The sequence below is a fragment of the Lagopus leucura genome, unplaced genomic scaffold, assembly GCF_019238085.1.
Source record: "Lagopus leucura isolate 7727_CA_CO unplaced genomic scaffold, USGS_WTPT01 Super-Scaffold_73, whole genome shotgun sequence".
Lineage (NCBI taxonomy): Eukaryota > Metazoa > Chordata > Aves > Galliformes > Phasianidae > Lagopus > Lagopus leucura.
In genome coordinates this window covers 73,579,799-73,723,079 of record NW_024962252.1, presented here as the reverse complement: position 1 = coordinate 73,723,079, position 143,281 = coordinate 73,579,799, and the positions used below count along the sequence as shown (strand labels likewise).

The following is a 143,281-nucleotide window of genomic DNA, read 5'->3' as shown; positions in this document are numbered from 1 at the left end:
TCATCACTGATTTCTATACAGGGCATCCCAAGAAATTTTTGCTAATGTTGTTGTAGATGAGCCCAGTTCACTGCCAGGGTAAAATTAAGTCAAGCCATTGACTCCAGTGAAGCTGAGCCACTCCAGCTGTATGCAGGTCTTTTTGCCTTGCCTTGACGCAACACAAGGCTCTCTATGACAATCAGAAAAAGGACCCATGTGTTGCTGCTGGAGGCAGGGATATATCCAACTAGCAGTGTCTGTTTATGTGCCAAGGAGAGCAAAGAACTCCACTTCTGTAGTTAAACATGGCAAAGGCTTTCATTTTGGATGTGCAGATTTCACAGTGTATACTCTCTTGTGATACTCGGGTGTGACATGAGAGCCCACGAGGTACTGGGACGTTCAGTGTGTGTAGAATGAATGTGAAGCCAACCCAAGAGACTGGCTGATCCTTTTTAAAGGATTTTTCGTTGTCTTTGTATAAAGTTCAAATGGATTCCATATTCAAAACTGTCCTTTTCATTAGCAGGCATGTTTAGAAGAGGCCAAGAGCTGGCACCCTCACTGTTAGCCCTGGGTTAGGAATTATGGCATGGAAAGCTGTTTTTCTTGGGTTCCCTAGTTAGAAAGATGACTTTATTCACCAGGGTTGTCAATCCAAAACCTTTCAGCAGCAGCAATTCTGTTTAGAATAAAACAATAGACCCAAAGTTGATAATCAGATGCAAATTACACACCAGTATGCAGAAGACAAAGATAAGATTTGCATAAAATGTTTGCATGACAGCAGCTAAGTATCCCTATTTTTTTCCCAGAAGGTATCAGAGCACAATAAGTGATAAATCCTCCTCCAGGTCATCTCCCCTCTTCCAGCCCAGTCCTCAGCCTGCAGGCTGGTTGGTGGGGCAGAGCATCTCACCAGAGGGTGCCCCTTCTCCCCTACGTGCTGGGGCAGTAGCCTGCTGCTGGGGCCCAGGGTGGGCTTGAGGCAGAGAAAACTCTGCTTGTTTCTCCTCCCAGAAATCTCTTTCCCAGGAGGAGAAACTGTTAGCTATGAAGGTGAAATGGATTTGCTGCTTCTCTTCTTCAACAGCAGAGCTTGTTCCGCAACTGCTCTGTATGGAGCTTAAAATAGTCTTATCAGAATAGGAAACCGCTCGCCTGCTTCAAACCAACAGCTACATCTTGTGTAAAAGAGAGCAACCCAGGGTGCCATCGCTGTCTTAGTTCCCCTTTTGCAAGCAGCTGGCAGTTTCTCCTGCAGTGGGAGACACTGGATATGTGTTCACACCAAACTCCAATTTAAAATGCTATCTCCTTCCTCCGTCTGCTTGGATGGGGGCCAGTATTGGTCAGTGGCTGTGATGCCTCCCAAAACCAGCACTATTTGGCAGCATGTAACGTGGAGTTTTAGGTGTCCTCACTGACTGCTTCCTCTCACCTGGGCATTGCTTTGGGACTTCAAGTGAGACACTTGGAAGATGCTAGTGGCGCCCTTGTTTGGAGACTGCAGTGACCCGTCCTGTGTGATCTATGGGATGCTCATGGGGGCTGGCCATGGCTCAGCTGCTTGGGAAAGATGCAGTGAGGGGAACAGGGTGCTCATAGCATGTAGGAGCTGAGCAACTTACTTCAAACCCTGAAGCGGTGTGACATAAATGAATGGGGAAGAGGGGGTTCTCCAGAGACATCTGTGCAACACACGTGAGTCTGACTCAGCCCTGGCTGCCCAGAGGCCCTTATGTCAGATAGGAAAGAGCTGAGCTGTGGCAGTTGTGGCAGCGGCTGCAACAGCAGCAGTGCCCTGTCCTCTTAATACACTGCCATCTGCTTCTCCCAGTTACAGTTTATAGCTATCTCCCCCCTCACCCCCCCTACTCCCAACCCCGCCTCAGACAGTAAAAAAACATGCCCTGGTTTTCATCTGCTGTGGAGTATTTTGTTTCTCGTGGCTCTGGACTGATCTCAGCTGCCACTCAATGAGAGAATTGCGGAGCAGTGCCACCTTGCTCCAGCCCCAGCGCCGTGTATCAGCTATTTTCAGCAGCAGTCATTGAGATGTGCGGACGTGGTCAATCTCTCTCTTTTTCTCCATCTTTCTCTCCCTCTGGATATGTGTTTGTACGTAAACCAGGACAAGAAACAAAAAAACCAGCTGATTCTTGGAGCAGATTAGTTTGCATTACACAGCCAACAGGCTTTCTTGGAGAAGGCAAGATGCTGGGAATTCAGCATTTCCCCTTCATCAGTGATTGTTTCTGAGTCTTGGAGGGATTAGAATTCTGCATTTTCAGCCTCTTGGCAAGTTCAAAAGTATCAGAAATACACCTGTGACACAAAATCAGGCATAAGAAAACGTAAGTGTGCCTTTTTCCACTTCTGTTGTTGGCCACTTCATTTAAGCCATACAGAAGCTGAGACCTGTTTCATTCCAAAGCACTCAATAAACTACTTTAGAAGAGGTAGACACAATGTTTGCCTGGGCTGGACAGATGAGCAGAGATTAAATCCTGCACTCAAAAGCCCAATACTACAAACATCCCATTAAATGTTGCTGTCTTCCAACAACTCCGCTGACAATGTTTCTGTGTTCTCTGTGCCATGCAAAATATTTTTAGATTGCTACTAACCTCTCTGCGCTCATGTGGGTGGATGCATATGTGTGTGTATATTATTACCCTCAGTACTAACAATTGCAAAATGTACCTGCTTGATTCACTCTAAAATACAAAACAAAACAGAAATTGTTGAATACCAATATGCTTTGTGCTGAATACAGGATAGAGTGTGCACCTATGAGGAATGCCAGCTACAAGGAATGTATAATCTTTCATTCATGTTATTGCTTTTAAGACGTAAGAGTAAGGTTACAATCTATTTCTCTGTTAAAGACTCATTAAAGTTCCTTTACAACTTTGTCTTTTGAAATGTGTTTGACTTGAAAAAAAAACAGAAAGTGAGTGAGTACAGCTGCAAACCCATGAAGAAAAGCACATCAAATGATTTTGGGGCAGCAGTTTATTAAAGATTTAACCCCTTGGACGTTTGATATTTGTTTACTGTTCAGATCCCCCCTAGCTCACAAATACGTTGTTTATCGCCCTTCATATTTTCCATATCATTAATTCTGGCTGGAGGCTCCAGCAACAGCTGTATTTGAAGAAAGCAGATTATAATTGAGAGAAATTTCTTAATGATTTTGTTGATGCCCTCTACCTTTCTTATTGATTCCAGTGGAAATCATCAGCTTGCTCACATCACCACGGAGCACAAATGAGGGGCATGTATATGAATCTCAGGCACCCCTGAAGTCCAGGTGTGGAAGTTCATGGCAGGGAACAGGCTGAAACAGGGGACTCTCTGTCTCAGCTTGGGATGGGTGAGCTGCCCTCAATCCCAGCACCCTGTCTACTCAGCCTTTCCCCCAGGCTTTGCAGAAAATCATGGACCTGGTAGAAAAGGAAAAGTGCATCCCAGGAGTCACCCACCCTGCTGCCACATGGCTGAATTTTGCCTGCTGGAGAATGAAGAAAAATTCCTTGGGCTGTGAAATTAAATTCTGCCTACCATGCCAATAAACCCTGAGCCAACACTGGTGATTGAGGTTTCTTCCTGATAGGATGAGAGGTAATGGTTTTAAGTTGCACCAGTTGAATATTAGGAAAAACGACTTCTCCTAAAGAGTGTTCAGGTGTTGGAATGTGCTGCCCAGGGAGGTGATGCAATCTCCATCCCTGAAGGTGTTCATGAACTGTGGATGTGGCACTGAGGGATGTGGTCAGTGGGCAATACTGGTGATGGGCTGGTTGGACTAGATGATCTTAGAGGTCTTTCCAACCTTATTGGATATGTAGTTAGATGAGCACAAGTCTTATGAGGAGCGGCTGAGGGAGCTGGGATTGTTCAGTCTGGAGAAGAGGCTCAGGGTAGACCTCATTGCACTCTATAACTTCCTGAAAGGAGGTTGTGGTGAAGAGGGATTTGGCCTCTTCTCCCAGACAATGAGCAGGACATGGGGAAATGGTCGCACGTTGTACCAGAGGAGGTTTAGGTTGGACATAAGGAAGAACTTTTTCTCTCAGAGTGGTCAGGCACTGGAATGGCTGCTCAGGGAGGTGGTGAAGTCACCATCCCTGGCAGTGTTCAAGAGGCGCCTGGATGACGTGCTGCATGATATGGTTTAGTGCTTGTGGTAGCAGTGGTAATTCTCATTACCTCTTCTTCTCAGATGGTTGAACTAGATGATCTTATAGGTTGTTTCCAACCTTGTGATTCTATGATTCTTTGATTCTATGATTCTATGGTTCTATGATTCACCTCCTTTTGTTTTGATTACCATGATTTTGTAGGCTGATTTTGATCCCTGTTAAAAAAAAATAAAAAAAAAAAGAGGGAAAAAGACAATAAGACTTATTCTCGCTTTCAAGATTTTAAATTTAAGTCTCACTGACAACATAATATTTTCTGAAAGTGTGAAGTTACTTGAATATTTTGAATCTGAAATCATTTACATTGCCTCCATTTCAATATGTTTGCAGCACAGTTGCTGTTTTTGTGACCCTCTCTGAGTTCAACATAAATACATTATCCTGCAAAGACTTAAATAAAGGTAGGTTAGACACCGCTCCTGCAAGAGGTAATTTACCAAATCAGGGATGATAAATGTAGAACTGTGGTTTGAAAACGAAATGTAATTCTCCACTAAGACAAGCAAAAAGAAGAAAAAGTGCTAATATGAGACATTTCTATTGGTAATTTCTTGATCGGCCAATGCTCATTTTCCAAAGAGACAAGCATCTCTTGTTTTCAGTAAAATATTATTTCTCAGGCCTCTCCCATCAAAATGTCTGTTGTTCTCAGAGGCCCACAGGTCCTTCTCCCAGACGTAGTAATTGAGGAAGCAGATTTAGTATGACAGCTCACACAGGGTTTGGAGAAAGGTAAGCCACTTCTCTGTTCTCTCAGGTGGTCAAACTCTGTGCTGTCCACATGGACAACTGTGGGCTGCTTTCCTCTCTTGCTTTCCCATCAGAGCCTCCAGCTGATGGAAGGAGGGACAGGATGTGTTGGGGAAGCTGAACAGGGTGCCAGAGTGGCATATTAAAATAGGGGCAAAGTGGGCAGAAAGAAAGGTCAGAGCCACCAGGGCCCCAGGCACTGCCAGCAGTTCTAGCTGGGCTCCATAATCCTGGGCTCCCTAACCCTGCCTGTGGCACAGGATCCCATTTCAGCCCCTGGGGTTGTCATTTCCTGCCCTAGTGATGCACCAGCAATGCAAGCTCACATCCTGGCTTTCTCCAAGTTTAATTTTTCCATCCTTTCCAACCTCCAGAATCCTTCCCACAGCCCCTGCTTCTTGACCTATGCTTTGTGCTACCCCACTGTCCCTCTTCCATCCACTCCAAGCCCAATTCCTATACCTTTTTCTACCTTTTTTTCTACCTGCCCTTGTTCATTCCTGAGCCAAACCTGCCCCACTGTCTCTCCAGTTTTTCCCTCTCTCCTGGTTCTTGCTGTTCCCCCCATCCCTCCTGCAGCTGGGAGCAGAGGTGGCTTCTCAGTCCGAATGCTGTGACATGCCATGGATCTTCCTGGCAAGTCAGATAGTGTAGCTTACCTGTAAATGCAAGAGCTGCAGAACAGCTGTAAATCCAATCTCCAATGCATATTGTTCCTTCAGAATACAGGCTGTGCATCCTGATGAAATATGGCACTATTCTGTATGAAATACAAATGAATGGTTTATTATTGGCTTCTTAGAAATCAGGACTGGAGGTTGCTCCTCACAATGCTCTCTGATTAGAGCAGATCAGACCACAGTAGTGTGTCCTTCTGTCTCTGTAACTTGTGAACGATTTGATCCATATAAAAATTATGTTATTTTCCACCAATTTTCCTGCTTCACTTTGCTAACAGCCTGTTGCTGTTACTCAAAAGCCTTACCTGCTTTTCTGGTGGTTTTTTTTTTCTTTGGATGCAGGTGTTGGTCTGGCAATGAGAATGGCTCCATCCTGCACAGTAGTGCAGCCACCTTGAGAGCTGCATGGAGAAACATCTTTGTGTAAGAGTGCAATGCTCAAAACGTGAGAGAAGTGTATGAAAATATGCCAGTGTCTAATAAGCCCCTAGTGGGAGGCTGCAACAGCTGGAATTGCATTTCCAAGCTTGGAAAAAAGTAATCCTGTACAGTTTTTGGTTTTACCTCAGACTGGCACTGTTCTATTCCTCCTCCTCCTCATCCTCATGGCACAGTGCAAGGTCACACATGTCCTGCACAACACTCTGAAAGTGATAGCAGCCACAGCCATAGCTGTCAGCATCTCTGGCCCTTGCACCAAGCTAGCAAGATTAGCTCTTATTCTTCTAGGGACTAAATGTATCCAAGAAATCAATCAAACTTCAGCCTCTGCCAGGCTATAAAGGGTGGAAGAGGTGGAGGATCCCAGCAGGTCACACGATCTGTCACTTCTTCTCTGGTCTGAAAGACAGAGAGATGAGAAATGTCTTTGCTCTGTGTTCCCACTATCTTTCTTGGCATGGTGAGCTATCCAGCTAATAAGCAAGTAATTATACATAGGAATACACAGTTCAGTAGCAGTGTTTTCTGTCTGCCATTGCTCTTAGAAATGAGAGAAGGAAGAGTTCCTTTCCAACTCTGTGCATCTCCACTTGGCTGCCTGGAGCTGGGAGAGCTGCTCCTCACCCCTGCCTTCCTATAGGCCAGCCCCAGCTTGCTTATAGCGATGAGGACATCTCAAATGAGCAGCAAATGGATAAATGTGGTTGGTACCTCTGTAACTTCCTCCAACTAGAGTTTTCCTGTTAATTTCTTATATGCAGCATCTCATGTTATGTGGTTGTACAGTAACAGTACTTCTAACTCTGGCTTGCTAGAGAATTGGGTTATAAATAGTCATGGTCAATAGAAACAGAGGCTTTTGTCATGGATTTTCTAAAGTGGAACAGTCTATCAGGTTACAGATGGAAGACATCTGGATTTAGTTCCATATTCTGAATTGATTAAGATAGTTTGACTGTAACAGGTGCCTTGTTAAAAATGTTGCCAGAGTGCGTCACTGGATAGGAGAAGAAAGGATAAGTGTGTATGGATGTTCACAGAGATTCATGCAAGAACAAAACTCACTGGATCCTTAAGTCAAGAGTACTCCAGCAGTGGTCAACAGCATTTGAAGTTGAAAAGGGAAGAGTAATGTGAAGGTAGGTAGATCGTGACCTGTGTATAGCACCCAACAAGAAAACTGCCTCTGTGCAAGTTACCCATACAGGTTTCATTCTCATACCCACTTAGAGGAGCTGAGCCTTGCAGGTTCCTTTAGCACTCTGTCTGGATTTGAGTCACACGAGGACAGTGGCTTTACGATTTAGTCAGAGGGGCCACTTGCCCTAGGTTTTGCTTGCTCCACATGGCTCTTGACATTCTGACTTCAGACCTCCAGGTTTTTCTGAAACTTTTTATGTGCAAACCACAGATGCTCACCTTCCTGCAGTGACAGTGCCTCTGTCTGGGGACAAAAAGGGACTGAAGAATATCTTGTTCCTCAGTAATTCTGTATGTAATGTAATTCTAAGCTAATGCATTGCAAACAGCCCAGGTCCCCTTGCAAAGATTCTCCCAAAAGAGTATGGTCAAAGTGAGACGGTACCAAATGGGGTGCTTTCTCACCAAGGAGTGGTCTTAGAGCATGTGAGATCGCAGCCTTACCTGAGCACTCCCATGCAAGAGACTTCAGGATGTCCTCATCATATCAGGGTATGGAAGATACAGCATGCTATCTGCAGCCAAGGCCTTAATGGCATGGCCTCCACCAAGGCCTTAATGGCATGGCCCCATCCAAAGTTGTCCTCTGTAGATTTTACATTGGTCCCTGTCAAATCCACCCCATGCTGTGAGTGGGATTTAGAACATCCCATGGGAATTTGAGTAGCACAGCCTTGTGGAGTACTGCTCAAATACAGGGCTTTGGCTGGAAGTGCCTTCAGGAGCAGCTCCTTTACCCTGCTGCTATCACGGAGCACAGATCACACACTTCACATCATCTGCCCAGCACTGAAAAGACTAGCAATTGATGCACCCTTTGCTGGCGGCAGCAGTGAGTGCCAGCAGGGGAGAATCATGACCCAAACCTTTGTATCTGCCTTTGTTGAAAAGCATCCCTTTCCAGTGCACTCTGAGAGATGCGTGCTTGGAGATGGGGGCTCAAGCAATGAAAGGAAGTGTAAGAAAGGAAGAACAATCTCCTTTGACCAGCACCAGCTTGACATTTTTTCAGCTTACTTTTTATACATGAAAGGGAGGGTGGGAAAGAAGAAGAAAGCATGAATGCAGGAGGAGAAGAAGGCAGAGAGAGGGAAAAAAAGATCAAAGAAAGGGCGAAAGAGGAAAAAGATGCTCCTGGTGATGCTGAGACACTCATCTGTACCCCTGCCCCGTTCTATCCTAAAGCACAAAAGCAAAAAAACAGCAGGATCTCTGTCAAACTAGATGTATAGTCCAAAAGGCATAAAGATTGGTAGGAAATGTTGAGTTAAAAGCCTGTGGTTCCAATGCACAAGAAGTGGGATGTTGTGTGTGTGTGTGTCAGCACTTGAGCTGAGGGAAGAAAAGTGGCCCCACATGGAGATCACAGAGGAAGAAATTGGGGTGGGTTTTGGATAATCCTGCACCAGGAAATGGAAGTTTCTTAAAGTACAGTTGGGTAAAGGCAGGGAAAGCAAAATCCATTACAATATCAACCAGCCTCCAGAAATCCCATTGTGGCACAGGCAAGGCTGCATTGCAAAGCATGGAGAGGGAGGGCAGTGAGACTCAGGCAGGATGAGCACCTCAGGTGAGGGATAGAGGTGGAGTTCCTCTTCATCACTCCTTCCATCCCCAACACCATGATGAGGAGAGCTAATCAAACAGCAGAGAATACACAGGAGGCTCAGATGTACTACTAATGCTGTAAAATGCATCTGGGAAGAAAGCAAACACAGCATAGGTGTATTCCCCAGAGCAGCATACACTGGAGAGCTGAGAACAGTAAAGCAGAGCCCTTGGGATTTATAGCCCTACCTTGGCATGTTTTATATGGGGAGCGGGTGATACCCAGGAGGATCCAGGGCAGAAGCAGCACCAGCCTAGTGTTAAGAATGGCAGAAAGCACCGCTCCAGGCTAGGAAATTTTTTTCCCCAAAGAGATGCTGATTCCAGCACTTCAGGACGACAAAGTCACATTTTTTTATTGTCTTTTTTTTTTTTTCTACAGTTTTCCCACGAAGGCCAATTAAACAGAGAGAAGACAGACGGTGACCAGTTTGCCTCCTGCTGTCGTAGCTCAGCCCATGCCTTCCCATCTCCCAGTGGCCCTTGCTTTGTAGTGTGCTTGGTGCTCTTCCCCTAACACAGCACCCTACACAGCATCCCACCAGCTCTCTCCTGCTGGCCCTGCTGTGCATCCTACACCTCCCTTGCATGGTGTCAGTGCCCCAGCTCTGCAGCTCCCTCATGCAAACCTGATCCGCAGCTACAGTTCCCTGGGTTTCCTATTTCCCTGCTAGCATCTCTGCTGCAGTGCTACAGAGTCCCCTGGCTTTCCCCTTCCCAACTCTCACCTCTTCTGAAGCATTTGCCCATTGCCTTTACAGTGCCGCTTTCCACTTCCCTTCTGACAGTCTATTTCTGCTCCCTTTTAGTAAGCTGTAGAAAGAGAAGCTCTGCAGCAAAGCACCCAGCTGGGCTGCGCTCATGTCCATATGCGTGCTTAGGGAGGGAGAGAGGAGGAAGAGATCTCACTTGGAGGCATTCATGGATGCGGGACTGACAAGAAAATGAGCAGAAAGAAGTGACCGAAATATCAGACCACGAGCTCAAGAGATCAGCGGGAACCACAGATGGTTGCATCATCCCAGAGAAGAAATAAATGACTGACTGCACCGGATTAGAGCATGAAAACACTGACAACAAAGAGAATTAATGTCCTCGTAACTGGACTTTGGCCTCACGCACTGCTTCAGCCATCTCCTGCCTGGGGATATTGTGCTGTGCGTGATTTGCTCTCCTTGAAAACCACATCTGTCCCAGAGGCTGCCTACCTCAATCTAGCAGTGAGATATAGGTGATGTAGCACGTAGAGATATTTCAGAGAGACAGGACCCATTTGACAAGCAGTGGCTTGAGAAGGGACTGGAGACAATGACTCCCAGCTGGAGAGATGGGACAAATGTATTCTATAGGAATGGCCTGTGAAGGGAAAAGCCATCCCTTATCTGTACTTCTTGACAGGCAGAATCACTACAGGGCACGGTTTCTTTATGACAAGTAGATTGCTTTCAAGTGTGATGGGAGTGCCGGCTTACTGGTGTCCATTGGAAACACCATAATTCTGAGCGTTATGATTTATTGGGACTCAACAACCTTATTTAGCAAATGCAACCATGTGCTGGGATTTTGGCAGCAGTTTTTCTCAGAATATCCACTGACAGGTGACAGTTCTTTCTCATTATTTATTATCCACTTATTTTTTTGAGGGCAGTGAGGCGCTGGCACAGCTGCCCATAGAAGCTGTGGGTGCCCCATCCCTGGAGGCACTCAAGGCCAGGCTGGATGTGGCCCTGGGCAGCTGAGCTGACGATGACAGCCCTGCCCACAGCAGGGGTTGGGGCTGGGTGGGCTTTGAGGTCTCTTCCAACCCAAACTGTTCAATGATTCTATTTACCATTCAATTTAATGGCCTGCTCACATTTATATACTTATTTCTTAACTGTTCCCTAACTGAATATGTTCAAAGGTAACTGTGGCACACATGCTTTTATTTGCTTAGAGGAAACTGGGTTGTTTCACATACTTGGGCACTTTACTTCGAAATTCAATTTCCACAAGCCTTTGTGCCAGTAAAACACGAGCATGTGCATTGAAAGTTAACACAAGAAATGGGTGTGAAGAACACATTTTTGGGATTCTTTTTTATAAAACTCATTATGTAGATCTGAAATTCATAGTCATGCAAACTCTGAGGCATCACTTCATAACCAAATGAGAATCCCAGAAAGAAAAAAAAAAAAAAGTACTAGAAAGGCTACAAAGCGCCCCATAAATATCACAAAATTAAGAGTAGAAAAAACAGGATTCGCATCTCACTGATTTTCTTTTTATTGCCACGGCTCTGCAAACATCTCCTGGCTTTGTTTCCTGTGCTGCTTTCTGCCTGCTTTGTGCAGATGCAGGCAGCCCTGCTTTGTCCCATCGCTGCCAGCTCCTGTCCCTGTCCGTGCAGAGGGGCTGCTCCCGTTGCTGCCTCTCCTCCTACCCACACGCCCTTCATCCACACTGCCACCACCCACCGGGGGAAGGATGGGAAGAAATCGTCCTCAATGAAGGGCTGACTGAAATCACACTAATAAAAGGAAAAATAATTGTTCACATCAGACAACTCATAAGCGTCCTGCTCCGTGTCATCATCTTTGGAAAGGACACCTTGGAGCGTCTCATATGTTCCCTTAGATTGGTTATAGGGAAGACGAGAGCCGAGATGGGTCCGCGGGGAGCCCCGTGCCGCTGCTTGCAGTGCCGCTGCCCCATCCCCAGCGCTGTTTCCCTCCCGCTGAGCACCACTTACAATAGGAATAACCACTTAATTAGCGGCGATATCTATTAACCGCTTGTTTGTTAGAGCGTGAATTACCAACCAGCCCGGTTTTCGAGCCGCACCTCTACATTCTTCTTCTTTAATTACATTTTTATCCAGGCGGCGTCACGGTCGCACGGTGAGCGGATATCTCCGGGGCTGTCCCTCCCCGCGGAGATGCGGAGCCAGCAGCGCCCCGAGCCCGGCCCACGCGTGACCGCGGCGTGTGCGTGGTGGGGGGGGAAGACCAGAGCGGTGTTCCGGAACCGACCTGCTGCGGTCGGGCAGCCCCCGCCCCGCCGGGCTCGCCCCCACCCCGAGCGCAGGGGAGCCCCGCAACCCGCCTGGAGGGGGGCAAAAACTTCGCAGCACCCTGCTCTGCCTCCCCGCCTCCCCCAGCCCCGGGATAAGCCGACCTTGCAGGGGGGATCCTGAGGATGGGGAGGGGTGAACCGCGGGCTGGCTGCTGATTCCTGAGCCGGGAGCGAACCCCTTCTCCCATAGCCCTGCGGCGCTGCCCGTAATTGGGCCGGGCCGGGGGGAGGCTCGGAGAATTGGGGAGGAGGCAGGGCTCCGCCGAGCGCGGCCGCTTTAATTGGCTCCCTTTTTTTTTTTTTTTTTTTTTTTTTTTCCTTCTCCATAGCCGTAAGGGAATGAAATGGTGAAGAGAGGAGGGGGAAAACCTGGAAAGCCGAAGGGAAGGAAAAGACGGCACGTTCGGCAGAGCCAGCGGGCGGGGAGGGGTGAGCCGAGCCGAGCCCGGGGCGCGCTGCCCCCGGACGCACCGTCGGGGGTTGGCGGAGCGCAGCGGAGCGCCCGGAGCTGCTACGGGCAACTTTGTGCGGGCGCTCACCGGCGGCTGGCGGGAGCAAATCAACTTCTTCCGACTCCGTGACCATCCTCGGCGGCGGTTCCCTTTCAGCTGCAGCCCCCGCGGCAGCCGTCGAGGGGAGCGGCTCAGAGCCTTCGGCAGCTGCAAATCGTCTGCGCGGTGCGCGGAGGAGAAGCACCCGGCAGAATCCAGCTCGCAACATCGGGGAAAGTTTGGAAGGGAGAAGGAGGCGGCGGGGAAAGCCGGGCTGAGCCGCGGGGTGTGCGGTGGGGCTGCTCCTCGCCCGCTGTTCCCTTCAGGCTGGCTGGGGAGATGCTGTACAGCTGGGAGAGCTCTTAGGAGACGCTTTAAAAAAAAATAAAATAAAAAAAGAAAGAGGAAAAAAAAAGGAAAAAATAAACAAAACAACCAACCCTTCCTGGATTTGATTAATTACAACAATCCCCTCCCCAGAAGATTTGGAGAAGACAATACCTATCCCTCCCTCCCTCTTTCAGCAGCTGGCTCCTAGCCCCCCCTCTTTGCTCCCCCTCCTTTTTTCCCTCCACCTCCTCTTCCCCCCGTTCGCTCCTGGGGCTGCGGCCAGAGCCTCGTCGGGAGGAGGGTGGGCGAGGCTCTCCCAAGTTGGCCCCAGTTGGCAGCACTCGGGGCAGCCCGGGACTCCGGCGGCTCGAGCTGAACAAAGGAATCCCCTTTCTGGGAACGGCGCTGGGCCGGCCCGGCTCCTGCTTCTGCTGTGCCCCTCCGGATCGGCCTCTCCCGTGCTCTGGGCATCGTTTTCCTGGACATCCTCGAGCAACCTGGCAAGGGAAAGAGAGAAGCAGCGCTCCGCTTTCCAGCCCTCCCCGCTGCCTTCCCTCGTTCTCTTTTCTCTCTCCTTTTTATTTTATTTTTCATCCCCTTTTTTGCCGTTGTTTTTAAATTCCTTCCCGGCGGCCTCGTTGGGGGGGAGTGGGGGGTCCTTTCCTCCGCCCGAGGCGCGCCGGTGCCCGGCGGAGCGGGCGCATGGGGCGGCGTTCCGGGAGGCTCTCGCCCGCTCCCCCGCCGGATGCTGCCAGGGCTGCTTTGGCTGCTGTTCTTCGCCGGCGATGAAGGCGCTGCCTTGAAGATGGAGATGATCTGTGTTTTATTCCTCTCTCTGGTGCCGGCGTACAGCAGGGGACAAGGGGTTTACGGTAAGAGACGCGGCGGCGGCTGCTCGGGAGGGAGGGGGGAGGCGAGGGCGCGGACGGCTGCGATGGGATCAAAGTTAAAAAGCACCTGCAGCGGAAAGTAAATGATGCCGGCGGAGCTCGCCGCAGCTCGAGCGGAGAGATTGATGCAGCAATAGGGCTCCCGGAGCCTGGAGCTACTTTGTAATTCCTCGCCGTAACCTCTGGCCGCCAAGGATTGACGAGCCCACCGGGATGCTCGCCCCCAAGCGCTGCCACCGAGAGGAGCGGGGCGAGCGCTGCCGCAGGGATCGGGTCCGCCCGGCCCGACCTCTCCAGCCGCCGTGGGGCCGCCCCGAGCGGGAGACACTGCGACCCCGAAGTGCGCTTCTTCGGTGCGGAGGGGAGGACCGGGCCCGAGCCCCGCCATCCCCACGGCGCGCTCCCGGGAGGCGAGGGGTGATGCTGCCTGTGCACCCTATGGAACTTCGATGCTGCCCGTTTTCATCCCGAGGCGGGGGTGGTGATAGCAGAGCTGACGGCGAGCTTTTCCATTTCTTATTTTTATTATTATCATTGTTTGGACAGCGGTGGTGCTTATTTTCTCCCCTCGTTGGTGGTCTGTGTGGCAAAACCCGAGATCCTGCAGCCCCTCAGCCTCCCGGGGCAGCGCACCCGAATCCCTGCCGAGTGCCAGCCCTGGGGGACAGCCGGGCTGCGCACCCCGGCCCTCTCCCCGCCCCTTCCCCTCTCCCGGCCCTCTCTCAGTTCTCGCTGTACAAGCTCTGCATTTCCAATACACTGGGAAAAAAAAAAAAAATGAAGAAAAGCAACCCACAAGCCTTGCCTCTCACAACAAGCCGGCTTTATCTTGGCTTACAACTCAGTTGTGCGCTGCTGTAAAGTCCTTCTGGGAGGCACGGCGCTGCCTCTAACAAGCCCGGCTCTCTACAGGCTGAAGAGAGACCCCAGTGAGAGCAGCCAGCCCCCTCCTCCCCCTTTTAGCAGTTCCTTGTGTGAGCCCTGGCAGAGCTTGGTTCAGTCTCACTGACTATGGGTATGTCTTTGTAGGTCACTTTTTAATGATGTATTTCTTCAATGGACACAATTCCTTCTTTCTCCTTGAGGGCCGGGATGTTAATTTGAGCGTAGGTCTGGTTTGTAAAATAACCATCTTAAATAAAGGGTGGATTGCTTCCAATTTTTTTCTTTTTTTTTTTCTTTTTCTTTTTTTTCCCTCTCTTTCATCCTCCCAGTTTGTAAGTCCGGAGGAAAATTGCAGGGAAATGAAGAGTGGAATGAGATTGTGGTACAGAAGCCTGATCTGGGTGGGCTGTTTGATCCTTTAAGCAGGCAGAGTGCTCCCAGCTGAACTTTCTTGATTTTGTTTCAATGTGTTTGCTGCTGGGTCTCAGAGCGGCCTCTCAGTGAGAGGGACAGAGTGTACACCTGCTCCTGCTTAACCTGAGGAGGCTGTGTGTTCATAAACACAGTAAACCTGCATTTGTTGGAGTTGTTGCCGAGTTACATCTCCAGAACAACTTACTCATGGCTTTGTCTTCTTCTCTCAGAAAGAGAACGGAGAAGCTACTTGCAAATAAAACTCAGATAGTCTGGTGCCGAGATGAGCATCATCATTTTGAGTCAAAATGGGTACTTCTGTCTGTTCTCGTCCATAGCTGCACAAAGGAGGAATCCGCCCCCTTTCCTGCTCTCCCCTCCCCATGTTTCCATCTATCTCTGAGGCTGGGAGCAGCCCCAACCACTGCCAGGACAGCTAAAGCGGGATTAGGGAGTGGTGCTGCTGCCCCTCTGCTCTTTGTGCCCTAAATGCGTGCCTCTCACCAGAGCTCCGGGCTGGCTGCCATTGGCTGTGCTGTGTTGTGAGCAAAGCTCTGACCGTGGCAATTTTGGGAACTCAGGTGTCGTGTCTCAGGTCCATTTTTCTCCTGAGTGTTTTACACCGATGGGGACGTGGAGAGGCGTGTGTATTGGTCTATAAATATATTTTGCTTCAGTAAATCTGCTAAGATTAAATCAGATTAAAGCAGATAAAGTATCCATGTGATGTACTCTTTAAATAATACACCCACGTGGATGCACACAAAAGACTTCTGTCTGAGAGAGCGGAGTTGTTGGAGAGCTTTATTGAGGGGAACGGCATAAATAAAGCGTGTGTAAAGGGGCTGCTGGGAAAGGAGCGATGGCACTGGAGGTGCGATTTAATTAGGAGTCAAGGTGCTGTCAGCTGCTACCCGAAGAGGCTGCTGTACAAATTGGCATTTGTTGTAATGACTGACGAGTGTCTGAAGCCCTCTTCTCATTAGCTGATTCCACCTCTCCTGCCTTGTTGGTTGGAGCAGGACGGGGCTGGCCTGGTGCACAGAGGGCAGCTCACAGGCTGCTGAGGGGCAGCTTCTGTCAGGCTTTTGCTGTGCCCTGTTCCCAAACAGTGCTGTCCTGTTAGTGCTGCTGTCGGCATGTGGTGCGAGCTGTGATGTATGTATGGGAAATGCCACTGTTTGCAGAAAGGGAGGAAGAGACAGCAGGGAAGGGCTGCTGCCCTCACATGCTTGAAGTTAACTGTGCTTCAACACTGAGCGTTAGTGGAAGGGGAGGAAAGGAGGGCTTCCAAGGGGATGAGTGCGCCTCTTGTCTCCTCTTGCAGCTCTGAACTTGTCTCAGAACTTGCATAGCTCCGATGCAGTGTGTGCGGGGCTGCGGCTTTACTTCCTGCATATGTAGCATACAGCTAACATCGCTGGGTGCCCAGCAGCCAGCACAGCCTGGCTGAGCAGCACCAGGGTAAAAGAGAGCGGGGTGCTCTGCCCCTGCCTGCTGTAACTCACCTGCTGAAGGGTGCATGAAGAATCCTTCAGAATGGCTCCCACCAGGCCTTCCTGGAGCTCTGAGCGTAGCATCGCCTGAGCTGGATGTTTCAGCCCACACGTGTGTCTTTGCTGCTTGTTCTGGGGGAACAGACATTAATGTCACCTGGAGCCTGCTGTCCCAGACCATCCCTGTCCCCTGCTGCCGGTCACTCCTTTGCCAGCAGGAGTGGGGCTGCAGGCAAGGAGCTCTCAGCTTCCTCGGTGTTAGCCTCATGCCTCCCATGCACTCTGAGATGGGGCAGCAGGTCACTGGGTAAGGCAGCAGTGGGGCTGTCTGGCTGCTGCCTCTTGGCTGGCCCGTCTTGGAAAAGGGCTGTGTGAGAAGGATAGGGATGGCTGTCCCCCAGGCTGTAATATAGCTGTGTCATATACATGTGCACAATATACTGTGCATGTATATATATGCATCCTTTTCTTCGAGCTCAGCCATTTCTCCTTGTTGTCCATACCTTAAATCTTTGTTGACTCAGCTGTACCCTTTGGTTCCAGGTATTTTGTAACTGGAGGGCTACACCCAAGGATTGGGCTGGTCCAGAGCTTGCATGCTTCTCCAGAAGCCCTGTGGGGTCGGGGCATTAAGTCTGTCCACCTCATGCTCCCCCTCACTGCGGCACTCTCCAGATGCAGTGTATCAGCCTCGCCCTTCTGTGCCACCAGAGCCTGTGTTTGGAGGTCAGGTCAGCAGCTTCACACACCTGATAAACCCTCAATTGACTTTAATATGCAGCACTGAAGAAACGACATTATCCTTTTGACAGGTTGTTTGCAACTTGCTGGTAGGAGTCAAAATATTTCAGTATAAGTGTCACCAGAAACCACCATCCTATGCTAATTTTGGTGGGAACATGAAGACAGATGTTGGATAATTTGACATGAACAGTGCAGCTTTTGAAATTATCACCATGTCAGGTTTGCACTGGATTTATCTTTTTTTTTATTATTATTTATTATTACACGTATAAATTTCAGATGATTTTAAGAGATGGGGTGGAAGATGCAGTAAGATCTCTATAAGCAGCTGAGGGTAGCCTTGGAGGTTTACTAGTCAGACAGCAATTCAGCAGTGGCAGTGAGGGATGCTGTGCTGCTGGAAGTGCTGTTCTTATTTTAAATAAGAAGACAAAGAGACTGGAGACTAGAGATGGTGTGAGGCTTCCCTCCAGCCAGAAGCCTGAGTGTTTTCCCAGATTTGGGCTGAAGTTACTGTTATTCTGCTCTTGATTGGTGACGTCTTGGTTTTCCAGTCACTCCCTCAACCCATACGGTGTTCTTTAGCTTCGTTAACCATAATTTATGTCAAAGAAATTTGCCTGCACAACTACAACTCATGGAAATGTTGAGGAGTGGGGTTAGTGCCCCTTTCCCAGGCTGGACCAAGCTCCGAGCAACCTGATCTACCTTAGGTGCCCTTGTTCATCGCAGGGGAGTAGGACTGGATGGCCTTTAGGGGTTCCTTCCAATTCAAACAATTCCATGATCCCACTCAAACTCCAGTCTCCACCTGCTGGCTTTAATTCGGGCTGGGAAAATGTGTCAATATCTCCCAGGCTTGCAGAAGACAGGAAGGGGCCCTGTTGTGCAGGGCCCTGGGATGCACCAGGGGAGAAGGGAGCGTGTGTATTTTGTGTCTCTACACTCATGTTTAAGCGGTGAGATTTCTCTGCTCCTGGGATCCAGAGTGCTTGCTTTGAAAGGAAAAGAGCTTTCATCTGCCTTTTGTGGAGGGGAAGGGGCTGGAGGAACAACAGATGTTTATTTTTATAGCCAAACGCCTGCTTAGTGTTCAAAAGAAGAAATTAAATGTGAGATGCCCCATGGAGATGGTGATTAAAAGAAAAAAAAAATTAAAAAAATTTAAAAACTGACATGGTGTTAAAGATCTAGGAAAGAAATAGAGAATAGGGGCCAAGAAAGAGAAACCCGGACATCTCTGATCTTGGCTCAACAAAAGTCGAGGCACAGAAGGGCTCGGCCGGGCCAAGACCTGTTTGGAGGCGGAGTGCCGAGACCGACATCGCGGCTTTACTCGGAGCATCGGCTCCAGCTCTGCCCGACTGCTGGGGGAAGTCGCTTTGCCTTCGGGCTCCAGCCCAGCTGCGGCACATCTGGGCCCGGGGCCGCGCCGCTCCGCCGCTGCCCGGCAGGGGGGGCTGTTGCAGCGCCCCGGGGCCGGGGGAGCCGCGGGGCGGGCGGGGCGCGGGTCCCGTCCCCAGCGGAATAGGGGAGATGCCCGCACGGACACGTGGGGAGAGGATGGGCAGAGAGCTGCTGGCACCCGGGCTTCCGGAAGCGCAGTGCGAGCTTCTGCCCGGCCCCAAGCGGCTCCGCTGGCCGCCTGCCGGCTTGGTTGGTCTGGTTTTGTTTTGGGTCTGAAGCTGTCACACAGTATCCAAGCAGTGATGATCCTATTTTCCTCTTATTATTTTTTTCTTTCCGGGAGTTGTCCATTTCCCATAAAAGATCATGTAATGAAGCCAGGGTAGGCATCATAAATCCTGATTTGATTTTCAACCGTGCTCTCATTATTTTTTTTTTTTCCTCCCTTCATACACCAATTTGTCTGTGAGTTGATCGTAGAACCATAGAATCATAGAATGGCCTGGGTTGAAAAGGACCACAATGATCATGTGGTTTCAACCCCACTGTCATTGGCAGGGTCGCCAACCACTAGACCAGGCTGCCCAGAGCCACATCCAGCCTGGCCTTGAATGACTCCAGGGATGGGGCATCCATGTTGGATGTTGGTTTTTTTCCCTGGACCACAAAAAGAGAGAGAGAGAAGGGAAAGTAGGGTTAAAGGAATCTGAACAGATATGAGAGCAGAAGGGTCCTTCCTCATGGATGGCCTTCCCCCGGAGGAGGAAAAATGATGGCATGTAGGCATCTAGATGGCATCTAGCTGTCCAGCACCACCTCTCCTGGGCCCCAGTGAGCTCATTGGTGCTACCATGCACCTCTGGCTGCTGCCCTGTATCTCCCAGCTCTGTGAGGGAGCAGAGCTGAGGTGTCAGTGATGGTGGTGCTTCAGCTCTTGGGAAACTGTGGCTCAGGGGCTGTGGCTCAGTGCAGCATGCTCTTCTCAGCGTTGTGGTTGCTTACTGGGAGATCTTGATGCTCCACTGCATTGACTGTACTGTTTCCCAGATCAGCTTCTGATCGTTAATACCAGAATCTTTAATCCCTAAGTACTCTGGTCCGTGGCCAGCGAAGGGAGAAGTAAACAGAGAACTGTTGAAATACCACTGAATATAAATGATTATTTCTTCAAATTTTCTACTTGTTTTTTCAAACTAGACAATCTGGCCACGCCAGCATATGCTTCTATCACTGTAAATTCAAAATCTACAGTAAGCTTTGTAGTCTAGTTGTGTTTAAACTCCTCTGTAGAGGATGTTCCCTCTGTCTGTTCCATGAAGCACGCTGTGTTCTTAGCATTGTACTCATCATGAAGAGCAGTGCAGAGGCAGTTCAACGTTTCAGCAGTTGCAAATAAGGGAGGATAGAAGCGACGGAGTGGCCTGGCGGTAGGGGGTCACCACTGCTGTCATGGGAGCAAATCCCTGCTCTGCTGGGCTGCAGGGACACTGACAGCAGGGTTCTAGGTGGCTCTCTGTAGCTTATCTCTTTCCTGTCACTCTTCTTGCACATGCTGTGGGTTACTCATGGGGTGTTGGCTGCTGTTCCTCTGCTTGGCCTTGCCCAAGGGAGAAAGAAGAAGTAGACTCTTTAGTAGGATCTGTTGTGCTAGGACAAGGGGAAATGATTTCAAACTAAAAGAGGAAAAATATAGATTGGATATAAGGAAGAATTTTTTTAAAATAAGGGAAATGAGGCACTGGCACAGGTTGCCTGGAGGGGTGGTGGAAGCCTCATCCTGGAGACACCTAAGGTCAGGATGGATGGGGCTCTGAGCACCTGATGGAGCTGTAGGTGTCCCTGTTCATTGCGGGGGAGTTGGACCACATGGCCCTTCCAACTTGAAAAAGTCTATGATCTTACAGATGTAACAGAAATCTGTCTGGCTGTGATGTGTTGGCTTGTGTCTTCTCTCCGCTGTGAGCCATGGTGTAGGATAAATGGCATGCGGGCAGTTGTGCTGGGTTTTGTGTAAATGGAAACGGTGGCATGGTGAGGATAGCAATTTGCAGAGGTGCAGTAAGGACTGTAATTTCCAAACAAATATTAGCACACATTGCATAAAGAAGAGCTGGCACAACACTGAAAGCTAAAGTCAAGCTGTGAGGAAGGCTTTAGGATGTCCGCAGGTGGACATTTAATGTGAGAGGAGCTGCTTGATGTTACTGCTCCTGTTTCAGGAAGAAATGGTCCTTCACTAATTGGCATAAATTGTTTTAAGATAAATGTGGATGGGAATCTTGTGCATCTCTTGTGTCCCTCCATGATGGAATGAAAAGAAAAAATGAAGGTGTGATTCACACTGATCTTTGAGAAACACAGCAAAACACCTCTTGCTTACAGATGTTGGAAGAGTCATTTGTAGAATTACATGGTGAAGAGTGACTGTATCTTGCTAAGTTTAGTACCTGGTTCATTCCAGCTCAGAAACAGTGAGGATGTGAAAAATGGAGGCTCACAAAGTAATTTGACTTCAGCTGGGGATGGGTGGCTGAGCTCCCCTGCCAGTCGAGTGTATGTCTGATGTGTTCTCTCAGCTGTCCTGGAGCATTTACACCACAGCTGTTAGACCATGAAAATCCTCTTGGGGCACACAAGTAGGGTTCCTTGTGGGTTTAGGGGTTTCCCATCACTACAATATATAGAAGTATACAGCCTATAGTCATTCCACTCTGCCTGAGAGAAAGTGAGATGGAGATGATTCACCCTATGCAGAATGGAGAACTGAACATCACTGAAGTTTTAACCATTCTTTTCTACCTGGTAGAGTGCAGTTGGTATTGAGTGCAATCCCTGCAGCTGATAGGTGCAAGATAAATACATCCCCAAGAAGGAATAAGTTTGTATATTTGGTAACATTTCTTCTCAGAAGGAGTGGTGAGGTGTTGGAATGGCTGCCCAGGGAGGTGGTGCAGTCACCACCTCTGGAGGTGTTCAAGAACTGTGTGGATGTGGTACTGAGGGACATGGTCAGTGGGCATGGAGGGAATGGGCTGGTGGTTGGATGAGATGATCTTAGAGATCTTTTCCAACCTTAATGATTCCATGATTCTAAGCCACCGAGAACAGATTCTTGTCCAGAGATCTCTGACTCATTATTATTTAACCATAGAAACTGCTTTCGTTAATGAAGGAGGTTAAATGATTTTTTTATGGCATCCAAGGAAGGACAATAAATAATACTGAGTTGCCTATGAACGATTTGGGATGGGGAGAAAAAGCAGGCAACGATATCATAGGTGTGCTACTGGGCACCTGGGCCAGAGAAGAAGTGATGGCAATGAGGTTGGAGCTGTGGCTCTTGCAGTGAGACTGGATGCCAGAGTGGAGCATAGCTTTTGAAGAAGGGATGTCTGAATACTCCAACAAGTTTTGTTCTTTTAATTAGTGCTAAGTTTGCATTCTTATTTATATTCTTATTTATTGCAAGTGCAAAGATAGAGCAAAGAAATCTTCAACTCTTCAACTCTTCAACAGGCTGCCCAGGGAGGTGGTGGAGTCTCCTTCTCTGGAGATGTTCAAGACTTGCCTGGATGCCTACCTGTGCGACCTGTTGTAGGGAACCTGCTTTGGCAGGAGGGTTGGACTCGATGATCTCTGGAGGTCCCTTCCAACCCCTACAATTCTGTGATTCTGTGATTCTGTAACTCTTGTTTCACAAATGCTGACAACGGCTGAAAGGAATTAATATTATTTATTTTTCTTTTGAAAAAAATGTTTTTCCTATTATATTTAGAGCAAATAAAATTTGCAGGTAAGTTTGTGAGAAGGGGTAATCTTGATCTGTGATTAAAAAGAACTGCTGAATAAGAACACTTTCTTATCTCTGGATACAGAATCAGAAGAGGGCAGTGGTGACAGCTGCTGCGCGTCCGGAAGAACCCCATGTTAAGGTGCAGTGAGAGACAACACCTTGCTTTTACAGGAGAGAAATGCTTGGATATTGGATGGGAATAGGGGCTTCCCAGTGTCATGAGACAGTGGGATCAGGGGAATGTCTTTGCAAACCAGCTGACTTGAGGTGCACGTACACTATGCCTGCACAAGGTGGGAATGCAACCTGTGTGTGCTCCAGAGCCAGGTTTCAGCTGTTGTGAAAGCAATGCTGTGGACAGCAGGTCTAAAATTAATCTTTCATTTTGCATTTTGACTCAAAAAGCTCTCCTTGAACAGCTCCCTGCAAAGATGAACCCTGCATTTAACTGCCACTGAGTTTTTAAATTGTTTTTTTTCCAAATGGGGTAGTCAAGCTCCCAAAGCACAGAGCTGCATCTGAGACGTTACCCATAGAAACTAAGCTCCAGTTTTGGTTAAAATAGCACAATAACCGCTTGTTTTCTGGTCAGTCGAATGATACAGCAGATCAGGACTTTCATCCTTATTCCTGCAGAAAAAGGAAATAGGCGGTAGAGAATGGCTGTTTACTATGATGTGCATGATTAATACCATAAATCTTTCATGTGGGGCTGCCGGGTGAAATGAACGAGTGTTATCACAACAAATTGGAAGGAGCGGGTGGCTGCATGCTCATGTTTGGTAATCAGGCCTGAAACGCAAAGTAAAAGGAGAAATTAGCCGAAGGTAACGGTGGTTATCAAAGCTCTCTGTGCCATTTGCTAAGCCTTGGCAGAGCTGACGTGCTGCTTTTTGCAGATCACAATGAGCATATGTACCTACTTGTGGCTGATGGTAGTTCCAAGTGGCCAGCAGCAGTGCGTGTGCTACTTGACAAACAGTTCTGCTTCTCAGATTATTGTGGAGACATCCCCAAGTATGTTTGCAGCATATGGCTTGCTTAAGGAGATCGCTTTGGATAAGAGACACCCGATAAGACACAGCAGATCAGCTGTGTATCGCTCGGCTCCCGGGGGTTAGCAGGGTGTGCAGTACAGGCACAGAAAAGAACAGTGGAGGGAAATGGGGAGCCCTGCAATACAGCATTGCAGTCTTCCTTGTGTTGCGTGGGTCAGCAGCACCCAGAGACGTGTGGGAAAGCTCCAGCTCAGCTAACTGTAAATGGTGTTTTAATTTAGGAATTGCACTTGATTATTTCAGGGCAAGTTTAGAAGAAGCGAGTGAGGAGGTGGGGGAAGGAAACCTCAGTGCGAGCTCCTTGCTGGTTAGGCCTAAATAAAAGCTTTGCAGAAAGAGGAAGCAGAGGAAGGTGCTAAAAAGTATTATGATCTGCTTGAACATATAGACAGGAAAATGAGAAGGAAATGTGTCTAGCTATTGCTAGATTTAAAAAGAGAGAAAAGAAATTGATGCTGTTGACGGTGTGTAAATTCTAGGAGTGAGCATATTTCTCTCTTTCATTGCCCTCCTGGTAATACCAGTGACATTGTTGCTGTTGGAAATGAGGGATTGAAGAGTGAGTGAGAAGCACAGTCCTCGACAGGTGGGAACCGTGTTGGAATAGAATCATACATCTCCCAGAGGGCGAGAGCTGGAGCTGTAGGGCCATGGAAAGCAGGATGCTCTTAGCACCCCTTTGCAAGAAACAGGGGAATCTGAAGCACTCCTTGCATGTATATTCCTATACCATTTTTTTCAAGTTTCATGAGGAAGAATTGTTTTTGCCTGTAGAAAACAGTTGTAGTAACACTGAGGCTGGAGCCCAAATCCCAGGATGCAATGGCTTGTGATTAAGAGGCTGTCTTGCTGAACTAACATTTTGGATTTTTTTTTTTTTTCTTTACCATGTTGACTGATCTAGTTTAAGACATTCTAATTAGTTGTTGCAGTATATTTGGCTGATTGCATTTTTGTTGATACAAGGTGCAGTGGAAATGCTAAGTCACAGCTTGAACCAGTGATTGAGCACCTGGTGGGAAGGCAGGACCAACGGGGGGAGCTCAGGTGCATGCAATGTACCTGAGTGACCAGAAGGGGTTAAACCAGGATACTCCCCTTCCCAGACCTCATTTAAGAGTTGGCTGCGAAGATAAGGGTATTTTGCTGGAGATCCTTGTGTACCTGTGTGAAGAAGGTAAGTACCTTCTTTCCTTTATTTCTGTGGCTGTTGTAGTTGAGCAAATCCTCACTTGCTGCAGCCTTGGGCCTTGCTGCTCTCTTGTCTTTGCTGCGCTTTCCATTGTGTTAAGCAAGGGCTTATTTTTGGATGTTTTGTCACACCTTCTTGCCTTACTGGTATTGATGGCTTTCTACCCATTAGCCCAGAAGGAAATAATGCAGCCAAGAGAACAAGCAGGCAGCCACTGTGCCTAAGCAGGAGTCTGAGGGACTGATGGCTAAGCTTACTCCAGTCTCTGTCACTGCTTGGATGGGAGGAATGGTTGTGTTTCTTCAGAGCTCCTCTATGAATGCAAAAGTTAGAAGGAAAAATAAAATCCTGGAGGAGCTACTGATATCTATCCTGGCTATGGTTTTTGGTTCTGCTGTACTACTCATGTAGTTGGTATTTCAGTTCTTAGTGAAAGGAGCTGAATGTAGATGTGCTGTTGCTCTGGTGAAAATGCTGGCCTGAAATGATGCACATAATAACTTGTCTTTGTCAGTCTTTGTGGGGGATTTTTTTGTTGTCTTTTTCCAAGTTTATTTCAAGATTTTGCTAGAAGACAAGTATGTTAAAATAAATACAACAAACATTAAAACAAAACACAAGATGTCATGTCTGTTAGTTTCTCCCCATGTGAATGGGAGGTGGTGCCATGTGTTTGCCTCAGATGTCTTGAAGGTGATTTCAGTGGAGCCACAGAGAAGCAATTTCAGTTTCTATGCAGCATCTTATCTTAGTAGTTCAGAAGTTTCTAGGGATATGACTTTATTTTTTATTTTTGCTTTCCCATCAGCATTACGTTTTTAATTGAGTTTTTTGCAGTCACGTGGCGGCTTCCACTTGGATGCATTGGTGAGCATCACTTCTTTGATGGCTGGCTGCTGTGGTTACCAGGCTGCTTCCACTCCCAAGTAGCACTGAGCTACTTACAGCAAGGTGCTGCTGGAAAGCCTATGTGTGAATCTACTTTGTAAAGCAGTAAGATGCTTGCTTTGTGCAAATGGAGTGCAATGCCTCAGGACCTGGGCTAACTGCATGCAATGCTTCTGCAGAGCCAAGCTCTATAGTCAGGATTGTCTGGATCTGATGGTTTCTCTAGAGGAATTTCTTGTTTCTCTGGTCTTGAAAAGTGTCTGGACAGTTTGATTTCAAAACCCACTACTCTGAAGGGCTTGGATTGTGCTTATGGTTACTCCAGAGTGCACTAACTCTTATACTTGACCTGTAGCTCCACTCTCAGTGAGTTATGCCTCTGCTTTCATTGATTGATATTGGAATGATGGGAAAAAACAATCTTTCCTACTCCCGAAGTTTTTACTGTTTCCTATAGTAGCTGATATTAAAGTATCCTTTCCTACAGGCTGCAGACTTAGCACTCTTGTGACTTGCTGTCTCTGAGTGAATTGAGAGCAGCCGGTAAGAGTAGATTTTTCTACCCTTCGCTCTGGGTAAGGAGGAATTTTTCCTTTCCGTGGCTTAATTGCATTATACTTGGCTGAGACCATTTTGCTTGTCTTTGTCACCTGTGTTTTTACCTAGCTCTTCTGCTGGCCTTGGAAAGTGCATCTAAAAGAAAGAGACATAAATAGAAGTAGTGTTCAGGATATCATTCAGCTTTGGAGATGTGTGCCTCGTAGTGGGGAGTCTGTGTTCCTTTGTTCCTGCCGTCTTTCCCTCTGCCTTCAGGCTTTCCTTGGTTCCTGGTGTTCCACCTTCAGAATCCTAGCTGTATTCACTTTGCCTAAAATATGTGTTTGAATAGTAAAAGCTATATTGAAAGGACACATTATCAGCTTAGTTTAAATACACATGTTGGCTCTGTGAGAGAGTGCTTTGCAAAGAAAGTCTAACTGTATGCTTTTGCACATAAAATGAGCGTGCAATTAAAAGATCTTCAACAGAAGAAAGCCCTTTTCTCCTGCTTCCTGGAATGCAAATGCTGGCATGCTTCTGCATTAGGATTTGTTGCAAGGGAAAACCAAACAGCAGTGAAATCATGCTGGCATTGCCTTTATACAGAGCCAAAGGACCAATGGCAAATAGCAGCTGGAAGCCTGGTTTGATCTTTCTATATGATTAAGTTGCAGGTATGGTGCTGGTGAGAAGGTACTTTCCTGAACTCCTTTCACAAAGGATTTGAGCATTTTTGAATAAACTGTTTTCTATCTCTGGTGTTTATGGCAGTCCTTCAGGACTGGCACTCTGTGGCTTGCTGTGGGATAGTGTTTTCAGGAAGGCATGAGGCTGCTTGGCGTTGTAGGTTCTTCCCCTGCCTCTGCTTCTTTCTTTAGTCTTTATTTTCAGAACACTTTGTGTGCTGTGGAAGCTGCCTCCAGGCCTCTGAAGTTGCTGTGGGTCCACGCTGCTTCTACCAACTGTATACATCATATTTGTTACTCTAGGAGAAATATCTGAAAAGAATCCAGGCATAATGTGTTTTGGTTCTGCAGCTGAATATTTCAGAGAAGATGGACTTTTTTCCGCTGTGTTGTCAGTTTTTCCCCTTTCTTTCCTGTTAATCTCACTATGATTATTCATACATGTTTGAAATTAAATGAATCATCCCACTGTGGTGAGAACCTTACCTGGAGGTCAGCAGCGAGCTGGGATTCAAGGGCCGGTTCCTGGGTATCTCGGGGCTATGTGAGACCTGACTGTCGGATCAGATGATCTTAGTGGTCTTTTCCAACCTTAATGATTCTGTAATTCTACTATGTAAAGTGAGGCAGGATTGACAGCCTCCAAGGCTGCTTCTGTAGCCCCACTAATGTTCTCTGCTCTTGCGTTTTCTCTTCTGGTCTGAATAGTTGTCACTGTTTCCATTTTCGGAGCAAAAGTGAAAGAGTGACTTTTTGGCTGTTTTGTTTTTCCTGTCAAGTTGCTTTTCAGATTCCTGGTGCTTCCTCACTCTGGTTTCCTTCCTGTTTAGAGACATCTGATGTCTCATGAAGCTAACATCTTCATCTTCTGTGTAGCTTCTTGCATGTGGAATCTGTCCTTAACATCTTTAACTTCCACAAAACAAAGGCTGAGGAAGACCTGTCTTCTCCTCTTGCATTCTTATCCCAAACTTGCATTTTGAATGTGCCTTTCAGCTCTTCAACAGGCTTGGCTAAATGGGCATCTCTGCCTTCTCCGGTTTCATGAGTGGTTCCTGGGGAGGCAGATAGATTCCCAGATAATTTGTACATCTTCCCATCACTCTCTAGGAAAAAATCTAGTTCTACATGTTCCACTGCTTGTGTATTCTGGGTTAGTGCATCTCCTGGAGTGATACCCTTTCCGGTGTGAGTACCAGTTGGGCCAAACTGCTCATCAGCCTAGTGCAGACACTGAAAGGAAGCCAAAAAACGCTACTTCTCCATGTTCCAGGATAGAATCCCTTGCCAAGATGGAAAGAGAATGCTGTACTCTCATGGTACTCCTGTGCTTAGAGCACACGTCACTGCTGGATCAGTGTTTTGTTGTTTCCTCATTAGTGTAGAATTACCATACTTCTACAACATCTGGAAATGGTTAGGCTGAATAGAGATGAGTTCAGCCTCCTTTACATCAAAGATGAGGGCGACATGCAATTCTTTTCTAGTTAAATTGGAAGGAAAGAAAGGTCACCGTACAGTCTCTCAGGAGCAGGTCTCTTTCTAGAGCTGATCTATTCATCCTCTCCAGTACTTGGTGGCTCTTCTCAAGGAGTATGCATGTCCACAGACTCTACAGGGATGTGTCTTAGGTGAGCAGTATGGTTGTACATATTGTAACAAATCCATTGTTCATCCATCTTGGGAGAACTGCTTTCATATCTCTGATAATCTGTTAGATTCCCTTGGAATTCCTGGCTGTGGGAAGTTGTGACATTTTGTGTTGTTCTGGGAGCTCTGTGGCCACTGCCCAAGAAACATGAAATTTGTTTTTTATGGTAGTCAAATGGAAGCAGTAAAGATCAGCACAATATGCAGGAGTGAGAAGAAAATCCAAATTCTTTTTTAAAGGAAAAATGATAACTTAAAGATCTGCTGGTTGGAAGGGACCTCTAGAGTAATCTAGTCCAGCTGTCTGCTGCAAGCAGGGCTAAGCCTGAGGTTAGATCCAACTATAAAATTGAGACAGGTTGCTTGGGTTGTTTTCCAACTAAATTTTGAGCATATCTAAGGATAGGGGTTCCATGGGCTCTTTGTTCCCCTCTGCTGATGTTTGACAAACCAGAGGATGAAGGTTTTTTTTATGGCTAATGGGAGTTTCCTGTGTTTCTAAAGTGCTTTGATTAACCTTGCTGTAATTAGCACAGCACAGTTCTGGTGTAGCCTGTCACAAAGACAAACAGAGAAATGGGAGATGCACTGGTAGACATCTCTACACTTTCCATTTTATATGCAGCATACTCATAGGATCATTAATGTTGGAAAGTTCAACTAGGTGATCTAGAGATCCTTATCTCCACCATGCCCTCTAACCATCTCCCTCAGTGCCACGTCCATGTGGTTCTTGGAGTCATCATGACTCCTCCACCTCCCTGGGTGGCCTGTTCCAATGCCTCACCACTCTCTCTGAGAAGCTTTTCCTAATATCCAAGCTGATCTCCAGTAATGGCCATAATTAGTATTTTTCTGTGAAAACAACAAAAAAAGATTAAACAAGCATGGAATTAGAGATTGTGCAAAATATCAGTAAACCTGCTGCCCGCATACGACAGGGAAAAAATCCTTTGTGTGTTTATAATTAGATGTGTTCCTATGTAATAGGAATATTATATATGTGTATTATACACACAAACACATTCTGCAGCGAGTTGATTGAGGTACCCTGTTCCAGTTTTCTTGATAGGAAAGCAGGGAGTGTCCAGCAGGTGTCCTGCATTGTGCGACTTGCCAGCGTGAGCTGGTTGCATCCCCGGGGCATAGCAACAAATGACTGGGTAGGAAGAAAGACGTGTGGTTTCTCAGAATGCTTTGTAAAGGGAACTTCAGGTCCTGTTCAGACTGTTCAGTTCAAAGACACTGGCGGTGTGCTAATGCGACAAGGGGACCTCATCTCACGTTGGATGCCCCAGGGTTTCTTTACACTTTGAGTTCTCCACGGGTGCCCGGTTGGCAGCTTTGTTTCACAGCATGAAATACTGGAGCAGGAAGCTGAAGATCTGGTTTTGCTTTCTCTTTTCATTTGACACAATTGTAGGTGGCATGGAGAATGGAAAGCTAGGGTGGGAAGTAGGCTTTATTTTACTCCCACTGAATTTTATCTGGGCAATGTGCCCTATCTGAACAGTTGGCTTGGTAGCATTTTTATTTCCTAACATGCTTAGTATCTGTTCTTTGCCTCTGTCTCTCCCTCTCTGTAGAACCATTTCCAGATTAGAATGAATAGGCATGTGAAAAGGGACTGGAGAGACGGGAAGGCCTATGTGTCCTGGTGTCAAAAACACAGATCTGACTCGGTGTGAGAGGCATCCCCTTTACTGGTTGCTTGCTGGTGAAGTCTTTCAAAGAAGAAAGGAGACTGCTAGTATCTGTCTCACCCTCAATGCATCTGATATTTGGCCCAGGTGGTGATTCACATCTCTCGCCACAAACAGTTGAAGAAAATAACTCTGCTCCAGTTTTATTATTTTTGTTGTTGTTTTTAAATTTCCAATGTGAAAACCTCGCTGCTGACCTCCTGGGTTTTCTTAAAAGGAGTGCAGTGCGTAGCCAGTCCATGCTCATGCTTTGCACATCCCCTAAATGGTTTGCATATGGGTTTTTTTGAGAGTATGGGGGGGAGTATGTATGTATGTGCAAATCTTAGTGCTGCTCTTGAGCTGTCTCCTCTGAGGGAGTGGCAGTGCTGCAGCTTCAGTAGAAAATATTAATGCATGTAAACATTTTTCTAAAGGCATTACATCTTCCTGCACGTACTTTATTATTTTCCCACAAATCTGACTAGATGTGATAGATAGGTAACCAGGGAGCAAGGCTGGGGAAGCGTGCTAGAGAAGGAAGGAGGGAAACGGGAGTGAAATAAACACAAGCCTGCTGTAATTCAAAACAAGGCAAAATCAGATTGTGTGCTTTGGCTAATTTTCTTATTCAGGTATTGATCCAATGGCTGCTCCAGAGTCTATTAGCAGTCAGCCAGTGAAAATATTTCCCATCGGGGGCTCTGACCTGAGACGGGGGTGAATCTATAGCAATTTGTTCAAACAGAGGAAAGCTTTTTCCTCTGATTTGTATTCCAATTTGCACAATATACAGAGGGGGGCCCTGTTGTGGGGGTTTGCGGGTTGGTGCTTGTCAAGTGGGAATCAAGCTTGCGCCAGGCAACTTGGCTGAACAAAATGCCTGATTAAACTCTGGGCTGGGCACCCTCTGTCTGTCTCTTTGGGTTATCTGAGAGCTTTGCAGGCTGGTGTGTCAAGGGGAGTGAGGCAGTTCTTTGCATCCTCTTGGTAGGGAGGTGTTCTTGTGCTATTATGATATATTCATTTGTACATGCATTCTGCTCTGTAGGTTACTGAATTTTTATGGTTTTCAGTGTGGACCAATTGGGCTTACAGCTGGCTTGACCATCATATCCCCTGCTGGAGAAGAACAATGTGGATTTTGCAACTCTCAAGTGAAGAGTCCACTGCAGGAGCTCCTTGGATCCCAGTGCTTTATTGGGGTTTGACAAAAATTGCCTGATAACAAGCCTTGGGACCCAGCTTCCATACAAAGGTTCCATCTCCCTAAAGACATGGCGCTCATCTTCTTATTCCTCTCCCCATTGGTTTCCTGTTATGTTGCTGTTTCGGCAGTTATCCAGACAAGGGAACTATTTTGAGATCCTTGGGATCAGTGCTTGCATCTATCAAGAGCTACTGAAAGTTTCAATAGCAATAGAAAAACCTGACAAGGTTAGCAAGGCTTGTTTCCACTGCCTGTTGAGTCACCAGCAGATCTAATGCCAATTGCTTTCTGATGGTCCCTGTGCCACTTGGAAGACAGGTGGGATTTAGCCCACTGGTACAGCTGTGATTGGAGATGTGGGGAGCTAATTTGGAAAGTCCTGATTTACACAATCTATGTGTTCTGTATCTGAGAGACTGGAAAAATACTTGGTTGACTTGACACACATCATTCTGAAATACGTAAGAATTGGAGGAGGTCTCTAAACATCAGCTGACCTATGTATGGCATATATATGGCATATGTTGGGCTTGCATACTAGTTTGTGGTACCGTGCTGCCTGTTTTCCAGTACTTGCCTGAATACAGGAGCCTAACATGCAAGAATTCTTCATGCAAAGAGGCAGGAGAGATATGCTTTCCTTCGCAAAACAAAGAATAGGGAGAGTCATGGGGTGAGTTTATTCTGTCTGCTGTTTTTAGCCTTTGAAATTGGCTGGAATTCTCCTCAGCCTTGTTGTACTTGCTTTAATTTAGTGATGGTCATAGGAACTCTATAAGGGAGAGAGAGGATAGGAAGGAATAAATAAATTAGCACCTTAAATTTTAAGTCCGTTCAGTTTTTAGACCACAAGCTTATTTTTGACTTGGCCATAACTTTCAGGGAGCAGGTCTGAATCCTGAGGAGAGCACTAACTCCAGCATTGGGAGAGGGTGCAAAACTTTATGGGATTTTTAAAGCAGCCAAGCAGAGGTCCCTGCAGTCAATAGCATGAGTGGAGTGTGTGTGGGAATGATGACAACAGCACTTTGTAATATTTAGGAGAGTATTTAATGGTATCAGGGCTGTGGAGCATGCTGTTGCTGCTTTTATGGTTAGCAGAGGGCTTGTTAAAGTGCTGGAGGGAAGCACAGCACAGGGCAGGCTCCTCTGTTGGGGCACTGGCTTCTGGGGAAGGGCTTCCTCAATCCCATGCCCATTTCCTTCCTGAGGGAAGCTCCGTTCCTCTAGCTTGCAGCATTGCTTCTAGACAGCAGAGCAAGTCCAGTGCCAGGCTGCCAGAGCAAAGCAAGCTAGACGTGGGGCAATTAAAATCCAAGGTGCCAGTTCCTTGATATGCACCATTGATTGGCTCCCATCGGGTGATGGATTTTAATCCTTTCGCACCAACTAATTGATCCAGTTCCTGCCTTAAGAGTGAGCAGTTCCCAGTGCTTCAGCAGAAAGAAGAATAACTCATGCAATGGAGTTGCCAAACTGTGGGTCCTCTATGTTGGTTTGGATGTGCTGCCCTTTCACTCTGCTACCTGCTTCTGGGGCTGTGGCTGTAGGAGGGAGCTGAACTGTTCCTGTCCTCTTCAGAGCTGGGTCCTGCAGCAAAGAAAGCAAGCTATTGTGCTGAGATGGATCTATGCTGGTGTTGAGCTGTGTCCTGCTCCCATGGGGATGCTGTGCAGTTCACCATGAAGCAGGCCAGCAAGAGGAGACTGCTGGAGCAAGAGCACAATAGCAGGAGGGCTATTAGTGCTGCTTTGGCTTGCTTCTAGGGAGAGAATGCTATGGGTGACTGTCCCACCCAGGAAAGTGGAAGGGAGGGACTGAAGCAAGCTGTTTCCTTCAATTGATGTTTAAAGCTTTATAGCACAATTGTAGAGAAACAGCTTGGAAAATGATACTGAGAAAGTACACAAGATATCTGTTGAAACCCAGCATGTCCCTGATGCACAGCAGTCTGTGACAAGTCCCAGAACCACAGTCTACTGTGCTGTTATGCAAGACTGGAACAGTATGTTTCTCCCAGTGACTGTACCAGGCTCCTGTCTGGTTCAGGACTCTGGAAAAACAGCATCCGTTTCTCTCCTCCATCTCTGTTGATGTGTATTGTTGTGTTCCCCTTAGCATCTTGCAAAGTCTATTTTTCTTTTTTTTTTTTTTTTTTTTTTTTTTTTGCTAGGTAATTATACTGGCAGGGTTAGTTTCTTGAGATGTGAATTCTATTCCTTGCAGAGCTCACACACATCTGCCTATGTGTGTGACTCCTGCCCACATTGCTGGGGCTCAGTGTGACTCAGGAGGGGAGGAACTACTCCATCCAGCATCTTCTCCAGCTGTGAATCTCATGCTTCACAAGCCTAAGAGCATGGGTAAGCTCCAAGGGCTGCATCTCCCTCTAATCTGAGGCTGATGCTGTGAAGAAGGAGCAACTCTCAGCTGGCCCTCACTGCTACCCCATTCCAAGTTAAGGATGTGTCTGTGTGCAGTAGAGGAGACCAATGGGAGCAGCTTTGCTGGGCAGGTGAGCACTGTGTGAGCCAGCAGCAGAGTATGCAGTGCTGTCTTGCTGGTACATTGCAAAGGACTAAAGCTTTTGGGCTCCCAGCTTTACTGCTTTCTCATTCTTCATAGCTTTGCACCACCAGCCCTTCCTCACAGCTGCAGAAAATCTGCCTGGTGGGGTCTCTAACTCATACATTTTAGTTAGAACCAGTGTAACCATATTTACTCAGCAGCACTATTGCCACTGTCACGTATGCAAGGATGCTGTGAGCCTTCAGCCATTTATTGCTCCTTTCTACCCTGGTGAAGTAGGGCTGTAAGCATCCTGGGCAGTGCTGTGGGTCCGGAGTGCAGGATACAGCAGTTGCTCCCTGGTTTGGGAAAGATGGAAGCATCTCTCAGTGCTTGAGTAGCATAGATGGAGGTAAATGGCAAAATGCTGTCTTGCTTGATGCACTGGTGTGAATATCTGGTATTGTGGTTGTTTTTGGACATGACTTGTTACCTAGAGACCACCTTCTCCCCCCCCCCCCAAAAAAAAAAATATACCATGGGCTTGTTGTTCTTTTCTGGGTTTTATGATTGCAGGAGGGTTTTAGTGTCTGGTGTGAGATCATATATAATGTTCCTCTTTCTCCTGCCCTGTTCAAGTGATGTTTGATGCTGCAATGCACCATTAAACTGGTACCAGGCTCTGTCCCCACATGAATGCATTTCTGTGGCAAGCAGACTGACTGTGGGAGAGACAGACCATGAAACAGCCTACATGTGCTTAGTTTTACGAGGAAGGAAGGAGCCTGCGAAGGGAGAAGAGGTGAACAGTAACCTCTAATGTGAAGGTTCTAGCTCAAGCAGTGAGTAGGTTATTGCAGGTTGCGTGTTCTGTAGCCTGAAACCTGCTATTGGGGAGGTTATGTAGCAGGCCCTGTGCTTTCCCTGGTGCAAGATCTGCCTCCCATGTTCTGCCCTGTTGGAATAATGGGAGGGTGGTGCTGGTGGTACAGAGCCTCCCCAGCTGGCTTTCATGGCTATGCTGGCCCCAGGTCTGTCATTCAGGGTTTGCTCTGCTGCTACATCAGATTCCCCTTGTTTCCTTCAGGAGACTGAGGGGCTCTACACGTTGGACAGTTTTGGACTTGCAGTTGGTGCGGGCAGTGACATTTGTGAGCGCTCCCAGTGCAAGAGAACAGAGGCTGTGTCCTGCAAAGGAAGCAGGTTTTAGATGACAACATCTTGTTTGAGTGATCTTAAATCATCTGTAGGACTCTGGGCTGACCTTTGGATCTGCTGTGGGCTGGCGCTGCCAACATGGTGAGGCTTCTCATGCTGCTGGAAAGGTATGAGGCTCTGGGAGAAAGGGTGTCGATGCTTGTCCTCCTGTCTCAGGACTTTGTCCTTCCTTCTCCATCAGACTCTCCCAGCTGCCAGGCACCTGCTTAGTCAAGCACAACCTCTTGCCCTCAGAAGCTCAGCAAGAACACAAAGTAAAATAAAGCCAAAGAAAGGCAGGAGCATCCCTGCTTCCCAGGGATGCTTATATCGAGGTGCCAAGACCTACTAGTGAGAATACGTATCTGTGACCTTCTGTTGCTCCTGTCAGGCACTTCACAGTCCTCAACGTGACACCGACTAAGTTACAAAGCCATATCTCAGCAGGCGACAGCTGCTCCTGCTGTCTTTCTCACTCTTTCTGTCTGGCAACAGGATCTCCTTAAATACATCATTGCATTTGCACTGTGACAAGCAAAGCTTGCAGAGTAAAGTCAAACAGCTTGATGTGAAGCTCAGGTTCAACTCTTAGATGGGGATTGTAGTGCTGTGTACACATCGTTCCCTTTGCATTTTGCCCAGGAGCAATGGAGTAGCAATAAAAATATCCCTTAGGCAGCAATTCTTATGGCATTAGTCTCTAGCCTGGCTGGAAATGTCCTGATCTGCAATGTTTCTGGCCCAAGGTAATTTAGCAAAAGCTCATGATTGCATTGAGCTATAGCCACTTCCGAGCTTTGCTCAGTAAGGGAGTGTTTGTGGAATCTCAAAGACTTCATTATCTTGAAGTTTGCAGGATTTTTATCTAAAGTTATGTGGGCTGGAAATCTTGCATGCCCAGACACCTGAGATCACAAAATCAATTTTGCCGTCTATTAAATAGGTGTAATTCCCATCGACTGCAGTGGATGTTACAGTTTTGCAGCGGAAGGTGGAATTGGATCCATATGTATTAGAGACAGAAAACCCATCATCAGTTTCCTCTTTTTCCAAGGTCAGTGCAAGACTCTTCCGAGGTGTTTGTGACCAGCACTTCCCCCAGTTTGCGGTGGACTGGAAATAACTCCCACCACACTGCTTTACCATTAAGAACGGACATGTGACTGAGGGTGTAAAGCCAAGCCTGCTGCAACCGTTTCCTATTTTTGTGCATGTTTTTAAATGTTTTAGTCTGTGACACTTTTATTTTTCTGTAGACTTGGGGATTTTTTTTTTAATTGGGTTATAACAAGCGCTAAAAACAATGAAATTAATTCCTCCTGGCAGAGCTCCTCATTGCTTTGTTACTGTTTCTGGGCAGACTGGAGCAGAAGGGCAGCAGCCTTGTGTTTATTTGTTCACAGGTGCTTGCTAGGTTGGAGGCGGAAAAGGGCCAGCCTGGCATTGCTGGCAGCATTCTATGAGCGATGTTTTAGCCATGACTTGTTCCCCGTATGGACATTGTGTGAGCTGCAGGCAGCTGTGTGGTGTTTCAGACCCAAGTGGGAGTCAGGCTGTCCTTTAATGCAAACCAGATTTGGCTTGGATGCTTCTCACAGCTTGTGAAATGCTAGGGAAGCTTCAGCACAATGGTGTGCCAGAGCTAGTGAGATGAAAGGCTTTTGCTGCTTTGGTAATTCACGTTTTCTTTCCTGGTCTCTTGTTGCTGTGATAGCAGGCCTGCTAGGAATCATACTGACACACATTTTGAAGATGTAGCATTTTGGACAGAAAGCCAAAAGGCTTCAGCCTGTTCACTTCCAGCTGCCTGGTCCCAAACATGGTGCTGGTGCTCTCAGGATGAGACCCAGCTGTTACTGGGATGGGACCCAAGCCCTGTGCTCTCCTCCAGGTGGAGATGAGACTCTGCTGCCCTAACCTACCCAGCACCTGCAGTGAAGGAGGGGTAGAAGTTGATCCTGAGTAACCATGGGCTGGCAAGCAGAAGAGCTGGTGAAGAGCCTTACTTGGCTCAGTGGAGTTAGATCAAGCCCTTTGCCACTGCCTGGGACAGGAGGACCCAGAACTGTGCAGCAAGCCTGCTGTTCTTCCATGGGTGATTTGCAAAGCATTCTTGAGGTGGCACATATGGAATATTCTGAAACACATTTGGCTGCAGTTGGACAGTAGTCTATACTTCACTGAGGATTTGCTACGGGGATTCTAAGAATTTGGTGCAGTTCAAGGACTGAAAACCTGCATGTTCCAAAGTTAGAGGTCATCTACATGATGTGAAACATTATGACCATTGTGACCTCTTTAGTGCATTACTATAATGTAGTTGACAGCTACATTGGTGTATATCCTGTCTTCCTTTGTCCTCCAAACTGCTTCTCAAAGAACAGTGTTTACTGTGAGATCAAATGCACACCTGTACCCCTTGGAAAGGCACAGAAAACTCAGTTGCTGATTGCTTGTGATCATTAAAGTACACAACTTTTTTGTTCCCTTCCATGAGCTCTGTCTAAATTCCAACTTGGGTAATAATATTCTGCTTCCCTAATTCCCTCTGAAGCTGCAAATCAGTTTAGATTGCTTTTTCTTTTCTAGCCTGAGCCCTGTTAACTAGCTATGTTCCCCCTCTGAGGAAGATGCACTTCATTGCTTATAGAAGCAGCCTATTCCATCACTTGGGTATTTATAAAGTCTTTGTGATGTGACAAATGACTGTAAAATGTGAGAGGTGACTTCTCACAGCTGGGGTGTCTGACATCCCCCTGGTGAGGCAAGCTGCAGAAGGAGCTGAATTCACCCCTTGTTCTGCGGCACCTATAGCTGCCCTGCACACTTTGAGTGAGAGCAGCATGCTGGGCAGCAGTGCAGATAGGAAAGGAATGGTGCTCATCTTTCAATGGTGGAAACGCCACTTGGAGTAACAAGCTGCAGAGGAGATAAGATAAAGACTGTATAGTGAAGGTGAGTGTGGTGGGCATGACATGGAAAATTGTGAACAAGGAGGTTAAGACAGATGTGACTTGATGAGAGATCAGACTTCTTGCTCTGTGCCTTCAAGTCACAAACAAAAGTAAACCAACCTTGCTCCAAGATGGGCGCTTTAGGTGCTGCTTTTCCACTCTGTCTAAACCTCCTTGTTTGTGGGCACAACTCGGGATGCTTGTCAGGACAAGCTTCTTGATTCAAAAATGCGTCTCTTTTTAAAGGGAATCGTATTAAAGATTGATCAGGCTCAATACTGTGGGCTGTAGGGAAGACTTGAATATGATGACCTGGCAGGTACTGCAGGACTCCTGTCTATAATGTGTGTGGTTGCCGGAGCTCTTTCTGTAGCTCTTCCAAGTTTTGCTGCTGATCCATTTTCCTTTGGAAAGTGTATGCACACGTGCAGGGTAAAACCAGTAACGCTTTTCTCTTTGCAGTAAACCAAGCACCACAAGAAGCCCTGTGGACAAATGCAGAAAGAGTAAAGTCTGATTAACAGTTTTCCAAAATGTCTGTGTTCCTGTTTACAGCTGGCAACATCCTTTTGATTTCTGAGTCTTGCAACCTGTGTGCATGAAGGCAGAATAGCCTTGTCTCTGCCACCCAGTACCAGGGCACATGTCTAGAAACACAGATATACAATGCATCTGGAGTGTTTTTTGTTTGTTCAGTGAGCTATGAGGTAGTATCTGCATTTGCTGTGATGGGCAGAAGACTGGTACTCAAGAACCTAAAGCAACTGCTTGCGGTTTCCCTTCTTTGATCATAATTGTTATCCAAGGAACTCTCTGTAGGCCTCTCCATCTCCATTTCCCATGGATGTAACTGCACTGCAAAACACTAATGTAGCCACATTTCTATGATTTAGCAGAAAGCTGGACTGGCTGTAGTGTTGCATGTTGAATGTGGCTGTTTGGAGGGGTCTGTCACTGCTTTGTGATTACCATATACTTGGTGTTTTTCAGCCCAGCTCTTGGGTGTATATTTGCTTGAAGAGATGCTGAGCGCTCATTCAGCCTTTAGCTTCCCCACTCAGACTGTCCTTAAATGAAGCATCATCCATCCTGTTATGATGAATATCATTTTCTTCAGCTTACAGTGCATAAGCGGTGGCCCTATACTGTTTCCTAAAGAGTGGTAGATTTTATGGCTATTGGCCTGGGAGCTGTTTAAGCATTAGACCTTCAGTGATGGACTCCTTATCACAGTCATGGAGGCAGTATGCAAAGCTGGACCTGGGTTGGAAACAAAACATACTCATTTTTGGACTTTTGTATCATTCAGTTACTGTCATTGGTTCTGTAACTTATTGATTGAAGGATAAGTGATCCCATCTTGAGCTGGAAGGCTGTAGTGGTCACTACAGCTTTGGAAAAAAAAAAAAAGCAGTAGTGTGCCTTCAAGGACTTAGAGGAAGGGAAGAACCACAGCTGATCCTATGGAAGGTTTGTGGGCTCGAGCAACCAACAGGTTACTTGGGCTGCTGTGGGAGACAATAGACTCAATTATTCTCATACAGAAGAAATATAATGCGGTTGGCATCTATCCCACAGAGCCACTGAGCTACTGGTTTTTGGTGTGTGGGATCAGTAGCTGCCTGTGCACTGGAGGGCCTTGAATCCTGCACATCTGAAGGAGCTACTGCTTTATCCAAAGGAATTAAGAAATACTTTACTCCTCCAAGCTAGTAAATGGAGACCAGGGACTTGGGATATTTGGGGCTGAGGCCCTGTGCATGAGTTCACATGGTTGTTTTGTTGTTGTTGGTTTTTCTCTTTTCCCAAATCTGTTTTCCTACCTGATTGTGGAGTCATTAAAAAAAAAAAAAAAAAAAAGAGTGCACCTGATTTCTCTCTATCTAATCAGTTCCTACAGCACCAGTTGCTGTTGCAAGAGTTGTGGGGCTCAGAGCCATCCTGCTTCAGATGTTTGGTATTGCATTTAAGAATTCCAAACATGAGATTTTCTAGGGTGCTTGAGTATTAGTTACCCAAAATCAGCTTTAATGTTAATGCACAGTTTTCATGAAGAAAAGGAAAACACTCGGCGTTCTCTTCTAGACTGATGGTATTTGGTTTAATTAACAGAGAGCAGGCTGTCCCCACATGCATCCAGCTCCACCTCCTCATCCTTCCTATCAGTATCAGCCTAGATTTGTTTTTAATTACATTTTATTAAGTGTTGCACAGAACAGTAAAACCGACATCAGATTACTGAGGATATTAATCCTCTGCACTTCTGTAGCACGTTCCGTCCAATGACACAGGATTGTTTCACAAACATCAATTACAAAGCTTCATAACCCCCCTGTGAGGAAGGTAATAGCCACAATAATACTTAGCACTTATACTGTGCCTTGCATCTTCAAAAAGCTGTATAAACAAGCTTTAAAGTACCCTGCATGGCAAAGTAGGATAATCAGTCAAACGACAGAGAGGGAGAGAAAGGTGTACCTAGAGGACAATGTGCTTGCCGAGGGTCTTGCATCAAAACAAATACCGGCTGAAATAGATTCTCAGTTTCTGTGTTTCTTTCTTTTTTTGAGCAGTGATATATAGGAGTGGTAGAGCATTGAAGACCATGAGCTGAAGAGCATTAGGTTGATCTACCTGAGCATAGAATATAGGGTACTATATCTCCTAGGTAAAGTTGGGGTAGTTTGGCTGAATAACTTTGTGGCTAACAGCGTCCTGAAGAGCCATTTGCAATCAATGCTCAGTGGTCACTGGTGGTTTGGATCATTTCTGCTATTGCAAGTGAAAACCTTTATTATTGTATTTAACCAGTAGCTCCCCAGATACTTGAGCTGCTTCATTGCTCTGTCCTTGGCAGGCAGCAACAGGAAAAACATGACTAGGAATTAAATTTTTTTTCCTCACCTGTTTTAGGATGTGATCAAGCAAGGAGATAAGGCTGAAGGCTGAGTGACTATACTGTGTGACTGAGGGTCTCATTTCTGCTTGGGTAGACATGATTATGTTTGTTGGTCTGGACAAGAGGAGTGGCCTGGTTGCACCCACTAGGGTATAGGTACAAGGCAGGGCTTCTCTCTTCCCTGCTGACTGGAAAGTTTGCTTTCCTCCTGTCCCCTACAGAATCAAGGGACTGCTTTGTTCTCCATGGGGTGGGCTGCCAAAGGCCTGGGAGTACTTTAAATAAAACTACATTTCTTAGTTAAGTCAAGAGAACATCAAGTGAAGCTGAGGATAAGTAATTTTAAAATATGCTGAGGTCTTAGCCTGCTGTAGCTTTGCCTAAATAGGCCAAAGCTTTTCTCTTGCAGAAGAGAGTCTGAGAACAAAAGTCTTTTAAGAGCTTTCCTTTTCAGGCACACATCCTCTTGGAGGCTGATGTCTGTCAGCATTTCAGTCTCTCGGAGCTTTATTTCCTTGGTGTCAAAGATCATCTTGCTTCCTTTGCAAGGCTGTCAGCAAGACCCCGGCTGCTTTGATATGGTTGTGTTCATCCCTGAATTCCCTGTTGTACAAGCGTTCAACAATGTTTGCACAAATGCAGGATCTCAGGCAGGGAATTAATCTCTGTCCTTACCCCCCGTGCAGCCAGCCAGCCAACTGGGAAATTATTTTAAATACTATCCCATGTGCATTAGTGCTTCCTCATTTCCCTCTGCAAATCTCTGGTGTTTCAGATGATCTTTTGACTTTGCACAGATGTGAAGTAATCAATTCATAACCCTGCATTGTGGAATTCCTGCCTCCAAAGTTCATTGCTATCAGTCTCTCACTAGGGAGCTGCTATGCCAGCATCAGCCTGCTTTGCTTCTCCTTGCCTGTAGTTGGTTTTTTTGTTTTTTTTTTTTTGCCAAATTCTTTGCTAGTCTGTTTTCCATCTAATCCCTTCTTTTCTTAATCACCCCTTGTAAAGAGATGCTGTTTGAGGGGGTGTGTGCCAGGAGGTTGGCAATACCAGAGCTACTCTCATTTTGCAAGGGCTGGGGAATGCTTCTGAGACCAACAGCTGGCACTTGTAGTCAAGGAGAGCACATCCCCTTCCCAGGAACAGCCTGGCAGTACTGTGTTAGGCAACCTTGGGCACGTCCATAGAGCACTGTGTCTGTGCAGGGAACAGCTGCAGGTACAAAGGGGATGACAGAAGGCGACAGCAGACAACTGCATGCTGAAGAAGCTTAATTTTATTGTTTCTGAGCATTTCTGAAAATGCTACCGATCTGTGGGGCCTCTACTCCTCCATCAGCTCCGATGTCCCTTGAGGAGCAACATGTAGAACACTGGGCTGAGGAGTGTCTGCCTTGGAGAAGCAATGTGGCCAGATGTGCTGCACAGCTGGAAAGGAGCGGATGGATAATCCATTAAAGGGAAACACTGCAAACTGTTTGTTGCAGTGTCAAGAATATTTCAGCATGTGGCAGATGTGGAGTGACAGAAAATGTTCCCTGCGTGCAGAGAGTCTGACAGAAGGGGGGGAGGGGTTCCTCCACGTTCTGCCAAAGCAATGGTAGGGGATGCCCCGAGTGTGAGATTCTCTTCTAGCACTTGCATGTGAGGGGAGTAGCAGTTCCTACGTCAAAACTTCTGCACTTTAAAATCAGTCACAAAAGCGCCTTGGGCTGACTCTGCTCCGTGCACCACTGCCCTCTCCTGTGTGCATGGGGGGATGCTGGCTGTGCAGAAGTCTGTGCTGCACACCTCTGTCCCTTCTGGGCAGGGTGACCAGCATTCTGCCCTTCCCCATGGCTCTGGTGTCCCCAGGTGCAGGTGGGTCACCCCTCACCACTGTTTTTCAGGTAGCAGTTCTGCTGCTGAGGACAAACAGAACTTTGCACACGTTAGGAATTTGATCTCAGTTCTACGTGAAAAATGCTTCTTAACCTTTACAGAATTGCAGCACTTAGTCCTCGCTGGAAGAATGAATTCGCAGAGAATTTGAAAGTCAATTGGTCCAATGTAAGATGATTTTTTTTCTAAGTGTCCTCTGTAAGGAATTTAGTTTTTGTTAGTATTTTTATTTGTCAGGAATTAACTAAGTAACGTAGAGCGCATGCTCTTCAAACACGGCATGTAATTGAAATTCATTGGCAACTTATGTCTAGGCTAAATTTGAAGAAAATAGGTTCTGATTAAACTAAGTTATTAACGGTTACTAGATCTAATTATTGTGACTATGTGGTTCTGCTCTGGGTCAGGTGGGACATCATTATCTCAAACTCAAACAAATTCACTACTTAAAATGAGAGCTAATCAAGAGGAGAGATCTGAGCACTTAAAGCACCCTAAATAGTACCAATTCTTTCTGTGGTGATGCCATTAAACAGCATCGTCATGACTAAGACACATTATTTTCATAGGCTAAAGATGACACAAAGCTGAGGCTTAAAAATAACGTGGATTTTTCCTCTCATTCTCAACCCTTGGCATAATGAAGAGAGGAGAAAAATAAGTGTAGAAACCTTTATTTCACTGGTATAATCTTCAATGAATTTTCTGGGTTAGAACTTTTGCCTCAAGGAGTAATTGCCAGATTTCTGTGCTGTCTGTATCTCTTCAATTCACAGTATGTGTTTCTTTCATTTAACTCTGTTTTCACCTGGCTGTGGGTCTTGCAGTGGCGCATCTGAATACTTCTACATCTGTCTGCACTTTGTTACCCAGCATGCTGCTGCCGGTAGTGGCACTTAAAGGGAAGTGCCTTCCATCCCCTCTTTCCTTCCCTTCTGCCTTTATCATTAGAAGGGGGACAAAACAAAGGGCTAACAAAGATAAATTCATTCTACTAATCAAATTCTCCAAACCACTGCTATGGGTTGGTTACTTTCCCAATGAGAGTGGGAGAAATTTTCCCTGAACTATTCCTTCCTATTCCCTAGAAAAATGCCAAAGAACTTGGACAAGAGCATTTTAAATGGCATCTCTCTAGGACTCCTTTGTTGCCTATTTTGCTGCATCTAATTAAAAGAGAAAAGTCTTTTAATATTTAAGCACCATTAACTCGGCTGAATTATTAAATGCCAATTTGCATTATGTCCATAAACGAATCAATAAGCAAAGAGAATAAAACAATGGAGGTGGCTGGGGTTAGAGGGATGTCAGCTCCTCTTATCAGAACCAGTGGGAATTGCTGGCTTGTCTGCCAGGTTGTGGCTATTAGTTATTGGTACTTGAGAGCGAAAGAACCGGGGACTTTCTAGTCCTCTTCACACTAAAGCCGCTGCAGGGATGTGGAGGATGCTGTCAAGATAAAACATTGCTGGGCTTGATTTCCAGGGTGTCATGCAGCCTCAGTTGACTCAACTTTGCTGAAAATCTGCTGTTGTTTCCTTTCTATGCTCGCTGTCTTCCTTGGGTGTGGAGCTGAGCCACTACACTTGCTTCCCTTCTCTCCAGGTTGTTTTGCATGCTGGCAGTAGTCTTTGGTCTTGAGTTTCCTGTGCTGACAAGAAGAGACGTGGGAAAAAAATCCGGTGGAAAGCGGTTTTTCTTGGACAAGCTCCTCCGAGTTGCATGAGAGGTTCCTCGTCTTCCTGGAAGTGTGGACTTAGTGCTGTGCTAGGCAACCATGGAGGCTACAGGCTGGTGCTTCACAAGGTGCCAGGCTGGAATTAGGGATGCAACCGATGGGTGCCAAGTTTTGACCTTCCTCTGGGGTCCTGGCATTACTGCCAAGACAGAGCTGAGCTCTGTATGCGGCTGCCCATCCCCATGGGGTGGACTTTGCTTCTGCTTTGCTTCTGATAGCCTGGGAAGACTGTGTGCCTCTACTGCTCAGTGCAGAGCTTCATGCAGAGATAAGGCCTTGCTGCATACCACTTTTCATAGCAAAATTGGATTCTTTTAGATACCTGAACTAAAGTTAGCCTTTGTACTTCCAGCTCTTTCTAACTATGGGGAAGAACAAAGCTGTCTCAGTGAAACTGTATTTCATTGTCTCTCCAGCTTCTCTTATCCTCTCACTCCTGCAGTGATTTCCCCCAGCCCTGCTCTGTTCCTTTTGCTTTCCATAGAGGCTGGGTAAAGCAGCAGGTAAACACGGCCATTTGTTGAATCTTTCCTGTGTAGAGTCAATGTTTGCATTGTTGTCATGATGTGATTGCCCTCATGTCTTCAGCTTCCTCTGAGCAAGCTCACTGGGCTCTGGAGCAGCTCAGCTATGACAGGTGAGGGTTTAGCACAGACTCAGGCCCTGAGTATTTACTTGGCTCCTCAGATGGGCTTTGTGCTCTGCACCAAGCTCTGTGCCTTGGCAGAAGCTCTTCTGACAGGTGGAAATGGTCCAGTTGTCAGCAAACTCTGCAGGAGAGCCTGAGCCCTGCCCTAGGGCCTGGCTCTGCTTCACCCCACTACCATGTGCCTATCCGCTGGGGTCAGCGGTCCCCAGTGTGAGATGGCCCCTGTGGCTCTCCATATAGCAATGAATCTTCTCTTCAAACAGCTCTCCTCCGCCTGCCCTTCTGATGCTCGCCATATCCCAGTTTCCACCTCAGCACTGTTTCTTATTTTTCTGGTTCGAGAGCCGCAGCCATTGTCTGATGCTTTTTTTTCCTTTTGATATGAAAAGTAGTTACTCATTGATTAGAGGTCGTGCACCTTTGCTCCAAACGTAGTTGACAGATTAGCAAATTGACATATCTTAGCCCTTTGGAAGAGATGAAGAGTCTGTATTGTGCTCTCCTTTCATCTCTGGTGTTAAATAGTCTAGTAATTAAACTACAGCTGAGTTTCAAAGTATGCTGGTTTATAGATCTGTGTATTTGAATCTCTGTTGAAAAGTCACTGTTGTACCAAAGTGACTTAGAATATAAAAAGGGAAAGGATGTAGAGTAAGCAGTGTCAGTGGTGACTTTGGGAACTAGTTGATCTTGAATTTAGGGAAAAGAGGAGAGGATCTAAATTCATTTGATGGCAAAGGTTCTTACCGGCAGATCCTGGGGACATCACCCATGGACTGCGAAGCTGCAGCATCTCTGTGGAAGGCATTTTTCTAGTAGGAATGCGACTGTGTACCTTCAGAGCATAGGAAAAGAAATGAGAATAGGGAGCAGAAAGCATGAGATGTATGGAGCACAGCTGACTCCTGTCTGCATCCGGTCTGATCTCAGCTCTTCTGCTGGCTAGGTGCTCAGAAGCTGCCTGGAACGCAGAGGTGAGAGGTGTGCTGGAAGCTGAGAGTATGAGCGATGTCTCTATTTCTGCAGCCCTCTGTTTTCTGATGAGACTGCCTCATTTTTTTTCTGAGTATTTTACCAGCTGACAAACAAGTCAATCTGTCTGTGGTCCCTAGAAAAGAGGATGCTTGATTTCTCCTCCAAGCTGCTTGCCTCTTCTGTTTTACCCTAAAATGCTTATGAGCATGAAGTAGCAACCAGACAAGAAATGGGTTCTGAAAGTGCAATGTTTTGAGCACTCAGTCTGCCTGGATCTCCTTGCCTGAGTGTGGCTCTGTGGCTCATTGGGTTTTGCAGCAAGATTTAGAAATATGACACAGGCTTTGAAGCTGGTACAGTGGGAAGTGGGTTGGGAAAATGGTCTCTTTTATGACTGTCATGAGGCATGCTTATTTTATAAATTTCCTGACCAAAGCTGGAATCTCCCGGGATGGTATTACTCAGGTACAGCACGGGCTGTGATTGCTACCATATCTGGAGCCCCAAATGGTTTGAAGGCAACCTGCCTCATATTGCTGACACTAAGTTATCTGTACAAATTCCCTTCAGGCTCAAGTTAGGTAGTGATGCAGAGTTCACGCTGGTGTAATGTTGTGTGTGTAACATCTATCACTTTATACCTGTCAAACAAAACACTTTGATTTTTACTCTGCAGCTCAATACTTTGCAGATAGGTGGATCTGTGTAAGAAAGTTTGGGGAACACCATTGGGAATTAATGATCTGTTACAGGCAGGGGAATTGGGAATGAAGGAGTTACTGATGATCTAGTGGCTCTGATGCTTCAATAAAGTACACACTACCCTCCTTCATTTTAGATCGAACAAAGACCTCAGAAGCATCTCCTGCAGTCACTGGGGGGTGTACCTGTTGTTCATAATATCTCACATGGTTTTGTTGCTGATGTTTTTCTAAAAGAAACAAAATTATACAGATGCTTCAAGGAAGCGGCATCGATTTAGGAGAAAGTTATTTTAAGACCATGCAAATCATCTGGCTGAGCTTTACAAAAGGGAGCTCTGTTTTTGGATATGCAATCAGCCAGAGTTGTAAAGACTGCCTTGGCCAAGTTTCACGCTCTATGAATGTTTTCCCAAATTCTGTGATTTGTGTTCTTCCTATCAAAAATTACATTCTTCCCTTTATGCTCAAGAGTGCGGTGAATTGTTACATAGGGTTAGGCATGGTTGCTTTGCATATCTCAGAAGTGGTTGTGTTTTTGTTGTGGGTGGACTGATGTTTGTGTTCTAATCATGGTAAGGAGCCAGGCATTTTGCTGCTGAAATATGACAGGTTCCCTGCTGCAAATTTAGGCCAAGAGTCCAGTAAGCAGATTTTTTATTTTTAAGTATGTATGCTTTGCACTGCCATGAGAATGCTGATACACAGGAAGCAAGAGAGTTTCAATAATGATCTATCTTACTTGGGGCTGTAATCCTTAGTGTCAGCATGCCATTAGGGTTTCCTGGAGGTTTTTGCATTAGGACAGCCTTTGGTGTGGCTGAGTCACCTGGGCAGCAAACTATGTTAGCAGAGCTGGCAGGAGGAGATTCAAGGGAGAAGCATTAAGCTTATGGAGACCACGTGCTGAAGGCAGTGCTGGAGGTGTGTGAGACGGCTCGGAGCAAGGAGTGGGAGACCTGAGAGCATGGTGTGCTTTTCTCCTTGTGGCTACTCTAGGGGCTTCTGTTCCAGCCTCCCAGGGCAGGCTGTGTGGAGACATCAGGTACCTGAGCTCCTTTACACCTGTCTGCTGGCACTGCTTCTCCCTCTGCCACTGTGCTGGCCTGAACTGCTTATAGGTATGGGCAGTCTTTATTCAGCCATTAATATGCTATTGATCTACAGCCCTCTTGACAGTGTTAATGGACACTGATTGTGTATTATTATTTCCATAATCAGCCTCAAGCTGGAGTGAATTTTCCTTTTCAAACAGCCCATCAATATCATGTCCAGCACTGTGGGCTGGAGCAGGCTTGGTTAATTTGTATTGTTGGAAGTTTTGGCAGAGCCTGTGGTCTTCATCCACAGTGGACCAATCAGTGAGACCAGCTGAATAGCAATGGACCCTACAACAACCCAGCTGCCAGCCCTCTACTGAGCGGGCATAGGCAGGATGTTCTGTCTGAATCTCAAGATCCTTGCATACCCTTCCCATCCTGATAGGCTTTCCTCACTCCTGTGGGGGGAAAACTAGACCTCCTCCATACTCCAATCCATTCTTCCATATCATTCAACAAGACCTGGACGGACCAGAGAGTTGTGCAGGTAGTAACCTGACAAGGTTTAACAAGAAGTGGAGTCTCACACCTGGGAAGGAATACCCAGATGCATCAGCACAGATAAGGGTGTAACCTGCTGGAGGTGAGTTGTGTGGAGAAGGACCTTGGTGCCCTGGCGGACAATGGGTTGGCCATAAGTCAGCAATGTGCCCTTGTGGCCAAGTAGGCCAGTGGTACTTTAGGGTGCATTAAAAACAGAGTGACCATCAGGTTGAGGAAGTCCCCCTCTAGTCTGCCCTGGTGAGGCCATATTTAGAAAACTGTGTCCCGTTCTGGGTTCCTCCGTTCAAAAAAGACAGGGATCTCCTAGAAGAAGTCAAGCAGGGGACCATGAAGGTGATAAAGGGCCTGGAGCATCTCTGCATGAGGATAGGCTGAGTAACCTAGGGCTGTTCAGCCTAGGGAAAAGATGGCTGGGAGGGGATCTGATTAATGTTTATAAATATCTAAAAGGAGGTGGGAGGAAAATGGATGAGGCCAGGCTCTTCTCTGTGGTGTGTAGCAGTAGGACAAGGAGTAATGGTTTAAAACTTGAACATAGGATTTTCCATACTAACATGTATGTGAACTTTAGGGTAAGGCTGATGGGGCACTGGAACAGAGAGGTTGTGGAGTCTCCTTTGGAAATGTTCAAGACCCATCTGGATGCCAACTGGTAGGGTATCTGTTTTAGCAGGGGGCTTGGACATTGTGATTTCTTGAGGTTCCTTCCAACCCCTTTGATTCTCAGAGGCCTTTATGTTCCCATCTGCCTCCTCTTTGAGCAGAGTTGTGCACTGAATAAACAGAATGGATAAAACACTGAAGCAGTGACTTTGAGGCCTGAGAGACACTCCCTCTGTACTGTAGCACCTGTAACAGTGCCATGGGGCAGTGCTACCTGTGGGTGGTCCTATTGAGAGTGGCTATTCAGCCACTAATGGCTGAGGGAGATTTGTATTCAATTCCGTGTGCTCCTAAACACCTTTTACCCCTTTCCAGAAACTCCCTTCAAGATGCACCTCTTACATGCCACTTGCTTTGGACTGGACTGGTGAGGGGAAAATGCCAGAAGGTTCTTGAGGGTTTTCAGCAGCAGATTAGCAACCAATGCCTCCCAGCAGTGCTCCCTTGTAGCTGAGAAATGGAAGTCCATGGCTTCTTTGCCTAGAGCTTCTTGGGCTTAGCTGGGTTCTGTCAAACCTTGCCTGGAGGCAGCCAGGGGATTGCATTCCTGTGCAGATGAAGGCATTGATGGAAGGCACAGCCTTCTGGTGCAGCCACCTGGAGGGCTTGGCTACAGGAAACATAACTGCAGAAAGCCTGCAACACTGGTAGACTGTCTGGGAGGAGGATACAGACTGAAGCAGCAATTCAGCTATTCCTCTTTTCTCTTTGTTCTGCTGCAGCAGATCTGTTCTCAAGGGACACTCCTCTTATTTCTCCCTAAAATTTAGAATATGTAATAAACTGATAGAGACCTAAGAATGCCATTGCCTATTTGTCTTCTTGCTTTCTCCCTCTCTCTCTGCCCTCCTTGAGCTATAGATTTTCATTTGGCTCCTGGCAATGCAGAATCTGTGTCTTACCCTCTCTGAGAAGGACTTCTCATCATTACCATCGAAGAGATAGGGGATCTCAGGTTCAAAAAGATGAAGTGGCCAGACCTGTGAATCAAATGCACGTTACTCAGTCCTCTCCAAAAAACAGTTCTTTCCTTTTCTACTTTTTAATGATATTAGCAACCTCTAAGCACCAAGAGTGTCATAAACTTTCCAGATTATAGTAATAATAACATTGTACAGTACATTGCACTGGGAATAAAATTATTTTACCCACTCCAATTTCCTTTTGTTTTAATGTGTGAATATATCAAATGAAAGCGTAGTAGGAAGTCTCGATGCAGGGGCCAAATGTGTTGCAAGCCAGCTCTTTCTGAAAGAAGAGCTTAATGCTGCAGGTTGAGAGCTTGAATTTTGCATTGTAAAGTGTCTGGCTTTGAATATTTGGTTGGCTCAGTTTCTCTGGAGCGCTTTGTGCAGTTCTGCTCTAAAACGCTTAGTAGGACAGGTTGTATCTGCAAAACTCATTCCTTGTGGGGTTCCTCTGTGAATGGCTGAGATTCTTTCTCTGTCTCCAGCGCTTGCCTGATGTTCTAACCTTTCTTTTCGCTCCCAAGGGCCTTCTTGAAACTGTTTCTTTTGAGAAAGCAGGTCCTGCGTGTTGCCAGGACAAGATGGCAAACTGTCATCGTCCTGAAATCCTCCAGGAGACGTGGAATGATGTCAAACAACATATTCTTTCTGTTCAACATTCTATTCGAACACATTAGAAGTACAATTAATCCCTACCATCTCTGTCTATCTGTAGTATGGAATGAGGTGGCTTTCCCAGCCTTTGCGTAGTGTGGCAGGCTGAGCTTGGAACCAAGACTTCTGGAATCCTATCCTATGATTTTAACATAATCCTCTGGGAGCTGGATTCACCCCTTGTTCAGTCCCCACACCTTTGCTTTTATCAGGTTATATTTAAGGCTGTTTTCTCAGCCTCCTGTGCCATTTCCTTGAGCGCTTTTCTCTTCAAGACAGCCCTAGGCTTTTTGGTCTCACTTTTGAGAGATAGGGGTTCATGTGAGGTTTAAAATGTGGTAAAATGCTTGTTGGTCTTGCAGGAGACCTGGTGCTGTGATTGCAAGAGAGATGACACAGCTTGAATAGTAGTGATTCAATTAAAGTGATGTCCCTTTCCACTAAATGGAGCTTAAGGTATTCTTAACGGTAGAACAAAGCTGAATGTACACCCCCATGTTTCTAAGCTATGTGACAGCCCAGGTGGACCTAGGGGGGATTGGGGAGAGAAAAATTAAACTGACACAACATTTATCTCCAGCATTCTCATTTTGCTATAGGTTAGTGCTATATATTGCTTTACACTGCAGAGTAAGGATTAGTTTATATAATATTTCTATCAAACTCTGGTAACAATGATGATGACAAAGTGTTTTGGTATTGCAGCGCTTGCTCAAAAACCCTCTTGTACAGTACAACTGTACTTAATGTTTTGCTGTGGAAATTCCCTATGTAGAAATGCCTTTAGGCAGGTGAGATGGAGGTTACAGAAGGCAGGTAAAAGTATGGGGTGGTGGGATGGCCAAAGGGAGAAGCATGCAAGTTGGAAGGCTTGAGGCTAAAGAGTTTGTGCACCATGTGGGGCACAGCTGAGCAACTTGAGGGAACATTTAACTGGGAGCAAGAGCTGCAGATAAATATTCTAATTCCCACAGGATGGCTGGCAATTAGTTTTCGCAGCAAGGTCATGTTTGTGAAGGGAGAACAGAGCCACCAGCCGGCAAACATAGCCCAGAGAATGAGAAGAGAGATTTCAATAGCTTTGATGCTGTAGGGTGTCAGGACCCCACTGAAACAGGGGTGGTATAGGTCAGGAGGAGGGAAGGGACAGAGTTTTTCTCTTTTAATCATAGAGCAGGGAGTCTTCATCATCACAGAGTGTGTCTTGGCACTGCAAGCAATGTTCTGCAGTGCATGTGGGTAGAGGTGTTACAGCATGTCTGCAGAGGGCTGGAGCAGCGTGATAAGAGGCAGTGTTTTGGATTTGAAGTGCACTGGCAAAGGTTACATGGGCATCTGAATTGCTGCTCTGCCATTGTTTGCTTGACAAGCAATCATGCAGTCTTTTACTGATAAGTCACTGTCTTACTTAAAAAGCATAAACATGTGTTCATATGTATATATGCACATACATAAGTTCCTGCTTTCTTCTTCCTTCTGTGTTCAACAAGAATTTTCTGCCATCCAGGCATGGGAAGGTCACTCATCTGCTCAGTTGTATTAGTGGAGCTTTGACTGTTGTTTCAGAGATGGCAGGCAAGTTCCTACAAGTCCTGCAGATGAAAAAGATTAAGGGATTTGTCCATGTTTATGCCATCATACTGTTCAAATAAACATATTACTTCTCTTAGCCAATAGCTTGGATAGTAATGAGCCCATCATGATTGTGCCAACCAAGTAACATCAGACTGGAAGGGCAGTGGGAGACTGGCATGAGTTGTCCAGAGAGGTGGTGGATACCCTGTCCCTGGAGACACTCAAGGTCGGGCTAGACAAGACTCTGAGCACTCTGGTGTAGCTGTAGGTGTCTCTGTTTGCTGCAGGGGAGTTGGACCAGCTGACCTTTTAAGGTCCTTTCCAACTCAAATAATTGTGATTCTAGAAAGATAATAGCTTGCTGCCTGAGTGCTGTGTGACCATGCCATGAATGGAGAACCCAGCAGCAAGAGCAACTGGCTGCCCACGGTCCTGTGGCCACTCTTGTGTCATAGCTGCTCAGTGCTTTGTGGTGACACCAGTTTGTACAGGCTGAACCTCAAAGGCAGATCTCTGCTGCTTAAGCCCAGCCTGCCCTGAGTCTGTTCTGCTGGTGCATGGAACCAGCGTGAATCTGAGCACTTCTATTTGCCATCTGGTTGGGTTTAGAGCATTTTGGTCATGCCTGGAGCAAAATAAGAAATAACTTAAAAAAAAAAAAAAAAAATCCATGGAAGAAAATAGTAGTTCAGCTAACCTTGAGGAAAAAGTGGGTGCTTAGTTCAGCTGTGACAGGTTGTATAAATCGGTGCTTGTTTCAGAAGGCTCACTCAGGCTCTTTGCTTTAAACCCTTGGATCACCTGTCTTCCTGTCTTGTCACTGTCTTGTTAGTTTGCATTGTATTTCACTAATAGCAGCTGGAGCTGTGACTCCGGAGTCACCTGGAAGTGTTGTAGCAAGACAGGGCAGTGCATCCCAAGGGCACTCTCACCGAGGTAGTGGTTCTTAGACATGTGTGGGTTTCTCTGTTCCTTGAAGTGTGACTGGAGTTTTCCCTCGAACAAGCACAGGTGTCTCATTGGGCTGCACAGTCACTTTCGATACATCTCAGCCGCTTCAGTGATCACACAGATGCTTTTGGATTAGGGAACCAAGGGCTGCTCATACAGATCTCTAGAGTTAAGGTGATTTTTTTATTAGGTCCTGTTTTCTTGCTGTTTCTCTCTCCCTGCTGTTGATTAGAACTGCAGTAGATCACTGGTTGGGGAAGTGCAGTTTTGTAAACTCTGGGAACTTTCTTTCCATGAATTTTTCCTTTGCACAACTCTCTTGTTCTCCTGGCTGGACTGGCAGTCACTGGTCTACTCCTAGAATCCTGGGAAGAGAGAGAGGAACCCTAGAGCTAATGCATTTCCTGGTCCCATGGAGACTGTTTCCTCTGGCACAGAGTTGCAATGGTCGCTGTGTAACTTGGGAAAGACTTGTTTTTCCTGTAGCATGCACTACGCATGTTCTAGGGACATACTGAAAACCATATGGAGCATCAAGGCCCTTTCTGACTCCACTCAGCCCCCTGCATAGTAAACTTATAGTCATTAGGCCCATTTTAGACAAGCATAGAACAGCCATGATTTGAACAGATCCCTGCTTTAACCTCTTGTGTATGCTCATCTCTGGGAGAGCAGGGAGTTCTTGATCCTTAGCCCATTCAGGGAGGTCTTTAAAACAAAACAAAACAAAAACCTCCATGTTTTCTTTTCAGTGCCTAGAGCTGCTAATCTCAACAGTGCCTAAGAACTTTAAGTAGAAGGTGATACCAGGCTCCCAGGAAATAAGGATAATTACTCAATTCTCCATCTTCTGAGTCTTTTGTGTCTCATACCCAGCACTATCTGGCTCTTCCCTTCTGTGGTTCAAGAGGTGGCTCTTCCATCCTTCTGTGGGCACAGCTGTCATGGGTAGTGGAGTCAAGGGGGTGGAGTGCTGTTTGTTTCCTTCATTACCTCTTCTTTCTTCTCTGCAGCTCCTGCTCAGGCCCAAATTATCCATGCTGGGCAGGCATGTGTAGTGAAGGAGGACAACATCAGTGAACGTGTTTACACGATTCGGGAAGGGGACACGCTGGTCCTGCAGTGTCTGGTCACAGGACACCCCCGGCCACAGGTAAGACTTCAGTCTCACCTGTCAGCAGGATGCCCAACTTTATCCTGCATGTTGGAGCCAGGTAGTGTCCTATGGCCCGAATATTAACTGTTCAAACTGTGAAGAAGCCTTGTTTTCAAGGAATATGTTCCAAACTGTTTTTCAGGAGCCTACCCAAAACATCTAGTGGTATTCAGTATGTGAAGTTTCTCTCAAAATAGAAGAGCCCATTGTACAATCTACCCTCAAACCTTTGACCTCACTTTCTACAAAAACCTGAACAGACTAGAGAAGATTTGACCCAAATGCTGACCACAGAAGCAGGTCCTTCATGGCTCATCTCTCTCTTTGGTTCTCTGGTTGTGCAGGCAAGGAGGAACTTGCCTGGGGGAGTTCAGAAAGTTGCTTGTGGCGTACTCTGTAGAGCTCCACAAAGAGCCCACTAGTCCTTGCTCTAGAGCCATCAACAAGAGGCAGATTCAGACCTGTGGTGCTGGATGTGTTCATGCTGTGGTCAGCCTCAGCTCAGTGAGGAGGCTTGGCAGTGAATATGGCTAACTGCTGCAGTCTTTCCTCGGGGCCCCTGAAGGGCCGTATAGCCTCAAGTCCTGTGCAACCCCCTCTGCACCCCTCAAATACTCAGAGTAGGCTGTTTCAATATCAGTGTAAATGGTGTCTATAAAGATGCTCAGCCAGGAGCATGGGTCTGCCTGCTCTTGGACAATATGGAAGGCATGGCAGCTGGTGTGTGCTGGGAGGCAGCGTATGCCAGAATACGCTCAAGGGATCCAAGTATGATATGTGCACCTTCTTGGCCCTCTTTTTCAGTCATTCCAATCAAAGGCATTTGTGCTGAGCAGTACACATTAGCATGTGTCAGTCAACCTCTCCATGGACTTGCTTGTGAAGAGATGGTTTACTGAGAGGAGACAACAAAGGAGCAGGAAAGAGGCTCAGCAGGATTTGAAATGAATTGTCCATCAAAGCATATCCTGGAAGCAATTAAAATATAAATAAATCTGAACCAAGACAGCAAGAATGACCAGCCTAGACTTGTGAAAGTGCTAGGTGGGTGATAGCTGTGTACATCAGAAGTGAGGAGGATGGTGGGGCTGGCTCTACCTAAGGATGTTGAACATGTTGCTGGTTGTGGAGATTTGAACCTGAGAAGACAGATTTCTGTAGCAGAGCCTGATGCAGACAGCATGCTTGTGGGCAACACTGAGGTGTGATATTGCGCGGACACACCCAGGGGACACTTGTAATGCAGAGCCAGGCATGATGAGGGAGGCCTGGCACCTGTGCATTAAACATGGGATGTGTCCTATTTCTGCCCCCTCTCTTCACAGATAGATTTCTTTCTCAGCTAAGCTCTTTTCCTAACCTTTGTTTAATCTTTTCCTTCTTATCAGGCAGTCATTAAAGTATGAAAATGTGGCCAAAATACTTAAATGAGATTGAAATTGAAAAGATTAAAGAGCTGGCTGAAGTATTTTTGCAAACAGGAGACTTGATGCCCTCAGACAATTTCATAATAAGCCTACAAAGGCTAAATAAATCCTTGATCATTAGCTCCAAAGTCTGCTCAGCCTGGTGCTGTGAGACTGTGATTTAAACATGCCTGTCGTTTCTAGAGCACCAGCATCAATCAGAAGGTGGCAGTGAGCTTTAGGCAAAGCCTGGGGTCAGGGATCAAGGAATCTGGTCCTTCCCATCCATTGCCAAAGTTGAATGAATGTCTGTCTCCTTTCTGTTGGCAGATCCTGTTGGATCCCAGCCCCAGAGACTAGATGGCGCAGGTGTGGGAGCCATCAGTGTCATCAGCCTTTAGAAGGGTAGTTTGTGATATAAGCAGTCAATAGGCTGAAGTAAGCCGTCTCTACCTTCTATCATCTGGGCTGTAGAAAACGAGGGCAAGCTTGTACCAATGCTGCTTAGACTACACCTCATTACAAGCCTTAAAATACCTTTCAGTCTTTAGAAGTGTTGTCCTCTTGCCAACGTTCATTGTGAAATACTGAGTCACTATGTTGCCCCCATCAGTCAGGACTTTAAGACATGTAACATATGGTCAGAAATCCAAGATACCCTGAAATCTGAAGGGATTCTTGTTTCTTTTCTTTTTCTTTGTTTTAAAATCAAAGCAAAAGTTTGTGTACTGCAGAAGGGTGACATATAAAAGTAACATACGTGGGGTTCCCTGTGGGAAGGAGGTGAGAGCCACATAGTGACAGCAGTTTCAACTGTTGGAAAAGCAAACAGCAGAAATAACCTTGCTGTCCAGAGAAAGATGAAAGGGTGCTGACTGCAATAAAAGCTCTGTAGCTGTAAGCTGATGTCTTCTATAGCTTCATGGCCTGCTAGCCACGTGGGATCCTGAGGCTTAACAATGAAAGTCCTGTGCTGCTCATACAGTGATATTAAACTAAGCAAGTTAGAGGACAAGATCAGGGGTGATGATTGTGTTGTGTGTGTCTGTGATCTGAAGGATTATCCCAGGTGCTAGGACATAAGAATTGGTGATGGCTAAGAATTAGCAGCTAGTCTGCAGAGACATACTGAGATCAACAGTTGAACTTTGGTAGTCTGGTGGTGCTTTGGGGCCCATTTCTATAAATGGCTGGGAAGGGGAGAAAAGGGAGCTCTGCTGTCCCCTGGGATCTCTGGTTTCTGTCACTAGTAGATTGTGTTTCTCTTTCTTGTGCAGGTGAGATGGACCAAAACAGCTGGCAGCGCATCGGACAAATTCCAAGAGACGTCAGTGCTTAACGAGACCCTTCGGATTGAGAAGATCCAAAGGCTGCAGGGGGGCCGCTATTACTGTAAAGCAGAAAATGGGGTTGGGGTCCCTGCCATCAAGTCCATTCGAGTAGATGTGCAGTGTAAGTCGTTTAGTGGCAACCCAGATCTTCCCACAGTTCTACTGTGTGTCTCTGTCTTGCTGCAGGGCTAGTAGGCAGCTGCATTGCCCTAGGACTGTGTGCACCTAATTCAGTGGCAAAGGGACTATTATGCTGTTTTTCCCTAGAGATCAGATATCCATCTGAGAAAAAGATGGCTCTGCCTGTCCAGGCCAATGCTCATTTCTAGGTATTGTGGTGTCTGCCACTACAAGAAATCCTAGCATTAGTGTGGGATGTAGCGTTGTAGATGGCTTCTGCAGTCTTTATCTTCATTTTGAAGATGGCTTGGTTCTTGAAATCAGTACTTCTTCAGATGTCTGGAGCGTTTCTGAAACCCCACATCTCAAACTGCAGTGCGGTGGAAACAGAGCAAAAGATTCTGGGATGCATCTGAAGAAGCTGAGCTGTGAAAGGACAGATGTGAAGGAAACTACTGAGGATCCCTTGGTTTCAGAAGTGACTTAGTATTTCTCTGGCTGTTTGCAATGCCTGTCTATCTTGTGTTCTGGCAATGCTATTAGGAGCTCTCCACCTTTGAAGGTTCTCATGCTGATTCTTGGGCATTCTTATATTTATTCTTGGGCAATTGTGGCTAAAAGAGAGGGTTAGGCTTGTCCTATACTTCCCAGATAGGAGGAATTGGAGATTTAAGGTCTAGGCAACTTTTGAAGAGGTTTGCCCTCAAGGATTAAGATTCTGCTCATTGCTTTTGGCTATCCACTGTTCCAGATTCCTCCGATCCTATTAGCACCACATCCCACTCCTCACATCATCTGAGAAGGTCCAGCAATGGACTGATGCAAAAGTTGCAAGTGATTATAAAGCCCTTCTAGCAAGGTGGCCTTTTGTGCTGATGTAACTGTTGTCAGCGGAGCAGTCTTCAGGCTTAAAAACCCCGGGATGTGCTTGAAGTCTGGGCAGAGACTTTGCTTGCAGGAAACACTGCCTGGTTGCATCCTTTTACTGCCGCTATCCAGTCTTGAAATGAGAGCTAGTGTGTTCAAGCGCTGTGCTACGTTCTGTTTAGATTATGTCTGTATGTGAAAATCCTTATGCTTGGGTTACCTCATGATCCATATTCGTGTTATCTAGCTTGGAGTGGTTTTCATCTCCCTCCCTTCCTTTCCCTACCCTGTATGGGCAGTAGTAGAGCATGAGCAGCATCCCACAGATCTGGAGTATATGCATGAGTGTCCAACCTTTTGGCTTGTCTGGGCCACACTGAGTGATGAGGAATTGTCTTGAGCCACGTGTAAAACACGCAATATAGTTAGAGCATGTAAGTAACAAAACCTGTTTTTTTATTTTTTTTACTATTTTTTTAATTGTTTTTAAAGAAGGGCAAAAGTCATAAAACTAGCAGATTGGACACGTATGGCAGATCACTTCATCTGAGCCTCTTGCCACTTTGAATAGGATGAACGTTACTTCATGGGCATTGCATAGCTTTGTTGGAGAAGTTCTGACACTCACCAAGCTCTGCTTGGCTTCTCTAACCATTTTCTCTCTTGCATTCAATAACTCTCCATATTAAAAGAGTCTGGCTTTTCTCAGTACTCAATATGGCAACTTGTCAGAGTCTTTGTCTCTAGGAATTGGACTGTTGCATGATGTGGGCTATGGGAATTCCCTTTACTTCTGAGATGCAGACTGGAACTAGAGTGATGTAGCATCCTGTTGTCCTTTATGCAGCTCTGACCTGTAGAACTGTGGGGCTAATGGGATGGCCAAGGGCTTTCTCATACTAACATCTACTCTGAAGATGGACTTGGTAATGCACCTCTGTTCTGCTCACTTGGTTTTTGGGGAGGAGAATCTATTTTCTGTTGGTATTTGCAATAGATATAAGGGAACACATAGGAACAGCCACAGTTTTTGTTGAACGCTCACCCGGGCAACCTTCATCTGAATGAACCAGAATTTGAAAATACAACCCTTTTTTCCCCACATCCCTATTTGTAGTTAGAGGTAAGTAATCACTCTCATTTGGACCTTGATGTCTTTTGACAGCCAGTACTACTCTTCACTCATAGTATTAGACAGAAAGGTTGTATGAAGAGCACTGTTGGTACCAAGAGGATATCAAACTGGAAGCACTAACCTGTGTAGCAAGTTATTCCTTTGCCCCGAGTGTGTGTTGAGTGAGACTTTAAAGTGTTGTTCAGATGCTGGCATAGAGGCAGCTGCAGAGTGGAGTATTTTTATGTGCAAGAGAGGGAAAGGAAAGAAAAAGAAAGAATAGATGTTTACAAGCTTATATTGCGCACGAAACATCCCATGTGATCTTCTCCATGAGCCGCCTTGGGCCAAATTTATCATTCGTGCGGCTCACTGACATCAGTGGCTTTACTCGTACATCAAGCACACGTGTATCGTCGTGGGTCTTATTTCAGCTTTTCTCGGGAGGACTAGGCTTACAGTTGACTGTTATTAAAGAAGGATGGAAGATTTGAAGGAGGAAAGGTCTAGTAAGAAAAAGGAAGGTAATATTTTCTATTTGGGGAGTAGCTGGGAACCAGCAGACTTGAATGGAGAGTGTCTTCTTTGATGGATAAGGGAAGTGTTTTGCCATGAAAAGAAATGGGGCCTCAGAGGGGTGGTAGCTACTGAGTTATTCATCTAAAGGGTGAACAAACAAAGGGGGATTAAGGAATGCAGAAGAAGAAGGACAATGCCCAAAGTCCAGATCCAAGAGATGTAAATCTTAGTCATGGCCATATGGAGAAAGCACTTTATGGACAGAGGCTGTTTATCTCCACTTGTGTATGTTTTTCTACAGTATTAGATGGTTTTTGTGTGTTTTGATTTTGTTTTCTCCTGCCTTGTCTACAGCTCTACTCATCTCTCTGAGCTATGTTATGGGCAAGCCAACAAGTATACATCTTACAAAAATATGCAAATCCAACAGTTAACACTTGTGATTCAGCAGAGAACATACATTATTTGGATGACTTGTTAGCAGAAACTCATCTCTCCTCCCCCACTTCCTTCCTGGGAGCCAGACTTCCAAACTTGCAAATCTCTAAAATAATGTATCTTGAAAATTAGGTGACACACAAGAGCTGGAGGTGATGGGCACATGTCCTCTTCCTCTCTGCTGTTATGTGCAGAAGACAGTGCTGGCAACAGAAGGGCATTCTGGATATGTGTGCTTCAGTAGTTTTGCAGTTGAAGATGGGTTCATAAAGCTTCTGAAAATACAGAAGTGCTTCACTGAGCTCAACAGACTACTTTGAAGACATGCTTAAGGTCATGGGGCACATTTCAGTTTTAGAGGGCAAAGTTGTCCCAGCTTTTCAAATGGGATTTTTACATTTAATCCTACTCAATATCATAGTGGTTCTGGAAGGGGAAAGAACTCTGAGGTTTTTCCTTTCTCTGTGCTTCCTTGACTCCTTGATGTTCAGACAATGTCTGAAGGAAAAAAAGAAAAAATCTAACAAGGTAAATATCTCCTTTTTAGCAGGAAGGCAACCAGTAGGCAGCGGTGTGACCTGGATGGAAGCAGAAAGTACCCTCCGAGTACCCTCCCTCCAGGGCTATTGCTTGTGTCCTTGCAAGTGAAGTTATTGATAACCACTGAATCAATGACAACAGTTGTGTGATGTGGCTATGGTGAAGGAAGATTTGGAAGGACTAATTTCTGTAAAGGGAGAAAAGAATCTGATCAGTTTAGGAGTGAGTGATAGAGATGCAGTTAGTAGATGTTACTGAAGAGTCAGCACAAACATTGTGAAGCAGAAAATACAGGCAGTACTTAAACTGGGCATAAGAGGGAAGTTATACACACCAATCACTATGTTTTGCCTCTCATGTTCTAGCAGCACTCCATCAAGACTTGCTGGTATCAAGGACATTGATCTTGTCCTGGTTTCTATCCTCACCCCTTGACTTATCAACCATGGGCTTAGCCCTGTGATTTCAGAAGGGAGCAGAGGAAATGAGGATGTGGTAGAGTTTCCTGGGATCCTTCCAACTTCTCGCTGAAGCTGATAATGGTGATTTTAGGTGTGAGGTGTCATTGGTGGTCAGGTGACCAGCCCATTGGTCAGACAGGTGTGTGGCAAACAGGTGGTTTACTGGAAGGCCACATAGAATCCGCAAACTGGAGGATGCTTTCTATTCTTGGAATGTTGTGTGGTGAGCGGGAGAATTCTGGCTTCTCCTGTCTGTTCCCTTTAGATGCTGTTAGTATTACCTGCCTTCAGATCAGTTCTGAATTCAGCAGTTGTTCTTGGCTAAATGTATGAGAGCTACCCTTCTCCCCTACAGCCCCTGGAGCATCATCTGCTCTGCAGGCTGTACATGCAGACAGTGCTTCACTAACAACTGCTGTGGCCCTCCTTACCTTCCTTCCAGATCTAGATGAACCTGTCCTCACTGTTCATCAGACTATCAGTGATGTACGTGGCAGCTTCTACCAGGAGAAGACTGTTTTCCTCCGTTGCACCGTCAACTCCAACCCACCAGCTCGCTTCATATGGAAACGGGGAGCTGAGACACTTTCCCACAGTCAGGACAATGGTGTGGACATCTATGAACCCCTCTATACACAGGTGAAAAAAAGCAAACCTCCACGAGCTTGTGATTGACATCTTAGTGTGATGTAGTGCCTTCTGTACCGCATGATGTTTCTCTCTCTGTGTGGGTTACAATGGTGGGGAGAGGGTGGTGGGCACTGCAAGGAGCATCAGCTTCAAAAGGGCTGGTAGTGCGTTCTTCTGTTTGTAGGTCCTCAGGGAGAAAGAGAAGCAGGAGAGCAAGAGGGAACATGACAGCCTAGTATCCTTGGCTTGGCGTTTCTTCCCCATTTGGTACTGTCCTTGAGTGCAGGACCGATTTTCCCTAACAAGTTTTATGTTGCTGATGACTCAGTAGTTCTGAATGTACTTAAGATGTCAGTCAGCACTAGAACTTATGGAGGATGACTAGGATGGGTAAGAAGGGAGGGCTAGGTGGGCAGTTCCTAAGGGCACCCATTTCATCCCACATCCAGTTCTGCTCTCAGGCACTCCCAAAGCTGGGCCCTAAGCACATTGTGACTGAGTTTGATTTTTGAGCATGCTGTAGGCAACCTTTTAGTTAATGCAGTCATGTTCATATTTTATTGAAACACGCTATTTCTGCAAGTTGTGGAAATAGGCAGCCAAATGGAAACACACAGGCAGATTAGGGGAGAGCACAGTGCTTTGGGTTCCCAAGCAGACTGTAGAAATGCTGTAGGTCAGTGCTGCTTTGGTCCTGAAGAGAGCTTTGTCTTGTGTGGTGCTCTGTGGCATAACCAGCCAGGACATCCCTGGCCTCAGAGGAAGCCACTCCAGGCACATCCAGCTTTTATTAAGCTCTTTATGGTTAACAGGATACATTGCTTAGGAAGAGGATGTCCTAGTACTTGAGATGTTCTCTCCAGCTAAATAAGGCATTCAGTGGAGGTTCACTGTAGTGCCAGGTTAACATGTAAATGACCCCAAACCCTGCAGCTCCAGTCAGGCAGTGTTCCTACCCTGATGAGCCTTTGGGTTGAGAAGAGTTGAAATTAGGTGAAGCACGTGTGGAGAGTAAAACCTTCCTGGAGCTCAAATAAATTGTGCTTAACAAAGCGCTCTTCACAGAGCTCGTAGAATTGTCTGAGACAAGCCAGATGAACTGCTATCAGAGCCAGGTTCGGGTAGCCCTTTGCACTAGAAAGGACAAAGATTTTGCTGTCTAAGCTTTTAAAAACTTATTTACACTGAAGGTTTATATGCATTTACTAATCAATAAACTGGATACATATGACTGTATAAGTCACTAGCTGATATGCCCGTAGTAAATGCCATCATTTGCGCAGCATAGCAACAAATCTTAGGGGACAGGACTTCCGTAGGGTGATTGGTCTCCTAGGTATTTATCTTCCTAATTTACTCAGTTCAAATCCTTGTTCTATGCATATTAGCATGCCTGAGCTCATCGTCCAGTCCCTTGAGGTTGCCTCAAGAGGATTTGTCATGCTGACACCTTCTCACATTTACAGGCAATTACGGAATGGTTTCTCCAAAAGAGATTTAGACAAGCACAAGGAGCACAGCAGCGACAAGCTGTCGTGAGAAGACATATGAGTTGCAGGGTGTGCAAACCACAGGATGCATCTCTGAGCTTTCTGCATTCCATAAATAAAAATTTACGGAACACATCTATTGTTAATTTAACAACTTTATTCTGCTTTTATAACATGATAGAGTGTCAGCAAGTGATTCTTGTGCTTGTTTGTTGCCATAGCATGAGAAAAGGCTATCAAACTCAGTGCAGACACTCTGGATTTATGCCAGTGTAAATGAGATTAGAATCTGGAGAAAAGAGATCAAAAGAGTTGAGGGGAGGGGATATTTGAGTATTTCTCAAATTTCCCTTTTTTTTTTTTTTTTTTCAGGACTGCAATTTTTTTTTTTTTGTGTGGCTTAACTATTGATCATGCCATATTTAAGTCAGCATCAGCCCTGGTTTACTTTGTTTTTGCAATGCTGAGACTCCCCTCACTTTATTTAGGCTCCCACTGACATCTCAGCGTGAGCTCAGGGGCTGTCCTTGGACATTTAAGGCTTTTTTTCTTTCCATGAGATGACTGTGACAAAAGCTGACAAGAAATTAAACCTAGACCCCTTCGGCACCTCTTCCAGGTTTTGTGACATTTGCTGGGCATTCTGAGAAACTCAGAGCAGTCCCTGCAAATGCTTTGTGTCTCCTATGTGTATAGCTAGGAGGGTTTGGAGTCTGCACAGCTTCCTGAGGTTTGAATGGTTATTACTTGTAAGCTCTGGGCCCGGTGATTGACTTGCAGTGATGAGCTGTACTTTGTACATATACATCTTTCTCCTCCTTTCTTCCTGACTCCCAGGGTGAAACCAAAGTCCTGAAGCTGAAGAACCTGCGGCCCCAGGATTACGCCAGCTACACATGCCAGGTGTCTGTCCGCAATGTCTGCAGCATCCCTGACAAATCGATCACCTTCCAGCTCACAAACACCACAGGTAATGCAGCAGCCTGCAGAGCAGCCATGGCCTCTCCAGGCCTACAGCTTTTAGAAAATCACCTCCATTTCACACGCGTGGCTGACGTTGTAAATCCTTAAGGCAGGAACTCTGTGGTCAGGGCTGCTTTAATTTCTTGCAGCCAGTGCCATGACTAGGCCTGCTGTGTGATCATTAAAGCAGACTATACGTAGGTGTTGAGGCACAACGGAGTTTTTAATCCAGACGCTGTTTTATTTATTTATAATTCTAAGTGATTTTAAAAATAAATTTCATACAGTCTGGAGCAAGGCAGCTGCTGCAGAAGTCCTTACAAATAATTAATCTATGTGTGACTGTGTGCTGCTTTGCAGTGCTGCACTTAGAGAACTCCCAGCCCAAGGTTCCCATGAGTACAGATGTTTTTGGAAGGCAAATATCTCTGGTGCCTTCCCAATAAATAAATCCTAGAACTGCACACACATGCACTGATATCCATGCAGGCAGGGTCTGAGTGCATCTCCAGTTGCAAACAGAATCAATTTGGTACCCCTCGCTTGACATGCATGCAACAGCTGAAATCATATACCAGATGCATTGCAAAGACCTGACTGTAACCAGTCTGTTGAACAAGAGGGGAAAAAAAAAAAAGCAACCCACACCATTACAGAGTCCCCACTTGTCTTGAATATTATCAAATAATAAGCAAATGTCAGAAAATTGCTTCCAGCTCTGGGGTATTTCATGATCAGAAAGGAAGGCAATGTAGGTGTTTGAATTATTCACCTCTCTTATGTAGCACAAAGTAGTTTGTATCCCTGGTGTCATCTTTGTGCCGTAGAAACAACACCTTTTGATGCTGACAACTGTTGATGGGATATTGTTGATACAGTATAAATTATGTTTATTGATCTGACTGAGCCCAGGGTGCTGAACGGTAGTTGCTTCATTTTATTTAGAAAGAAAAAAAGTCAACTATAACTCATGTTGGAGTAAAAATATTCCCCTTATGGTAAGATCTCTGTGAGATCTTCTCAGGCAACTCATGTCACTTCCTGAGCTTGTCTCAGAATGAAACTGCAGAGAATGCAGGAATATTCTCTTTAAAAGCCTTGTGCTCATAGTAAGGAAAGGGATCTCTGCCATCTGCTATTTCCTACTGTGGTTTACTTCTGTAAAGTTTAAAAAAAAAAAAAAAAAAAAATCACATTTCTCTTCATGCTCCCTCTCCTCTGCCAGTCCAGCCCTTCATTTCAGCTCAGCCCTTTCATTGAGTGAATAGGAAAATGTATTTTCAAGTTGTTGCCAGATCAGAAGCCAGCATAGATCTGAATTCATAGAATCATTAAGGTAAGGAAAAGATCTCTCAGATCATCTAGTCCAGCCATTGACCGACCCCTGCCGTGCCCACTGACCGTGTCCCTCAGTGCTACATCCACATGGCTCTTGAACACCTCCAGGGGTGGTGACTGCACCACCTCCCTGGGCAGCCTCTGCCACTGCATCACCATCTTTAAGAGAATAAAATTCTACTAATATCCAACCTGGACCACTCCTGGCATACCTTAGAGCTGTTACCTCTTGTCCTATTAAACACCAGCTTATTAGGTACTTATCAAAACTCTGAACTTGGTTCGTATATCTTATGCATCTAGTGATCTTTTTCTTGTGCTTTAGCTGTAAATGCACGCTTACATGTGGTTATAAAAGAGCCTGACACCACATGCTCAAAGACTATGGATAATGTATTCCCATTAAATTGTTTTCAAAAGCTACACGTGAAAATGAAGCTGGTGTTGCACTAAAGGTAGGGTTTGTATTAAATAGCATGAGAATATTTATCATTAAATATTATCTGGCTTACTTACAATGTTGGTAGTGTTTGTGCACAGGTGAGAAAATACTGTAAAAAGAAATTGTAGTTCTCTCCTTGTTTTGCATAGATCTCTTTTCCTCTTGTGTTCATTGCAGCAGCAAACTCCATAGCCTCCTTCCCTCAGGATGCCTTGCAACTGAGAAGGGTCCAAAGGGTGCAGAGGTGCATGGAAATCAATTTCTTAAACATTTATAGACCCAACTGCAATTGACTTTGAGAGGAACTAGTGGAACAAGAGAACCTGCTCTTCTCAGTCTGTTTGCTCCTCAGATAGTTCACTTGGGCTCTCTGGCCAGTTGCCTTTAGGCAGGCCACAGTGTCCAGCATGGAGATGTGCTTCTCCCCAGGCCAGTGTCAGAGGCTTGGCACTCACAGCAGGCAGAGAGCTCTCAAGTCTTCAGCCTCAGCAGGAAGGAGGCTTTCCCTTGCTGCTGTCCTGTGGCTCTGGAGCAGCAGGTTGGATCCAGCAGAACCACGGTGCCAGCTCAGCACCAGGCTGTCATTGCCTGCTCTGGCAGGGCAGGGCTGATGTTTTCTCTTTCCTTGATTTCTGCAAAATTAAGCAGCCCAGCTGGTTAATTCTCCTGCAGTTTTACTGCAGCAAATTGGACTTCAAAGGGAATTGAAAGCGACTCTTTGTTTTTAATGGTCCCCTTGCTTCTCTGCAGACTCTGCCAGCAGGTTTTCTGAGCCAAGAACAAAAGGAATTGCCACAGGTTACAAATAAATGAGATTCATCTCATGCATAACAATGTCTGCAGCTTGTTAACCCCTGTCTATTGATAGGAGTGGGATCCCATGCAGACTGCCACAGCCAGGGCTCCATTTTGGGACTATGGAGGCTCTCTGCATCATGCTGTGTGGGTGGCAGCTTTGCAGCTTTTCTGCTTTCAATCTTACATGCAACCTGCCCCAAGGCAGTGCTTGCCCAATGCATCACTTCTTTTCCATGCTTCCTTGCCCAGAACATGTTACAGCTTTGCAAGGTGAGTGTTCATCCTATCTGCACATCAAGCAACACAGGATCCTAAAATCTTAACCAAAGGCTGCAGGAGTTCTGGTTCATACTAACTGACGTATTCTTTCTGGGTGTAAGCAGGTTTCAACCTTTCTCTAGCTGGGATGTAGATGCAAGGATGCCCCCAGGCAAGATGCTGCATCTAGCAGCTTGTCTGCATTCTTGACTGATACTTCTTCAGTGTCAGGGAGCAGGAACAGCTATGTGGTATCAGTTGTATTCCTTCTCGCCACAGAAAAGTGTCCTGCCTAGGCCACAGTCTGTTGAGGTATTTTGTTTGCTGGGTTTCACCAAGTTTCATGAGGTCATCTGGAGCCCAGAGAGGACAAATCCTTGCTTTGTCACTTAATGAGCCTTCGGGCATGGGTTTCTCTCCTGGAATGCTGGAAGCAATCATAGATCCTGAGTGCAGGCTGTGGCCTCTCAAAATTCAAGGGCTCCAACCACAGGCTTCAGAATGGCCAGAAGTGCAGGAGGCAGAGGAGTAGCCCTCATCCTTAAGCATAGCTGTCCACATCTGGTTGCAAAAAGCACATACCATGGCCAGGGAGAGGGCATTGCATTTAGTGTGCTAACGCAGTATTCCAGCATAGCAGTAGTTGCAGTGCTAAATTATGGTGCAGGTGCTGAGAAGGGAGCACTCCTCCTTGCCTTGTTTGTATGAGCTGTAATTCAGAGATCCAACACCAACCCAGCACAGCTCATTAACACAGGGTCTAGGGAGAGGGAGGCTGAAATAATGATGCTGTTAAATCAAGCTTCATGAATATGGAACAATGTCTTATTTTGCATTATTATGGCAGTTACTTAAAACGTACTCCCAGCCTTTGTGCTGTGGACTGCTACTTTCTCAGCTCTGTCTGGATGGAGCCAGCAGTGATGCTGACAAGGGCTTTAAAAAGCTTGTCTTGGGATGAGGCAGAGAATGCAAAGGGAGGATGCAATGAAACTGAAAATACAAGGGGAGGAGTTTGGGATCAGTCTGGGGAGAGAGGTGTAGTGAGAAGAGTGCAGAAATAAAATAAGCCAAAACCATATAGTAGGTTGTTCAAAGGATAAGTTGCCTAGACATTTTGAATAATTCCCAATTGTTCAGCTGTGCATGAAAGAGCATCCCAGGACTTGGTTTACAGTCTGCAGGCCAACAGGGAAATCCATTTGATACCTGTGTGATGGGTGAGGGTTGCTATTCACGGTCTGGTTTTCCAGACCATGGATTTTCCATTGCCAAATTATGTGTTATTATCTTTCCTATCTGTGCAAGGAGAGTTGGTCAGGCTTTTCTCCTGAACTGAGTCCTAAGCCTAGAGAACTTGCAGTGAACAATCTCAAAATACTGTACCTAGCTGTATCCCTTTTCTGAGAAATGGCTGTGGGGTGTTTTAAGTATGGCTTCTGGTCTGGGTTGTCTGCAGGCCCTGCTTGCAGTTTTCTAACCTTAGAAAAGAAGGATGCTTTAACTCAAAAAGGTGTGTTAACGTTAATTCATTACAGGTAAAAAGCATTACTGAGTCCCTGCAGCTCTCCTTTCTCAAACCAGCTAACTTCAAGAAGAAACCCTAGAAAGAACGAAGCTGTTGACAGGTGAGTGGACAGGTCCTTTTCAAGCTTAGAAGTGTCCCTCTTTGTCCTCTTCCAGCCCCACCTGCTCTGAAACTGTCAGTCAATGAAACATTGGTGGTCAACCCTGGTGACAACATCACTATGCAGTGCTCTCTGACAGGCGGTGACCCACAGCCAGAGGTGCTTTGGTCTCATTCTCCCGGCCTGCTGCCTCCCAACAGCCTCGTGCAAGGAGGCAACCTCACCATCTGGAGGATCCGCGTGGAGGACTCAGGATACTACAACTGCACAGCCATAAACAATGTGGGGAACCCAGCAAAGAAGACAGTGAACCTACTGGTGCGGTGTAAGTTGCTCTTTTTCTCAGAGGAGGAGTTAGATTTGCATTCTCCCTGAGTGTTCTTGTACAACTAAGGGATGCTTAGCAGAAATCAGTACTCTGGAGAAGCTGTTGTGCAAGCTTCTGTGCTCCCAGATCAAGAGCTGTGCTTTGGCTACTTTCAGCCTCATACTAGGCTGCATCGCTATCCTGGGCTAGACAGGGATCCTAGTCTTACAGGTGTGAGGCCTTGGGGATCTCTTGTGGGAGCTTAGCTAGAGAAGGTCTTGGGACATATATATTGCACAGAGTTGCTGCCCTCCAAAGGAGTGAAGGGCTGTTGTCTTGTGCCATGTGAGGCTCTTTGCTGACCCTAAATGGTTTTGCATTTGTGTTCATCCCAGCCATGAAGAATGCCACGTTCCAAATCACCCCTGATGTGATCAAAGAGAGTGAGACCATCCAGTTAGGGCAGGACTTGAAACTCTCATGCCACGTGGATGCTGTCCCCCAGGAGAAAGTTGTCTACTCCTGGTACAAGAATGGGAAACCAGCCAGGTTCTCAGACCGGTTACTCATCACCAGGAATGACCCTGAGCTCCCACCTGTGACCTGCAGCTTGGAGATTATCGACCTGAGATTCAGTGACTATGGCACCTACCTGTGTGTGGCCACCTTCCAGGGAGCACCCATTCCTGACCTCAGTGTGGAGGTGAACATCTCCTCAGAGACAGGTGAGCCTTTCTGTGACATCTGGGGACCTTCTGGACATCACATCCTCCACCTCCATCCCACAGTTTTAGAGTAAGACTATTCAAAGAAGGCACCAGATTGTGCAGGAAGATAGAGGAAATGATATTTCACCAAATTTCATAAGTCCTTTTGCTTAGAAGGGAGTAAAAGAAAAAATAAAGCTGTTCATTGCTTTCTTTGGCATAGCTTATGAGGAGTATTTTCAAAGCTATGATCAGAAGATTGGTATCATCTGTTATAGCAAATTCTGTGGAAAGATTTAATGTAATGTTTACTAGATTGCAATTTCAATCTGTGTTGGGTACACTCTGCAGGACTCCATGTGTCACAAATGCCCTTCACCTTTAAAACCAGGGTCAAAACCTCACCCCATGGGTTGGTGAGGACAACCCGAAGATATAGGCGAGCTTGAGAGTCTCCCTGGGGACTAAAATTCAGAGTCTCAGAGCTGTATCTTTGCTTCTGGAAAAGCTGGTGGATCCAGCTCTACCCTTCAACATATCCATGTCATCTTGCTGTCTTTCCAGGATCTTGAGAGTATGGCACAATACAAGTAATCTGGCAAGGGCATTCAGCTGCTCATAGAGCTTGTCCTGAACCTTTATAAGAAGTTTATTTTCAGTCTCTGGTTGTGCTGAACCCATTATTTGGGCTGGTCCCAATGCCATTTCTGGACCTTATTGCTTCAGCACCCTTGGAGAAAGCAGTGTTGTACTGCTTCTGCTGATTCAGGAATCTGTCTCAGCAGAAATGCTGGGACTGGGACCAGTCTGCTCCCAGTGAGACTTAACTCACATTCACCAGCAGCCTGAAGACTGAACCCCTACCTTGCCATGGACCTGAAAGGCACCATGGCTGGTGCTTCCACTCTGCTAGCAGCCCCTTTGTCCTGTAGGTCTTGTGTGGGGGTCACCGCCACTGTGAGTAATTCTTTTTGCCCAAGAGCAGTAAATGCCAAAGTGCACTTGTGTTTAAGGATACAAAAGGGGGGAGACAGCAAAGAGCTGAGAGACCCTGGATGATCCCACCAGGGAGCTGGGCAGCTCTGTTGGCACAGGGGTTGGCCCAGGTTCCCAATGGAGGTGTCTGCAGCAGCTGCTCTGTGCTGGTGGAGAGTGAGAGCCATACACTCACATGGGTTGCTGGTAGAGAAGGTCATCCTGGCCATTCTGAAGCCTCACTTCAGCAGCTTGGTCCAGCAAAGCCCCTTTTGTGACTGAGGGAGTGAACGCCATTGTCCTGGCTGGAACAGCCCTCAGGTAGCATGAGCCCACCAGCAGCAACCAAACCACATCCAACACATGGTTCCTGCATAAAATCTTGGTGGGTTTTCCTAAGTGCAGGATCCGTGCAGAAGAGCAGCAGTGGCAGTTCCAACAAGAAAGACCTGAGCTCGCCAAGGTGGCTGCTTCCACGGAGTGGCTCTGAGGAGACAGCTTTAATTAAAAAAAAAATCTCCAAATGCAATTTTCAGCTTTTCCCCATGGAGAAAATTACTTCTAGCAGGTAAGTGAGTGGCTGCTGGCACTGTTGGCGCTGAGAGTGTTGTCGTCCATCGCGCTGCACAGGACAGGGTGTGATGAGGTTTCCCCAGCCCATGGAAGACTTGTAAATTGAAAATGCGGCCTCCTTGTTGCATTGGGAGATCACTGCTGAGGAAGATGGGGCTGGAGCCATCCTAAATCTTCTTTAAAGCAGCTGTAGGCTGTAATGTGTACAATTAGTTTAGCACACTCTTCCTTGCTGGAACTGAATTGAGCTAATACTGGTCAGGCTAGCTTGTTACAGCTGTCCTAAACTTTGCTTTAAATGGAAATGAATTACATAGTTATGGAAGTGTCAATCCAAGTGTCACCATTGTCAGCTGGAAGGGCTGAAAGTGGAGCTTTCAGAAAACGACTGCTGCCCTTCCAACTCAAATGATTCTATGATTCTATATTTACTTCAGTTGAACAGTTAACTCAGAAGCCTAATACAAATTAAATGTCAACATTACGTGGGTTTTAGCATGAGCTTTCCCTTCCTGGGCCTTTGGTGAATGTGGGGATGTGAACAACAAGCTTTCCCCAAAATCTCTCCTCCCTTCAGCTTGGACTTCTTTTGAGCTGTTTGTCAGCAGTTTTGTTTGCTGTCTGAGAGCTGTTTTTTTCTTGAGCGTTTTAGTGCCATTAGCTCCAGCTAGGCAGCAGTTCTGCTGGGTGAGCTTGTGATGCACAGGAGTGACATTTGCTGAGACCCCTCTCTCTGGAGTGAGCCAGAAGTGTCCAGCACACTGTGAATCTCAGTGTAGAGTAAACAAAGACACTTAACAGAGATGGCTCCTTACTGTGGTTTAGCAGCAAACAGAAGTCCTGGGTGTCTGACAAGGCTGGAGGTTTACTAAGCACTAATCCTACAAATCTCTGTTTCTGTCTGACCTCTGTAAGAGGACTAGATGCCTTTGCAGAGACATCTTCTATTTCTTGGTCAAAAGTTTGCAGTTCGATTTAGGAAATTTACTGACCAGAAATAGAGAAATGGATGAAAGAGGCTTTTGCAGTAAGAGGTGGGAGCTGGCAAAATGTTCCAGGAGAGCTGGCAGTTGTCATTGACACTGGGGTAAATTTTTGGAGAATCTGGGAACTTCCTTGGTACCATGCAGCTCTAGACTCTGTAGGATGGTTTACATGGGCAGTGTGTTCTTGTATGGGTTGCAGTAATACTATCAGTGTCAAGTTGAGTTCAGGGTTGCTGGAGTGATGCAGGCACAAGCATCTTGGGAATGTTTGTTGCTTATTGGAAATCAAGCGTAAAACCAGTCCCTTTTTATCTCCCTTTTAGTGCCGCCAACCATCAGTGTCCCCAAGGGTCAGTCTACCATCACTGTCCGGGAGGGCTCCAGGGCTGAGCTGCAGTGTGAGGTTCGAGGGAAGCCTAAGCCACCCATCATCTGGTCCCGAGTAGATAAGGAAACCCCCATGCCTTCAGGGACAATGACGGTGGAGACATATGATGGGAAGCTGCACCTGGAGAGCGTCAGCCGAGAAATGAGCGGGACCTATAAGTGCCAGACAGCCAGGTACAATGGCTTTAACATCAGACCACGGGAAGCCCTGGTGCAGCTCAACGTGCAGTGTGAGTATAATATGTAAGAGGAATACCGGTCTGAATGCTTGTGTGAGTGCAAATCATCTCTGTCATACTGAGTAGTGCTTTCAGGCAGGGCTGGCGTTTCTTACTGGGCTGAGATTGCATGTCTCTTTTATCTGAAGACCTTTGAACAGTTTGTATTTAATTGGCCTGGCTGCAAAGACAAGGGTAGAATACTATATGGGTAGTGTGTTGCAAGTGGAAGAGAAGGGTGTTGTCTGTGTTTGTACACAATATTTTTCCATTTCTCTATCAGTTGACTATATTGCAAAACAGCTGCTTTGCAAAATGTGCATTCAGGGCATATTAAAAAGGTTGTGAAGTCAGAATTGTTCAGAAGATAGCAAATGAATGTCAGTTATGACATTTCTACCTCATAAACCTTTCTGCATCTTAGTTTCCCCAGCCTGAACCATTTTGCCTGGAAAGCAGCACTAGGCAGACCCTCACATGGACTGCATAATTCCAAATAGTTTCCATGCAGATCGTGTGAGCAACAGAAAACTGACGGTTAGCATGTGGCGTATTGAGTGATTTCAGTGATGGGTGGTGTTCCCAGCCTTGCTTTGGTGAGTATATCTGTGCATTAAGGTGAGTGCTGCCTCACTCCTCCCTGGCTCACTCTCCACGGAAAGGAGAAGCAGGACTGGAGCAGATAACCTGGCTGAAGCCAAGCAGGCATATTGCTGACAGGTGCAAGCTGTTGGGAGTACAGCAGTAACAAAAGTGTGCCATATCCTTCAGGCATATTGGAGTATTCTAAGATTCCCCTTTAAAAACAGTTTGCCTGTCCATTTGCGAGCATGTCAACAATTGAATTATGGGATGGGGAAACGTGCAGGTTTTCATGAAGTGGAGATGTGTGTGGAGAAGATTCTGTGCAGGGTGGTTGTGGGTGCCTTGATTTAAGCTGTTTTGGAAGGCAAGCTGGGATGAGCATATGGTGCATGGGAGGATGCAGCAGGGAGAGTGATCCTCACCCCAAGGATGGATGGAGATACAGCAAAGTCTCACTCTGGAGCAAAGAACAATCAGATCTGCTGGAGCCCCCAGTTCTTGCTGGTGTTTGAAAGTGATGCTGTCCCCACTGTATGGCATTGCAGAGGGAGAGGTAGTGCCCAGCCTGGGATGAATTCAGGCTTGATAGGTAGTTTGGAGGGGAATCACAGCTGTATATCTTGAGTTGGAGTGGATAGACACAATTCTCCATGCAATAGATGGTAGGCAGAAGCCTGAAGTTGTTGTGGGTATGGCCTATGGTGTGATTGATCCACAAGAGGGAAAAAAAATTGAACTTCTGTATAAAGAGTAACTTGACATACTCTTCCTATAACTTTTCCTTAAGCCAAGCAATGTTTTGTTGTGATCTAGCCCAAGTAACAACAGCATGGTCCATGCATAATAAACAAACTGTGAAACAAGAAAGGAGGGCAAGAATTGCCCCCATTGCTTTTATATCCCCTTAAAAAATGGGAGGAAAAAAAGCCAACAGCAAGCAGCACAGCCCATGTTTATGCCTCTCCTCCTAGTTTGAGCAGCTGGAAGGAGGTGGGTGCAGTGGTGGGGCCGCAGTGGTTAATTGAAACGTTGCTCTGCAGTGTGAGGAGCTCATTAGTCCGGTCGCTTGCTCTGGAATTCTCATCATATCAGAAATGGGGATCGTGTGGCTTCTGCAGCCTCCGTGATGAGTGCTTCCCACCGGAGGGCCCGGTTAGGTGATAGGCATCCACAGAGCTGCGTGCGCCCACCTGCGTGTGTGTGTGTGCATGCAGACGTGCCTCTCTGTGTGTCTGGGTGAGCTCCTTTTGAACCGGCTCGCTCAAGGGAAGAGCGAATTCTGAGTGATAATGTGGCTGTTTCTCTGATTTGCTCCAAAGCTAAAGTTGCAAAATCAATACAGCAGATCTGATTAGATGTCAGAACCTGTTTCTGTGTTTCTTTTTTCTTTTCCTTTTCTCCCCTTGCCCTCATGCATATGGTTACGTATTGTAGCAAACCAGCCCAGAAATAGGCTTTGCCAACTGCACTGCAGTATTGGAAAAGAGAGCAAGAAGACAAAAAGAACAAGTCAGCTGTCACAAAAAATTGTTCTTATTTTTTTACATTTTGCAAGCAGAAAAAGATGTTCTTTTATCTTATGAGCAGTAATTGTCTATCATCAACTCCCTGACAGGCTGGCTAGTCTGCTCCCTGGACTTCTTGGTCTGAACTGTAGGGGGTTGGAAGATTAATAAGTTCATGAAAGTCCTTGCAGCCTCATAGGTCTGTGGTTAGGATCAAGAAATGTTACATACTGGTTAGAGGGAGAGATTGGGCTCTGCAGAACTCCTGGGGATCCAGCTACCACTCAGTGTGACAATTTCTCGTCTTTTCCCATTTCTTTAAATCAGGAATAAAACTGCTCTGTCTCTTCAAGGATATGTGAGGCATAATAAACAGCACTTTGAAATCTTGGAACAAAAATAGCCATGGAAGGGCAGAGTGCTGTTGTTAATAATATCAACGCTATTGTTAATGCTGTTGTCAAGCCTTTTTCTAGGATTAGGTACTTGCTCAAGAAAATCCTGGCAGAAAAATGAATCCTCTGCAGAGGTGGGTTTGAATTGAGGTCTGGGTCACTCTGCGCAGATGAGATCAGCATAAGGCTGTAAAACACCCTCTGGACTTGAAAATGTATGGCTCTCTGTGCATTTTGGATTAGAAAGTATAGTATGAGCTAACACGTATGAAAAGAGGAAAAAAAGTCTCCGTGTGGATCAGTGAAAATGATGTTACCTAGATGCAAATTTAGCAAGTACATAATGTAAAAGAAAAAAAAGTAATAATAAAAATCCGTGCATTCTGCAAGCCTGGTCAAAATAGCATTTCCATAAATTGCGGAGAGCAGGAGTAATGCACAACTCTAGCTATTGCAAGAGCTGGCCTTAGCAACAACTTTATCTTGTTGTGGTGATATTACATTTGTTCTGTTAGAGTCTTACATAATAGCACAGTGCAAATTGTAATCCCAGTACACTGTTCTGCTTGCATGATTACGTGCCAGCCCTAATGCTTTGTCAGTGCTGACCATCATGTTACATGCTTCTGGACAGCTTTGTCAAAGTCCAGCTCAGCCCTACCCTCCTCATAACGCCTAATCCTTGATACATCTCCTCCAGGGAATATTTATGTAGTTCAGTCTGAACAATGATGCTGTTTTTCATCTTTGGGTCACACTGCAGATGATGTCTAGGCAGAAGGAAACACTAGAGAATGAATAAGATGGCCTGAGAACTTGACCCCCTCTAGATCCAAAATAGTAGTCCACAGTCATCTGGGATTGGTCTCCAAAGAATTAGACTTACTGCCCTTAGGTTGAGTTTTGCACTGTACAGTGGGGAACAGGTGGATCATTGTTTCATCTTCAAAGCACAGTTAATGTTAGGTGCAATCAGGAAAGTAATCTGACATTGTCTTTGGAGGGGCATCCACCATAGTTAACAGGACTTCAGGAGATATGTGTAGTTCTAGCAATGTGCATGGCTATAAGGCCAGTAACAAGGACAGTGATGGGGTGAGAGACAATGGCCTTAAGTTGCAGCAGGATAGGTTCTGGTTGGATTTTAGGAAAAATTTCTTCTCAGAAAGTGGTACTACATGTGATAATGCATTGGAACAGGCTCCTTAGTGAGGTGGTGGAGTCACCATTCTCAGAGGTAGTCAAGAAACATTTAAAAGAGGCACTGAGGGGCGTGATTAGTGGGCATGACAGTGATGAGTTTATGGCTAGACTAGGTGACCTTAGAGGTCTTTTCCTACCTTAATGATTCTATGATAAGCAGACCTGGCTCTGCCCCCATCTGAAAGGCAGCCAGAATACAACCTGGGGTGGCATCTGTTGCCCTTGCTACTTAAAGAAATATTCAGGTGCAGAATCCCATCCAAGCCCACGTGCTATTGACTCATTTCTCTTTAAAATTCTCCTGAACCTATTGGTAGTGCTGTACATTAGGTGGGCAATAGTCAGCATCAGTTCTCCCTGTTACCTATGTAGCAAACAGAAGAACAGGGAGCAGAGGAAGGAGTGATTATGTCAATAAGTAAGACGTATCACTGGACCCACGCAACTAGAAATGAAAATGCACTAAATGGTTTCAATCAGTGTCAGTGCTCTATGCAGGTACCCTACTTGTTCTGGAACATAAACATGGATATTAAGTACTTTATTAAAAGTGCTCTTGAGAAATGCTCCTGACATGGAGATGGTTCTTCAGAGTGGTTATGATGGGGCTTTGGGCTCCTCAGAGCTCCCTGCAGCTCTCTTTGCTTATGTGAAGGGAGTCTAAGAGAAATGAGACTGTCCCTGGCCAGTGCTGGTTCATATCTGTGACTGAGTTGGTTTATCCATCTTGCTGCTTGGGCCATGTGAGCTGGAGTGTGGAGCCATCTGCTAAGAATTTTAGACTTGGCTGGTTTAATTTGTGAAATTATTAATAGTAGCTGTTTTATTTTTTTAATTATGATTTTAATCAGTGAAGCCTAGTCTGACACTCTACTTCAAGTGGAGGAATGCAGTTCAGAATCTTTATTGGGAGCTGGAGGTAATTTTTCTACTCTTACAGTTGCTGAGGCTTTCCTGTCCTTCCATTCATGTTCAGTATTGTTGTGCTACATCCCACAAGTCTTGTTCCTAGCAGAGGGAAATCTGTCCTCTTGTAATAACCAGAGCTCTGGGATGCTAAGGGTGATCTTAAAAATTAACTGAGGTTCTTCTGGAAAAAGTGTGCCTGCATTCAAAGTCATGGGTAAACCTTGCCTTTTGTGAATTCAGTGTTTGCCAACCTGGGCACCTTCATTAGTGAGAAGAAAATTATTTGCAGCTACAGGCATGACCTCAACCCACCAGTATGAATGGGCAAAGCCTGACTCTGTCATTTGGTCCTACTTCAATCAAAATCCTCCTTGTTTCTTTTCTAATTTGTTATAGGTTTGTGTGACTAAGCTGAAAGCATACATTAATTCTGTTTTTCCATCAACACAGAACCCTCCTCGTTAAGAGTTGAGAGTTTTGTTCCTGTTTGTCAACACGCTTTCAGCTAGCAGTGCTGTCTGGGATTACGTTGCTCTGAGTTTGTGTTTGTGCATACAGCTCTGTCCTCAGTGTTACAGCGTGAGGATTGCTCACTCGGCTGCCCAGTGCCTGGGCTGCTAGCAGCTAATTAGAGTTGTCAGTCTAAGGACGGGCTGAAGAAGGAATCCATTTCATTCCGTCATGGCTGTAAATCCAAATGGCCATGGTTCAGAGCACAGTAACAACCACAAAGGATTAGCTGGCCTTGGATTTGTTTTAACAATTACCATCTCTTGGTCCCAGGGCCTGGCAGACAAACTGTGACATTGCTTACATTATCTTCAGACTGAATCTTAAGACGGGGCTGTATCAAATGCGGCCAAAGAAAGGATGGCTCCTGTTTGTCCAGGACCTGTTGGCCCTATCCTCCTGCCAGCCTCATGGCATTGAAGGGCAGCTAGTCTGACATGCCAAAGGGTGTTTGGCCAAAACTTACTTCTTTGTGCCTGCCTTTGTAGTCTTTATCTTCATGGATCAAAGCCTCAGGACACCCGGAATTGAATTTTTGTAGCATTTGGTATATGCAGCTTCGGAGGAAAAAAAAGTCTTTCACAGAGTAAAGCTACTGTATGTATTTTGATCTGCCAGATTTTTTTTCATTTCAGCACATGGAATTTGTTCCACAGGATCCTAGTCTGCACTTGCTGCCTGATGGGGAGGATTCTTGTGTGCTGCCACTCTGAGATTTTCTTGGGCAGTCTCCCTTGTTTTCTGAGAGCTTTTCAGATTTACCTCTTTGATTTGAAATGGTTTGACAGAGCATGTCTGCATGCTGTGGTGACCAGGAAATGTATGAAATTTGAGATGTAAAGCAGAAGGTACATATGGTGGGGAGAGTTCACTGGAGCGGTGGTGACTGGGGAGCAGATTTAGATGCATGTTGGGTGCAAAACACCATGAGGCCTCCACACTGCATCGTGGGGAGATGGCCATGAGAGAAAAGAAGACAACATCCAGACATATGCCTCAAGAAGGGGGAAGCTCTGGGTATGCTGACTGGATTGCAGCCTACTTGTGCTGCCATTTGGCCTTTCAGTGGCCCATTTCTCATCTCTGAGCAACTCCATAGTTGTAATGATAGGTTGAAGTAAAAGCCTACGTGAGAGCTCCTTGTCTAGAGAGATGAATTTGTTTAGATGAGAACTGGTTTAAATCAGCTAATCTATTTCTCAGTTATTGTAAAGAGAAACATACCTGTTCCATAAGCTGCTGCTATCCTGTTTTTGGCCATATTCTCCAGGAAGAGCAACTTAATTTTATCAAGTCAGAGAGATGTCCACACTATATAATTTTGGCAGGAAAGGAGAGACAAGACCTGCACACACATAGAGGATGGCAGACAGCCTTGGTCATCTCTATGTAACTGCTCACCTACTGTGGCCCTCCTGGGGCTGAACACCACATTTAGTGCTGCTTAAATTCAGATACTCCTCTTAAGATTTTCTTGCTCTGGCAGTCATTTTCCCTTTCAAATCTAGCTCTACATCAGCTTGTTAGGTTAAAAAAAAATCTCCAGAATCCTCTCTGGTGCTTTGTGCTGAGCCTCATGTGAGGCTGCAAATGTACATGTCTGGTCTGGGTGTGTCCTTGTCTTTAAGCCATGTTAGTATACATCCCCAAGTTGTTTCTTTGGTTTTGAGCCCTGTTGTTGATTTTAGGCCATAAGTTAAACCATCTGTATCAGAGATCCCCAAGCTGTGACGCAGCTGGTGGTACCCAGACTACATTGAGGCAGCCTGGCTGATAGGAGAGGATACCCTGCTTCTGCTCTGGTTTGCACAGGGATGTCATGCAACTTTCTTCTCTGACAGTGTATTTACTTCTGGCATGTGCTTACAACCAGTCAAAATTTATCTCTTGGTCTGCACAGCACCTTAGGCATATGGATGAGTTCAGAATATGGGCACTTGGGCAAGACAGTGGACCAAGAGCCATGAATCCTGAAATGTGGGTTGGAGGGATATCCTCTGCAGAGGTGGTAGAGGGGACTGGTACCTGTTTGTGTGAATTGAGTGTCACAGTTACACTTGGAGGAGAAAAGTTTTAAATGTGGGGACCCAGACTAGGGTTACAGAAGGTAAGAGGATGGGAAGGCTTGTTAGCGGTAGCTCTATTTTATTAGAATGTATGTACACCTGAGCAAAATAGATTTGCAGAGGTATGTGCTATACTGTGAGCTGTGTGGTACCACTGGCAACAGGAGACATTGGGCAAGGGAAGTGCTAGATAAAGGGAGTTAGTTAGAAAACTGCAATCAGCTTTCATTTTAAGGCTGGGATCACAAGATGGGAAAGGAGGGAATATCTTGTTCCTGCCAAATCCTGCCTTGTGGTGACCAGAAAGCAAACATGTTGAGCACCCAGTGGGGGAGAGAGATACCATGGAGCAGGGCTCACTGGGGGGACCAGGAAGGCACTGAACAGACAAAAAAAAGCATCTCATTTTCTTGTAATAACTCACAGCCACTGCAAAAGCATCCGAGACACAGAGAGAGGTGAAAACAGCTGTCCACGTGTGCAAGGGAGTATATAACATCAAACCTAACACAGGGCCTATGCTAGGGGAGCTGGGACGTGCTGTCCCCAGCCTCTTTGACAGGGAGAAACAATGAGGTGCCATGGCAGTGTGCCAGCGGCTTTGCTTTTCTCCCATGATACTTTGGCCATAAAACCACCTCATGTAGCACCAGCAAGGGTACTATCCCTCATCTTCTCAGTGCAGAGCTATTTCCTTCTAGCTCACTGGAGGACTGCAGCAGGCATATGGAGACAATGTGCAGAACAGTGATGCCACGTTGAAGGAGGAGATGTTGTGCAAGGAAACCCCCCTGAGACACCCATGGTATGAACAGAAACCATAACAGGAAACTGAGCATCCCAGGGAGGGGTCTAAATTTTAATTAGCTGTGACCATACTGACCCTGAGCTCTGAAACAGCACCAATTACAGTCACTCCTACAGGGAAACTGTTTGCATGTAAATTACATTACAGAGGTTCTCAGACTTTCCTGCAGCTTTAATAGGCCTTTCTGCCACCTGTTTTGTGCTGGGACACAGAGGGTCACTCAGTGGGAGGCTGAGGGCTCCATTTTTAGGAAGAGTGTAAGACTTGTTGGAGACACCTGTGGGGGAAAAAAAAAAAGTGCTCAGTTACTAGTTTATGCTTTTTACTTGGTTCTATCTCTGAGAAAGAAACTATGTTTTCTTTGAAGCTAGAAAACTGTTTTCTCATTGCACAAAGATTGTATTTCCAACATGCGCTTCTCATCTTATTTCACTTCATATAGTTTCTTATTTCCATCCCTCTTTGCCTTTTTATTGCAAACACAAATAAGTGTGTGTGCACACGTTCCTACCTTACCTCAGTTTTCACTTGTGATTCAAACTTAATTGGTCTCTAGGACAGAGATAAAACAGTCAGTTTTCTTTTATGAACCCAGTGATGAACGTGTGAAACCCTTCTGGTCCCAGGAATTTACAGATGTGGTTAAATTTCTCAGTTGCATGCAGACTTGCTGCATTTTGCATGATTTTGGAGTCCTTGTTTCTGGGGTCACATGCAATCACAGGAAACCATGGAAATTTTTCATTACTGTTGACTGTGAGGAAGCTGACTTCTGAGTGTTCGCTTTACTTGCCAAGCTACAAGGGGATGAATGGAAAGTAGAAGAGACTGAAAATTACTGCTTCTGCAGGGAAGAGGCATCTGGGATAGATCCCTGCTGGTAAAGAAAGAATGGCAATTGAAGGCCAGTCCGGCTCATCCTTTGTAGGCTCTTGATCTGTTGAGACCCACTTTCATGACTGGAAATCTCATCCATTGCAAATGTGCTGCAACTCTAGGCAAAACTCAGCCATGCATTTGATGGGAGGGATTGGTTGGCATGTCAAAACTTACAGGTTCCTGACAGTGGCTAAGATTGAGGTCAAGAGAACAGTAAATAATGGTGGCATTTGCACAGAGCAGGGATTTTCCTTACCAAGTGCTGATTGTGAAAAGATTTTACTGCCCTAATCATAAGCTAGAATGTGGTAGCTCATAACAACTTAATGCAATATAGATGGGCTTAATAGTGCTAGCTCTGCTGGGATTTTCTTAGCAGTTCATATCATATGCATAGAACAGACCCTTCAGCCAATATCATGCTATGCTGTAAAATGGGGAACTGAGGGTTAAGGGAAAGGGAGCAATGCTCCATGTAAGGTAGATTGCTGGAGAGTATAAAGTGTATAAAGCCATGTTGGCTGTCAGCTGTTAACTTCTCATTTTCCATGTATTTCAGTGTAGTTTTCAGGAGAATCCGCTCTGCGACCTCAGTGGGTGCAGAGGTGAGACTGCCTGGCCTGTAGTTCCCCAGGGCTTCCTTTTCTCCATTTTTAAAAATGGGAATTATGTTTCCTCTTTTCCAGTCAGTGAGAACTTCCCCAGACTGACACAACTTCAAAAATATGATGGATAGTGGGTTAGCAACTTAAGTCAACTTAGTCCCTCAGTAAGTTGTTTCCCTCAGGAAGTTGTTCCAATGAATTTTTACTGCCACGGTTCAGTTGTCATGACTTAATGTAAGCTGGTCTCTTTTCAGTTTCCAGATACAAGCTCTGTTTATGCCTTTGTCTTCTGACATAAAGAGCTATTTGTTATTAGAGGCTTCTTTCTTGTGTAGTCTGAGGTACCAGAACCAGTCATCTCTTAGCCTTTTTTTCAGTACGCAGTCCAGAGTCTTCTCTGCCATTCACCACAATGCATGTTTTCCAGTCCTTTTAATCATTTTTGTAGTCTTTTTTTTTTCTTTTCTTCAACATCATTCTGGCAGCATGTAACCCCTATTAAACAGATTTTTTTAAATGATCCCATTGATGCAGATACAGCAGTGATGCCAATTTCACAGTACTTTCAGTTATTCTTGACTTAATCATACCAAGATTTTGACACCTTTGAACTACAGAGTTATGCTGACAGTTGACATGGTTATATTGACTCAGGCTCCTCCTGGAGTCATTGTCTCTTTTTTGACAAGAGTGAAACATTCTCTCCTCAACAGCTTTTTTTTTTTTCCAAGTCTTTATGTTTTCCAAGGCAAATTGAGTGTTCTTACTATAAGCTCATTCTATCAAGCAAACCAAGCTGTCCTGTATGAGGCATCTCTCAAATATTTTATTTACTACTATGTATTTTCTGGGCTGGATGGGACTGTGAGCCACTTGGTCGAGAGAGAGGTGTCCCTGCCTGGAGCAGGGGGGTTGGAATCGGATGATCTTAAAGGTCCCTTCCAACCCAAACCATATTATGATTCTATGATTTTTACATTACCCACAGATGTTAGTATCTTATTGTGAATGGGTGCTTAAGGATGGTGATTCTGTTACTGCATGTTGAAATGCTGTATTTCTGTGGAAGGGAAGGAAGCAAAACCCAAGACACATCCCAGAGCTGTGCCAAAATCTGCACACAGCCACCCTAATTGCAAGGGAGAAATTATGTATCATACTGGATATGCTGCCAGATCTGGGGAGTTTGTAATTGATATTCTCTAGCTATGCCAACCTGCTTGCTGGTGCTTTGACCTTGGTGGTGATGTGAAATAGCTTCAGTGTAAGAGGTTCATGTGGGATCTCACCTGGGATGTCTTCCCGGGGAAGGGCTTTCCTTTCACTACAGAGATCTCAGTGGTGTGTGCACCAATTTAAAATTTCTTTTTGAACTTTTTCAGTGAATGTGTTTTTAATCTGTTTAATGTAGACTACATTTGAATAGTATTACATCTTCAATTAGTCTGTCATGTGGAAGCAAGCCAGAATCTTTCCAACGCCTGAGGATGTTATGACAAGATAGTTACTTTTCTTGTTGCCTTCTCAAACACTACCCAGTTTGTCTGCCAAGGACCCATAAAACCATATTAATCACCATTCATTTTTTAATTTGTATAGTTGCATCCCACATTCATCTTCCGTAAGTTCTGTTTCTGAAATCAATGAGGAATAAAAAGGTTTATTGCTGTTTTTTTTTTCCTGAGTTTTTCTCTGCTTATGTTGACCCAATGAGCTCACATCTGCACTCTTATAAGGAACACAATCATGGTTGATACAGAGTACTTTTATTTCCTCTGGTGTTTGGAGGTTGCTATCACATACTTCCCCTCAAGGGCTTGGCTAGATACCCTTTTTTTTCCCCATATTTTCCTACTTTCTATGTCATTTTGGAGGTTTTGCAATCAATTGTTAGTCTGTAATCCTACCATTTTTTCACAGATGAATTCAGGCCTGGATTTGCAGATCTAGCTATGCTTGCACAGAGAGAATCCTGTCTTTCCTTCATCTCTGACTTTAGTAAAAAAATTTAGCTACCAGATTTGAGTCCGTGCAGATTCTTCCCAGGGCTGTACACAGAATTATACTCTTCCTCTGCCCACCGCAGTGGGATGGCTCAGCAACCACTATTGAAACTTGTTTAGAATGTCTTTTTGATCTGGTTCTGAAAGGTGGTATCTACCTACCACAGAGAGGGTGGAAGGAGCAGGATGACATGTTGCAGCGTATGCTGTCTCAGTTCCTCAGGCAGAAAACTGCTGATGGAACAACTCAGGCCAGGATCCAGTTTAAACTATTGATGCAATGGATGAGAATGAGGAAGGTAATGGCTTTACTTTTTGTGCCCCAAAAAAAGCTGGGAATGGGAATGAAGGAAACTGTATGGAATAGATTTCAGGCATGTATCTGTTGGACCAAAATCTACTCTGACCGGGGGGTTCCCAGATGATCTGCAGAACGTCTTCATTACTATCAAAGTTCTCATCAGTTGACGTGAAAAAGTAACTGTGAGATAGTCACATGCCCACATTGCAGGGATGTTGATTCTCCAAATGTTTCCACTAGTGCTGGCCCAGAAGCAGCCTGGAAAATCAAATGCCAGAGAAGGTTTATCCAGAGAGTGGGCTTGCTAATGAATTTCCTTCTCTTGCTCCAAGTCCAGAGGAGGTAAAACAGAGCTGGTGGGGAGGTCAGGGAATCAGGCTATGTCCTTGAATGATTGCCAGTGTGTTAATGCTTCCTTCCTATGCTCTCTGCTGCAAGAGGAGACCCTGAACTCTGGAGAGTGATTTCTGGGAGACCACCATACGTAGAGCCCTCAGGAGTGACAGTGCTCATCCTAATGCAAGGGAAGATGAGAGCTGCTGGGCTGTGTGGGTGCTTTTGCAGTCAGGTCGGTGTGCTGCTGGTCTGGAAAGATGGTGGCAACTTAGAGAGGGCAAGAAGTTTCCAGCAAGAGAGTGACTCCTCCGTAGCTTGATCCTGGGCCCTTCCCTGGTTTTGCACTCTCTTTGCAGTAGATATTTGGCTAGCAGCAGAAGCAGATCTCTCTGTAGTTCAGCGTCTCTTGCTGTTAATGGTATGAGGTTATTAAGAATGTATACACCAGGCTCAGCATGTGAAACTAAAAGGCTAAATTATTGAAACAGCTGAGAAATAATTCTAAGATGTGAGACTAGATGGCTTACAGCCCACTTTTCTTAATCCGTTTATGGCTGGGGCCTGGTTGAGGCCCAGAATCTTCCACTGTCCTGCCATTGGTATTATCCTAACCTAGAGGCAGAAAGATGCCTTCACAGGGATACAGGTCATCACCAGTTTTGGGAACAAGGTACAGAGAGATGATTTTCTGTGGCCAGCAATCTACTAAAGATGCATTTTTGAGAAGTGTGATGGTTACTGATATGACAGATAAAGAGTTGGTTTTGGTTGGTTTTTTTTTTTTTTTTTTTTTTTTTTTTCCATTAGAATTGTTTAATAGAGGAGGAGTTGGAAGCAGGGACTTACGAAATTCACACTTTTAAAGGCATGCAGGCAACAGTACGAAGGACAGAGAGTGAATACAAAACTCTTAGATGGCGGAGACTGGTTATTTGGCAGCTGATGTTTTGGAGCCAGTCGCTGTTCTGGAAGACCCCAGCCATTTTCTCTGATGGACTGCCTGAACTTATCTCCGTTTTTCCAGCCTTCATCCTTGATTGATCTGATCAATCCTGATTCATCTGAAGATGATGATGACAGTGATGAACAGGTAACCATCCAAAGAGAGAGACAGTAAAAATGCTAATAGTTAAAAATGTTCTCACCTTTCCTTTCTCTATTCTACCTCTGCTGACCCTGTGTTTTTAAATTGTGTGCATTTCCTAAATTCCTCTATGCACCACCCGCCTTGTTATATTAACTCTTGTGGGGAAAATTGCTTTAATATCTGTTGACCTCGGCTGCTTCATCTATGAGACTGAACGTCTGACATAAATCTTCTCATTTGAGCATCCTTTTAGCCTCCTTCTGAATGGTTACGTTTTCATTGTCGTCATCTTCCTCAGATGAATCAAGATCAATCAAGGGTGAAGGATGGAAAAATGGGATAATGATGACAGTTAGCAGAGCAGGATATTAAACGACTGGCAGCAGAACTCAGAAGCAGCAGATAGAGAAATGATGGAGAACTGGGTGTTTTCTCTACACTGATTTCTTCCCCCTTGATTCAAATTTCTTACCAGGCCTGATGTCTGAGGAAAAGTCTGGTTTGTGTAGGCAGCTTCTCCGCTCTATAGATAAGAACCACCGCATTGACTTCTCCTAGTCTAGCTTTGCCCCATGCATCCTTTTTTTTCTTAATAGTACAGGCAGAAAATTTAAAGTAAACATATTAAGGAGTGCTGGTTAATATTTGATTATCTTAACTGCCTTTGGTGGCCCTCCTTCCCTACCAGGCTCTTTCTGGCTTGGATCTTTTCCCCATCCAGCTCTGGCACCACCTTTGCATTAAAGGACATCTGATTTTTTTTTTAATCAACACTTTTGCTCTTGGCTATGCTGCCTCTTGCTGTACCTGCCTGTTTTGAAAGCAGCTGTGGAGGGATCATCTAGTGCTCCCACTTCAGCTTTCAAACTGAAAACAGAAGGTGAGGTAAGGCTTGTAGCCCAACTCTGAGCAGAAGGCTCTGACCACCTGTGGCTCTGACAATCACCGAATTTCTAAAGAAGGAACTCTCCTCCCTTTTGACAGGATTGTCATTCTCAGAGGCATTTTCTCCTGCAGCCTCTCTGCCTCTAACTTTCCAAACATATGGAGGTGATTGAATTGCTCCAGCAGCTGGTGATGGAATAAGAGCCTGTTGCTACTGGGCTGCTGCTTGGAGCCAGCAGTCACCTTTGCCTAGTAGCTCTTCTGGGTGTGAGTAAGATCTTCCCTGAGAGACAAGGGGAAACAGACAATTCCTTGCAGGCAGCTGCATATTCTGGACAGGAGCCCTAGCAGTGGCACTAATTGGATGCTGTCTGGAGTCCAAAGATTTATTGCTTGATTTGCTATAGGGAAAGTGCTGTCTGGTGTCTGTTTTGCTTTCCAGAGTAGCTCCGCTGTGGCACAAAGCAGCTGAAGCACAGGAGGTGGCACCTGTCCAACAGCAGGACATGCTGCCCGAGTTTCAGATGCATGTTACGATTCAGCTTATGGATGAACTTACTAAACAAGGCACTGAAAGTCACGGAGAGGTTCATGTAGAGGGAAGGCACTGGACATAGCAGAGATGTGAGGGTTGTGGGTAGCTTAGGCTTCCTGAGCAGCCATGCAGGAGGGAGGTAATGTCAAATAGGGATTCCTAGTCCTGAATTGCCTTCTGGAGATGTACCTCACACTTGTTGGTTTTGGGGGAGGTGGCCTTCATGAAAAGATTATGTTCACCTTAAGCACCTCAACAAAGAGCCTGAAGCTAAATGAGTTAAATTTGGCCTTTAAAGTCCTATTTTAGCTAGTTCCAAGTTTACTGTCTTAGCTGCGGGATGATCAGTTCTTTTTTCACTTTTTCTAATCCTCAAGAATGTGGAAGACGTGTCCTAGGACTATGAACATCACAGATGGGCTGTTTTTCTTCTATTTTCACTTCCTTATATTCTGGATGGAAGAACAGGGAATATGTTCTGCTGCAGTGGGCCAAGAAGCTCTGTTTCTGCTCACGTGGTTTTAAATGGTACTGGTATGCTCTCTGCCCTATTGTAGTTCCTCATGCCCTGCTTGTTTTTGCCAGGCATGTGAGGAGAGTTAGAACTGTATATGCAGTTTTCTCTTATACTTTTCTCCTTCCCAAAACCGTTTGTATGTGATTCCTCTGGCATTTAAAATTCTCAGGCAGTGTTTCTGCCCAAAGAAAACAGAAATCTAACACGAAACTAAAGCTGTGCTCCTGTCACCTGAAGAGCAGAGAATGGAGAGAATGGGAAAGCTTGTAGATATGTATATGTATCAAATGCCAACATCATTTGTCAAGAACTCCAGAGAGAATTTGGTCAAAATTTCTCTCATTTTGGTTCAGGTTGGGAACTACTGGGATAGGACAGAGCTGATTACTAGAATGTAAACAGCTATGGGACAGCTTGCAGTAGGCTTAAGCAGCAGCAAGGGAATGAGGTTAGATGGTAACAAAAACTAGTAACTAACCCCCGACGTAGGAAAAAAGATGTGAATTTCACATTCTCAAAGAAGAATCTTATTTGGTTCTTTGTGGTTTGTTTTTGCTGCTTTTTCTTTTCCCTCTCTTTAGTTTGTACTGGCAATGAGTTTCTTTATTCCCAGAACTACCCAGTTGAGTAGCTCACCTATGAATTATTGAGTAGTAAGATAACTGGTCTTCTGCCAAAAGTTAATGCATATGGGATGCTTTTGGGGTGAGAGTATCATTGGCTGACTGTTAGTGAATGTTTGCATCTAAACTATTTATATGCTCTTGGGAGCAGGATGTCACTCCCAGCCCAATTTGTTAAACAGAAGCATGTATTAATGGATGCATGTGTATGAGCCAGCATCTTGTTATCTTTTAGGAGACAGAAGTATAAACCTGAGTGAAGAGTTGGTGGTCTGGCAGTGCTCCAAATGGGAGGACTTCCCTCTTATGGGTACGTGGGTGGGCAGGAGAAAAACAAATCTGGCATAGCTGTCATCCTGCTTCACCACGCTACAACCAGCAAAATTGCATGTGAGTTAAAGACAATATTTTCCAGCATCTCTATAGTAAAAGACTAGATATGGCTTATGCCAATGGCTGGACAGTAATTGAAGGCAGCTGTGAAACAACCATGCTCACTGTCTTACCCTCATTACTTGTTTTGTGAATAACTTTTCTAATTGGGTGGTATGTGGGTGGGGGGAGGGTTAACAGCCTGCATTTCAGACAAATATGTATGTGCCCTCTGTACATACACCATCTTTTCCCACTTAGTCTTTCTTAATTAGGGGAGCACACTGTTTTGAAAGCAGGCACTCAAAGGTAAGCGAGGCATGGGAACGCTTGTCTTTGTAGTGTCTTGTTAGCACGAATTAATTGGGCTGTGAGTCTGAGTGGAGTTCCAGCATGTCTGGGGCAGATCTTTTTTTTTATGGAGACATAAATGTGAGGCAGAAGGAAATTCCCATCCAGGATAGACTTTCTTGAAACTGCTTTATAAGGTGAGCGAGGGAGGTCTCATGCATTAATCATCACAGCTCATCATGCAGGAGAGGATATTCTTTAGCAAATCCTTCTTTATTAAAACAAGGTGAAGATGAGTTGAGCTAATTGGCTTGGGAAGTTCAGAGAAGAAGAAAGCAGAAAAGATTGTTGTGAATATATTTTATTTGCTCTTCTCTTAAAACCAGTCAACCAGCACACAACTAAGCCTGCTCCACTCAGAGCTCTGGTCTTCTGGTCCCTCCACCCGCTTCTCTAGCAGAAAATGTACTCAAAGAAATTTGTATTGTTTGAAATAACAATACTTGCAAGTTGGCTTTCAAGCATTTTGCAGAAATAAATATTTTATCTCTTTATACATGAGGATGCTGAAATGCAAAGACAAAATGCATAGAAGGAAAGATATTCTGGCTTCTAGCTCAGATTGGTTGAGCAAGTTTTTCTCCATTTCCCCTCTTCTATCTCAGAAAGCAACAGAGGAAACTGAACTTGCAAATATTAGTTGGATATTTGTCTTCAAATGGAAAACTGCTTGGTTGGTACCCAACGTGCATTGTTGGAGTATGGATTATGGATGCTGTTTTAGAGAACAGAATTGCTCAACTGTGATTTCACACCCTTGTGACAAAAGAAGAGCTTCCTTCTTGCTTGAAGGGAAAGCTGCAGTCTCTCCTGGAACTCAATGCATGGAGTTTTCTAGTTTCTATGAAGGCAGGATTGTGACATATTTAACTTCTCAGATTATAGGTCAAGGAGCTGGATAAAGAAGGCACCCTCTGCTGGCATCCAGACAACTCTGGTATGACTTCAGGAGGGTATCTATCAGAATTCAAATGGATGTTGGATGGAGTTGTATAGATCTTATAAGGCCTTGACACAGCCATGCTCATTTCCAGAAACAAATTGCTGACTGACATCTTTAGCCACTTTGGATAACAAAATGTAGCTAATAATTGTGACTACACAGGAAGCACAGTCTTTCATACAAGATTTTCTGTATGTTCTTTGCAGTTTTAATCCTGTAAATGAGCGGTCAGTTATCAGCTCACACACACACAGGGTGAGGTGAAGCCTGTGAGCAGGAGTTCCACTGATGCTGTAATTGCATGGCTTGGCTTGAAGAGAGTCATTCAGTAGAGTAGGCTGGGTGCTGTAGAAAATAAAGCCACTTTCTAACCTAGCAAGACTTGGCACTGTTGCTGCTTCTGTTACATGCTGCACTTTCCAGATTTAAGTGAAAAATGTAAATTTTTGTTTAATTGGACTGGTGTTGGAGGACAGAGTAGATCTTGTTTGTTTGCGGTTCATTGCTGCCAGTCTGAGGTGCTCTGGCTTCATCCTTGGAGGAGGAAACACCCAACATCAGCAAATGCATTTTGGAGGCATCTGAGCTTGACAGGAATGTACAGCACTCAGTTGGCACCACAGAGATCACAGAATAGCCCTCCCTGAGCTGTGTGTGAGCATAGTGACGCCTCACTGTAATACTGCATGGAGACTATGGTCTCTCCAGCAAGTACTTTGGATCTGGTGAGGAAGAACTAACCTCCCTTCCTCGAGGCTAAAATAAGAACAGGCTTTTTCAACAAGTATTTGCAGGCTTGGCCACAGCCCAACAACCAGTGCTTTTCTCTCTCACCTGACAGGACAGTACGCTTCAGTTCTAGTTATTCCCAATGAAACCAAGAAAATGAGAGGTTATCGGAGCACAAAGTAACACCCCCTGACACTTGACATTTCTTTGTTGTGCTTCCCTTGCTCCTGCCCTTCATCATTGTGAACACCATGCTAGTTTAGCAGCCCCGTCAGTGCAGAGCATCTGCTCTGGCTCACAGCAAGGGAACTGCTTGCAGCCTGGCTTTACTTTAGGGCGCCTGGCATGCTGGAGTAGGTTGCCTGTGTTGGGCTGATTTGATTTGTTCCTAACGAGCAGGTGAATGATTATGTTTCTTCTGTTGCACAATAATTCTGCTGTGAAGGCAGGCTGCCCTGCCTGTTGTCTCACAGCAGCCGCATCTTAACAAGGTTGTTGGAGGAGCCTTGCTCCTTCATCGCTGCCTACAGCAGCAGTGTGCTGCTCTCTTCATTGCTCCTCCTGCTGGCTGGCTCTTCTAGTGCTAAACAGTGCTGAGAGAAAACAACAATCGTCTGTATTTGTTTGCCCTGTTGTTTGCAGGCGAATCCCGGTGCCCTGCGCATGTAGAAGGTTGGTTGTTTTTTTACCTTCCCCTTGAAGCATAGCAGCCTGCCTCCTGGAGTGTAACTGCTGTTTAACAGAGCACTGGAGATCAGGGGAACATGGGAAGACTTTGGAGAAGCCTCTGTGCAAGGACCCTCCTTTGGAACCAGGGCAAAAACTGAGGCTGATTTCCAAGCTTCCAGAAGAGCACTATGACAGCCAGATGCTGCTGTGTGGAGCAGATATCTTCCTCACAGCCAGAATCATGTTGTAGGTTTCTCCTCGCAGACCGTCAGAGTGCCAGCTCATCTAAACAAGCTCTCTCTTTTGTGCTTAAGCCGGAGATGATAAAAGACCCTTTGTTAATCTGCTAGGATGTTAATCTGCTAGGACCCTTTGTATAATCTGCCTTAGGGTGGGCCTCCCCTTTATGGGTAGCCTACTCACAGAAGTGCTGGCACCCCAGCAGGTGTTGGAGGCCACAAACTGATATCTGGCACTGAAGTTGCTGTTGACTTTTCCTATCCATCCCTCAGCACTGCCCCTTGCCATGGTGCTGCATCCATTGTGCTGATAGCATGACCTGCTTCAGCTCTCTCTACTGAGATCTCAGGAGCTTTGGTGCCATCAGAACAGTTTGTATTTGTTTGCTGTTACCTCGTGCCAAAGGCGAGAAAATGTAATCAGTGTGTACTGTATAGGCACTTTCAGACATTCCCTTCACAAGGTGATAGCATAGTAGCATAGGTCCTGAGCCTGTCTCAGTGCAAATCAAGTAAATCCCATTTCCCAGCTGAGGAAGATTAAATATTTTCTGCATCCTTGGCTGCCGTGCTACTTCTGTGACCTACAGAAGCAACTGGACTGTCTCAGCCCCAGGCCCTCCCACAGTGGAGCTCAGGGGATATCCTTCTGAGGAACACTTTGTCCTCTTTCAGATTCTTTCTTCTGTAACAGTTCCATGCATGGGTGCTGTTCTCCCATTCCCCTCTCTTCCTCTCATGATATGGATCATTTTGAGTACAACCAGAGCTGTTGTGCCATAGTTTTTTTGTTTGTTTTGTTTTTTTAAGCCTTCTTTTCTCTTTTGTATTTCCCCCTCTCCTCCTCCCCACCTTTTTTTTTTTTTTTTTTTTTTTTTTCTCCTGTCACCACCAGCTGGCTTTGATTATAATGTGAGACCCCACCATCTTCAATTAAGGAGCAGATGTAACCCAAGAAATGGGATAGCAGCTAGGGATAGAGATGGCACATTGATGCCACTAGGTCTAATCAAACAACTTCTCACATAATTCTCACTGTGAGGTGGGAGACGTGTATGCCAAAGGCAAGTCAGTGCTTGGAGCACCTGCTGAGACACATTGCTAGCAAAACCATCTGTAATGAGCTGACCACACCACTCAGCACAGCAACGTGAGTTCAGTCAAGGGTTGCTTTTAATCCACTTAAGCACAGTAAAGGGCCCAGAGGCTGAGAGCTGAGAACAGGTATCTAGAAAACTATCAGCCACTGTTGACTAGGGCTGCCAGGTAGAGGGGGTGTTTCTATGCTCCATACTCACAGATTTGACAGTGTTTGTAGGAGGGAGGACACTGCATAGCAGAGCTATGGGGTGGCTGTGGTAAGGATGGAGAAATCACTTTTATTACTAAGCTGTAGGAGAGTCTTGTTGGGGTCAGGCTAGGGGAGGGGATGGGCTGCTGCACTGCAGCATTCCAGGCACGTCTATTTCTGGGCTGAAAGGGTGCTGAAAGACCTGCATGCAGCTGTGTCTGTGGCACAGTGGGTGCTGTGTGCTGCAAGTCTGGGGACCTGGCTGTGCTTGGCAGCTCTTTGGATGCTTAGAAGAGTCAGGTGTTTTTGTAGGCCTATACTGTAAGGAAGTTGTCAGTAGAAGAGCAGATGCTTTGAATCCAGAGGTAAGTTGTGACAGTGGTGGAGCTGCTATAAGCCTGCTCTTCCTCTTTTCCATTTGGGCTAACAGCTGTTTTGTTTTCAGGAAGCCTTCCTCATTTTAGAGAGAGAGCTTCTGGTTATTCCCTTGCGTCAGCGTTTTAATTAAGAGTTTATTGCAAGTGAAACATGTCCATCAGGTATCTGCTGAGATTGAAGTCTTCTGCTATTGCGTTAAATAAGGGGTTGACCCAAGAAACACTAATTCAGACTTTCTCCTTACTTTACCTCAACCATGTCCAAACTATGAGATTCCTATAAATTTTTGTAAGTGCCAAAGAACAAGACTTAACCTCCTTTGTTAAGGAGGTGTCCACGTATCATTCTAGTGCTACTGGCAGGGAAGCTGACATGGAGAGAAATGACTCACATTGCAATGTCATGGCATTGTTGGGAGAGATGAGAATAGGACCCAGGGTCCCTGTAGCTAGTCTCTGATTTATCGTATTGATGTATTTGATGTATATGGGAGAGGCACTCTGACATCCCAGGGTGGTGGAGTCATCATCCCTGGAAGTGTTCAAGAAATGTGGAGATGCAGCACTGAGGGACATAGTTTACAGGGCATAGCTGTGGTAGGTGGATGGTTAGACTAGACGATTCCAGTGGCCTTTTCAAACCTTAATGATTCTGTGATTTTATGATCCTTTGAGTTCTGTGCTGTATGAGGACAGGCAATGTGCATCTCTCCATTTGAACATGGTGTCTCTGATAGGCCTGTTAGTTGAGCATGAGTGTAATTGCTTGGGAGCATACCTGCATGCTCAAGGAGTGCAACTAATGCTGGATATGAGGAATAAGGACTATGGTTGTTTTGACTAGGATCCCAGTGTTGAAGCTAAGCTGTAGTGAGTGTTGCACTTCTCACGTGGTAGGTCGTTGCTTGGTAGCTCCCCAAGTAGTATCTCATTGTAGGATGAGTGCTTGCTAAAAACCACCCCTACCTAGTAAATGGTAAGGAGGGAGTAGGTGGGTCCAGCCCAGTCAGAAGGTAATGCTTGATGGTTATTCCTTTTTTTTTGTTTGGCAAAGTCTGTCTCCTGCTAGACAATAAATGTCTTCTCAGAAGCAATAGATCTCCTCAGAGACAGCACTGTGGTGCCAGTGCTGAGCATTGTCAGCTCTTCCTGATGACATCACTGTCTGTCTCTGTTTGGTCCCCAGTTCCACCGGTGGTGGAGCCAGCCTTCCAGGATGTGCGGCAGGGCATGGGGCGCAGCGTCACCCTGCGCTGCACCATGCTGAAGGGCAGCCCCATGAAGGTGGCCACCTCTGTCTGGCGCTTCAATGGCACCCTGCTGGCGCAGCCCCCTGCAGAGCAGCAGGACTACTCAGAGCTAAAAGTGGACAGCGTGAGCCGGGAGACCAGCGGCAGCTACGAGTGCAGCATCTCCAATGATGTGGGGGTCTCCGCCTGCCTCTTTCAGGTGTCTGGTGAGTCACAGAGCGCACAGTGGAGTGAGCTTTAGATGGCGTCGTGGAAGTGGGTTCAAATGGGGTGGCCTTCTGTAAGCTAGTAGAGCATCTGTGTCTATCATCTAGGCAGACCTTTAAGGCCATATGGAGCAGGGGCAGCTAGTGCAGCCTCTGCTGTATTTTAACAATATTTAGATGCTTGCCTGAAAGATGTGGGACTAAAACTCAAGACTCATAAACTTTCCGGCTTGGGCAAGCTATTTGTAAGTAAGTACTAACCAAGAGGATAGAAAAGCTCTATGTACCCCAGCAGTCTCCAAAAACATCCATTTTTCCCTTTCAAACAATTCAACCAACCACACCATGTATTCCTATGCCTTCCCTACGTCTCTAGGCAGACTTTGTATTACGATGTCTGAAAAGAAAAACAAAGTTTGTGTTGGATACTAGTACTAGTAGATTTGCTGCTCAGTTTTCTTTTTCCAGCATGCAGTGGCACTGGCTCCTAGCACCTGCAACTGCAGAGAAGAGCAGCAGAGTTATAGCAACTAAAACCACACATCTGCTCTAGCCTCTCTGGCTGATCATTAAATCTATTTTTCCCATGACCCCAGAATCGAGTTGGGCACCAGATTCTAAACAAGCTCTTAAATGAGGTTCCCTTAATAAACTAAAAAATCAGTCAAAATATTTTTTTTTCAGCCTAGGGCCAATTTATAATACATGTCAAGAAGGGGCTGGAAAAAAAAAAAAAAAAAAAAAAAAAAAGAAAAGAAAGAAAGGGGGAAAAAAAAAAAGAGAGAATAATTTGCAAATTTCCCACCATGGCAAGCTTTGTTCTTAGCAAATTTGGGAATACTTCCAGGATCTAAATATTGCTGGAAAAATAAGTAGTACATAATGCCATTGTGTGTGCCAGGTCATGCCCCATGTGACAAGATTCCCTTAACAGAAAGCGGTGGTCATCTCTACAGAGCCCTTGCCGGGAAAGCTGCAAGCATTTGTTTTTCTGCATTTCTCTTCTCCTTCCCTGGCATTGATAGCCGATGCTGGCTTTTCAGCTCCAGACATCTCTGCCTGGGCAACTGCAAATCAATTGGACCTTCTGAACCTGTAAAGTAACCAGAAAAATCGGTGGCTAGGCTATGGTACTTGGGCTGAGGACTGCTGGAGTTTTAATTCACATCTGCTACAACCTTCCTTTGTAAGCAGGAGGAACAGCATTGTTTCTTTTTGTTTCTGTTTCTTTCTTGGAAAGACGGACCATAAACCTTCCTAGCTGATGGGCAGGCAGTGACTCACCTGTGACCATGAGGTGTTCAGATGTACTGGAAGCGGAATACAAAACCATGCCCAAGATGGAAAGATCTGTGTTGTGGGATTAGTTCCTTCTGTGCATGGGAGATTAGCTTTTCTGTGATATTGTGGAAGGTTGGAAAAACATCCAATCCACATCCAGACCCTCCCCATACCACTCATCACGTGCTCCCCACCATCTACCGGCACAAAAAAGCCCTGAAAGACTGAGTGAATAACCTTTAGCTCTTTCTGTCAGCTGGAGGAGAAAGGCAAACTTTCTGTCAATGGTAAAAGTTGCCAGAAAGGAAGTTCCAAAAGTATCTTGATGTGCTTCCTTTCTATTAAAAGGATTTTTTTTTAGCTTCTATTTCTATTTTAGAGTCAATTAATAAGGAATTAATATCATGCAAGATTATGATTATAATCAGTTCTGATTTTATTTCTGAATCCATTATGAAGCCTGACTTCCACAGTCAATACAAGTTGAATAAGCAGCAATTAGTCTCTGAGGTGGTTCTGAACTTCTTGCTTGTGCAAAAATTCAAGTCAATAAAAATAATAAGGAAAAAAAGACTTGGAAATACACATCAATATTATCCATCTGAGTTCATAAAAAATAAAATGCTGAATTCTTTTGAGCCTAATTAAAATCATTACTGAATGGCCGGGCCCAGGATTCAAGAGGCAAGGTGCAACACAGTACTTAAGAAGATAGTTGTGGGGCTACTGTGCTCTCCTGCAGCCTTCCCTGCCTGTGTGCAGGCCTGGATTAGACCTGGACTGGAGATAAGCATGCCCAGTGCATTACTCTACCAGCCTTTGAGTTACTGGTTCAGGTCAGCAGTGGCTGGTGAAATGACAAGGAAACCCTTCTTCTCTGAACCATCCAATTTCTCCCCATCCTTGGAGGCGTTAAAGGCCAGGTTGGACTGGGCCCTGAGTGGTTACCTAGTGGTTGGTAATCCTGTCCAAGGCAAGGTGCTTTTGGAGATCTTTATGGTCCCCTCCAACATAAGCCATGCTACGATTCTGTTATTCTCTGTAGTACATCTTTCCTTCTGTGTTTCTTTTCCTCCTGCTTCCTTCTAGTTTTTTAGAGACGTGGGTTTAGAAAACTCTGTCCCTGCAAAATCTCTTGCTGTTTTCACCCTGGCTGAGGTCAACATCCCCTTTGCTGCAGAGTTGACAGCCGTGCTACAAAGAGGCTGGAGCACTGTGTTTTCAAGGTAGGGGAGATGCAGAAGGAACAAGGTCTCCTTTTGAGTGCCATTGTCCCCTGTGTGATAAATAGCACTTTTCCTATGACCTACTGGCCAAATGATCTTTCCTTGGGGATTGTTAGCAGGAGACTCTGTAAAGCTGCAGATGAAACAGAAGAAATGCCAGTTTAAAGTTACCTCAACCTAAGCTACAAAAAGCAAGACACAAAAGAGTAGAGCTGGTTCCAGCTGGAGAATCGAAGCTGTTTCCACCTTTTCTGGTGTCAGTCATGCCCCACTGGTGCTGCAGGTCTGTGAACCCTCCCAGTAGGTTAGGCTGTGAAAGCAGAAGCAGTCCACAGAAAAAAGATGCCATGAACTATTTAACATGTCAGTACAACAGCTGGAATATTGAAAGAATCTCTCATGCCAAAGGCAGATGATAAGTTGGGTGAGAAGAGCTCCTTTACTCACCTGATATCTTTGTAATTTATATTCCCCCTCTATCCCACTCTTTACTTTCCTCCTTTTTGTTTTTTCCTTCAGCAAAAGCTTACAGCCCTGAGTTTTACTATGACACTCCAAACCCCACCCTGAGCCAGAAGCAATCCAAGAATTACTCTTACATCTTGCAGTGGACACAGAAGGAACCTGATGCTGTGGATCCTATCCTCAAGTATCGCCTGGAAGTCAGGCAGGTAAGGTCTGCATCCCTGGTTCATGCTTTTGAGGAGAGGACCTTGGGGGCAGTTACATCATTCTCCCTGATGATTAAGAGCTGTAGGTGGTCTTGTGCCTTCCCGGCTGAATCGGTTACACGGGCTGAGTACACAGCTCAGTGTTCATTAAGTTAGATGCTGGGTACAGTTGGGAGCTTTCAGAGCATTGCTGCTTCCCATCAGATGGCTAGTGCTCAGTATTCTGAAGGGAGGTTAATATGAACAAAAATCCACAGTCATTAGTAGATTTTAGAGATTTCATAGGCCAAAGATTCAAGTAAGTAGGCTTCTACCCTCAACACTCATGTGAAATAAAGGGAATAAGCTGAAGAGCTCTCCAGGCAGGAACTGCAGGAAAGTCAGTGTCTGTGTTGCAAAAGGGCTTTCATACTGTCACAGTAATGAAGCTATTGGGACTACATAAACTCTGCAGGGAAAGAGAAGTGTGTTGCAAGGCTTGCTGAATGTGAAGAGAAATCACACCAGAGTATGGAAATCGGACTGAGAGGAGAACTGAGGAAAAGCTGAAGATTGCACTGGTTGGAGAAGGACAAGGAGAAGTCTGATATTTTTAAAGAGCACATTAACCAGTAAGGATTGCCAGATAATTTCATCCAAGCTCATCAAAGTGCCTGCATTCAACACATTTTAAAAATGGGGATGCTTCAAATTGGTACTTCTTGCCACTCAGTGGTAGCTTGGAAGCAAATATGTTTTGTAAGGAGAAGTTTGTTTACTGCAGATAGGAAATAAAATAATCTAAACGATCCAAGTTTCTCTCTCCTGTAGTTCTGCACAGTAGGCTTCAGTTTTATGTCTCCGTTTGCTTGTGAGCTCTCTGGGGTGGGACAGCCTTTGTTTGTTCCTCATGCAGCGCAGAACGCATTGTCAGTGCTTAATAATAATACAGGACACAGGGGAGCCTCTAATAATGAAAGCAGTTTGTCACAGTACCCCTTCCCTGTTAGCCAAGTTTTGCTATTACCAGCACTGCAACTTCACAAACTAATTTGTGATTTTTATCTTTCTCCAGTGATGTTGAGTTTTTTTTTCCTTTTGCACAGTGCCTGAAAGTAATCTTGGTTCTTGTCCTCGTTGTGCATCTAGCAAAAGGGTTTAAGTGAAAGAAAAGCCACATTTCTGCTTTAAGTTCTGAGGTAAAGGAAGTGCCAGGAGTGCCTGGGAAAGCCTAATCTTCTGTTTTTTTCCATATCCCATTGGTTACTGCTGCTAATGTTTCTTGCGCAGCATCACTACATGGTATTGACTGGTAAGAGGTGTATTTTGGAGGAGTCATTGTACCATGACTGTGTTGTATCCCAATGTGATGTATGATCAGGCTCTTAGAAATCTCTACAGGTCCCATCTTGGTGGCCCAGTTCTGAATAACAAATGACAGAGCAAGGAGGCAGCAGGGGAGCATTGTTCCCATTCTGTTGAGCACAAGGAGGAAAGTCTGGAAGGCATCTTACCAGTATTGCCTGGCCCTCCTCCTGCAAAGCCACTTGCGTCACATGATGAGGTCTCCACAGCTCCATGTGCTGAGGCTTCACTGAGCTCTCTGCTGTGCTGCTGTCTCTCTGGTGTTTTCCTTGTGACATCTCCATTGGGCTTATAGCACTCTTGTTAGTCCTTCTGCTCTTTCCCCTGCACCGTACCTCTCTTCCATGTCCTGCAGTCTTTGCTCCTTCGTCATGTTCTTCCCCTTACTGGGGCATGTGAGCTGAGCTTTGTGTCCTGCTGATCAATTGTCAAACTGCAGAACATGGTGACGTTAATGAATATAACTGTAAAAAGCTCAAATGCTTAAAAGCATTGGTGTTTGAAGAGCTCTTAAGAAAAGGGATTTGTCTGACTGAATGAGGAGCCACTGGTTGCCTGGGTACCCTCCTCACAGGATGCACTGGCTTCCAGACTTTAGTTAAGGTGGCACAAAAGTCCTCCTAGAGAGCTGGTGCTGAAGTGGGATATTCTCTTCAAATTTAAAAAAAAAAAAAAAAAAAACCAAAACAAAACAAACAAAAAAAAACAACAGGTCATGATTGATTTACTGCCAGCATCAAACTGATTAGAGCTTACCCAGCCAGCCAGCCCACCTTTTCCAGCCCTGGGAGCTCCCCAGCCTCCATGGCCAAATGCTCTTCAGCACTGTAAGGACAAATGTGAGCAGGACAGCATGCCATCTCTCAGTGCCTGCTGGATGGTGACAGGCTGTCTGGGAGGGTTCTTAGCTTTTGTTTAGGTGGAGTCCAAAGGGCAACCAGCTGGAATGCCCGCTGGTTTTAACATGCTTTGCTGGTTTTCCTCTTGCTCTCCCCAGTTCACTTGAAGAGCTCTTAGCATATGTAATGTGAAGATCCCTAAGTAGAAGGATGATTTTCAAAGCACCTGGGAACCCTTGAATCCAATTTACTTGCTGCAGCTGCTGAAAATGGGGCTGGGTGAGGGTAAAAGTGCTGCTTATTAATTGGCGGGTGCTATGGCTCTTCCAGCTCTCCCTCTTCAATGGCTTCCGAGGGCTGTTTGGGAAGGCTGGTTGGGCATTCCTTCGGGGATTGCAAGCAGCCTGGGGGAATTTGTTTTCCTAAGCAATGCATGGGCTCCCAGCAAGACAGGCAGGTGCATTTCCATAGGAGCTGATTGTTCCCAGCCCTGCAGCAGAGGCTGAATAGCACAGCAGACGTACCAGTTCCAGTAGAATAAGAATTAACCTTAAATTAAAACCCAATAAACAGCCTGACAGCTTGGAGCCACTGACCCAGGCAAAGCACATATACTAGCATTGTAGAGCAAATTTCTTGTAAAGCCTTTGTCTTTGCAAACAGGCTGTTACTTCCTGGAGCGTGTCAGCCGGGTGGGCTAGGCAGTGACATTGCATTGAGTACTGATTCAGTGGGGAGCTTCACGGATATCTATTTTGGAGGTTTGGGAGGTTTTCCCTTTCTTGCTCCAAGGCAACTGACCTAAATGCCAACTGCCTTACCTCACTGCAGCCAGTGATCTTAATGAGTTTGCAGCCTTAGGTCATTTGGTTCTGGGCAGATCCAGCAGACTTTGAGGTGTTCATTTGGTCAGCTTTTTTCTTCTGTGTGCTCTCGCAGCATAGAAAGGCACTGAGAAACTGTGCTCCAACTAGAAATGTTTTTCATTGCTTGGGGATTCAAAGCAGCCTCTCCGAGCCAGATCTTTGCTTAAAAAATGAAAAGCCTTTTAAGTTGCTTATTTCTCTCTGTGTATTTTATCCCCCTCCCAGTGCTCTGCTCTAACATTAAAGAGAAATGAGAAGCCATCTAATATTGCAAGCAGGTCGCATCCTGGAGGAAAGATCTGAGCTGGGCTGGTGGTTACGGTTGCAGAGGATAGTGGCAGAATTACTGTGCACGTAATGAGTTGGAACCCATCTGTGACCTGAGGCTGCAGGAGAAAGAGGAAGGAGAAGGTATTGGTGCAGAAGGGGAGTGTAATCTTCGTTGTACCCCTGAAGGAGACTCGAGGCTGCCATTGCCTCCATGCCTTCTGGTACAGGGATTCAGGCAGAGCAGACCCAGCCCCACCTGGCAGACAGAGCCCCACAATTTGCACCAGGCCAAGCCCCGGACCCGTTTGCTAAATTAGCTCACTGAGTTGTCATTTCAGATTAATTCCTGTCAGGGAGACTGTCTTTAATGAGAGTGGCCCTGTGCGATGCCTGAGTAATTGTGCGGCCTCTCTTTGTTTGTACTTTCATCCCCTCCATGTTGGATAAACATCCCCTGCTGTCTACAAACCTCATCTGGGCTGCAGAGCCGCCTGCCACTCGCCTCATCAGCCAGCCAGAGCAGTGTTAATGAGAGCCGGGGCCGTGGGGAGCCAGCTCACCGTGCGGGGAGGTGGCAGATAACAGAGCTGTTTGGACACACAGAGGACAGGGACTTTAGCAGGGATTTAATGATTGTGATTAGAGCGGAAGGATAACTCCGCTGACTGCCATCACAACCCAGTGGGAGAGTTTTTACACCAAGGCCCACAGTCTGTGGATCCATATCGCTTCCTTTCTGCCTCTGAGTTATTCGTTTGCTCTGCTCTTGAGATGGGAGCACACAGAGCTGCGCCCCTCTCTGGGACCACAGAGTGGGACAGGGCATCCTCACGCTTCTTCCTCATGCACCAAGCAGGGATGGTGTGACTTAGAATGGAGAAGTGAGTTATATGCCTGGCCATATTCTCCTACATCAATCTCTAAATCAGAATAGTTAGCCCACACCACTGTCTTGCCCTGTTCATGAATTAACACAGCTTGATGAGCATGTGTGCATGGCCCTTGGCACATGTGGAACCCAACCTAATGAACCTAGATGCATCTTCCAGTGCCTGCAAGCAACGCCGTGATCTTACAAACCACTAGTGTGTGCAGAAGTAGTAGGGTAGAAGAAGCTTCTAGAGCAAGGTCATCCTCCTGGACTTGTGTTAACAAGAACACAAGAATATCCATGTGGGGTGAACCAAGAGGCTGTCTCTTCCCATCTTCAGCCATATCCAGTGTCTGGAGAAAAATATAGCATGTAGAGTATTGCTTTATCTGCATTATAAGCCCCAAGTCAGGAAAGGTTCTGAACATGGCAAATGACACTCCTTGCAGCAGCTCAGCCCTGTGCTGTGGGAGCAGGATGAAAACCCTTATCTTCTGCTGATGCAGCCATGGCTTCAGGTGAAGCTGCTTGAGAGACAGAGCAGTCAGCACCTCGGGGGGTTGCCTGAGGGCTATGGAATAAGGAAACTCTGTGTAAGGCAGGCAGGGGTGATCGAACTCATTTTACAAACAAAAGGGCTAGCGTTTTGCCAGCTCCCAGGGATTGCACGCTGTCTGGGCAATGCTGCCATCACCACGGTAACCACAGAAGATGGAAGATAGGCCTGTGCCCGCAGCCTGCATCCCGAGGCCTGCTGTGCCCTATGCTCCTGTGCTCTTCGTGGCCTATCCTGAGTGTCCCCCCACTAGTGCTAAGGGGGAGTTTTCAGCTGGGGGATGTGATCAGAGGTGATGCAGTGAGGTTTCAGGACAGCTGAGCTAAATAGCTCCTTAGGAGGTCCTTGTGATGCCTTTTCATTCTGGAAGATGAGAAGATTAAAGGATGGAACTGTGGTTTGTAAACTGGGAAGGGTCCCATACTGCTCTGCATGAACTGTGACTGGTGCAGCACTCAACTGGTGTTATCCACAGGATGAGAAGACTTTGCAGTGCATGGACAGGGGCACAGACAGGTAACATGGAAAAGGGACGTGTCAGCCCCTTTTTTTTTTCCTCCTCCCTGCTACAGCATGACAGTCTCAGCTTGAGGGAGAGGAGTGTGGCTTCCCATGACGCAGCAGATGGTGCCACTGGCTGCTTATGAGATGCTGCACGGATCAAAAGACCTGTGGGGTGGGACACAGAGCACATCCCTTTTCTGTTAATCATGTCACTTGATACGGGTTGTGCTGGTCCCATCTCACTGGTGTTAGGACTGTGAACTGCAATGACTTGGCCTTGCAGTGTTTGCACAGGACTGAATTTCAAAGCAGATCTTCTGTTGTGGGATGGCTTATAAGTCATGCCTGCTGGAAAGCTTCTGTAGTCCTCTTTTCTTTTTTCCCTGCCCTGGCTGCCAGTTTGATGTCTGATCACAGGCTGCTGTCATATGGGACAAAGTCAAATCAGCACAATTCCACCTACCTGCTGAGCTGTCCTCTGTAGCAGGAAGAGGCTCAAACTCTCCTCTCTCCCCAACTGATGCAGGGTTTTTTTCGATTCTTGTTCAGGCAGGAGGAACAGGCAGATTGCATGTGTGCTCTCGTGTCAGTTGCCTTCAGTTATGCTAGTGGTGTGCGTGATGCTGTGCAGAACTCAGCCCTGAGGGGAGTGGAAAAGGATACAGAACGAGTGTGTCTGGGAGGTGTGTTCAGCAGATGGATCAAACAGCCATCAGGATGCAAAGCCAGGGAAAGCAAGGAGAGGGAGAGGTTATGCTGCCTTTACAGGCTGTGAGAGGGAGAGGTTTGGGACGTGTGGTGGGATTGAGCGGCAGCCACGTGCTGGTGAAAGTTGATCGATAGCGTTTGATAGACAAGCTCCGCTTGAAGCTTAATTAGATTGTTGGGGAGGGCTTAGGGGGTAAAGCAGTAACTGTACCACAGGCATCTGGGAGCAGAGACGGCAGGATCCTGCTTCAGCTGTGCTCCCTCCTGCCTGAAAATGGAGCTAAGCATCCATCCCTGCAGCCTACAGCAGGTTGAGCCAACTCTCTTTCTGTCCCCAGCAATACACCATGGGGGGATAGTGTGTCCATGATGCTACCTACTAAGGCAAGGTTCTCTCTAACTGTGCTGCAGAGAAGGTTGCAGTTCAGATGGATGTTTGATGGGGGTGGGAATTGAAGAGCTTTTTTCCGATTTTCTGTATGTATTTTTTATTGACAAAGTCAGTGACAGTAGAGTTTCCACTCAATGCAAGTGAAGCATGTTTCCTCCTGACCCTTGCTCGCTGCAGGTGGAGGTGTCTGCCCGGCCACAAGTGTTGTCAGCTTTTCAGCCAAAGATCTGAGTGGTTCTTGCAGGGTGTAACCAGCACAAATGGGTCAGGCGAGTTCAGTGGAATTGCCCGGAGCAGTGGGATGAGGTTTCCTTTAGGTTTGCCTAATATCTTCCAGTTCTGTTATCGAGACTTCCCTTAGCCTACGGGATCTTAGCAAACGATGCCTAACTAATGAATTAGCCTGACTAACTCTGTCTTATTGCATTCACACATTCCTCCTCAGTGTGGTTCATGGCTTTCTTGAGCTGTTTATCCTTGGTCTAGATATCAGTTGCAATCAGTTAATTGAGAAAATTAGCAATATGAGGAGTGGCAGGTTAATCATGCTTCAGACTCTTGCTACCATTTCTCTTCTATGGTTATCCCAAGTAAAGTAACCTGCCCAGAACAGGGTAGCTGAAGACTTTACAACATGGCTCGCCCTTCAGAAGCATGAGATTACACTTAACATTCAATTTTCATAAGCACTGTTCTTAATGCAATTCAAGCATTTGACTGAGATAGAGAGAAAGCAGGATATTGTTTAGCTTCCCTAGTACAAGGGAATAATTATAAACAGTTTTCGCACTCTTAGCTGTGCTTGGAATAGTCACAGTGCCCGAGAAAAGCAGTACAAATAATCTTGCTAGAAAGGCTCATATGCTCTTAAAACACATCCAGTAAGAAAATCTCATCTATCTCTAGCTCCTAACACCACTTTTCAGTGCTCACTCAAAGTAAGGAGTATGTGAGAGAAGGGATAATCACATTCCCCCAACCAATATACCCCTCATATCAGCCCTGCAGGCTTGAGATGTTGTTTTCACACCCTTGTGCTTGTTCGTATCCAGCAGGCTGTTGGCTTGTGTTTTACAAAGCTGAGCACAGGATGAAAAATGCTTGCCAGGTCTCAAAGATAAAAGTGAGTTCTTTATGTGCATCTCTTATCCACACTTCTCCAGTGGCTTCAAGGGGTACATGTCAGTTATTGAGTCTTTCTGAGATTCCATATCGATGGGCTATGATGTAGCTTCCTGCCTTTTACTCTGCTCGTCTGTTGTTTTCAGTAGTCAGATCCAAGTTCCTGCTACTGCTTTTGGAGTGAGTCTTTTCTTTGTTAATCTTCTTCCCTTTCCATTCCTCTCTCTCTATTTTCCTTTTCATTCTTTTATTTCTATTTCCTTTTTTGGTTTTGTTTCCCTTGCTCTTGCTTCCAGAACATGTTGAAAGTGTATGAAGGAGGAAGGATTCAGAAGGAAGACATAGTCTCTCCTGTAGCTGGTGACAAACGGGCAGGAGTAGGCTCCAGGAAGATGTTTCGTCTGTTTCATAAAGGAATGAAGCTTATGCAGTCTTGCTGCCAGCACAGGCAGCATGGAGAAACAGGAAGGATTTTACGGCTCTCCCTGTACATGCTGTGCTGTCTGTCCCTTATTTATGAGAAGTAGGACTGCAAGTGCAGTGGATTCAAAGATGGCCCTTAGACTCTTGGGTGATACTTGCCTGTATACCTTCACTACATGTACCAGACTGGGAAGTCCAGAGACCCACACAAACCAAGGAATTCCAGTGAGCCCCATCCTTTATCAACTGTTGTTTTTAAGGGTAAAATGCCCTAACTGCATACTCTGCCAGAGTCTAAAAGGAGCCTGAGGAAAGGGGCCCAGGAGGTGACAATTTCTGTTGGTGGCACAGTCTCATTTACTAAGTTTCAATCATATTATAGACAGAATGATTTAGAGCTCAAGCAAACTGAAGCTGGAAAATTTGGGCTGTGCAGAGCTGGACTGCATTTTCTTCTTGAGCCAGAATGGTGCAGGATGGTGTACTGACACATATGTCAGTCTTGCTGAAGGTTGGATCTGGTGCAAGGAGACGGGAAGAGGCACCTGCACTCACTGAGGTTAGGATGGGTATAAAGTTGGATCCAGAAAGGTTCTGAGTGGTACCAGTTTTCATATGTGGGCTCAAAGTTCATGGGAAGCATTGCTCTGGGAAGGAGGAAGCAGTGTGAGGAATGTTGTCCTTAACTGATTTTATGCCCATCATGCAGACAAAGAGGTGATTCCAAGCTCTGCATTGCATAGATGAATGCAGATGCGATCTTGCAGCACCACTGTAGAACTCCCATTCTAAACAGAAGGATCCATGTGCCTTCAGGATTGAAGGTATGGCTGTGAAGACAGTAGGAGAGAAATAAGCATGGCTAGACATATATATAACCCATCTAACTCAGTACAAACCACAGCGACACCAACACAGACTGGGAGGTATGTGGCTCTCCCTTCCTTCCTACCCATCACCAAATTCAGGTGGTGTTTTACTCCTTTCCTTCTCTACTGCCGGGCGCTTCCTCCTCAGGACGTGCAGCATTGCAGTACCCCACTAAGCCACGGCTCATGAAGTTGCCAGTCATGCTGTGCCTCACTTAAGGCTTTTGCTTGACTGTCTCCCTGACAGAGTGAAGATTAGATCTGTTCTAAGACCAGGGAACATATGCTAATAAAATACATATTGCTTTCTGATCAGTCCCTAATGAAAGACATTATTGAAGAGTGTGGAACAAGCACTTACAGTAATTCATGACAGCACCAATTTGGCTTCTCTAGGAAGCTGTAAACTGCTGCTCTCGGTACCTAATGAGGATGGGCAGCTGATTGCCTGTGTGTGAGAGAGAGAGAGGCGCTCTCCAGCTCCAGCTGTCCTCTGTAGCTACTGAAGGTCACAGTTGTTTCTCTCTTTAGAGATGGTGATGTCTCATCCCGAAAAGGGAGCCTCCTTCTACGGACAATTGAAGAGGAAAACCTTCCAGGACTCCTCATTTAGACTGAATAATGGATTTGCTTTGACCACTCATGCTTGCTTAACCTCATGATCTGAACAAGTGTGCTTGATTGATGAACAACGCAGGCATGAATTTCAGTTTGCTGGTTTGCTTGTCTGGCAGATGACAATTTTATGTTTCCGATGTGATTATTTGCTCTGAAAACCCCTAATAAGCAATGGTCATCAAATAAGGAAAAGGAAATGAATCCACATAGTGCTTTAATTGATGCCGTTAATGTTTGACATCATTTCCATTCAAGGTGGTGATAAAGTATAAACCCAGGAACATGTTGCAATCCAATCTGACAGGCACAGGAAGTTTGATGAGAAATTATAGAGAAATGTCCCAACTACTGTCTGTCTTCATATCCAAAGCAAATTTCTCTGCTACCCAAAACTTACCCAAATGGCTTTTGCAGATAGCAGCTACACTGCTGAGTGGGAAGGCACCTTATCGAGGCTGACAACTTGTGATCAGATCAGAATCCCCTCTCAGGAGGGTTCTTCTCAGAAAGAGTAATGAAGCAGTGGCGCAGGCTGCCCAGGGAGGTGGTGCTGTCACCATCCCTGGAGGTGTTCAATAGCCGTGTGGATGTGGCAGTGAGGGACATGGTCAGTGGGCATGGTGGGGGTGGGCTGGTGGTTGGACCAGATGAGCTTAGAGGTATTTCCAACATTAATGTTTCTGTGGGTGTGCTGCTGAATTAAGAAAACAATGCCATCACAGTGAAGGATTGGGACACTGTAAAGAAGATCCCAAGTACTGGAAACTGCTTCAGTGGGTCAAGTAGGATGAAATGCAGCAGTACTAATGAAAGGTCATGAGTACGGAGTGCTGACAGAGGAATCTGCTACAAGCTAGGAGATCTTAAGAGGGAAATAACAGGACTGAAGGCATGATGTGGGTGAAAAAAGTTGAATGCAGGGATCTGCTGGTAAAAGGTAGGTGTGAGAAAGGGCAAATGTACTCTGAAGTGAAGCCTGAAGTACTTCCAGGGAAGGTGGAGAGGACCTGTTGCATCCTGTATGACAACTCCAGCAAGTGAGATCATGCGGGAATGGATTATGAAATAGGGAAATAGGGAAAGTGATAGTGTGTTATATGAGGAGGCACAGAATGCTCAGCTTGCTTAGCCTAGCAAAGCAGAGGCTGAAGGGGATGTGATTGCTGTTTATAAAAACAATGGGGGGTCAAGCAGCAGGGAGGGAAAAGTTAAAGGATAATACTGGCATGAGATCTAGCGGGTGCAAGCTGCTTGTGAATAAATTCAGGCTGGAAATGAGAACATTAGGGTGGTTAGGTTCCAGAACAGCTGTCCAGTGGGAGGAGCAGGCCAAATGGGAATGACTTTTAAGATGGGATATGATACATCCATAAAACAAATGAGCAGAAATAGCCCCTGTGGTGTCAAGGGACTGGGCTCTGTGAGGCAAAGCTGTACCTCCCCTACTTTGTCCCTGGAGGCAGTTGTGCTGTCTCTGTTCTAAACTTCTGATAGATAGCAGGTTGTTTCCAGTGTGCAGACGGATGTTATGCCTGTCCCAAAATACAGAGAGCAAGAATCGAATCTGTGGTGTCCAAGTGTGACATCAAAGAAAAACCTATCTTCCTCTGCTCTGTCCTGTGGACCCAAGGTGACATAAAGGACCAGAATCTCAGTACACTGCTGTGTACAAGGAAGAGGATGGGGAGAAGTGGGAGACAAAGGTCATTGGAAAATACTGCAGCTTCATATGTTTAGGAGATGTTCTTAAAATTCCAAACCCCCACCTTTCTCTTGCCTCTCTTTCTGAGCATTTTTTAATTTTTCCCTAAGAATTTGCTATCATCTTATTCTCAGTCATATTCTGGACTCATTCTCCAGCAGCGGCTGGTGGAGGATTAGATGCCTAAGAAACCTCAGCAAAGCCCCAAGTAGTGTGAACAGCTCAATCCTGGCACCAGAAGAAATCGGTGGAAGTCCTGAGGGGAGGGAGGGGGCAACTCTGCTTGGTGCCTACTGTGATGGCAAGGTGATTTGCATTGCAGAGCCTCACATTCATTCAAGAATTTGCCACTGGTGCCATAACAAAGCTCGGCACCTTCCAGTCCCAAGGATTGGGTGTTTGGGTACATCTTTCCTGGATATCACCAGTTTAAGGCTACAGGTACTGCCAGTCTCTTCATGTTGAGGGCAGTGGTGTGATTGTTCCTGTTGAGGTCCTGGTCCTTTCAAGCAACAGCCCCTTTGGAATGGGGTAGCTCTATCTTAGCTGCATTTAGATTGGTTTCATTCATGGCAGTCTCAGTCACAGGGGAAATTCAACATGAGATGATGCTTGCAGCCCCCTAGGACAGTGCTATATATTGTGCTCAAAACTCCTGGCAAACAGTCTGAATTGATAAAAATGGAAAGTTCTTTCACATTCTGAGTAGTATTACCTGTCAGAGGAAAAGTGCCCTTCTGCTGTTGTCACCTTCACCTGACCACTGGATCATGCTAAACTGGGACGTGTCTATGCCAGAAGATAAACTGGGTGGCTTGGCTGCAATTGGAGTGAGGCAGAGTGAAAAAGGGAAAGAGAGAGCAAGTGCATGTAGAAGGAATTTTTAGAGAAGATGCTGGAGAGCAGAGCTAATGTTTGGTGCTGAGCAGAGTAGTTGTTGAAATGGGACAAATAAGGGGAGAGAGCAGCAGGAGTGAATAGCAATGCTGGGAAGCAGGATGCCCACCAAGTGGTTCCTTTGCTCTGATCAGCTTACTGGAGAATCTGTGGGGCTTTAATATAAATTTTTCTAGCTGATGTTTGCACTGATTCCCGAGGCTCAGTAATGAAACAGGTTTTCATTCTGATTTCACTTTCTCCCTTAAGCATGTAGCAGTGCAGTCTGCAGCTGGTTGTAAGAGCACGTGTGTGGCTGCTCAGGTCATGCTGAGTCCCAGCACACACAGGTTATCATGGTCCTTTGAATCCCTGGTGCGGGTTGCTGTGCAGCGCTGCAACAGTAAATATTGACAGATGCGTTTGTTAATAGGCTTTGGCTTTATTATATCCGATAGCTGATACACGCCTGCTTTCAACATAATTCAGCCTGCAAACAGCATCCTTTTCACTTCTAACACACAAAAAGCTTGGACGTGTTGGTGTCATACATTGGTCCTTTTGTGGAGACAGCATCCCAGCTGGGAATGAAACGTGGTGAGAGGCAGTGTGGCTCTTCTCTCTGAGGCTGTGTCTTCCTGGCTCACAAGCCAGCTGAGGCTGGTCACACTGGCACAACCACTCTGTGTGGACCACAAACCAGTTTACACAATGAGGTGTGGGACTGGCTGATCGAGACCTGCCAACAGGGTATGATGGGGAGGAATGAGAAAGGGCAGACCCAGTTTGTAGTGCTGGGAGACTTCTTGGTTCTCTCTCTTGGTCGCTAATATTGCTTACAAGTGACAGAGGAAAGGGACAGCTTGCCTACTGTACATGTGGATATATACATCCCACCTGGGGTGTTTTTGTCCTTTGTAAGGTGTTAGAAAAACCATTCTGCAAGAGCATTCCCACCTCTGCATCCTGTGTGATATCCACAGCCATCTGGTAGAAATAGTGTGAGTTTGCTTGTTTGTTTCTATTCCCATTCCCTCCCTCTCATTATTTGAAATGGAAGGAGGTGAAGGCAAAATGAGACTGCGCATTGCTCTGCACTCTTGTTCTGGGCCCACTGGCAGCATCTTGAGCCTGGTGATAAATGAGCTCAGTGCCTGAGATTCTCCACAGAGGCTTCAGCATCTTGAATAAGGTGGCCAGTGTTTCATTGTCCTCTGTGCCTGCCTCTGCTTTAGGAACTGCACCGCAGCACTATTACACTGGAGGACCATGCTAGCATGATCAGAAGGAAGGAGAAGGCTGAAGAGGAGGTAGAGGGAAGAAGGTACTGGGGTAGCATGAGAGAAGAGCATAAAGGCAGCAACAGGAGACTGGAGCAAAGGATTAAAAACAAGTTCCTGCTGTACTGATGTGTGCAGCTCTGCACAAAGCTGCTGCTGGCAGCCAGGAAGGCAAAGGATGCTTGGGGAGAGGGAGGTGGAGCCAGACGTTGGCTCTAATTTTGCTGTCTGCTGGACCTGTACTCATCACTGCAAGCCCACAGCAGCTGTGCACTCACAGGGTGAGCAGCTGGCTGGAGCCAGGCCTTGTTCTCCCTTGCACTGATGTCACACCTGCTAAACTGTGCTGAACTCCAGCCTGTTCTCTCTCTCTCTCAGCCTTCACAAAACTTTCTACCTATGCTGCATGAGGAAATGCGTCCAGGGTACTCGTTGTGCCTTGCCCATTGCCTAGTGATACAAGTTCCACCTAGAAGCAGGACAGTTCTGATCCATGGGGACATGGGTGCTGTTATTCTTTTCTGATTTTTCTCAGACAAACTGAGATAGCATCCAACTATTTATTTGGTTAAGCCGACATGCCCGTGTGGATACACTTGACTGGTGCTTCAGGAATTTTGCAGTCTGGACTAGAGGCTGATTTCTTGTCCTGGCTTAAATGATGTGGAAGAATACGTAATTTCATGTTATTCCCAGAGGCTTTAGATACCCAAATTCCACACAGCTCCCAGATGAGGTGGAATTTGCACTGTCTGAACCTCACCTTCAGGCTTCTCTTCGATTCTCCATTTTGTTTCTCTTCTAAAGGTTATGTCTAGACAAGGGAAATGGCTCCTGACCCCCTCCTGTTTGCTGGCTACCTTCCCTTTGCCCAGGCTCTGTGGCAGCCTGTAAGGAGGAGCTGCCACCAGCCCCCTGGTCAAGCTCTACTTCCCAAAAAGCCCCATGCCAGAGGCCATGCCACCCCAATCCCCTGCCTATGTTTCGTGCCTCCTCCTCTCCTTCCCAGTAAATGATGGTCTGGTGCTAATGATCCCAGGTGAGATCACTGCCACCAGGATCTGGTTCCACTCTTGGCATAACAGTCGTGCTGCAGGCTGGCAGATGGAAGGGCTGAGCAGCAGGCATGCCAGTTGGACCTGCACCCAGCTTGCATGCATGCATGCAGACAGTGACAGTACGGAACCTGACAGCAGCCCAGTGCCACCGTCATGCTTGATTCCCACAGGTACTGCCCTGGTTCTGCCCACTGAGGCTGTTCCCTGGAAGGTACAGGGATAGGGGAAGGCACTGGAGCCTTCCCAGTCCTCTGACCCCTCTTACCTGGGGATGAGGAGGGTGCCAGTTCCTCAAGCAAATTGCAGCCTGATCAGCTTAAGCAGGTACAAAGCTTGTTGTTGGCTGTGAAAACAGCATGCAGCCGCATCTCTGTGGGGGACTTTGCACAGTACTGTGGTAGGGTCTGGTCCAGCCCTGCCCTTTGCATGGGAGCTCCGTGCAACCTGTGGGTAGTTTGGCTCAGTTGAGGAAATGGGTCCTGGCCGTGCTGGAAAAGAATGGGGCTCTGGCACTGGGAGCTGGCTGGGTCCAGTGACAGCCATTCCTTCTCAGCTGGAGCTTAGAGTCATGTATGTTAGGGTAGGTGGGGATCAGAGGGATTGCATGTGCTTGCATTGCTCGGGTGCTCTGCCTGCATCCCTCCCTTGGCCCCTCTTGCTGCTGGCCTCTGCTCCTGCCTTACCCTCACACTGCGCTCTTGCCCCACAATCTCCATACTGATGGATTTGCTGAAAACTTTCCTCCCTGCATCCCTCTTTCAGTCCTGTTATTGCAGAATTTGTGATGATCACTGAGCCCAGCTATCAGGAGAATTTTCTTTGCAATGAAACTTGTCAGCCTAGAGAATGTTATCAAGGGGAGGTTAGTGTCTGGGATAGTGAATGTGAGGCCATAGAAAGCTCTGCCGAAGGCCTTATTGCCAGGACCAGCATCCCCAGTAACATATCAGGACCAAACCTTGCTGCAGGGATCCAGGCACTGCACAGCAATAGAGATTGTATCTTTACTGTATAATCCTTGTTCTTGTCCTTCCCCTGCCAAGCAAGCATGACTGTGGCAGGGAAGTTTTGCTGACACATAATTCATCATTTTTAGTGGTGGTGATTTTGACAACGATATTTTTCCAGTCGCTTTCTTGAAGCTTCCCTGATGCCTTAGTGTATGAAACTCTGTTCAGCTGGTATGGTTCAGGTAGTATGGTTTGCATCTTCAGTGGAATTTAGAGAAAGAGGGAGCCTGTGGGTGACTGCAGAGGATCCCTGACTTACACAAGACACCTTACCCTGGTCTGAAGCAGTAGTAATGGCTAGGCTTGAAGGGCAGATCCCATGGAAGGGTGCTGAGGAAGCATAGCTGGTAGGTAAGTTCCAGCAAGGCACCAAATGAAATGCCACAGGATACAGACAGCAAATGAATTAATTTTGCAGCAGTGATTGTGAACTCAAGGGGGTCTTGGCAAAATGCCGTGCTGCAATGAGCACAGGACCTTGGTGCACTGATGCAAGTCAATCAGGTTTATTTCTCCCATCTTGGAGCCACTGGTCTTGACATGGAATTGCTCCAGGTCCATATTTCAAGTCATCCCCCTAATCAGGAGGACCTGAAAGCTTTTTTTCAGTGAAAGCTCAGGCTCCTGATCACTGTTCTGTGCCAGAGAAGGGAATTTTTAGCCAGTTCTACATGACAGTCTCACTGACAAAGCAGGCATACTTGCCTATATAGGAAGGGAAAAAGCAAGGTGTTAGATAGTGAATATGATCTCTCTGGTTTCTAATTTCAGGATTTTCATGACACTGTGGATTCTCTTTTCATGCAGCTGGCTCAACGAAACATCATCCAAACCTTCATTCCTGTGCAGAAAATGGAGAAGGGCCTGTTGCTGGAGCACATCCTGCCCAACCTGAAGGTGCCTCAGAGCTACGAAGTTCGCTTGACACCTATCACCAGCTTTGGGGCTGGCGATATGGCTGCTCGCATCATCCGGTACATGGAACGTAGGTGTCTCCTCCTCTGTCCTGGCTATGAGAGCAAGTCTGAGCTGCCAGCTATGGGTCATGCCAATGGATATGGGCATGTGTAGATGTTGTCTCCTGCAAACCTTGGGTGTATCTCTCAGATGCGTAGAGTTTTGATGGCATGGTACTGTCATATTTGGCCATTTTTTGGCTGCTACCATCAATGCAGAGCATTATACAGAGACCTACTATGGTCAGTCTCAACTCATTTTTTACCCAGCAGCTCCAACACACTCTCCTCTCTGTGGGAGCCCAAAACCCCACTGCTACCTGTGGCTCAGTGACATATTTCAGAGAACAGCCAGTGAATTCTGCATATTAGCCACATGCCCATAAAAGCAAGAAGATTTCAAGGAACTTCATTGTTTCCAGAGCTGAATGCACAGTTCATTTCCCAACTAGCCATAATAAACCTGTAGCGCTGCCCAACATCCTGAATCTCAGATCATCCAATTGACAGACGTTGACCATGCTTCTTTTTCCAGCATCCAGACAGCTCCCAGCTCATCCATTCTCACAACCTTATGATTCCTTCACTCCCATTAGGAGTCTGGACCCTGTATTTTAGCATGAAGTACAGAGCTCCTTCCACCTGTGTTTGCATGATCTCACAACTTTCTTGACCTGGAAAGTGACACTGATGCCCCTCTTAGATATCAAGCTGTATCTCCCAGTGACTGCTTTCAGAAAGAAACTGCTCAGAAAGCCCAAAGGGATTCCCTGTGCAGTTCCAGGATCACCCATTATTAAGATCTGTTGCTGTTCGGATCAGTGAGTCAGCAGCTTATTCTATCACCGAGGCAAACACTGAGCAGTGCTGTTTTGCAGGGATGCTGCTAAGAGATTTGTACAACTCTGACCTTTCTTGATGTGCTTGTTTTATTTTCAGACTTTGATTATGATTTGTGATGTGTTGTTTTTCTATTTCCTTTTCCAGCAATCAACTATCCCAGCCCAACAGGTAAGCAACAAGACCTTTGTATTTATGTTTTGATTGTAATGCTTGTTAGTCAAGTGCTGCAGGAGATCAGCCAAACTGGAAAACAGCACTAACTTAACAAAGTATTTTCCCCCAAAGAGCTTGCGATTGCATAGACTATTAATAATTTCATTAAGTAATGCCATTTTTTGTACCTTGAGTTATCATCGGGAGATATATGCCAGAGACATGCCTCCCACTTAAACCTGATATCTCTGTGACTGAGTAGGTTGTGACATTGAGCCCACCTTCCCTCTACTATTAGCAATTTGCATCTACTGAGAAGATTATTGAAAGTTCTCCAAAATATCTCTATTTAAGGAATGTATAACCCTCATATTCTTCTTGACACCTCTACAGGCTGGTGTGGAGCAATCTCGAGCTCAGATCTGGTTCTGCTTACAAATTCCATGAGCACAGTTCCTTTCTTCTTCCCCTCTGGTGTCATCACTATTTGCTTTCTCATTTATCTTCCAGTCATTCCTGCTATCATCCAGTCATCCTAACATCTAGATGTAGACCCATCTTTTCTGAGCACCCAGAGTTCCTCTTGATTTTGAGATCACAATACACAGCATCCCACAATGATGTTCTTAGTGAAGAACATGATAATGTCCATAAAAGAGGATTTCTAGCATGCTAATCTCCAAGGTATGAAACAAAGTCCCTTTGCTTCAGTTGTTGGATATGAGCCCAGGCAAAGCTCTTGGGCAGAGATGGGCAAACTGCTTGCTGGTGATCCACAGAGAGCAGGCTGGTTCCATGTGGATGTTTCTTTTTTCCTGTTTTCAACTGCTAAGTAAAAATCAAAAAAGCTGAAACACCGCTCAGTCTTCTTAGGTAGCACTCTGCATGTGGGCAGGCAAGTGTTACTGCTGCACTGCAGGATACCAGTGGGAAGGAGAAGCCAGGACTGGGCAACAAGCAGGAACTGGAGCACAGGGTTATCTTGTTAAGGCAGCCATCAAGCATTCGTGTGTGCAGATTCACACTCCGAGGATGATTAGGTTTATCACGTCTTATCTGGTAACAGGAGTTTCTCAGAGAGGCAGTGGGATTTTGTATCTATGACTCCTGATTCCTTTTTCTTTCCTCTTCCCCACTGTTTGATCCTCTTTAAACATTCTCCAAAGAGAACTCACTGGTCCATTGGGCTGATTTCCACCAGGAAACAACGAACATATTGCCAGGGACCCACTCCAGGGTGCATCTCTCCCTTGCTGGAGGAGGTGAGCATTCTGGCTCACAGGGGAAAGTGATAAAATCTGGCTTTTTGCCACTTGCTTTTACACCACATGTATCTCTGGTAATGACAGGGCAACTTCAGTCTTAATTGTGTCAGTCTCCTCGGAGCCTTTATAAGCTGAGCCTTCAGATTGCTCACCTGGGATTGCTTTGGCAGCTTCACTGAGACCAAAATGAAATTTGCCTACATCAGAGAACTCAGCCACACCTGTATTTTCATGCAGTAAAACCAGCACTTGAGTTCTCCTTGTTATGATTTATCCAGACTGAGCTGAAAATTGGAACCGCTGAGCCAGCCATCAGGGTCCTGCCTCTGAGTTCACACCTTGAGATTGACTGCCTTATAACTTCAGCCACCACTCTTGCTTTCAGAGATCTCCCTTCCTTTCAGGCCTGTTGCCATTGCAAACACGAGCCCTTTGCAAATGTGAGCCCAAAGCCTCATAGCTCTGTCTCTGGGCCACAACTTGCTTCCAAGCCTCTCAGTTCAGCAGCATGGAAATCCCTACTCCTACCTCTTTTTACCCCCACTTCCCTTGCTACCACCACCTCCAGAAAAAAAGTGTTGTGATTGCAAAGGTATCCTCACGCTAGGCTGCCCAGCCAAATTCTGGGAACAAACATTGAGAGCTCTCAAGTGAAAGGCAAAGATTGGATGATTAATGCCTCTGGCAGCCTGATCCAAGGGCATGCACAATGGTGATTAATTTACAAACTCTGAGAGTCACTTAATACAATTATTTCTTCATGCATTTTCTCTCCCAGCCTAATAAGATGTTAATGACATTGGGGCAGGCATGCATGTGCTATGGTTACTGAGCCAGGTGCTGAGATTATAAAGCAAAGGGAAACTGAAAGCACAGGGAGTGAACAAAAGATATTGAATATTTCACTTATTTAGGAATTAGCAGTAAGACTGACTCTTAAAAACCAGTTAATCTTATTCTGGAAACCAGGATTTATCTTAAAAGTCTCTCTTTGAGTAGTATAAGGTAAGGTAGTATTTTAAATATCTCCTAGGACAGCTGATCATCTTAATGTTATGATTAAACTCCAGGGGAATCTGTTCTGTCCTTCTTACTTTTACTCTGCTATTTCATTTGGATATGACGTTCACTTTCCAACCCAACCCTGCAGTGTTGCTCCCAAAACTTTTCCATCTTATTCGCATTGTATGGTTTGGTTTCCCTGGTTCTAGCAGATGCAGCCTCGCAACCTCGGTGATAGGAGAATTAAAAAACATATTATTCCTTATGTATCCGCAATCTGGCTGTGATGGAGCTAAAATGTTTCTGGATGGTGGACATGTACGGTGGGTGGTGATCGGCTGCAGGTTGTTGTAGATTAACCTGTCTCATTGCTCACCATCCAGTGCTTGTGTGTCCTGTCTCTCTAAATGCCTCATAGCACAGAGGGATCTGAACTTGCTGACTCAGCATGAACATGTGGGAACAGGATGTGATCCCAGTGTTTAGAATTGGATTCCTCAAATCTGTGCCCATCCCAGATCTTAAAGCAGGTGACTGCCACTAATTCCTCATGACAGGATGGAAAATGTGATTGGGCCATATTATCCCAGTATCATAGATGGGGATATTAAAGCAGATGGTGCTCCAATATGACCCAACCAGCTAGTGTACTGTAAAGCTTTCTTCCATTGCTGGTTAGAAATGTAGAAATGATTTAGAAACTTATGGAAAAATTTGTTACGTGTGTCTTAAATCCCAGAGTACTTCGAGGTCAGAATCCAGTTTGCATTTTCTTCATCTTCTAGGTGGAGAAAGTGATCTCTGGTGATGGGCTGTAGGTCACACTGCGGGTCTGTAACAGAGCTGAGGCTCAGATCATGGTCCCCTGTGCTCCAAGCCAGTTTCAGCTGTCACAGCACAGCTAAATGACGAAGGCAATTTTATTTGAATGTTCATCATCTGCTATTCACCTGTAGTCTGCAGCTAGGATCATCTTATTATTTTTTTGTATGCATTCATTTGGCAGCTAGAATTTCAAGGCCAGGGATTGCTTACCCCTGAGGACTTGAAATGAAAACCTCCATTATGTTTCTCGAGGAGGTGAAGCAACAAGAAATGCTAATAGGCATGGCTGAGGGTCTCACCTCTGGGAATGCAGGGAGGTGTCTATAACCAGGAGCAAACATCTCTGCACTTTGAGCTGCTGCCACTGCAAAGCCTGCCAAGGAAATCTGTTTGGTGAAGACAGCACTAACTCCAGCCCTTGAGGAACCAGCTCCCCTGCTACTTCCACCTCGCCTCTAACAATCCAGAGAACAACTTCTGTGTTCAATATTTAAAGCCACTGTTTAATTTTTAATCAGGAAGGTTCCTTTGCTCCACAGTGCTGAGCCAGGATCCCTGGCAGATGGTGCGAGTCTGAAAGAAGGTTTGCTTCACACAGCCGAGGTCAGCAGTCAGATCACTGCTGTAGCCTCTGAGACGCAGTGGGTCACTTAAAGGTTTGCTTTGCAGCTGGATCAGATAGGTTTCTCTCAGTCAGCCTGATGATAATCACCCAGAGGTGACACGCTGGCTGTTTCCTAACTCTCTGAATATACCTGAGTTATCGTGAGCACCTCCACTTCCAACTCAGAGGAGCAGCAGAGCTTCTGCCTTCCTGTGGTTTGCTTTAAACCAAGCAACCAGCAGTCAGAACACCAGGGTTCTGCTTCCATCTTTGACACTGCCTGCTGTGACCTTAGATGTGTCTGTTTTAGTGCATCTGTTTCACCGTGTGTAATGCAGGAGATGTATAAAGTGGTGATGCTTCATGGAGATATTATAAAGCCTTGTTCATTAGTTGTCCCAAAGTGCCTTGAGATCCCAAGCAAGGCAGAAGCAGCATGCTGTAGATTGCTCTCGCATGGCAAGTGATGTTACATGTAAGCCTGGTTGTGTCGTGCCATGCCCAGGAGCCTCCTCCATTCTGTGCTCTCTGCTAGGAGCTCTATCTTCTGGAATTGGCTGCATCTGAATGAGAGGTGAAGACAGAGGCATGGCCCTTTTCTGGCATGTAAAGAGCTGAGAGTCTGCAGCACCTCATGCCTTGTGCTCTAGCAGTAAGAGCAGCCCCTTCCTACCGCCTTGAAGCTCTCCGTTCCTGTTCCCAAGGGTGTGATGGACTTCTCATGCAGCAGTTCTCAGCCACCAGGGCTGGGCCTCAGCTGTAAGACAGGAATACTGTCCCCTTGTCTTGCATAGCTCCCTGTTTTTCTCTGTCCCTGCACTGACCTTCTCTCTGGTCTCCACCTGAGCTTGGGCTTTCTCCTCAGCCTCCTTCTTTGGTTTCTGTGCTGTTTTCTTCAGGGATTTGCTCCCTTTCAGTCAGCTGCCTGGCAGGCCTTTGTGCTACAGTTTTCAGCTCTGTTTTCTGTCTGATATTCCCAGTTAAGGGAATTTTGTGCTGGGGAAAAATGCTAGCTTTTTCCTCCAAAGGTCCACAAGCACAATAGGATCAGAGATGCAAATCCTTCCCGTCCTGATTGTTTCCTATGATTGCAAAAGGATTTTGTGCTGGGCTGGCAGACCCCCTAGCCGATGTTATTGCCCAGCCTCAGACCCTACACGTGTCTGCCCTGTCTGCTCCTGCCACCTCCTCCAGCTCCCTGTGCCCAGCACTGCACTGTGTAGCAGTGGCTAATTTGGATTAGGATGCTAATTAGAAATGAGCGGATTGAACGGAAAGCACTTAGCCAGGGTTAATCAGCAGTTAAGTGGCCAGCCCAGTCGAGCTCCCTATGGCTGTGCTCAGCTCACAGAAGCAGTGTTTCCTGCTGAGCTAAAAGAAAAGCCAGCTGCCCTTCTCCACAAACCAAACCCTTGCTTGCAGCATAGTGTCCAGCCATTCTGTGGGTTATGGAGGAGGCTACATTCTTTTTCCTGACTGCTTTGGTGTAAGAATCACATAAGAAGGGAGAAGAGAGCCTCCATGGCCCTGCTGCATGGGGCTGCAGGCTGTCGGTGTCTGTATGGCAGACAGCAGTTTCGTTTCCCAAATGGGAGGAGGTGATGCTGGCTAAAGCTGGAAGATAGGTGCAGCGTCTCAGAGACAAAATGCTGTCCGTTCATCATGGAATCATTAAGGTTGGAGAAGACCCACCCCCACCATGTCCACTAACCACATCCCTCAGTGCCACATCCAGATGGCTTTTTAACATCTTCAGGGGTGGTGACTGCGCCACCTCCCTGGGCAGCCTCTGCCATTGCCTCACCACTCTTTTGAATAAGAAATTTTTCCTGATATTCAACTGGAACCTCCCATGGCACAAAGCAAATGCAGGTAGGTGTTCAGGCTGCTTCTCATCTGTCCATGATAGCCGGAACTGGGGGGGAAACCACAAATAACTGAGTTCAGCGTGCCATGGATGAGTTTCTAAGACATTCCATAACCTGAGAAAGAACATGTTTTTCTTTTCTTTGTGTTCTTTCATGAATTTAATTACTTTATTGTTCAGTTTCATAGCATACCCCCCTGGCTGTAATGTAAAGGCAGAAGGTAAAGAGATCTGCTTGCTGTGTCTGCACCACTCGAGAGCTCTGAGATCCTTCTCTCATCTCATTCTCCAGCTCTGATTTCATTCCTGGAAACATTTGAAAAAAACAAAGTAATTTTCATAGCTAATCTTGATTTGTTTTTTCTTTCTTTTCTGTTCATTCTTTCTCTTCTTCTCTAACTGTATCAGCAGTGAAAGGCTTTGGTTTTGAGGCTCAGAAACTAGTTTTCACCACAAAGGTTCAACAGAAGACCATCTTAATTCTAGTTAAGTTTGATTTGCTCCATTCTCTGCAGGTCCACATTGGGTTGTGTCTATACACAAGATTTTTCACCCATCTCATATTGCCATAGGCTGTGATTGGCTTGTGGTAGTAGCATAAGCAAGCTCTTTTTCACATGTAGCTGATGCTACATGAAAATCTTTTGCCAGTGTAATGCATTTTGTTAGGAGAACCCGCATAAGCTGCAATAGCAGATATACCTCTGAGCTGGTATAAATTGAATATGCTCTAGCTAAATTACACATTTATAGCACTGAGCTGACCTCTTCTCCACAGCTGTTTTTTTCATGTGTGCCATAGTTTAATTTAATACGTAGACCAGAGTGAAGTTTACCTCTTTCCTGGGAAGATTATTCTACCATCAGGCTGTTCTGGTTTAAAAGCTGTCATGGCCTGCTTGCCTTCATCACTCTGTTACTCTTTTTATCATCCTCTATATCAGCTCCCTTAGACCTCCCAGCAGAATCTCTTTTAAGTCCTGTTAGCTGTATTTTATTTTGTCAGATAATTGCATCCGTCAGCCTGGATTAACCATTCTTTAATTGTAGCCATCATGAAAATATACCTTTTCAGCCTCCTCCTGAGGCTGGGGGCTGCTCACCTGTGCTGAATACCCTCCTGAAGCAGCAAGGCAGCCCCAGGAGGAGGTCTGAAAAGCGGCACTCCCTGTCCTTCCCTGCAGATAACACCTGTCGCTTTGAGGATGAGAAGATCTGCGGCTTCGTGCAAGACAAGATGGACAACTTTGACTGGACACGGCAGAACGCCCTGACCCAGAACCCCAAGCGTACTGTCAACACTGGGCCACCCACGGACATCAGCGGTACGCCAGAGGGTAGGCACACTTCTGGGTTTCTTCTGGCTCAGTTCTGGGGGGAGATGCAAGCCACAAGGCATCAGGGTCCTGAGGCTGTGGGAGATGGCAGAGCGCTGATCTGCTTTCTGCACACATGCTTCTCCCCCGCACAGGGTGCAGGGAGCAGGCAGTTAATTTGCATGTTACTGATTGGCATTAAACACACAATTAAAACACCCACAACTTTGTTTAAGGGAATAGTGTGAGCATTAGTTCTTGTTACTAGCTAATTGCCTGCTGCCTAATGTCCTTGTCCCATTTGATGCTTGTTTTGAAGTCAGAAAAAGGATAAACAATTAAGAGAACGTCTCTAACACCTGAAAATGTCCCTGCTGGGTTTAACCAGCTGCTTCCTCAAAGAAGATCTCCATGGGGCAATTCTCCTCCATACCAAGCACCAGCAGGAGGGATGAGGCTGGGGGAGTGCCAGTGGGGGCCCCAAGCTGGACTGGAGGAGGCTGCTGTTGTGTATTTCTCATCCTATCTGACGAGATAGGACCCACACCAGATTTAGCTGGATATTGCTTTCCCCTTTCTCTAATGAGGAAAATAAATTCATATGCAAGCCCAACTCTGAACACAAAAAATTAAAAAAAAAAAAGAAAAGGGAAATACCTGAAGGCCAGCTAAGGAAGTGGCTTTTCCCATTATTGTTGAGTACACCAGCCAGACCTAGCACCAAAAATGATGTCAAAAAATAGTTAACCTGATCCTCCTTGGGTTGGTAGCAACTACTTTGGCATTGCTCTCTTTAGATCAAAACAACACTGCTTAGGCCAGATACACTGAATCCTTTCTGCAATCCTCTTTCTGCACGTTTCTGGATGGGATCCAATGGGATGAGAAGAGCAAGGCCACGTCTCATGCATCAGGAGGAGTCTCTCAGCCCCAGGCATCCCATTACTTGCAGGGGGGAAGATGCAATGGCTTTCCCTACCTTTTTCTCTCCTTGTGTAGGTTATTACATGTTCATCGAGGCCTCTCGGCCCCGGGTGACAGGAGACAAAGCCCGGCTGATCAGCCCACTATACAACATCACGGCCAAGTACTACTGTGTCTCCTTCTACTACCACATGTACGGCAAGCACATCGGTGAGTACTGTCTGGGGATGGGTTCCCCTGGCCTAGTGCAGGGTGTAAGGGGAAGACCTCCCCATCAGCTCCACCAGCTATGACTGCAGCCAACAATCTGAGTGGCTGAGAGTCTCACTCAGTACTCAGAGCACCAGGATGGTCCTCAGAGAGTTATTCTTTGCCTGCACCCAGCATGTTGTGAGGCTGTCCTCGGAATGGTATCTTGAAGCCAGCCATCACTCCTTGCCATGTTTCCTCTAGAACATGGCTCCTTACCCTCCACAAGAAAAAACACCACAGCTATGTTCACATGTTTCTCCTTGTTGTGACCACAGCCACCTTGCTCTAGGTGGTGTGACATCAGAGAGGAGATGGAGGTACTCTGTGGGACTCTGTGGTGGGTGCAGCTACTTTGGAGTGTTCCAGATGTGTGTGCCAGGGCAGAATTGTGAGAAGGGGCTCTCAGCTCTGCCTGACTCCCTCCTCTCCAGCCATACTCTGTACATACTGGTACAGTGAGTGCCACGGCAGCGCCCAGCACACTAATGAGTTTCCATATCCAGTCAAGGAGCAATTGCTAATTCGTCACCTCTTGATTATAATTTCATTAATTTGAATAATAGATGTACTCTTTCCACAGCACGCTAGGTTATTAATCACCTGCTGGACTGGAGCCTGACTGAAAAAGCAGGCCCAGGCAGGAATGTGTCCACCCTTCAATAAACGAGGTTAATTAACAGCTCTCTGCTTCAGCACCATTGATGTCATTGGAAGGAAACATGCTCTTGAGTCCAGCCACCACATCTCTGTGCAATGTGGCACAGCAGAGAGGTTAAGCTGCAAAATCTGAGACCTTTTCTCAGTGGGGGCTAGGCTGAAAACCTGATCCCATGGATGCCGGTTGAAGTAGTTGGGCAGTGGTTCACAGAGCAGGTCTCCTTCTCTGTCTTTGCTGTGCGGACTCAGGTTTGCTTTCTGCACTAAGTCCAGCTAGGTCAGAGGTGTTTCCACACACCTGTATCTCTCCTGCAGATGATCTGCTCCATGCTGTCTTCACACTGGCATTGGCAGAAAACTATTGGCACTGGTTGACACCAAGTTTTCCCAGGTTTGCTGGGCTTTCTTAGCTGACAGAGTCCAGCTGTTAATGCTGGATGGCAAATTCCCTTCTTCTCAGCCATTTTCCATTGTGGTCTGTTGGCTTCCTTGACTAATGCCCACATGTCTTCTCCTGGCATTTTTGAAAGGGATTAGATCTTTGTGACTGCAATCAAGGATGACACAGACCAGCAGGGAAACATGGGAGACTGCCAGGGAAAGAAGATGTGAAGGGAGGAGCACAAAGCAACCTCCTCTTTCTTTGTCTCCTTTAAGAATGCAGCTGTGCCCTATTTCCAAGTTCATTTCACTGGGAAAGTAAAAGCCCCTTAGCTTTTGCTCTGTATTGGAAGACAGCTGTTTGACAGCATTCCTGTGGTTTCTCAAGAGGTGGTGTGGACTGGATGTGCTGGGGAATCAATTCATTACAGATTTTTGGCTTTTAGTATTTTAACTCTTTATTCATTTGCTTCACCGACGACTTACCCTGAGCCAAAGATATTGTTAAACCAAAGACCTAGGAAAGCCACTGAGTATCGTTTTATATTCATCAGCATCAGGTGCCTTTTATAATTGATCATTCCCTTATATTCAATGCCATTGTTCCTGCCTGGTCCCCATTTCCCCCTTGTTGCATAAAGGGGCTGGTGAATATTTGTGAGGTAAATAGGCTGTTTAACACCATGAGATGATTTTCCAGAATGGCTAAGGCTGAGCGGGAGTGAATGAATTATTTAAAAATTAGACTGAATAGATAGAGAGAAAAAGAAATGAGAAGTTCTTTTCTCTTGGGTTTTGAAGGTGCGGATTGGTCTGGGAAACCCACAATATATCCATCTGCAATTTGAAATTCAGTCCCTCATATCTGCTCTCTGCTCTGTAGCTTCCTTCAGGGCCAGTCATGATATTCTGTAATTTTTTGGATTCTTTTTGATATTTTGGGGCAGTCTTGATGTCCATGCTGGCTGAAGGCCCCTGAGAGTCTGGAAGTGGCAGGCTGCCTGATGGCAAAGCAAGCTTCTTTAGCTTGTGGCCACGTTTCTTTTTAGTCCCCACTTGAACAAGGGGGGAGTTGGCCCTCAAATAGAGGCTTTCTTGCTAGGACTCCTCCTGCCAAGTGAAGAGACAGACCCTGGTCTCCTACCTGTATCACACCTGTGACAATATGGAGGTAAAGATAAGTGTTTACCAGCCTGGGCCATGACCATTTCACTTCCCATATTGCCACCTGTCCCCAGTGCATATGGACACAGCTCTTACCCCTGGCTCACCTAGTGTCAGCCTGGTCCTACCAAGCCAGATGCCAGCACTACTGAGTCAGCCATAGCATATCAGATGTCTCCCGTTGGCAAGCAGTGCCAGTAAGAGGATATCTCTTAGCTTCTCCTAGAAGCTCCAGCTCCATCGTGGAGCCAACAGAAGCTCTGTCATTATGAAAGGAAGCCATATAAAACCCCGACATTTATTTATTTTTTTAATAACCCTTTTATTACCTTTTCTCGTCTCTACAGAACTTGAAAGCTGGTTTACTCTTACAATTTGACTATAAAATATCCATAGCCATCCAGGCAAATCTTCCCTGGGAGAGTTCCCAGACACTACTCGTTTATAATAGATATGACGAAAGAGAGAAACTGAATACAAATGGAGCATTTGTAGCCATGGTATAAAATATTCAGCAACTAGCAGAGCAGGATGATGTTGAATCTCTCTCAGCTGATGAGAGAGCAGGGTGAAGGGGAGCTCCCTGGAGGCAATTCCCATTCTTCTGGAGTTATTTGGTCATCAGTTTTTCTTCTTTTACCCCCCTCTGGAGCAAGTGTTTATGTTGCCTACAATCCTCCCAACCCAAACAAAAAAAATCAGGAGGAGGAGTAGGAAAGAAACACAGTTTCTAGCAGACATTCAAGAGTCTTGTCTGCGGCAGACACAAATACATCAAAGCAGGAATTGCTCACTATATGTCCTCCTTCAGAAGAGGAGCTAGCCACAGCACACAGGGACCTGTTGTTGAGTGCAACTCCTTGCCAGGTTGGCCCTGTGAGTCTCAGCATTCAGCTGGGAGCAGATCCCCAGATCCCTGTTTCCACTGTCAGATTCCTCTTCCCAGAGGTTTCCTGAGAAGGGAATGCTGTGAGGGAACAACTTGCTGGGAATACCTATATGCAAGCAGTGGCTCTGAATGTACCTAAACAGCTACTTTTTAGCCTCCTTCCCATATGTGATCACACTGGCAGACCCTTTTTTTTGCTTTGTTTTTAATACAATTCATCACTGCATATGGGCTTATAACTGTATTCTGCCTCATAAGGGGAAGATGGCAGAGAGCTCTTCTCTAGGGTATCTCCTAGGTTGGAAGTGTACAGCAGTCTGGCTGGTCCTAGGCCACAGGAGATGAGCCTGGCTGAAGATCCTATTCTTGGCTTACAGTTTTATACTTCAAGCCTCCTTTCTGCTCTGGTGGTGTCACAGTCTTACCTTGGCCAGTCCCTCTTCTGGAAGTCAGAGAACAGGCTTATTTTCTGGTATGTGTCCAGCATCTGTAAAAATCTTGGAGAACTGAAGGTGGTATTGTTCCAGCTTAGTGCTGACACAGACCTTATCTGATCACACCAGCTATGTCTGGCCTATGTATAATCAGAATGGGAGACTTTCAGTGAAATCATAAGCTACTGTGAGGAACCATGCTTGGTACTGATTAAGAGGGATTTTTCATCTAAGTCAGTAGAAACAGTGAGCCTTAATCATGCACATCGCTTGCCAGAGCACCCAAATCCAAGAAACTCACATGATGTTATACAGAAGTAATTGGCTTCTAAGCAGCCCAGTTACACTGATAGTGTCACCGTTGACACCCTCTTCCTGATCAGGAAACATAGACCAGGAAGGGCTGACATAACAAATTGCTGTTTTAGTTCTTCAACTCAAATTATGCAGCTGGTACAAAGGTGTGTCTGAGGCTGGGGTGATCACAATAGGAGCCAATGTTTGCAGAGGTGCCATAGCTGCATCTTGTTTCTGACAAGTGACAGAAGTAAGAGCTGTCAGGTCATGCTGATTGACTGGTACCAGCTATGCCAATGTCAAAGTGATCTGAACCATGAAGAAGACCTTTTTGTAATATTCAACATCTTAGCACCCTTTTTCCCACCCAAACCTTGTGGATATATGTATTCTGTTGGTTCAAGTGCTACTGCATGCAGTTACACAGCTGCTGTCCTGCAGGTAGCTGCCTCATGTTGGAGATAGAACTTTTGCTTGATGTACAAATGCATAGTTCATTTAATCCATGCCACTGTGACCAGTGCAATAATTCTACACAACAGTTTACGTCACTGGATTGATTGGGGGAAGGCTGATTTTCCTAATGAGTGTGATTCACTTCCCTCTAGGCTTTTGAAAACAAGTTGCTGTTAGAGCTAAGTTTGTAAAGAAAAAATGCATTCCGTTTATATGTGTGTATACATATATATATATATGTATATACATATATATATGTGTGTATATATATATATATATATATATGTATCCTTTCTTTTTTCACTTGTTCAGATGGGCTCTTGGCTTTACTCATTCATCCGTCAATTGATGCGTATTTAACTAATGTTCTTTGCAGATGTCAAGCAGCTTGCTGTGGCCCTTGTATGGGGTCTTGGATAAACTGTTGTCTCTTCTAATAGTATCTGCTTGGTTCTTCTGGAAGTTAGTCAAATACCATGATCATGAGCAAGGATTTTAAATACCTGGCAAGATAACTATAGATTTGTAAAGTGTCATTCAAACTCTGTAAGTTCAATAGAGTGGCTCTGAACCAAAGGCTATAGAATGACTTCAATAGAAGTCATTGCTTTCTGAAGACTCCAGTGAGCTTTGGATTCTAGCCAGATGGGACCAATACATTATCTAATCAAAGTTTCTGAATAACAAGAGGCAGAGAACTCCCTTCAGTTACTCTTCCTGAAACCCAGTAAATTATAGGTTTGATTGGATGTTGATTCACAAACAGCACCACAGCATGCTTGGCACAGACTGCAGTCGTGGGACTGAATTGTCTTAACCCAAAGATCTTGGTTGGAGACTGCTATAAAAGCTGAAGAAGACATGGAGAGGAAGAAAAAGGATTCACATATGGGTTGGCTATATGTCCTTTCTGTTCTATGAATAATATGTCTTCATATCGATGCAGGCATTCTGTTATTATCTTCAGTCCTGGAACACTGATCCTTACCTTTTCTTGCTCCTATATAATAGTGTGCCACTCAATCAAGTTCCTACTGCAGATAGATAGCTAGTGAAATGTTGCCTTCTTCAAAAATCCTCTTCTGCTGTTTTACAAATCATGATCTGACCATGTTACTGCTGCAGAATTTGTTGGAAAGGATGGCAAGCACAGATTGCTGACACAGATGCCCTGAATGCCCATAGACAATTTTTACTTCTGCTCACCTAATTTGAGTCACTGTTATTTGTTCTGTGGGAAGCTGCAACTACTACAACCCCCTTCCTGCTCAGCTCTGAGCAAAGGATTCAGACCGGGCTTATGGCGCAGCCTTGTGAAAGTTGAATGTCAGTCAGGATGTACTGCAACCTGATCATTTCCTGGGATACTGGGTGCTGCATCAGTTATTCAGTCCCTGAAATCACTAGGCACAAAACAGTTAAGAAGAAATGCTTAAGCTCTAAGTGCCTCTTTGGATTTTTCTTTAGCGCTCATAGGTCACTCTTCTGTTCTCCTCATGGAGCAGTTTCATAATTGTGCAAGTGGAGATTAAAATTGGTGTACCTCCAGAGACCCCCCCCCCAGGTGCTCTGACAGGATAGTTGTGGGGCAGGGGACACACCTATCTTGCACTACTTGTGCAAGCATTCCAGCCTCTGTTTGAATTTCAGCAAGACGTGATTTTGCAACACGTATTGAAATGCTTCCCAGAAAACTCAAAAATTCCCAGTGTCAGTCATTACCATTGCTTCTAGGAGTGACTATCTCTCCCAAAGAGAGGCATCCCAGCACCTGAACCACTGGAGTTTGCACATCCTGGCTGGGAGTCTTACTGTCTCAGCCAGTCCCCTGGAAATTTCTCAGAATAAGCATAATGAAATAGGAAATGGTATAGAAGTCTCTAGTAACAATCCATCCCATCTCAAAGCTGGGAACACAGCAAGCTCTAACAGCTTCCCTACTGTGTGTGAAGAGGCCATCATCCTCCCCAGTTCCCAGGTCTGAAACATTCAGGTTGGATATTAGGAAAAGCTTGCTATCCAAAAGAGTGGTGAGGCAGTGGCACAGCTGCCCAGGGAGGTGGTGCAGTCACTGTCCCTGGAGGTGTTCAAGAGCTGGGTGGATGTGGCAATGAGGGACATGGTCAATGGCCATGGTGGGGATGGGTTGGCAGTTGGACCAGATGATTTTAGAGGTCTTTTCCAATCTTAATTCACCTCTTTTTGGGTCAGGCGGAGGATGAGGTCAGAGACCAGATTTTGAGCAGTGTCTTCAGTTTAACAGGAAGAATGCATGATCTCAGCTGCTCATTCCTGCTGTCTTGCCTGCATCGGCATTGCACTAAAACAGCCCATCTGCTCCAAGCCCTGCAGCTGTGCAGCTGCCCTATGCTTGGCTCCTGGGGCTGGGTGAAGATGGGGAAATAGGCTGTTAATAGGGATAGAGACAGCGTAAGTACATCTGCTTCTGCAGGGTTTTTGTCAGCCTCCTCCTGACACCACTTGTATCCAGGGGGCTCTGCAAGTCTGCTTCCCCTCTGACTGAGGTCTTTCCAAAGACTGCCCTCAGAAGAGATGCAGGCAGGCTCACCCTGCCTGCCTGTTGTGCTCTTTTAAACCTGGCAGTATGTGTGAAGCAGACCTCTGTTTCCACTTGTCTGAGAGCAGAGCACAGTGCGTGTTCTCAGTCTGAGAACTGAGAGCAAAAACTGCTCAAAGGACCCAGCTGTCTCTGGTGGCAAAGATGAAAGGGTCAGCTATCAAAGCTGGGAGGAGATAGAATGTTTGCCTCGAGGCATCCGGGCATGTCACAAAACAGAGGGTAAACGAGGAGCACGCAGACCTCATGGTAACTGTGCTTCACTCTGCTCCTTGAATCTTTAAAACTGGTGGGAACAGTTACTTCCACATTATCTCTGCTCTGCTCCTTGCATTGCCATTCTCCACTGTGTCCAGCTCAGTGTTGAACTGAGACAGTGGTAGGCACTGTCCTGTGCTCCTCTGCCTATGGAGGGCAGGAGTTCTCCAGGAGAACCCAGTGGCAGAGTGTCTGGACTGAAGGCAACGGGGGTCTTGGTGCAGTGGCAACCTTGGCAGAGGAAGGACGCTCTGAGCCTGATGCTGTAGCCAAACTGTCCTGTGGGGAAGGATATAGCCTGTTCACATTGTCCCCTGCAAAACATTTAAGTACTGGAAGGAGGTGTGATTAAGCAAGCTGGCATAATGAATCAGATGTGGAGTTGGCGAAAAGCCTGAGGACTCCTGCTTCTTGTCTTTTTAAATGCCAGACTGTTCTCTCCCTCTGCTCTGTTCTGGCTGCATATCTGACGGGCCTTTGTTCTTCTGAGATGGCATTAATTTAACATTATGGAATGTGGGTGGGTTTTTTTGTTTGTTTTGGTTTTGAATTTCTTAAACTATATCCTGTTGTCCATAGGTGGGAAAGCCTGTCACTGGTCAGAGAGAACTTCTGAGGGAATTTTCCCTGAAAAGAGGAGGCAGGATTTTACTTTGTACACGCAGCATCAAAAATGGATTTGTATCGTTCATCTCTGTATGCCAACACTTTCTCTAATTAGACCACAGATCAAATGAGCAAAGGAGCTCAAGCATAGCTCCACTGCAAGTCTGCTCCTACCATATCACCATCTGCTCTCCATGTACACAGACAGGTGGGGATGTCCTAGAGAGAAGGAGCTGTAGCTGTAGTCAGCCTGCTTCCCTCCCGTTAGCACTTCCATTCCTCATCACTTAAGTAAGGCATGATGGTGCCACTGCATTTACCCCACTGCCCACATGACCCAGGTCTCCCCCCAGCAAGTCACCTCAGGTTGCCAGCCATCTGTCCACCTTGCCTCTTCACAGTTTTCTCCATGCTGGCCCATTCCTTCCATCCCAACACTCATATACATGCCAGGCAGGTCACATAGTGATGGATCATAGATTGGTCTGTGCAATTGGCTTTGTTGTGTCAGAGGATATTGCTTCAAACCCATCCTCATCTGATGGTATTTTGAAAAGTCAGGGGTGAAAATGCATTTTTTTTCTAATTTTTTTAATCCCCAGTAAAATCCAAGATAATTCCATGCAGCAAGATTTAAATGATTTTCACAGGTCTGCTACAGGGGAAACATTGCCAAGCAAAACTTACCACATTGCTGTTTATTCTCAGAAAGTCCCAGCCGCAGTAGGGAACTAGAGACTTTGATTCCCCCGATCCCTTTCATCAGTCTCTGCAGCATAGCACGGCTGAAAGAGAATCCCATAGCAATTAGCAGGCCTGTGACATGCTTAATGTCTCTCTGAAGCCAAAGGGAATGCCTTACAAGTAGAGCTGGGATAGCTGTGCTTTCCAAACTCTGACCAAGACTCTGTTTCCTTGGTATTAATGAGCTCTCTGAATTCTCCCGCTTTGGTTTTGCTGAAGCAGTGGAAGGGGTCTGGGTAGTGAACCTGTGAGTAGTCACGGAGGGCCCTGCACACCAAGCTGGGATCAGTTAAAGACACATTGAGGCAAAGTTTCTGCGCAGCCAGTAAAGCAGCCAAAGGGCTTTAATTGCCTTATTCCACATATATTAATGTATGAAGCATCATTAGGTACTGTGGAAGAATAAATATATCCTATCATGGCACAAAGACAAGACATTCTTGAAAATTATGACTCAGTAACAAGCTGATATTATTTCTCCGTCTCAATCAGTGCCACAATTGTTTTTCTGCTCTTTGCTTCCCAGCTCTCAGAGCAGTAACTTTTCCCCACAGCACTGTAACTGAGAACACCAGCCTGATACTGACTGCTCTTCATTAGCATCCATTTAAATGAGAGAGGGAGAAGGAGAGACGGGTATTTGTTCCGGGGATTATGAGCAGTAATAGATTCTTTCTGGGGACTTTCATTCGTTTCTGGGATTTGCCTGCACTAAGCTTTGGGCTTGTAGTTTGTGATCAGTGGTGTTACACTAAACCACACTTAAGGAAGTGCTCAAAATCCCTGTAAGAAAGATAAGAGCTCTTTTCTCCTTGGCCTGGCTTTAGCCCTGACATTAGGTCTGCAAATGACTCTTGTCAGGCTATATAAGGTCTGAGTTGTCTCTGCCTTGGGCACTTCCTGCCGCAAATCAGCTTCTTCTCATCTCGATTTATCTTGCTTACAGCTGTGATGCTCTGAGGACTCTCTGCTCTGGATTCCCCTCTCTGGCTGGCCTCAGCTGGGTGCCAAACCCAAACCGTTGCACCAGCCAGACGTCCATAGGTAGCTGATCCCCTGGGATACCCCCATCCCACAGCAGGAACACTGCAGGAAGGCAGCGGGGAGCCATGGTGGGATCACCCTGAGCCTGCAGCCACCCCAACTCCCAGCTGTGAATGGTGGCAGCCTTTCCAATGCAGCCCAGAGAGCTCTGCCATGCCTGGCACAGCACTCTGTCTCCTGGTGCTCGGCTTTGTCCTCCCTTCGCTTTCTGGCTGTTCTCTTCCTGGCTTCCACCCAGAATGAGCTGTGTGCCCACCCCTGCACACAGTAGCTTGTACCCATTCCTCTTTCCCCCTCCCAGCTGCCCTGCAGAGAGCCCTTGAAGGGTGCTCTGCCATCCCACATGGACTGTGCCCATGGTGTTACCCTTGCAGACCCTGCTTCCCTCCCAGTGCCACCTGTGCTGGTTCCTCTGGATCCACTCTGCTTTTCAGCATGACAGTGAAATCTCCATCCCACGGAAAATGAGAGGAGACCTTTTCTTCTCGTGAGAAGGTAACATTTAAAGGCATCCCTTGGGCTACTCTATCTGGCAGCCCAGCTGGTGCTCTTTTGTGTGAGTGCCACTCTTGAAATGCCAGCTTTGGTCTTAAAGGCAGTCAGCAGAAGGCAGGGCTCGCTCCCACTGTAATTGATTCCTCACTGGCCTTTATTCTCTCTTTTGTTTGGGAAGAAGGAATAATACAGATTGCAAGAGAAATGTGAATATTGTCTTGTTTGGGGAGAGGTAACAATAGGATTGTCAGTGTCCTGGAATTTTTCTTGTGTTTGTCTGTCTCTGGTCAGCTGGAGAGATTCAGCAGCAGATACGTGGCCTGCCTTTGTGTGTGCCTCGCCACCAGGTGCCATTAGGAAATGCCAGACACATCTGATGGAGGAGGTGGGGAAAGAGCATTGACTAAACAAATAGGTAACAAAACTGCCAGCTGGCTTCAGACTCTGACACCAGAAACTGGGCATGATAGTAGTACAAAACCAGATGGAGCTGAAGCTTCATCCATATTTAGTTTGAAGAGCTGACATCTTTGCCGTGCCTCCCAGAAGCACGTTCTCAATGATGATGTTCCTAGAGAAAGAGGGTTTTGTGGTCCTTTCCCAGCCTTGGAGAGGCTTTGTAACTTAGGTGGGATTGCATGCAGGTTGTGAGGAGCAGATCTGACCCTCCTTTGCAACTCTGATTTGTAAGGCAGTCGTGGACACGTTGCTTGGCTGTTTTGACCCTCGGTTTTCCAGGTGTAGACAGGTATGGTGATACATGGCATGTTGTGGGCAGACAAGGAAGCTTCCTTTCCAATTTCAAACTGCTTGAAAAACACCTGCTTGTGTTCAGTATTGTTCTGCTGGAGAATTTGGGGGCCAAAAGGTTGAATGCTTCAAGGACAGCAGGCTGTCAGCGAGGACACGCTTAGGCTCAGTTCGGGTTCAGGCCAGGTATTCACAGCCAGTGCTTTGGAGGCACTAACTTGCATTCTGGATGCTTTTATGAGTACCTTTCTATCTCACCATCTCTCTTACCCTGCGGCACAACAGAGTTCATTTGCTGCTTGATTCGTCTCAATGCCGGCTGCTCAGCCAGGCTCTGGTGTAGTAGATCCTAGCTGCCATCCCTGAGTGAGGCTGGAATGGACAGCAGTTGACTTTAATCCTTGCTTGCTGGCAGCTCCATATCAGTACTTAATTTAGTCTCAGTCCCTCAACTCACCAGCTCTGACTGCTGTAATTAGCTGCTCTGAACACGCTCATGTTGACATTGATCTATGGGGTTATGTAGATCCTGTGTGGGCCATCAGTTTGGCTAAGGGCTCCAGTGAGGACTAGGTATCCTTCCTAGTGAGGCTTCCCTCCTAAGTTGCTTCTGAGGTTAGGGAGGGCACCAAGAAGCCAGAGGCTCAAAACTGGTTTTGCCAGGGGCTCCCATGCTGACCCGTGTTGCCAGGAGGGAGATCCCACTCGCTTACTTCTGCCTGAGGTTGTGCAGTGGCAGCTGATCAAAAGAGGAACAAAGTCACCTTACTCCTCATTCGAAGAGGGAAACTCAGAACCACTGGGGAAGTAGTTTGATATATTCGATATCCTAATATTTCCAGACAGAAAAATGTTTTCCCATCCTTCTCTTATTCATTTTTGAGTGTCAAGAATTTGAAGGGAGGTATTAGCTCTGCAGGCTGTCCAGAATGCATCCCAGGTGGTGGGATGTCTCCCTCCCTTCCTGCTGTCTTGCCCTCTCCCTGTTAGGTCAGGTGTTCATCTATTTATCTCAGCCAGCCTTAATGCTAGTGCTTCTGAATATTTCCAGTCAATAACCATGCCTGTCTTTTCTCAGTTCACTAAATTATACACATACTTCATTCTTTTAACCTTTTCTTGTAAGTCAGCCACTCAGAATCTAAACATTTCATCATCTTTATTATGCATCTCTGAACTCCTTGTGATGCATCTTGCTCTCTGTCAGCAAGGCACTCAGCAGGAGTACTTCCAGGTCCCTGTCCTTCATACAGTACCCCTAGGGCTGACATGCCAAGAAGGATTTCAGGATACTGTACAGGAAGGAGGTACCTAAGAAAGTCTCTCTTCCTATCACTTTCCCTGAGCTCTCATTGCTCCCAGAAAGCCATACCCAGGCAAGAAGGCAGCATCCCAAGTGCAGATAGACTATGGACATTTAAGTAAGGGTTGTTACTGCCTCTCTGCTCTCAGGGGTAATATGTCTGCGTATCAGAGACACTGATGAGCAAGAGAGTGACTAGAGTCCTGATTGATTTTTTGGTTCATCAGCTGAATTGAAAAAAAGAAAGTGTTTCAGTTCAGCCCTGAATGAATGTTTAAAAATGTGTTTTTATTGAAATAAAAAAGGGAAAAAAAAAAAAAAAAGTCAATTGGGGAGGATTACTAAAAAGATACAGTAGGTTGACAGTTTTATTTGTGGGTAGAGGGGGGATGTGACACTTTTCAAAGTGAAAACTGGAAATGTTTTCATATTTGTTGGCTTTGTTTTTGTTTTAGTGGCAGACAGAACCTTTTGGGAATTGTTTGATGGAAAGGGCTTAAAGCCAGTGCTGATTCAGAGTGTTTGTGTCCCTCTGAAAATGTGGGAGCAGGCATGAGAGGCAATGCTACAGAACACCAGAAAAGCACATTTGTGTGCTTCAGGGCAAGTAAGTAACCAGGACAAGTGGCTGCTGAGGACACAGGTGATATTTCTAAGGGCCAGGATCAGGAAAAACTGTAGACTAAATATGCCAGGTGACAGCAGTGGAAGAGGAGGGGGGAATGTGTGTCCTAGGACTCTCAGTTCAAGTGGGATGTGGACCAACTGGTGTGGATCCAACACACAGTCATCAGGATAGAACAGGAGCAGAAATGTTAGGGAAGAGAGGTTGAGGAAGCTGGGCTTGCTCCATCAGGCAAAGAGGAGGCTGCTGTCAGCCCTTGACCACTAACTGTTTGAAAGGCAATTACAAAGGTCACAAACCCAAACTCTTTTCATAGAATCATAGAATGGCCTGGTTTGAAAAGGACCACAATGATCATCTAGTTTCAACCCCCCTGCCATTGACAGGGTCACCAATCACCAGACCAGGCTCCCCAGAGCCACATCCAGCCTGGCCTTGAATGCCTCCAGGAATGGGGCATCCACAGCCTCCTTGGGCAACCTGTTCCAGTGTGTCACCACCCTCTGTGTGAAAAACTTCCTCCTAATATCTAACCTAAATCTCCCTTGTCTCAGTTTAAAACCATCCTTTGTCCTTTGTCCTTTCACCATCAACCCATGTAAACAGTCATTCCCCCTCCTGTTTATAGGCTCCCTTCAAGTACTGGAAGGATCCGTAATATTACACAATATAACAGGGAACAGCAGCCTCCAATGGCATCACTGAAGGTCTGTGCTGGACTTGGCCAGACAAAGCCATGCTGTCTTGCTCTAGAACTGCAAACAGCTTCAGGCAAGAGGTTGGACAGGACACCTGTTTAGGTTCCTTGCAACTAGCCTATCTGCCACCCACTTCTTGTGCAAGGCCATACAGCCATGTTACAAACTGCTGCCGCTTCTTAATTTCCTCTGTCTTCATCTGGGTACATATCCTTCTTTGAAGAGCCCAGGTAGATGAAATACTGCCAGTGAGACATGTTTGTCAACTCAGGAGAAGGAACTGTGCCAAGGGTCAGCCCAGCAGATTGGGTTTCCTGCATGCCCCATGTCACCAGCACCCAATTTCTCTCCTGCAGGCTCCTTGAATCTGCTGGTTCGCGTGCGGAACAAGCGGGCCATCGACACCCAGGTGTGGTCACTGAGTGGGAACAGGGGGAACATGTGGCAGCAAGCACATGTGCCCATCAACCCGCCTGGGCCCTTCCAGGTAAGTCAGGGCCACAGCCGAGGAGCTGCATACCAACCACCCCATCCATGTGCTGTGGGAGCTCTGCACCCCCACGGTCACTGAGGCAAGGCAAGAGCTTAGTGCAAGCACAGAGGTCACAAGTGACTTTGATTGCTGGATGCTTCTCAGAGCATGTTCTACAAGAGCCCACCCCCACTACCCTTCTGGTTTAGGACTGTAGGGCGGCTTGCAAATGTGAACTAGGCATGATGTATCTGCTTGATGGGCTATTTATGAATACCAGGAAGGTGTGTGGCTTTGTTATCAGATGTTTTACTGCAGGTGCTTTCGCCCAACAGGCTGCTTGGCTGCTGTAGGGTTGTTTGTGAGATCTGGGGCTATGCAGGCTGGTACAATATGATACTGTGGCAAAATGCCCAGCATGCTTTTGGGTACTATAAAATAATAAATAAGGATTTAGTTACTCTTGCGAGTGCTGTTCAATGTTGGTTTTGCTAGTGCAAAGTACTTAATAAAGCAGAACTCTACATGCTCATTTATTACACTGCAGACAGTACACAGAGGTTGATTCTCTACTCTGTGGGGCTCAGCACTCCAAATCCTATGTGTGCTGGAAAAACAGGGAGAAGTCATTCACAGGGGAACCTGGTAAGAGCTGGTTTGCTCCTTGCATGGGAAGAAAGCAGGTCCTCCACAGCTTCACTCTGGGCTCTGCCCCATGCTCTGATTGCAGATCATCTTCGAAGGCGTCCGGGGCACGAGCTATGAGGGAGACATTGCCATTGATGATGTCACTCTGAAAAAGGGGGACTGTCCAAGGAAGCCAATTGGACCGAATAAGGGTAAGAATGTGAATGCCCCAGAGGAAAATGAGCCAGCGGGAGTGCACATATGAATGGTGTGCCAGGGACATTCCCCTAATTGCTGTGCACATTGATGTATTTATGGGGCTCGACAAAACGAGCTCCATCACTAGAAGTTAGGAGAGGGTCTGTCAGACTTTTAACTTGTTCTTTATAGTCATGAGTCAGCAAAAGCTCAGAGGAACAACTGGATACTGTAGGGGCTGTGCTGCCAAACACCAGTATGCTGAAGACCATGCCAAAGAGCTGGTGTGGGGGCGTCACCTCCAGGTAGCTGAAAGCATTCCAGAAAATGAGAACTTCTCACTGAGGTTGAAGCCATAGCAAGGTGCATGAGCAGTATGCAAGTATAAAGTCTTTGAGTAGGAACCATTGGTTACTCAACCTGCCTTGTGCCTTAGTCCTGCTGTGTCCTGCCTGTGTCCTCGATAACCTGTCCAGGTGAGCAGGAGAAAAAAAATGGTTGAGAAAGAGTTCCTGTCAACAATTTTCATAATTCCAGTGGTGAAGGGGAAAACAAAACATCTAAATAGTCAAAATACCCTAATTTTTTGCAAATTTCCAATGTAGTTAAAGGTCCTCAGATGGCCAAACTTTAACCAAACCACAAAGATAACTTTTTCCATGGCTGAAGTTGAATTATCTGAGGAAGAAAGGAAGGATGAATTGCAAAAGCAACCAAGATTCAGCATTTTGGGCCTGGAAATGAAATAATCTGGGGAAGGCCTTGAAAGTGGAGGAGTAGAAAGACCTTTCATTATATCTGGGATGTGCTTCATGGTTTGGGTGTGAGGAGAGACAGTGACGCTGCTGTGCACTGACTTGTTTGATGAGATCTGCATCTTTCCCATTACTAATTCTCTCTCTCTCTCTCTCTCCTTGGCTGGCAGCGGTTGCTCTTCCAGGAAGTGGGGTTCCAGCCCAGCATGGCCCTTGTCTTTGTGGCCCATTGACTTTCTTCCTTTACGTGCTGCTCAGATGATGGCAAGTGAGCGCTCCTGTCTTCAGACTGAGACATTCCTGCTCCTTTCCTACTCAGCCACCTCTGCTCCTCTTCTTCCCCTCCTCACTGGCACACCAAAGTGTCCATATGTTACCAAAGACTGACAGGCATGACCACGCAAAGGGATCTGGTTCAGAACTGGAGCACTCCTTGAGAAAGTCATAATGTCTAAGACAAAATTAAAAAATAAAGACAATGTTTTTTAAAAAGCACGTGCACAAGAGAGTGAGAGAGAGAGGAAGGAAGGAAAGAAACAGAAGCGCAGGAAAGAAGGAATTAAAGAAAAAAAAAAAAAAAAAAAAAAGAAGGAAGAAATGTGAAAAGCAAATGAAGGAGGAAAAATCTACCCCTATATTTCCTTGGGAATGTCGGACAGGGCTTCCTCAGGGAAGTGGGAACTTGTTTTAAACAAACAAAGAAAAACATATTAAAGCACAAATTTCTACCAGAACAGTTACCTTCTTTACCACAGAGCCTGCAGCTTAGTGGACAGTATTTCACAGCCTTCTCCTCAGCCCGCCATGCTCTCCCACTGGCTGGGGCGGCCCTGCAGTGATGCAGCAGCTGCCCCACAGGCCAGTAGCCGGAGCACCCTGCCTCGTCCGCATGTGCTTCAGTGTCTCCATCCATCCACCCTCCAGGCTCTCATGTATTTAACTGCCCCCTGTGCAGTTTGCTTTGGCCTGCGCTGCTGTCCTCTCCCCACCTTTTAGTGCTTTTCACCCACCAGCCTGAAGAAGATGGAGCAGGAATGGACCCAGGAATGGACCCATCCCTTGGATTCCACTGAATGGTGGAGGAGTCCCAACTGGATTCAGCTGCAGTGCAGGCCCCCACATGCCTCTTTCTCTCTTTCAGCAATTCTTGCTGGGTGGAGAAACTATGAGAGCAGATCTGAGCTGCAGGCAGAAAGGTCTCCCAGTGGGTTGGGGTGGGAAGGGGGGAGCAATTACATGTTGGCTTCTCGCTATTTTTGTTGGGATGAGAGCTGTCTCAGCCCTAAACCTAGCATTGCTTCTCTGTCTCTCTTGCATTATTTATTTATTCTAATATTTAACTCCATTGTTTAATTTCCCTCAGCTCGAGCTTTTTGAATGATGGAAAGAGTCAGGCATGTCAGCCTGATATTGCCACCTCACTTCTCAGGCCTTTAGCTGCAGAGAGGGGGAAATGTGGCACAGCACCGCTGCTCAAGGGAGAAGTGGCTGAATTCCATCAGTACGTGCAGCCTTGCAGACCCCAGGAGAAGGGTCTGCCTGCACCGGCCAAGCAGGAGCCATGATATCTTTGCTGCAAATGGAAGCAGCAATGGGCATGACTTACCTCCCAGCACAGGGCAGAGTTAGCCCCACGTTACGGTGCACGGGGGGTTACTTTCTCCACTAGCCTCCTAGCTGAGTGGGACTCCTCCCCCTAGGGACTCCCCTCCCCATCTGAGCTCTGTATCTGGAGCACCACAGGTGTGCAGTGAGCACATAACATAATGAATATATCAGCTTCATTGAGACAACTGTGTTTGTCCAAAATACCTGAATGTATTAGCTGTCTCTTGCCATTGCTCAGCTTCTGGAAACAGCCGATGCCTTCTTTCTCCAGTGATGGAGGGGGAAAGCTTTTATTTAACACCCAGGAGATCCAGTTTGAATTCCTGAACACCAGCTCTCTTTGCTCCTTGGTGGGAGTTCTGCATTAAAACTCCCAGCCAGCATCAGAGAGAGACATCAGCTCTGAGGGACGAGGGGCCTCCTCTGTGCAGACCCTTACAAGACAAGAGAAAGGGGATGAAGAAGCTCTCCCTTGTTTCTGTGGCTTTTCTCCGCTTTCCAGAAAGAGCCCTATCAGTCTTCTGTTTCTGCAAGGTCTTTCTTCCTCTTCAGAGTGTGGACCTTGATCACGCTGCCTATTTGACAGCTGTTTCACTGGGCCAGGCAGTGCTGTGGGATGTTGTGGGTGCTTGGAGCAATTCTGCTTCTTGCTGTCTGTTGCCATTTTGACAGACAGGCAGTGCCCTCAGCATGTTTGAACTACGCTCTTTCAGTCCAATGGTCCGCTCTTCTTTTTGCCTGTGTTTGTTGGAGGATAGCAGTCATCACCCTCATAAGAATCTGCTTTCAGTCCTAGCAGAGAGGTGATGCTTTCCAGGAACCCTTGGGCGCTACCTGGTGTCTCCTGACCTGTTAGCAGTCTTATCTTGCTGACTCCAGGGGCCTTCCACTGGGCAGAGTAGGAAATGGGAGCATTTTCCTATCAGGAAGACATAGCCCAGGGCAGTCATCTCACCTTCTTCTGGGCTTTGAGGCAGGGATCCTCATGGCCTTGCTTTCCACGGGCTGCTCAGGTCCGTGGGAGGAGGTTGCACAAATGCATTTTGCTGATGCTCAGTGGGCAGCAGGGCTGCTGAGGGGTTGGGGAGGTGGAGCCCGAGAGTCCAGACCCACGGACAGAGCAACATCTACATGGTAAGTGTCCGTGCCCTGCTGCCAGCCCTGAGCCCACCCAGGAGGAATGTAAGTGCCTCACAAGCCGACCCAGGGCTCAGGAAGCCCATCCGCAGCCATGGGCTCAGGGCAGAGCAAGCAGTCAGCAGTGAGGCTTTCTCCTCCTTGCTGTCAGGTGCCCACGTGCCGCTTTGTTGGCCCTGCAACTCTGGTAAAAGTCTCAGGGAGCCCCTTCCAGCCTAGAGCTCTGCTCCTTTATCTCTGGCTTGAACACGGCTGGCGGTGAGTCTGGTGGAAAGCCCTTAACACAAGTGCCTCAGCTCGTCAGAAGCACCAAGGGTCTCATTCCCCTGACAGGTATGCAGGGGGAGCATGGCAGAGGGAAGAGGCACTTCAGCAGTGAGGAGCTGTGCAGTGATGGAAGCTGCTGTTTGTGTGTGTGTGTGTGCATGCGTGCACGCAGTGGTGGACAAGAGGCTCTGTCCCCCTTCCCGAGAGCAGCAGCGTTTGGGGTTTGCTGCCCCATCCCTGTGCTTGAGGGGGCAGTTCTCCTTGAGGAGGTAATGCATCCCAGGTGAGATGTAAAGCCATGCTCCTCAGCCCTTGCAATTAAAGACCCCCTCACACTTTTCACAGCGTTCTGGCTAAATTACCGTCCTTAAACTTAATTACAGACTGTCGTCTTAAATATCTGTTGCAGTCCCAACCTGGTACATTATGTTTCCCTTCTTGATGTTTTATGTTGCTCCATGCTTATCGAGTAGCTGCTTTATTCCACTCCAGAAGTGGCTGCATTTCAGTGATGGTGGAGATTATTCTGTACATAGAATGAAAATCCCTGCAGAAGAAAAGTGCAATATAAATTTAAGAGACTGCTTTTATTTACAAGGAGACCTCTGCTTGGTAGTTGTAGAAATACATTAGGAAGAATGCTGTGTGGGTGTTAGCCGATATATACTCAATTTCTTCTTTTTTTTTCCAGGGTATAAAACAGAAAATATGTGAGTGTGCAGGCTCCTGGGTATAAGCTATAGATATTAGAAGCAGTGACTGCTACTGTGTAGTTACAAGTGGGGCTTACAAAGAAACTTTCATTTGAAACCTCTTTTTGTAGTTGTTCACTGTATTCTGAAAAAAAATATATACATTTTTGTATTATAATTTTCCACGTTTGGATGAAAGTCCCACTAATAGGACATCAACAGGACATTAATCCATAGCTTTGAACAACACAAATGTGAATTCCTACCCCGGCTCTGAAAAGCAGCTCCTGGCTGGTAACAGTAATAGCCTGTTTTCCTCCATGTAGATCAGCCACTGGAAAACGACGGAGCTAATGTGTTTCATTTGATGTGAAGTTAAGTAATTTGGAATGCCTGAGCGCAGCTCTTCTCAGCCACACAGGAGTGAAAAATGTTTCATCTCTGTGACAAATCACAGTGCAGCGCACCAGCAGCTGGGGAGCTCCTGAGCTCCGTGGCTGGGAGCAGTACGGGTCTGCCCTGCACAGCATGCCACATGAGAGCAGCCCTAGCAGGAGCCCTGCTTCTGCAAGCAGTGCTGTTCTGGGAGAAGGCAGGGCAGCAATCAGGGGAAAAGTGGGGGGTT

The 143,281-nt window shown here is 46.1% G+C and overlaps 1 protein-coding gene across 1 annotated transcript; it reads left to right on the top strand.

Moving 5' to 3' along the window:
* The first annotated feature begins 24,487 nt into the window (after window positions 1-24,487).
* MDGA1 (MAM domain containing glycosylphosphatidylinositol anchor 1) lies at window positions 24,488-139,214 on the top strand. Its single transcript, XM_042874835.1, has 17 exons — window positions 24,488-24,608; window positions 54,212-54,351; window positions 57,038-57,212; window positions 61,593-61,789; window positions 64,108-64,240; window positions 68,753-69,022; window positions 69,400-69,729; window positions 72,569-72,862; window positions 94,760-95,029; window positions 98,056-98,207; window positions 114,322-114,499; window positions 115,458-115,481; window positions 122,214-122,366; window positions 123,345-123,479; window positions 137,257-137,387; window positions 138,103-138,211; window positions 139,123-139,214. Exons 1-17 carry the CDS (start codon window positions 24,488-24,490, stop codon window positions 139,212-139,214), a joined length of 2,904 nt encoding a protein of 967 aa, XP_042730769.1.
* The last annotated feature ends 4,067 nt before the right edge of the window (window positions 139,215-143,281 follow it).

Coding starts and splice junctions, on each gene's coding strand:
- MDGA1 (XM_042874835.1), top strand. CDS start 24,488: ATGTACCTGAGTGACCAGAAGGGGTTAAACCAGGATACTCCCCTTCCC. Junction 64,241..68,752: donor CCAGCTCACAAACACCACAG/GTAATGCAGCAG, acceptor GTCCTCTTCCAG/CCCCACCTGCTCTGAAACTG. Junction 95,030..98,055: donor CTGCCTCTTTCAGGTGTCTG/GTGAGTCACAGA, acceptor TTTTTCCTTCAG/CAAAAGCTTACAGCCCTGAG.